Genomic DNA, 144,179 nt, shown 5'->3' with positions numbered 1-144,179 from the left:
ACAAACCTGGATCTATGAACTACATGCATTAGCTGGAATTCAATAGTTATTGCTTGAAGATGGCTGGGCAGGAAGCTAGTTCTTGGCAGACCATCAGCTCAAGGGAACCATTTATCGGGCAGGAGCAAATTTTAAATTCTGTCTGAGAGAGAGTATGTTTTATTCTGATATTTTGTAATAGATGCATGTCACTGATCTGGCTTGCTATGGCACAGCTCTTTGCTCTGTCTTATAGGTGTCTGGTTTGTTTCCTTCCCTATCACTTGCCCTGTCTATTTCCTACATTCTTTACCTATGTAATGTTTCTATCTACCAGGGAAAGATTAAGGTGCCCTAACTGGAATCAAGGATCTAATGCATTTGGTTCAGCAGAAACATAATAACTGACCAAAAGCTTAGAAACTAAGCAGTGGAGACAGATAAGGGATAATAGACAAAAAGCAGCAATGTCTTCATTTTAAACCTCCAAGATGTAGTGTCCACTCACAACTCTGCCACAAACTTTGTGTGAGATGGGGCAAATCACAAATTCTTCTGTTGATCTTTCCCTCAAAAACTGAGAGCAAAAGCATTCTTTTTATTTTTCTTATGAAGAAATAATAAAAGGGTGTAAAATCTTTATTTAGGCATCAGTTTTTTAAGTATGGCTTCCTTTCTGAACTAGGCAAAGCTATGTCCCACCAGTGTGTGTGACATAAATTAAATGATTGGGCTGGTCTTCCTGTACTAAAGTAGATTCTATTGAATGTCTATCCAGCTTAATTATATGTAGATAAATGATGAAATATTAAAGTAAGAAAGGGTCATTTTTACTCTGAATGAGAGAGAATGACTTTACCATGAATGCCTAAACTCTTAGCTAACGGGGGATTTGGGGGTGCTGACTTCCAGAAGACGCTGCAGATCCAAAACACCCTTTCTATGCTCCTTGGGCTGGGCTAAACGAGAAATTAGGGACCCAGCCGTTGGCCAGGAAGAGCTTATGTGGGCGAGCATGACGCTTGAGGGAGGCTGAGTCAGAGCAACTGGAAGTGAAGGGTGCTTGCGGCAAAAGGAGAAGTGGCATTTGCTCTCAGTCAAAGGTCCTGAAAATAGTCTGGATCCCCCAGCCACACAAAGGGGAACAAAACTCTCTGAATTTCAGCACGGCGTGTCTCTTTTAGGCCACATCTGCATCCACTACTTAGTGGGTTAGGGATTAATGTCACCAGTAACTCAGTCCCACGGAAAGGAAGTTGAATCCCCGAAAGGGATGTAGATGAGCTCCAGCTTGCAGATAAACCAAAGTTTGTGGGAAAATTACAATGAATGTTTGCTATTGCTTAAAGTTACTTTAATGTTCAGCAGTTTAGGTTTAGATATTTGGTATCCATGGTTTCCTTTCCTGAGTTCTTCCCTTCCTTTCCTTTAATTAAATACTGTTCTCTGTGGGAAAAAACAATAAATCCTTGATTTCCTGTCATTATGTTGTGGAATAGCTTAGAACTTTTACAGATGTCTTTAGCTGTTTTCTTGGCCACGAAGTGGCAACACTGAGCCCCAAAGCCTGGGGCTATTTGTTTCCAGGGGAGTTCACCAGGCCCTGGAGGGAGAGGAGTGAGGAGCCCTAAATCCTCCCTCATGCCCTCATGTGCCCCAGAGGCAACTGGAGGAGGCTCAATAGCTCCTTTTTCTTTTTGTCGGGAGTCTCAACCCTTAGGCAGAGTGTCAATTTTGATTTCATATTTGTCAACAAATGGAGTCCCTGACAGGTTGCTGCAACCTGAAGTCAGTGTCCACAAAGAATGATTGTGTTAACTTTTCCCAAAGCGGCAGGAAGTAAACATTCAGGTGAGAGAAAAGACCTTATTCAAGCTGTCAAGGAGGAAATCAAATAGGATGCAGCAACTAATAGAGCAGGAGAATGTGTTTTCCAAATTTGCTCTGGAATTTGTTACAGAACAGTGAATGAGTTAATACCAGCAACAAATCTTTCAAGTATATTTCAGAGATGAGAGAGGAGGAGAAAAATAATTTTCATTACATTTAAATCCAGTCCATTTTACGTACAAAACTGTCTTATTGTTCTTAGCTGAGAACACCTGAAGTTACCTTTTTTTGAGATATAATGGTATTTTTATTAAATATATCTTATAAAAATAGTGATGTATTAAAATAATTTTTAAAGTATTTTTAAGTATAATGATCTCAGAATTCATGATTAAAAATATTACAGGAGTATTCTATGTATTATAAAATACACTATCAAACTTCAAATGCACCATATATCTGAATTTTGGAGAATTTTGGCATTCATGTAGACATTCTTTAAATCAGTAAAGTATCTCTTTTTACTTTTTTTCCTCTGAAAAAGTATTTTCAGACTGGAAAAAAAAACTATTCTTAAATATGGCCAATATTATTTTATACACTGCCTCATGACTCTCATGAACTAAGGAAAAATATTGTGTGTTTATTTGTTTGCTCTTTCTTGAAACAAGCTAAGATTTTCTTTCTATTTGAGTTTGTATTTGGAGAAGTTAAGTATGACAAGTCCAATTTATTGAAAACCTTATGTACTGCTGAAAATAGTATGTTTTACTTGCATTTTTCTGATTTCTTTGTTCTTTTAAAATCCTAACAAGAATTACATCCTTAGTTTTATTAATGTCTAACTATTAGGAATCCTGGTGAAAAACAGTAAAAAGTATTGAATTGCACTACTTTTCATGTTTACGTTAAAGAGTCCCTTAAATGTCCTGTAAATATTCACTCACATCCTATTTTATGGAGCTTGCCTGCTGGCAGGCTTGATTTATTTATGACCTGTAAAGAAAAAGACTAATCCATCTAAATAGAAGCACAAAGAGCCACAACTCTACCACAATGTGCAGAACCGTATTCCATATATTCTTGTATCTATCTCAGACACCTTCATTTAAGCAGACTCAGTCGACTTCTTCCAGGTGTGAATTATAAAAAAGGTAATTCTCTTAGAAAATCAAGCCATTCCACAGGGTATCAATGGATTTTCTTCATTAAGATTGTAAATGGCAGATTTGCAGCTTACAAAGCAACTACACTCGCACATAAATTATTTAAACGCTATCATCCTGACTTTCACAGCCAAATAAGCTGTGTTGGCACTCATGTTCTTCTGAACACAGACGAGGAAGTTTTTCCTCTGTCCATCTATAAATAAGTTATTTTTTTTTAATTCAACACATGAACTGCATGTCTGGGTTATTTTTGTTTTTTTTTAAAGCAAGCATCCTGTTCCACAGAAAGTGTTGCACCCTGAAGCCACACTCAAGCAGACTATGGGAGAAGTGTGCAATACGCAAAGTTATTTTCCTCGGAAAGACCATGGAATACCTCTATATAACGGTAGTGCAATGACATTAATACATGTCAAGGAAGGTAAAGGTAAAGAAGGCAGAAAGGGAGTGTGTGAACATTACTGGGACAGGTACAACAGCTTCTGGTGTGTTGTTCCAGATTGGTACAGTAGACAGCCCTGAAGAAACCTAATGTGACATTTTTTCAGTGGAGAGGCAATTCTATTTCTGTGGCCCAGAACGTGAATATACTTCGTATCTCTCACACTGGATTCTGAGATAGAAACTTTGGTCAAAATGAAATATGGCATACATAGGACAGTTCAGTGCAGTGGGCACATGAAAATATTTACCTTTGTGGGGGGGGAAATTACATGCACAACTCATTCATAAAGTGATTTGTACTAGTATGAAAAAGCATTTGTTTTCCATATTATTTTCAATTTTATGGTAATTTTGTTGTGGAAATTCCCGTAGCTCAACTTATAATTATGAAGTGGAAAGTGGAGGGTGAGGGAAAAACCTAAGAAAATGTGGGTTTTAGTCCACGAATTTATGCTAAATAATATAATGTGGGAGCTGAACCTAGATATTTACACAAGTGATACACAAGATAATTCTCAGTAATGAGCTCAGTTGTATGGCTTTCATCAGCTAACATTTTGTGATGCACTTTCTCCAGCTGATGGGCAGACATGGCTGAATCTTGCCAAAGTAGTTACAAGTGACTATAAATACTTCAGGGCTCTGGGTCACAGTTTAATGATTCCATTTCAGGCTGTTAAACCCTCCTTCATGTTGGAGGGAGTCTTTAATCCAACTATCTGTATGGCTTGTATTTATTCATCTGGACTGCATCTGAAAAATGTGATGTCCAAAAAGGTGTTTGTGCCCTTCTGAAACAGTTGAACACAACCATGTAAAATTCAACACAGCAGGTCTGGCAGAAACATGGCCATGAAGTTAAATGCTTTTCTCTTCACTGTGTCTTCTTGCTGTGTTCCACTGCTTTGTAATACTTTTTTTTATTCACATATATGGTAATTCCTTATTGGGTGGTAATGCCTTTTATTTATATGTGCCTCAGCTATGAGCTACATATCATCAGTATTTTCAAAGGCTGGAAAAAGTCATATTGATTTCTCTTGTTTCCACAGTGATAGAAAACTGAATTAATGGAAATAATGTTCCAGGTTCTTTGTCATAGGTTTATGTAAAAGCAGAGAAAAAATGCATTTATACTCAAAATGGGAATGAAGAACTAAAATGTAACAAACCTTGCTAACAGAAGATCAAGTTAGAAAAGTTAGAATCAAGTTACAAATTGGGATCCTGATGACATTAAGTCTGTTGTAGACCTATTATTGTAAGTATGTAAGGAAAGAATTTTTCACGTAATATTTTAGTGTTTGGTAGCCTGCATGTCTTTTTTTTTAAAAAAAAAGTTTGTACAGTAGCAATTAAGGAATATGTATTTTCACAGTCCTTTTGTTTTCAGTAATGTCCAAACCTGAATAACCATCTCATTATATTTAGCTACCGACAGCACGCTCCTAATTAAAAGATAAGATTTTATCTTTCATTTTTAAATAACAGGCTATTGTTTTCAGTTTCCTATTTCCTTTTGATCTAAGTTCACTGTTCATGTTGAGGACTTGCTTCATTTAATGCTTACTCTGATAAGATTGATCTTTGTGAACTGGCAATTTCTTCACCCAAGTCTTTCTTTCAGAGTTGGGGAACAAAAAGTGAGCAGTCTCCTTTGGTGCCATTCCTCAGTCAAGAAGAATACATTCCATTTCTTCCACAAGTGCTGGTTGTTTGTCTGTGAACTTAATCTCCTATTTATTCCTCTTCTCGTGTGAACTCCCTTTAGCTTCAGCTTCAGCAGAACAGTGTAGAGAATTATGGTTAATTTGGCTATACTTCGCTTTAGTTAGTTTTGCATAAACAATTTGCCTCTTTGGGTGTCTATTAATCCGTATCTCCTAGAAAGCTGGAACTCTCCCTCTCAAATTTTGGAGTGTACTGGTGACTCTGCAGCCCAAGACCATGGTAGGAATTCACTGATCACTACAATAATTAACAGATGAAATTATGGCATGGATACAAAACACTGTAGCATTCTTGTATAGTGCATAATAGGAAGCATATGCTATTAATGTAATGCAGGAAATTAGCAATTATTTTTATGTGCTTGATTATGTTTCAAACAAGGATGTAATTTCTAAACATACAGTTATGATACAAAGGGAATAACTACTTGTGTGTTACTGTGTAGGCTTCAAATGACAAATCTTTGGTTTGTTTGCATCTTAAAAAGCTGGATAGAGAAACACAACTAAACCATCAGAGAAAAGGTAAGAAAGAATTGGATCTGATAAAGGGACAACAAGACAACCAAAATAAAATGAAAATAGCAACACCACTAACTTGCACATTGCATTTCCAGTGCAGCATTTTTAGTTTCATTACTGTCTTAAACTCAGAATTTACCAAAGCCTGGATACTTTTTATCGGCACTGACATTCAATGTTAATCCATTTCCAAACTGGGATTTCTGCTTCTCTCTTATCAACTCTTAGCTGGTCTTCAGCTGCTTTTCCTCCCTCATCACTGTTATCAATATATCTGTTGGCCTACAGATTTGTCACTGCCTTCCATGATCCTAAGCTAACACCCTAGTGTGATATACATGAGCAAACGCTAGGAAACTAGCTAGCTTGCAGGCTATAGAACTACCACATCATACTCAGCATCCCCCATGAGAAAGCCACGGTGTGGCAAAACATTAAATCTCTGTAATATTGTTTGAGATGATAGACACCATAGTGTAATGAAAAATATGAACTGAGATGGTGAATATTTGTAAAGAGAAACTTCTTTCTCCCTCGGTCCAGTATGGACTGCACTAGTCACTGTGCCTGTCTGGTTTATGCCTCCTTTAGACTCTCTTGGTTTCCGTAAGAAACCAGGTAAGACTGCTTCCTCGAGAAATGCAAAACACAGTTCCACTGGAATCTAGGTGGAAGATTTAGAAGTTATTCCTATAAACCTAAGAACATTATCACTTTTTGGACAGGTACATGAAACTTGAGTGGAACTGACATTTTAATTTTCCCCTTTTTGGCTACAGAGTAAAATTAGGATGAAATAATGAGGGCAGGAGAAAGAAAGTGTTGGTCTGGGCAGAGAAAAGCTAAGTTCTTGAGTTCTTCAACACTCGTGAAAGTAGAATTCAGAGATAAAGGGAGCTGGAGAAAGGCAAGAAGGCTGGAAGGATCTAATAAAAGAGAGGAACCTTATGGAAGAAAAAATGGAAGTAGAAAAACAGAAAGAGATAGCAAAGAGATGACTATAGCAAAGATCAGCACTCCCGATTGTATTTTGTTACATTAAAGCCAGTCCGTTCGGTGTCCAAGAGAAAAAAAAAAAAGTGGATCAAGATACACACTGTGAATTTTGAGAACAGGCGTAAAGCAGGCATTTGCCATCTCATTAGCTCAAATAGTGGATATAAGCAGACTTGTCCAGTTGCATCATTGTTGATAGCAAGCTCTGCTAACAGACAGGTTTTAGACAGGAGCCAGGTGGTGGATAAGAGTGAAAAGAGTCTTTTTATACCTGGAGAGGAAAATGAGTCTGCTAGAAAGAATCCAAAGATTTTTCATCCTTCCTAAAACACATTTTGAATGAGTTTTCATAAAAAGGAAATTGAAAGTATCAAAGGGATTTATTTTCATATTTGTTTCAATTGTATTTAACATTTTCTGTTCTCTTCCACTGTAATGTCTTTCTTTGAGGACCATTTCTTACCTCACATGTCAGTGTCACATAGATCTTACTCTTCAGGAAGAGATTCTTAAAAGGACTTAAAAGAGGTCTTAAACATGGTGGCTGTCCTGCTCATCTTAGTCCAACATCTAGTTCCACAAAACACTTCCTCAGTTGCTGCCCACACAAAAAATGCAAAATTGGGCACCTCAGTTTTCAATCTGAAGGTCATTTAGCCACATGAAGGCTTGATGGTGCTGTGTGGTTGATCTCAGCACGGATTGGGTTTTGTGCAGAGCGTAGTCTGAGGAGAAGATGGTATCCACCTCTCCCAGCCAACATCTCCCAAGGTGGGCAGCCAAATGGCTCCTGGCCACAGTAACATAATTCACAGAAGAAATAGCCTAAGCATTAGAATAGATTTTGGCTGAGTCCTGTCAGTGCCATGCTCTTTATAAAGAATGTTTTCCCTTTCTTATCTCTTTCTTATCTACTTGGTTTTCCTGATTCTTGTTTTTTCATTGTAGTATAGTATGTATGATATATATATAATATATGAATCTATTGTGATCAGCAATGTATTTTGCCTGTCAGCTCTTCAGTGGCTTGTCTAGCTCTTGTGCTCTGCCTGAGGCAAACACAAGTTCTGTTCTCTAAGTTGGTACAAGGTATAGTGAAAAACAGTATTTTGGTCAGCTGCTTCTCCCAAGAGGAGAGCATCACTTTCGAGTCATATATACCTCTCTGAAACACAAGTTTGTTTCCAAAGCAATGCCTCTCACATCTGAGGCAACTGGCAGCTGTCTAAAGTGAGGGTGTTGCTATCTTTCAGGAAAAAAAAACCATCAAGCTGGTGTTGAGTAGGCCTCATATGCCCTATGTGCAATAAACATATCCTCAAAAGTTAAATATTCACAGTGTGTTACATATCAGCTGCTATGGGATATTGGTTCAATGCATTTTTTATGCAGGTGAACAGGTTTTAGACAAAGCAATTGAATTCTTTGAATCTTCGTTAGAGTATTAAGAATGGATTTGAGTTTGAATTCTGATTGCCTGCTGCGTGACAAGATCACAAGCTGTCTTTATATTCTCAGTACAGATTTACAAATACAGGAACTGGCTCAAGCCTGAATATATCATGTCAATGCCAATGTATCTTCCCCTATTTAATGCCTTTGTGCTATTACCAAGTCAGGGACAAGTGGAATCTTGAAATTATTATGTATAGGCTGACAATTCTCATGCATTTAAACTTGAGACTCAGATTCATTTGGAAGCTCTGCAGTTCAATGTAAAGTCGTAATACTCTGCCAGAACAGAGTTTAAAGAACAGCAGCACTACGCGAGTGAAGGAGACTGAGAAACTATGCCATACATTAGGTAAAGCAAAGGCTGATTAATAGGAGAAAATAAGCAATAAAAGATAAAAAAGACCAGAACCAGTGACAAAATAACTGGGTAAAGATGAATCATGGTACCATGGAGGGAGTTGAAGGTCAAAGTATTCTAGAGTGCTGAATTTGTGTGTAGCAAATAACTGGTGTGCTTGTGCAGAACCACAGTGGGACTTCCCTCTCCTCCTCCCCTTTCCTTTTCTCCCCGTTGCTCTTGTCGGTGCATAATAGCACACACAACACTAAGATGTTCCATGAGCCCCTTACTGTGTAAATAACACTAGAAAACCAGCCAAAGCTAAAAATCCCTCTCCAGTATCTACTGAGAGGAAACGATGTTTTGCTCAGGATCAGCTACACACAGTCACTGAGTTCGGTTCACACACACAATCACAAAAAGAAAACAAAAAAACCCCCCCAAAAACAGGCAGTCTTGTACTCATTAATCTTTTTAAAGTAATACTATTCAGGTGGCAAAAAATTTCCCCCTGTATTTCACTAAATGCAAGCTATCTATTTGTAGTTTTCAAAGCTATCTTTTTATTAATTAAAGCATTGAAGATTAGGGAAAAAAATAAATTGGAAAAAGGAAAGGAGGTTATGCTGAATAACTAGCTATATGTGTGATCCCACTACAATTCTGTGCCAAAAAAGCCATTGTGTTCCATCAATATTTAAAGAGGGAAGTCTCAAGTTAGTGTAGGGAATTTATACTTTTAGAGTTGAAAGTCCATGAACACACTCTATAGTAAAAGAAGATATAATATTTTCAGAGAAGAAAATGAATGAAGGTATTGCATTATGAATTATTCAGAACATTTCATTTTGAAAATTTCTAATCAAATTGGATTCTCAGAAATTATGTTCTGAAGGTCCTAAATCAGCAAGCACTCAAAACAACATTAGAGTAAGTATTCTTTGGAAACACTCCTAGATGCTGGAACTTAACTGAATGTGCACTTACATCCTTAATGGCCCCTAGAACAGTCCTGGTCAACTTATACTCATCAAACAATTTTAAGGAACAATTCAAGAGTCAGTATGGGCCAGAGCAGCATGCCTGCATTTCCAACAGGTATTGTGCATGCCTCAAACATTTGTTTGAGGAAAAAAAGCATTTTTACCCTGATTTGATATAAGATGAATAGGAAATCATTGGCAATACCTGTCCAAACCTTTCAATATGTAGATGACTGTGGAAGGTCCAGCTGACAGAACTCCCCATCCATCCCTACAGACCACAAATGTTAGTTAGAAAGTGCTGCTAGCCAAAAATACGAATTGTTGAAGGTAAAATTTCTGTGGAAAAAAAGGTGATTTCAACTAAAGCATTTTCAAATTTAAAAATGTTGTAAAACTATTTTTTCAAGCAAAAAAGTCAAATAAAACATTTTTCAACTCCTGATTTGAAGCAAAATTTTCAGTTTCAAATAGACATTCGTCCCTTCATTTTATATCTTAGTTTCATTTGAAATTTCATTTGAAATAGGGAGTCAAAATGCAAATATGCAAATGTTGCTTTAAAGTAATGAAATGTTCAATTTCAGCATTTCTTGAAAAGTAACTTCAGAGCAGATTTGCACCTGCAAAATGTTTTTCTATTTCATTTCTGTCCTGAATGAACAAACAGCAGCTCTTGTGCTATTGGAATTTCCCAAAGAGCTAGAACTCCCTTGTCTAACCTGATGAGCCTTTTGTTTGTTCTCCCAAACCCCACAAGCTCATTTCTTTTTCATGAAATACAAGCTTAGAATAGTGTTTTATGAAATTCAATTACTGAAAGCAAATCCGAGGTTTTGCTTGCACAAGCCTCATCCTATAGCTCAAATAAACCCAATTTTAAGACTTCAGGGAAGACATTCTTGGGCTCAGCACGGTTGGAACCAGCCTTTAAGACTATCCTCATTCCCAATAAGGCACTTAAATAGAGGCTGGATTTTCAGAGAAATTGTGATACTGATGGTCAGATTTTTAAGAGCTAAGCAGTGAGAGAGAGATTTAACAAGCATGCCCATCTGAAATAAAAAGACCGTCTGTTAAATGCAATAATACTGCTTTCATTACAAAAAATATCAGCCTTTTAGACCTCTTTGTGGGTAACCTTGAAGTAGTTTAGACAGTTCTCCTAACTGCTAAGTGAACCATTAAGTATGCAATACTGTAAAAGAGATGAATAAACAACCAGAATATGCCCATGGCAAAAAAGATGTTTGGGATTTTATTTATTTAATCCCCCCACACACACTTCTCTTTCTCTCTGCTGCATCTGTCTGTGATGGGAGACAAGATGACCAGACTGTCACAGAAATAGGCAGCGTGAGCAGGGTAACGCCCAGGTGAAATCTCAGCTGCCTCCTCTCTCCACCCCGCGCTGACCACAGCTAGCTCAGCCTTCGGCATCACCTCAGCGACTGGAAGATGGAGGAGGAGCAGAGGCTGGAAACCACCGAGGTATGGAAAATATGAGGGCTGGTATTTTTTCCTTGCAGTGTGAGTGTATTAAACACCTGTCTGCACAGAAGGGACATGATCTTCACAATGGTGATGTTTTCCCTCCCTTTCTTTACTCCTCTAATTAATTTTGGGGGTGGGTCATCACTTTATAACCCTTCATTTGCACTTGCATATTTAGCGATGTTTACTACTGCTTCTTTGCAGCTTCCGCTTAACTCATGTTTTACCATCCATTCCCTCTTGCTCTCCTCCCCTCCCCCAAAGGGCACAACCTTTCTTTGTATTAGCACAAGTCCCCACTCCTCTGGGGCATAACCAAGCACTAAGCTTGAAAACATCTGATTCAGTGACTGTGCCTGTGTATTGCTCACTCAAAAACATATCCAAAGCCTCTGCTGCCACCAGTAGCATCCCATTAGGTCTGGCACCCAAGGAACAAACCTGTTCAGCAATTGCACGGAAAACTCCTTAATGAAATTTTGAGGATGGCTGTGCTGGGGCTGGCTAAAGGCAATGGGCAAAATAGGATGCAACTTAGGGAGCAGGCTGGAAAAAAGTGGTGATTCCTTCCCTTCTGTCCCCAAAGAGGCCAACCACATTAACCACTTCCAGCCTCTGTATCCTCTGATTCCTCCTATTCACCTTCTTCACCCCAGATTCCCCTTGCCGCACTCGTCCTGCTCTTTGACCCTCACTCAAAAGCAAATACTGCTGCCCGGAGGACCTCTACTATCTGAAAATTCATGCTGAGTGACCCTGGTGAGGAGTGAACTGACACTGGCTGAGATTGTGACGCTGGTCTAAGAGCTACTAATTAAACCCTCCAGAAATTGCAGATTAGGTTTGATAGTTCAGTGTGCTAATTCTTGAGACTAGCAGTGTCCTGACACACTTTCCCCTTTCTTTCACCTGCCATTTCGGTGATGGAATCGTTCCACAATAGCAGATGAAGAGTGGTGGAGATTGTAGAAATGTACAACTTGCCAGAGTACTGCCCTCTGACTCTGATGTCCTCTGATAAAACTGTTTCCTCTCTGGGCTGAGCCCAGAATACTCATTAAAAAAAAAAAAAAAAAAAAAAAAAAAAAAAAAAAGACCTATACCTAAAATCCTTAAAGCAAAAGCAACTCTTGGTCCTGATGTAGTGAAGAAGGGAATAGGAAGCTAAGAAATATATATAATTTCATAGTTTAAAAATCATTAGGGTTTTACTGAAGAGGAGTAAACATTCATCAGTTTGAAAGGGTGGTTGATTGCCTAAATTGTAAGTATAAGCCTTCTTCCAGCCTTCAGATGCTTAAAATTTCAATAGCATACATTGCTGGAAACTTTTGTTAAATCAGCTGTTTTGTACTCCAACTTCTGAACCGAGAGAGGAAAATAAATTGAGCTGTAAACTAATTTTGGACTAGGTCAGATACCTTTAGCAGACCTCATTTATAGAAAGGAGGGACAGACCTTCAGTTTGCAAAAAAGCTGTGATAGCAAATATTATCTCTGCTCTCCTTCTGTCATTTCCCTCTGCAAGGATAAGTGATCCAAATTTGCTGCCACAGAGTAGCCTGTCCCTTCTCGTAAAGCAGCTGTGTTTGTTTTATAGGTAATGGGGTAGTTTGAACCACGCTAGACAAAAGTATTGGATGAAGATTTGGAGGTGTCTCCAGGAAGAGACGAGGGGCAGTAACAGCCAGGTGGGCCCCAGCAACCACTGTGCAGCGACGACGTTTCCAGCCAGCCCAGGTAAGCCAAGAGGAAGACGTCAGGCCAGAGCTTAAGATACTTTTGCAGGGGAAAGTAAGTGCACATCCATGTGGCAGTCCTGTTTCACCAGGCCAGTTCCACTTGTCAGTTTTCTGGCAGAGTTTGTGCTTGTGTGGAATGCCATTAAAAAAAAAAAAAAAAGATTCTGAATCTGCAGCACAGCTTGTAGGCTCAGCCCCCAAATCTGTATGATGTGATCAAGTGCTCTGGGATGGAAGTCATGCATGAAATATTCATATTATTCATGACAGGCTTTTACTTCACCATTGTCTCAATTATTGTCAATGCTCTTTACAAATCTGAAACATTTGATCAAAACAAAGAGGTGAGGCAGGAATATTTGCCCTTCGGGCATTTTCTTTTAGCATTTATTTTTCTTTCTGATTCATGAGCTCAGACACGTGTACAACCTCACCTTCCAAAGTCTTGTTATTCTGCAAAATGAACATTGCTGACTGTGTAGGTGAGATGCAGATTGTGAACTCTTGGTGCAGCACATCGCGTTTACACTTTGATCACCAGGTTGCTCCCTTCCACAGGTGGAGTTTTGTTTCTTGTCAAAAGCAATGATGAGGACTCATTGGTGATGCCTGTCAAAGCAGGCAAGTTCACAGCGTAAGAGAAATGGGCAGATTTTGTCAATTGCTGCAAGCAGTCTGAAGAAAGATAAACCAAATATTTTTCCCAAATTGCTTTGTTTATTAATGTAGACCTTTGTTCCACTAAATAATACTCATTTTCCTGAATTTTCCACGATAAACAACATAATAAGTGTCTTTATTTTTTTATTACTTTACAGTTCTTTCTTCTTCATTGTTGATTTTGTAAAGCTGCTGCTCATATTAAAAACTATCCATCCATAGAGCAGCTTTTCACGCTTCCCCAAGGTTTAAGTATTTTTTTATATCTCTTCTTCCTTGTCCTCTGCTTGGCCTGCATTAAACTGGATCCCTGGGGACCAAAGTGCTGTATAAGCAATCCTTGTCAGTATTCCTCGGCTTAGCATAGATCCCCTTTATGACTTTATTTTGTATTTCTCTCCAGCAGGGAACAATGATATATTCTGTAAATCTTCTGTATTATACACATCTAATGGAGCTGTGTGTTATTCTTTGGTTACAGCGGCCACTGCTTCAGTGCACATGTTTAATAACCTATTGTCTATGAGAGAACTAACATCAGTCCAAGAGCCTTTGCTCTCCCCCAATGCGGTCAGTTGCATTAGTGATCTTGAAGATGGTTGTGCACCTGAGCACGTGCTCAAAACTGGACATGTGTTGTAAATAATACTGTATTTACAACAAGCCTCAGTGTCTCAGCCATCTACCGTATCTGCGTTTCTAACAACGGTGAAGCCCTTCTCGTAGAGTGGGGTCTCTCTCACAGGAGGGCAGTTTTGTGAGCAATCTGAGGAAAGCAAGACGGTAGCATTTGTCAAAAGCTCACATTCACAAAAGCTGTAATTTAATGAGAAAAGAAACTTCGTATAAGCAAGCAGAGGAGAGGGCGTGTAGAGATTCAGTCTTCCATATAATTAGCTAATCCAGACATGAGCACCTCCTCTCCTCCCCCTTCCTTCTGAGTTTTATTTCTTACATGAACGCACTCCCCACACATACTACTGCATTAATTCAGTATCTTTGTGTGTCAATATACAACAGGGATTAAGACTTCCATGAACAATATACATATTTCAGTGAGCTGCAATTTCCACTGCATTTGTAGCTTTTACCATATTTCTGTTCAAGCAAATAAACTGACTCTTCATTTCATGTACGGTAGGTCACAAGCTGCTGTCAGATATCCTGCCCAGTATCCTTGTGGCACTGTTTTTGTGGTGTTATTCAGGAGACTTGTGTTTCATTCCGGATTCAGTAAAAGCTTTGCCTATGTGTTCAGCGATTAATAACAATTGAAAAATATCTGTAATCTGCTGCCTTCACACACTACTTTCTGTTCCTGTCAGAGCTCATAATATGAGGAAGATTCATCCTGGACAGTAACTTGAATAAGAAACATTCCAGGAAAGAAAAGGACAGGGCAGTCCATAAATTTTAGCCTTGCAGATAATGGCCATTAATGCCTCCTTTGCAGAATAGTTCTTTTCTTTTCATTATTATATTAAATGTTTTAATCTTCAGCTGATATTTGAAATTGGATTTGGGGTTCTGAGCATAAAATTCTATTGGCTAACATTCAAAATAAGGGATTTTACAAAAAATCTGAGGTACTGATGCCTCTTCATTATGGCGAGTATCTCATCGTTGGCTCTGCATTCCCAGGAGAAGTGCCAACATATTTAGGAAAGAATATAACAGGTAAAAATGGATATTTTTTTCTACCATTATAAATACACATTGCATACATTTTGTGCATTAACATTAAAGATTTTGTTTAATACTTGATACTGCATAGGTATATGGAATTTAATGTTGTTAACTGTGCATAAACTGCGCCTTTTTTAGTCATCTTTCATCTTACTGACAATTACTGTAAAGGTGAATAATATCTTTAGTGCAATTTGTTGACGTAAACAATCATTCCTGGTGGAATGAGACATTATAAAGTGTGCAAAAATGACATTTTTGTTTTTCTCTGACTCCCAGTTTGATTATCCTGTATTGAAAAGAAAATATTATTGCAGGTAAGTTCCCTTTTATAGCCTGTTTTTCTAAGGAAACAAGTCTCATGACCACATTATCTGCATGAGTACACGACTCTTCTGCCAGCCTCTCTTAATAATGAAAGATGCTGGCCCATTCTGTCTAGATACAACAAAGAAGCAGAGCTCTCAAAGACATTGTCTTCCTATACATTTTGTAAAAAGAAAAAAACCAAGGTAGCCATAAGCTTAGCCTTTTAACCTGAGGAGAACACAGGCAGCAGTGAGGTGCTGGAAACTAGGCTTTATTAGGGCCACTGAGCATGGAATTACTTTTTCCCTTTGCTTTGGCCAAACTAGCAGTGAATGTTTCTATAAAACTGCCCAAGCTGGCATTATATATTAAAATTCTCATGAAGAAATTGGGAAAACTGCCTAAGTAAAGCCCCACTGAAGTACGATTTGTATTCACTTCGTACTCACACATGTTGCCTTTGTGGACACAGCAGGCATGCAGACATTTGAAGAAAGGTTTAGTCACAGGAAATCGCTAGACTGTGTTTTAAGTTCTGTGCATGTTAAAAAGCTTGGCATCTTTGCATTGCAAAATTCTATCGAATTGCACCTTTGAATAAATGTGCTGTCTTTCTTTTTCTTTTTAGTTACATAGTTCCAATAGAATTAATATTTAGCAAAGAAGGTTCTCAAGAAACAAATTTTAAGCACTGCAGTACTTCACTGTTCTCTGTCCTGGTTTGAAATTTTGGAAATAGGTAGTCAATGATTTTCCATCTAAAAGGAAAGATTATTGTTTAAAGCAATTTGTTTAAAACAGATTTATAAATGTGATAAAAGACTGTGCTCTCAATAGGCACTCTAGTATGGCAGAAGGGTCATTTCTTTCTGAAGTACTAGCAACAAAAGCTGGCCAAGGAAGTAGCATGTATTGGGGTAATACATACTGTTAGCAGCATTGCACGAAGCTCCGAAGGATTCGTGCACAGCAGACACCCCCCCTCCCCAGCCACTGCATCAGCACTGACAACGCCGCCTCATTAGAGGATGCACAAATGTTGAATTTTGCAGCCTTTGCCTGTTATTTTCTTTCCTTAGGCAGCTTTTGAACTGTGCTAACTAAGCACATGGAGCCTTGATTCAAAACTCATGTCAGAACAAATTGTAGCAGTAGCCAGCGGTGGAGAGAGGGATGTAATGTGCTTCCGAACTACGCCGCTGGCGTACAGATGAGCCCGGCTGGACACGGGAACCCCTGCATGGATTTAGCGTGAAGTAAGTAGCTTTTCCTGCTATGGTGCGAGGTCTTGAGATGACTTGAAAACACCCACAATGAGATTCTGAAAGAAACCTCAGTTCTGTTTTTCTTTTTTTTTTTTTTTGACTTATATATAAACCACACTATATAATCATAGGTATTTACACAGCAGGCAGTATTTTCTATTGCACTCCACATTATGTGCAGTGAATACTTTATTTCCATGCGCTTTTCAAAGAGACCACAGGAACTATAAATCTCAATTTCATGGGTTGATGAGGGACCGAAGTATTACCGTTCACTGTTACATTTACAGAAAGCTTTTACGCTGTTTCTGAAACAGCCCTAGATACTCCCTCTGCCGTGCTGCACAGCCTTCAACAGGACTCCAGCTAGAAAGGACTTTCTTCCCTTTTCCTTTCCTGTCCTGTTCTTCCCCCCCCCCCCCCCCATGGTTCTAATTTTTCTCTAGAAATGTCTCCTTTCTAGGTATTTGCGTGAAGCACTAAGTGAGGGAGATTGTGTCTCACCCCTCCGTGGCAGCTGGTACTGCAAGGAAAAGGCAGCTGATTTCAAGGTTCACCCTGACTAATTTCGTTTTCCAACCGTTGCATCTTACTATGACTTTCTCTGAAAGACTGAAAAGCTCCTCAGAATCCATGGTCTTTTCTATGACTAAGCACTTAGACATACTGAGCAAGTTACTTCTAAACCCCTTTTAGAAAAATTGACTAGAATGAACTTTCATATCTTATTATTATTTTCCCAGTCCTTGCATTATTTTTGTAGTTCGTTTAGACCTCTTTTTGGTATTTCTACTTCATTTGGAAGTGTGGATGCCAGAAGTGGAAACAATGTCCTAGCAGGAGCGTGCTCACACCAGCAAAAGCACTTTTCTCCATTTACTTATTGCACTGAGAATTCCTGTTGAGGCTGTTATCCCTGACGGCCTGCACCTCTGATGGTGCTTTCCGAGTCACTGGTTTCCAAAACAGTCTCTCACCCCACTCACACTGTTTCGCACGGTCTGCTCTGGGTATATTACATTTGGCTGTGTTGCATTTAATCTGTCTGGGACCATTTAAGCAGTGGTTAATGGGTCAACCATGCAGATCATTCTAACAGCATTATTATTAACAGAAGTAATAGTACTGCTACTGCAAATGGTGATGACTTTCTTAAAATGCTGTAGCTATCTCCTACTTTTGCCCTCTGTGTATAAGCTTATGTGAAAAAGATCAGTGTCTAAGGAATTGGTACTAGAACAAATTCCAGTCAGATATCTAAATAATAGATTACTGGAAAATTGTAGTGATTCTCTTCTTCATTCTAATGGGGTCCAGCTTATCCACAATAAGACAGAGCATAAGCTGACTCCATTTGTCGCAACAGCTTCTGAAATAGTTTTGTTTCCTATTACATGGGCTTTCACAGCATCACAGAAGGAACAGATAAGATTAAAAATTATCAGGACAGCAGTTTGCTGAAATCTTCTAACGATCTCTTGACTAGTACTGAGAAATGCTTTAGTCATATCAGTAAAGATGTATCAAAAAAAATGGCTATGTGGCTGCTCCATAGACACTTCCTGAATCTTCCTAGCTTTGATTAATAACTGTATTTGCTCAGTTATGAAGAGCATGCATGGCTTTATGGTGAGCACAAATCCGTGCGGACTTGCCCGAGTGATTTTGTCAGCACGGTGAGGCTTTGAACAGCTGGGGACAACCAAAGGCAGCAGGGCCCTAGGCAGCAGGAGGGACACGCTGAGCTGGGGGCAGCACACTCGATGCAGCTGTCACGCCTGTCAGGGGTGCATGGGGGAGGCATCCTCCAGCTCCTTAGATGTTCCTTCTTCTCCCCAGACCTGGGCAAACAGAAGGGAGGGCTGGGAGCAGCTCTCTGGCTTGGGGTGTTACTACCTGAAACCTCATTTTAAAACCGTGATTAGTCGTGAGAACAAAAGAAAAACAGATTCCCTTTGCATTCAAGTTCTTGGAGATTACTGAACAGGTGCGTAAAAAGATAGTAAGATGGAAACAATCCCTGGTAAAATTATGCTATAAATCTTTGCTCACAGTTTGATTTCTCAAAATCATGGTGGCGAATCAGGAGACTTGGTTCCCTTTACGAAAGCGGCCCGCGAGTGCACCCACGGCTGCTTTCTGGCACTCTAGCACAGCACAGCCCGCATCCATACAGCTAAATGTTTCTCATCGCCAAAGCAGAATCACCTTTAACATCTTTCATCACTTCTAACTTTAAGAGAAAAAGGAAATAATTGTCTAAAGTTTCCAGCTCAGTTTAAATCATCAGACAAAACCCAAATCATGATTGTGCAGCTTTGCATGACAGAAGCCCACCCCAAAAGCTGGTTTGCATGGATTAAAGTGATGTGTCCTGAAGTGGAGTTTAAACAGTAAATTAAATTATGTTACATTAAATTTTTGCGTGGCTAGTGTACAAGTGACTGAAGAAAAGGAAGCTGAAGTAATGTGGCTAAGCAGACAGTTCTTCACCTAAAAATATGGTTGAAGCCTGTTCTTCAACACTGCCAGAAAAAATGTATGGTATGTTATATTTATGCTTTCTTTATGAATTGGGGGGGGGAGGGGGAGGTCGGGGTGTTTTTGCTTTGCCTTTGGTAGAGACAACAAAAAGAATAAAAGTTGTTAAAATCCATCAATTACTGACCATTGCTCAAGCTCCAAAACACTGAGCAGTAAAATCAGCAGTCATAGAAGTGGAATGGGTGGAGCTGCTCCAAATTTTTTGAATGAACACAGAATCTTTAGTAAATACCGGTTTCGAAAGCAAATCATACTGGCTTTGGTAAATGTAAAAAAAACCATGACACAGGTTGGGAGTCCTGCCTGTTTCGCTAATAGGCTGTTTCTAGATGGAAACAAGAAATATCAACTTGATATAAAAGCCAAGAGGAAGCCAGCACAGGGAATTTAAAAAGAGAGCAGCATAATTAGATGGCTTTTACAATTGAGTTTGCACTTAGTGTTTAATTATTTTTGATAGCATGGATATTTTAGTTTATGAATAATTAACATAATATTTTCTTTCTTAGATTATTGAAGATAATGCAGAATAGGCTGTTTAATGGATGTAATAAATTAGAAAGGGACATACACTGTTTGCTCATGCACAGTGTAATTTCACTAAATTATTATTGATATAATCAATATAATTAAGTAATAGGATGACAGAAAGAGATTGTTCCCTAAGAGAATTAGAAGATGAATTGAACTATTCTATTTTCTCCTGCTAAGAGGAAGATTACACAGGGAAATGGAAGTTTCTGAAATAAAATGTTGAGTCTGTTGCCATCCTCTCCTAGTCATTCGATTTGCTTAAAGGCAGCCCTAGAAACTTGTCTAAACCCCCAGCTATTCCTTATTTACAAGACATGGCAGACACAGGATGTCATGTTGTATATATGTACTCTCTTTTCCAGTCATTCTTGATTGATCTTCTATGTTTTGTTTAGTGCTCAGACTACCATATCAAGGAGTTCACAATATTAAGCTAGTCATTCCATCTTAGTTCAATTGTGACTGTTTACTTTACAGATCTCTTGGGATAGCAACGCTTACTCACATAAAAGAAACTTAAAAGACGAGAAACACAGCACAATGTCATGCATCAGCTTGCTATGATGACATCCCAAAATACAGATTCCATGGTGTCTATGAATATCTGTAACAGAATGTGTTTGCTATTGTTCTAAATACTTTACAGAAGATAAGTTCAAGTTGAAACTTGCGGGAGATAAACGGACAGCACGCCAATCAATATGATTAAATGCTGACACTTTATTAAGCCCGAACAGCGTCTTTTATATGCCTTAACAGTGATCCCGTGAATCAAACTATACGGTGACTGGTACATGTTCATTTAGCACACACATCTAAACAGTATATGATTGGATAGCATTTACTGTCTCCGAGGAGGTAAAGAAATTACCTAAGCCCGTAAGTTTCTCACTGAACATCTGGGAGTTGTTTTTCCTGGGAGTTTTTTTTTCTCGTTCCAAGGACAGTTTCTCACCACATTGCATGCCCTCTAGTAACCTTACCGGTAGGCCGCAGAACCTACTTTCACACTCTTGCTATTAGCATTAGGGCTGGATTGCTCACATGTCCGTTTTCCTCTAGAAAATCCTCCACAGAAACTAATTTAATAATCAACTTTGTTGCCTTTCTGCAAGTGAAATGCTTGTTTCTCTTCCATACATGTGGTGCATGTTTCAGCATAGAATCAACACTCTCAGCTTTTCCTATCACTATAAAACTATGGGAGTACTGAGGAAATAAACATCCTTTTAGCTGCCAGTCTTAGAAAAGGATTATATTTGAGGAAATATAGGAAAAATTTAGGATGTTGAATGTATTCTGGAAACAGGTCAACAAGAATGAGAAATAATAAGATGCTGTACTGTGAGGAAACCATAACCAGAGTGTCCAAGTAAAGTTCTTTTATTTTGATTAGGAAATGGTGATTAATGAATGCATTTAACAGATAATGTACAAAGGTAATAGAAATATCTGTTATATTACAGACTGAAGCATTTAATCCGTATGTTGAAAAGCCTGTGTGAAATGAAAGTCTTCAAAGTTAAGCTAACCAAAGGGTATTATAAGAGCTGAATGTCCCAGGCTTGTTGAATGCTTGATTACAAATACTCAGACATGTAGTCTGGAAGTACACAGAAGTGATTCCAGTATATTCATTAAATAGCACCAAGTAAGGATAGCAGCAGTGATAATGATAGTCCTATGATATTCTAAATATTTATATGGCTATCTGTTTCTGCTGCTGTTGATCCAAGCCTGAGACAGTAAGCAAACTGGAGACTTCAAGCCACGTAAGCCTAAACAAGTTTGTTCTGCTCCAAAGCGGATATCTGGAATCTTAAAAGGAACACTTCTTCAGCAAAATAAAGCTACTAACAGAGAAATGTTAGTATTAATAGGAAGGAAGTTCTGCAAAGTTAATCAAGAGGGTTATTCTGGACATCTGTCCCTGAACATTACTTTGATCAGATATATTGCAAAGGGCTCAACATCACTTTTAGGAAGACAAAAAGGAAATCAGAGTAGGTATTCATTACAGTCCTAAATCACTGACTTTCTGAGGCATTTAACTGTGATCATTTCCTAAAAAATGTTTATTCTGATAACAAAATCCCCCTTTACCATAACATAAACACTGTAATGTTATATGGGAGTAAACATGGAACTACCAAACAGAAGCCCTGGGTTCTCACTGAACTGTGAACAGAAGTTTTATATGAAGCAAAACATGTATTCTGTTTGTTTTTTCTTCATTCTTTATGGGTAGGGAAAAATATCCATTAGGGACTGGACCACATCAACTTTTGCACACAGGAACTACAGTAGTTTAAGGACAACCCATCGCAACTGAGTGCAGGAAGTTCATACAGACCTCAGCAAACCCTTCTCACAACATGAGAGACAGAGCCCAAGCACTGGATTTCTCCTCTGCCCGCTGAGAAACACCATGTATTCATTACAGCTGGAATTATCAGAGATGAACACCTTACTAATCTCTCAGAAATTCCTCTAGGTAGACCACAGCAATACTGCAACAAGACTATAGCAGAAATACTGCTTTGAACGAAAACTGCACTGAAGTGTTTACCTATCTCAAGAGACCAGCCTTTGTAAACTGTCAAACACTGAGAAAATTCTAGGTGCAATTCTAGTTTCATTTGCTATGTACAGAGTTTTTAATACATGTTTTTTTTTTCTTTTAAATAGATGACAGTTTCCACATTATAAAAAAAGTAACTCTCAAAGATGTATATCTTTTAAAGGCATGCAAAGGCTTCCAAATGAATAAGAAGCTGAAAGTGCTGAAGCTGTTTGTTTGGGAAATTGAGGGATGAAGGTCATGTCTAGAGCTTTTTTTTTTCTTTTTAGGTTTCTTTATATATTTGTTGGACTCCATCGATTATAGTTCTAAAACTCAGTTAGAACTCAGCTTTGGTTCTATTTTTGGTTACACTATTTACATATAAATGACAGAATCATCTCTTGATTTCATATCTGCGGAGTCAGATTTCATAGTTGCACAGAAGAAATTCATCCACACTATTTACGTATAAATGACAGAATCATCTCTTGATTTCATATCTGCGGAGTCAGATTTCATAGTTGCACAGAAGAAACTCATCCAATTCTTGTAAGATATATATTCAGAAAGAATCACAGCTGCAGCTTTCTGAGGTCATTCAACCTGCCTTCCTCTGGCACATTTTATGCTTTGTGGTCTCAGTCCAGTTTTGTTCACTGGCTTTGATACAATCACTACACATCCTTTGCAAGAACAGATGCTCTTTAACATAGCCTCCCAGTTTTGGAGAACATCACAGCTGAAGATTATGCATTATTTTGTCTCCGTACTGTGTCACTCGCTCACATCCCAGTGACAGAAAGTGGCTTTGACCAGTCTGTTGTCCACGTCACATGCAGGACATCCAGGCGCATATTGGGCACTGATTTGTGTGGCTGTTCCTGTTGGAGCTTAGATTAGCTCATTTTAGAATTTCACAGTTTCCCTGGGATTTCTGAAGGAGCCCAAACTGTCCCCGTATCACCAAGTAGACAGCTTGGGGCCATGGAAAAGAGGCACGTTTGTCTACAATGGGTGGGCAAAACATCCCAACTCTCGGCTATATAGCCAGGAGATTGGAAGATCTGGGGCACTGTGGCAGAGCTCCTTTTCCTTGTTTCCAAACAAAATTAGTTTCGATTTTTCTTCTTGGGAAATTTCAAAAAATAGACAGAATGCAATATTCTTTATTTCTTCTTGTATTCAGAAGGATGTAATCACTGTCGAGACAGTTTAATAAGAACATGCTCTACAATCAATGTCTATGAAATCCTAAATATGATGGAAGTTTATAGAGAACAACTGTTCACTGCTTACCATAACTACCCTAAATTAAGATGTCAGACTTCAAACAAACTTCCTTTCTGCCTCGTATGTAATTGAAATTGGCTGACAAGCTTGTTGCAACAGGATGTTGTGCTTGAAAACATATGGCTTTAGATGAATTCATGTAGCAAAAATCCATCAAGGCCTATGGGAACATAAGAGCCACGGTGGACTTACTGACTGAGAAACTCTCTGCTTTTTGGAGGCTAGGAAAGTTTTTCCTGTACTTGCCTATTCCTACACTCTTTCTTTAGGGATCCAGCAGTGGCCAGTGTCAGAGACAGCATACCCAAGCAGAAGCAGCTTTGCTCTTCATTTCCTAAGCCCAACCCAGGAAGGACAGATTCACTGTGAATGGGAAGGAGAACATTTGCTGGATAGAAAAAAACCCTGGAACTCAGATTTAGTTGCAAGAGCATCTACTTTTCATTGTAAAGGCATTATGAAATCTAAGAATCCAGTGAGCACTGTTATTACAGCTCAACTTTAGAGAGCTGTTTAATAGAGTTAAACATGTGTTTAAAGCTAGGCACATACTTAAATGTCTTGTTGAAGTTCTTAAGTAGATATAGCCAGAAACTCCAGTTTTCATGATCCATTAGGTTTAGTAAGTCCTAAATCTATTTGCCTACTTTCTAATACGAAATAAAAGAATGGAATAATTACTGAAATTTTTTTAAAAATGAAAATGATTGTTGAAAAGAATAAGGTCCTTACTTTTTGGGGGAATAATTTTAATTATGGGCTAAAATTTCAAAGACTTAACCTGTCAGGTGCCACCCCACATTGTGTACTGCTGCACCTGCAAGTATATTTACTTGTAGGTGAGAATGAGAACATCAAACCTGCACACACTGCAGGTGTAAGAAGCCAATGTGAGCCATTTGTCTTTGCAAAAACAATGACAAGGTGACTTTTAAAAATGTATCAATATATATACTTCATTTATGTTAGTTAAGCATGGAAACTATGATAATAAATATAAGCGGCTAGATGATCCTTTATATGTACTGATATTGGATGTGCTAAAATATTGTTTCAATTTATTTTCCTGTGTTTAGTTGTTGGAAATCATACAGCCTCAGTTTTGTATGAGCCAAAACAGTAAAACCAATTTTATGTCTGAAACAGGGGGGTTCCATTTTTTCTATATGATAAATGAAATAAATAATAAGTTACTTTGTTAAGTATAAGAGTTTTTTTTAAAAGGAATATTTAAGTAATTAGCTGTCTTTTATTTATAACCTTTCATGAAGTTTCTGAAGAAACACTCTAATACAGGAGATATTACAGCATTTCTTCCTGTGATAGTGGGGTTTATAATAATATAACTGACTTCAGTAGCCATTACAGTTCTCAGATGAAAAACAATGGCATGAAACATGCTAGGATCAATTGCCTATACATGTCCACAAGAAGAGGTGTCATTATTATTAGAAAAAGACTTTAAAAAGACAAATTATTGAAACAAACAAACAAACAAAAGCCGCAAGCCAAAAAAGTTGGCTTACATGTCTTGAACAGATTTTTCAAAAATTACTCTGGCTGTTGCTTTCAATATTTGAGAGCATTTCTAGCACAGCTAGAAGATACATCCACATAATACAATAGGGCCCTAAATTAGACATAGCACTAAGTAAACAGTAATCAAATGGAGACAAGTACTTCAGCAACCAACCTGCCTTAATCATATAGCACATTCCATAAATGATTCAGTTCATTGCACAAATGGAGTGTATTAAACTTTCTCATTTTATCTTGTATGGGGTTATGATAAAGAATGTACAGTCTGAAAACTAATTAAAGGGAAAGTCTAAACAACAGCAAAGGCTAATGAATTTTAAGCAGCATTCACAGCTAAGTGTGTGTGGGGGTTGGATTTTTTTTCCTTTTTGTTATTTAATAAACATGCACACTAAATACTTGCTCAGATGGTGCTGGCCGAACATTTTTCAACTTTTCACAATGCCCTTGTTTGTTGTGACATCTGGGGTCAGTTCAGCTTGGCTCCAAATCAAAAATGCAATGTATTCCCCAGGATACAGAAGCACCTATAAAATGCAGCAGCTCATTTATGTTGATTTGCTTTTCAGTTTCTCTGCTAACGTTGACAGTGACAACGTGGGCAAGTGCCTGAGGCATGCCACCGGGGCTGCTTGGCTCCGGGGTCAGTAGCCACCTACCAAGTACATCTCCTGCAATCCTGAGTCTTAGATCCAGGGTTTCTGAACCCAGGGTCAGACACATCAGGGGTGCAAGCAGGTTCCCTCAGATGCCCTTCTTGGAAACAGCAAAAGGTTCAAAACTGGAGTGTTTTTGAAAACATTATTATTGGGATAGGACCTGGTGCTTTCCAACTGGGTCTTATTTTGAACCTTGTTCTCCATCAGATTAAATGTTCACCACTCACATAGGGAATGCGATAGCAGCTGCAGCTAGCAACTGCCTGAGAGGGAGAGAAATCAGGAACTGAGCCTTATGACAAGAAGCGAGAGCAAAAGAATATTGCCAGCTGTTTTTGTGCTGTATTTTACATGCTCGGTGCATACATTTGCGATTTGGCATATTTCCTCCTCTAAAGACAAAAAGAAAAAAGAAAAATGTATCCATGCATTTTAATGGCATGAAATACTTACCAGGAAGATATTTGCTGTGCAGACTAGTTTTACCTACCAGCATTATACTGTATGTACATGAATTTTAAAATAACACTTTTTTTTTTCAATTAATAATATTTCTTTGGTGCTCTTAGGGACCAAAATATTTTGTTCTGCTGTGAATACACATTTTTGGTTGTAGTTCTAGCTGCTTTTAATTTATGTTTTAATCTGTGTCACTTTTTAGTGTACTTTTAGAACAAATCCCCCATTTGCCCCCATGCCTTGGTTCACCTCACTGAATGACTGGATTAAAATAAGACAGAAGATGTATTCTGGGAATGTGTCTAACAGTGCAACGGGCTCCAACCAGTGATGGCCACTCAGTCCTTGGAACCGGACTAGAGTTAGTCTGAAGCACCCTCCTGAAATGCAAGTAGAATAAGCAGTGGAGTCTCAGCACCACATTTTTTGCTCTACAAATAGGTTTGTATTCACTAAGGTGAGCATAGCCTTTAGAGGCCCAAATTAAAAATCTTACAACAGTAATGTGCATTTTAAGCTGTGGATATGTATGGTACATTCTTACAGGAATGTTCAAATGGTTGTAGGCATTACGTTATTCTGATATTCAGAGGCATCGCTTCAGCCTAATCTTATGGATTAAGCATATCATCCACCTCCCAGTGGGAAAAATATTACAGCACTAATAATACAATAGCTACACTGCCTCAAATAGATGCTGAATAGTTACTCCGTTCTGGAGCAAAAGACAGTATCCAGGAGGGCTCTTTCCTGCCTTGTAAGGGTAGGAAACACGAACTGGATAGCTCCAGAGAATACAGTGCAGCAGTGATTTGAAAGCTCTGTTAATTAACTAACTTAACAGAAATGTGAACCATGTAAGAAGCTAATTAAGCAGAATTGATGTGCATAATCTTTAGCTATGCCGACCTTTGTTTTTATATAAAGCTGACAAAGCGCATCAAATACATTTCTCTCAGCCTGCATTCTGAAGATCAGCTTTTTCTTTGGCTGCACTTTAAAGATGGTCTCCTGTTCCCTCCAAAACTTCTCACAACAATGCTAATTGTTAGAGAGTGCCTGCTTCTTAAGGAAAATAGGCTTTGAAAATGAAAAGGAAGTATATAAGAAAGAAAGGCAGCTGTCTGCATGTCAGAAGAGCATTAGAGTGCAAGTAACACACTGCAGACGTGGCTGTATAATTCCAGACCCAAATGAAATTATTTAAAGCACTGCTTACCTGCAACTCTTCAAAACTGTCTCCCGCTTGAGGTGACCACCCCCACAGAGCAGGCATCAGAAACTGCGATGCAAGTACGTGGTCTGTCCACACTGCTCTGCCTTGCCTGTCTCGTCAGGTCCCTTCAACCAGCTCACCTGGGGGAGAGGAAAATGCAAGTGGGGGCCCTTAAAATGCAGCTGAAGGAGCAGGAGAGGGGCGATAGGCTGGTCCAGCTCCTTCCAGTGCCCATGCATAACACCTGGAGGAAAGTTTCTTGATACTCAAAGAGAATGTAGAACTATGCACAGATAAGGCCTCTCTGCATCTACTACAGGGTAAGGTGCAATTTCTCCCAAAAGCAGAGCAACCAAAACCGTGAAAGATTGTCTGAAATGGACCACTTCACAAACATAAAAACAGAATCTATGCAATAGAAAATTTTCTCTGACTTCAGTTCAAATCTGGGTTAAGTCACTAACCCAGTAATGTTCCCAGTTATCCAAAGCCCATGTATCTTCATGTTCTGATGCCCGCAAAACTTTCCAGACAAATGTGCTAGTACAGCAAAGCATCCTTTCCCGGGAGTCATACTTGTTTAAGTGCTATTCACCGCTTTATGTGCACCAGCTTGATATGAAGCATTGGGAGTCTAAGAGGACATAAAGGAAAAGCTATAATGAAATGCAAGACATCATTTTAGCACTCTACTGGTCTTTTTTGTTAGATGAATGTCTGGTGAGAATTTAGACAGCCTGACTTTTTAATAACTTAGATGTTATTATGATTGGGATGTATTTCTAATTAATGCAGAAGAACGGAGATTACTTAATAGGTCCATTATTATTTCAACATAGAGGTCAAAGTGACCACTTTCTGCTGCTCCTAGTTACATTTATGACATGTATTGTGTATTATTAATTTATAGGCTGGCTTATTCATTCTAATCCTTTGTGTCAGCTATATTTTAAATGTATGATTGTAATTTTGATAGGTTGTCCTTAATTATTGTGTAACAATAGTCTGATTAATTAAATTGTGTGGCTATTGTCCTAAGTAACATCATCTGGTAGATATACTGCATTTAAAATGGAATTGTATCTTGTCAGTATTTTATGATCTTGAATAAATGTTCTGTCAGAGCTGCTCAACAATGTTTAATTATACTAGCTAAAATAAATAATTTTTAAAAGCATCATCTAACAAAGTGTCATGAATCAGCTTTATGCTATTGAATACAAGAATATAACTCGAAAACCCTGGGGGGTGGCAAAATTCACGTGACCATGTAGTACGATGACACTGGTGGTTTTACAGGAACACACCATACCGCTCTAATACAGATGTATAGTGTATTTCAGCATTAAAGTAACCTATTCACATGGTAAAACAAGCGAATGGCTTTTCAGGTAGAACAGACGAGAGAGTCTAATTTGTTAGATTTTTATGCAGCTGGTAACTCTTGCTGGAGATTTCTAGGGTGCTTTATTGTCTCCCCATTCTGTCCCCCATCACCATCAGAAAACGGAACCTTTCTGGATGCCAGAATGACCATTTCCATCCAAGCAGCCAATCCATCAATACCTCTTTTAGATAACAAGATGCTGCTAATAGTTCCTCAGCTTTCTACTAAAAAGAGTTACAAGAACTTTGGTGAGTGAACTGAAGGGAAATGTGAATTGAAAACGAGAATGTCTGTCAGGTTTCATCATGTGCTTTTCTTTAAAGGTTCATTCGCCCACGGCATGAATCCAAGGACCAACTGTTACCTTTTCTTAGAGAAAGCCTTTTTCTCTTTATATCATGCTGTGGTTATCAACACCAAGACAACTAACCTGACCATCGGAAATTCTTGCAACTTAAAGTGTAAGACTCTTTGCCCTGGGATTCGTGATATCATCTATTAAAGGGTGTTTAGATAACCAAGAGATACACACGGTGCGATGCTTTTGTATTCCAGAAGTGTCACAAACTTTAGTGCAAGCTACAACTGTCCAAAAAGGCATCTGCACTGCCTGGTTTAAATAGAGATGCTAAAACAGTCAAAGCAAAACAAGCCAACAAAAAACAACAAAGAAACAGAACTAGAAATATCTAGGTTACACCAAAGGACTAAAAAAGTTACCTGTGGATATTGGAAAGAACTGACCATCCTCCCACAATTCTCCGCAAATCAGCCCTGCAAAGACGGCATACATCATACCAAGAGCCTGGGACAGATCGAGAGGCCCGAGCACCGATTTTGTTTTGCTCTGCAGTCTGGATGCTCGCAGTCAGGAATAGTAAGCAGAAATTTGCATACATGTATACAGAATTACATTCATACTACAATACTCTGTTATCATAGAGGGGAAAAGTGAATAGTCTGCTCATGGAATTTTTTTTATGAGGGTTCAATGGGCAATAAGCAGAGGTCTGAGACTGAGTGAAAAGATCACTTATTTGCAGAGGATCAGCACAGGACTTATACAGCACTTAACTCTATATCAAGCCTTTAACTGGGATTAATACACCTAGCATTGATTTTGAGAAAATGTGATATTCTGCCATATGTCCTGAAACATTATCTTACTTTTTATGCTGCTGAAAGGCTCTAACACAGTATCTGTTTCAATATGCATGCTATTTCATGTAAAGGCAACAAAACTGTACTAGTTAATTACCAGGGAGGCAGCAACATTTAGATTGTTTTGAATCTTATAGCACATCTTGGATGGCAGCCCATCCTGGTTGTGAAGTCTGTCCACATACCACATTTGTTACTTCTTAATTTCATTTTTAATTTAGGAAGCACTTTTTTGTTTGTTTGTTGTTTGGTTTTGCCCAATATATAACTTAACTGGGGAAATGGCTACTAGAGCTAGGAAAATTAATTTCTGATCATTCATTAAATTGAAGCAATTGCATTTAAACATCACTGTTCAGAAATTAAAAGCAAAATCACTACACAACTGATGTATGCAATTATTACTGAAGTGATAGTACGATGTTTTGTGAAGTTCATCGTAATGATGGAACAGACTCAATAGATTGCTGCTGTCTAAATTATGAAAGGTTGGATCTGCAATCTATTACTACATGGGGTATTTGTCTGATAAGCATTTGTAGACAGCAATGCTAATACTAGAATTTGCCAAGAAAGTGATTAAAAGTAATTTCAAAGGAAGCCCAGTGAAAACAATCCTGCAAAGGCTTTGCTAGTAGGTACATAAGTGAAAACACAGAATTGATTACCTGGCATAATAATTTCTTTAGATTTAAGTTTCATTGGTTTCCTTGGCATGGCTCATGAGGCAACAGCCAAAACTGTTGCAGGATCAGGGCCTACGGATTTGATGCAGCCAAGCTTTGCTTATATTTTCACCAAAATGTCATTCATACTCTCAAGCGCCCCAAAGCTTGATGGTTGAACTCCCCCTGTGGAAGAAACAGAACTCAGCAATGAGTTTCCATGGCTCCGCAGAACAGAGATGAGCTAGATATTTTAAATTTTTTCTATGTACTTCAGAAAAAAATCAAATGCCTATTTGAAACACAGCTTTTTATGGTCACCTTTCTTGTTTGTCTACATGTGGACTGAAGTCAAAAGAACACATTCAGGTGTAGTTTGCACTTTAAAGCTCTTTTTGTGTAAATTGATATAGGCCCCGTAGTTCGTGCAAAATGTCAAGCTCTTAATTTGCTCACTCTGTTTCAAAACATGAGAGCCTATTTTTCTGAGAAGGCCACCCACAACGGACCTTCCTGAAAATAGCTAAAACTGAGTTAAAAGCATCCACTATCAGTTTGAAATTGGGATGAGAAGGGTGGGCTGTTTTGGTATTGTTCTTTTTACAGAGACAGAGACAAAGACCTACAAGTAGCGCTTTGCTTCTCCAATCCTTTTGCATGCAGAATAAAGATAGATGCTAGGATTACAATGTATTATGCAGTGTCCTAGCTAGATTTCTGGGTTTTTTTGTTCACCTGGCTGTGTTGTGTATTCCTGAAGCACCGTGAAATAGCTTTTCTTCTATACCATGCTTACCTTGACACTGGCTTTGATAATAGCTTGATGACTCACTGGCTGGTGGATGGGGGATACAAAACAACAGTCGAGGAGGACATGAAAGAAAAAAGGAAGATGCCTTCATTATAGATATCTAAATCTACAATGAAAATGTAATCTTTGAATATATGATAAAATTAATTATCCTAACTTAAAATTCTATTCATAAGATATTTTAAATATCTCTCCTGCTTACCACTGCATAATCTATAGCTTGAAACAAATATAGAAGCCAAGTGCATTTTCTGCCTGACACACAGAAACATATGTTCTTTGTTTGCAAATGCTGATATGGAGACTAATTTATGTCTTAAACAACAGAGATGTAGGTTGAGAATATGTAGTCATAAAGAACATAAAGAATAAACACACAGGCGATATGCGTTCTTTGCTGAGGACAATCATGTATTTTTTTTCCTCCTGATTTCTTCTTAGCTGTGACTAAAGCTTGGCCAGAACCAACAAAGTCTGAGGTGCATTCACAGAGGGAACACAGGTACCTAAATGCCTCTCCAGGTCCTCTGTGTTCGTCTGTGGGCAGTGTGTTACATTCCCTGCCATGCTTTTCTTCTCCTTCTCGCCAGGCTTCAGCAGCTCCCCAGGCTTCTGGTAGAGCTAAATGTGAACACATGCACACTGACTTAAAAGTGCAATTTGGCGACCCAAACAGTGCTGCACTGGGCTGTGCTGACTTATGGCTAGTTGGGGGCCTCCAGCACAGTGCTGTACAGTGCCACACAGACTTGTCCCTTTGGGTTTATTTTTTACAGAGGTCTCCGATCTCTAACTGGTGGTGGTGAGAGCAGCTGGGCCGCCAAGCGCCAATACTGCAGGAGCCACGACTCCCGCTCTCTGGTTTTAGTCCTGGTTCAGGCATGGAGAGCACTTCCGGCATCTCATCTGCTTCCATCCACGTTTTCAAGATCATACAGGAGCTGCTAACACCTGCCCTAGTGACATGGTGCAGAGCCCAGCATAAATATTCACATGGAAATCAGCAGGTTTGGGTCCGAACTTAAGGACAAGCTTAGACCTTTTTAAGTTTGTTGCTGGTGGTACATCTGTCCAGAACAGGTATCACTGCTATCAGGTCTTGCAATCTTGTCCATTTTCTCATCAAATTGCCACCCTTGAGCTGCAAGAACTGTGCTAGCAGAAACTCCTTTGTGGATATTGCTAGGAAAATTTCAGCTTCTTCCCTTAGCTTTATGTTTCCTCATCTGAATGTTAAGTGCTCTATGTTATAGAAATTCTAGGTCATCATTACACCCACTTGCTAAACTCTTAGGACAACATTTTCATTCGATACTAGATAAAGAGCTAGAAATAGCATTTTCTGCTAGAAATCTACAAAAGGCTTTTCTTTCTTTTTTTCTTTTCTTTTTCTTTCTTTTTTTTTTTGTGCTGGTAAGGAATAGAAAAGAAATCAGAGAAGGAAAGGATCTGTAGCATCAAGCAACCTTCTTCATTATTCAATCTCACAAGCCTCATAAATGCATAGGATAAGGTATTTCTTCCCATTTGCTGTAGCAGTTAACGATACAATATTTTTCAATAATATATATTTTTAAAAATAGGTCTGTGAGTGCTCAGTACTGAAGATACTTCTTTGTTGTGTTGTTTTTCCATTCTCTTCTCTGGAAGGCAGACATGAAGCTCAGATACCAATTCTGGCTAACAATTTTTTATTTTTCAGCAGCAGCATCTGGCATCTTGGCAAACAACTCAAGCGATTTTGTTGGCAGCTCCTGACTTATCCCTCGGTGCAGCTACTGTTAATGGGCTGTTTGAGTTATCTCAGCCTCCTAACCACCATTGTTCAGTGATGTGTACTTGCCATTCAGGGAACTCGCCATGTTTCCATTTGTGCATCAACTTTCACAGAATGGTCTGCAATTCACCGAACGCCAGAAATTATTAGAACTTTGTGACCAGCTGACACCATATAAAGCCATATAATCCCCACTGCTCTATTAGCATGTATTTGTGGACTTCCCTTTGTCTCCGGTTCTTTTCAAATCTCACATGAAAACAAAACCTTTTTTCCCCTCCAAAGAATTCTTAATTTCTTTCTCTCTGATTCTGTCAATTCCCACAGAAAAGCACGTTGCAAAACATTTGGTATGCAACTTCTCTGACAGAATCTCTGAGAAACATTTCCAACACTTCAGGCTCTGTTTGCCCATTCCACCTCAGAAAGTGCTTCCATTTTGAACCAGAGCCCATGTTGTTGCGATCACATTATACCTGCCCATTAGTACCTGAGACACCTACTTGCTGTGCTGTATTAAACAGGGAAGAGTTCATAGGCCTTTATCTTTTGCTCCAAGCAGCTTAATTCCACCATAATCAATGCAAAATTCATTTTGGAAAGTAAGTAATCGTTGGCCTTACTAACACTCAGAAGTGAAACCACTTAGAAATCCCACACAAGCCAAAGAATCATGGCGAACATTTAGCAATCACTAGACCATGGAAACAAATTAATTGAAATAATGTTAGGCTCCATTGTCACTACTTAACTATCTGTCAAGAAGGAAGGGAGAACCATAGGGTACTGCCAAGTTCCCAGTGGTCCTGTAGAGGAAAACACCAATATTTCTAAAACCTTGGGTTCAGTTATAAGCATTTATTTGTAGAGAGATTAAGAAGTGAACAGAGAATCAAATATGCAGTGGTTCTTTCTCCTGCTGAAGAGATGATATAGTTTTGAAATAAGAAATTGCTAGCTTTCTCTTTCAAGTGCCATGGGTGAATTTCTCATAGTCACTTGGGATAGACGTCAGCAATAGTGGTGCTCTGGAGCTACAGGAGGAGATAAAGATGTCTGTGCATGTGTGTGTGAAAGATTACGGAGATGGCAAACCAGTTATATCCAATAAATATAAGAAATATCAGATTTGTCAGCTATCTACATGGTTGCATTCTCAGAATCCAAAAAAAAAAAAAAAAAAAGATATCTCCCACAGGAAAAAAAAATTATCACTGATTTCAGTGGAAGCAGGAATTCAGTCTTTTTTTTTAGGAGAATTTATGCAGCTAGTATGACTAATATAGATCATGCGTTTACCGGCAAGCACTAAGGTATTATGCAAGAACATGGGGTTTCCTCTCACGTCTTTAGTGCCTTTACAAAAGAAGTGAGCCATCGGTCTGTATTTTAAGATATGGCTTAGGTGCTTCACCCTCAAGGGAATTTTAGGCTGTGAATTCCCATACTAAATAAACATCTCTCCCATCATTTTAATTAGGGAGGGGAGAATCTCATAAAACTGTTAAAGTGTTGCGGAAAACACAATAAATAAATATTAGACTGCTCATCTTGTAATTCTATAACCCCCCAATTAAATTAAATGTATATTGTTTCAAATATATTAAGTAAGCTGTCCTACTCTATACGCACCTCTCACTGTTCCAGGTGCCTTTTGAGAAATTATTCCGTCTGAGAAGACATCTATTTCTCCCGTGCTTTCCTGCAAGCTAAAGAAATTTCCAGACCTATTTCTATAAAAAAATGTACATCTCTTCTTCTTTTGTAGCAGCAGCAATATCATCAGAACAATAACTCAGGAGCACGGAGAGACTGAAACACTCCTCGGAGACTGCATTGACACGTCTAACCATACATCACACCATGCCTCAGCAAGACGGGCTCTGCAAGCCTTTGTCCTACCTTGGCCACATGCACAGGACAACGAGGCTGCGATTTGGGCTGGGTGCTGGAGCTCAGCCAGCCGTGCCAGAGCAGGGGGACAGGACACGTTGGCATAAAGTCCTCAGCCCCGCCTGCTCTTTCGTTTCCATTGCTGCAACTACTTGTCACAGGGCACTAAGGGTAAAAGGGGCCCTATTGTCAGCAGGAACAATGCCTTTGACACCAGTTTCACCTCAGCGATATTTCCAGCCTGGTGGCAGAGGGAGCAGACGTCCGTCCTGAGCCACGTATGGCTGTACGAGGTCCACCAGTTGTCGTGCACGCGGATGGGCAGGATCCAGCCACCTGGACGTAGGCATCTCACGCCATTTGAGAGGCCGGGGTATGCAAGGGGTCTGCGTGGGGCTGGCACACGCGGCACAGGACTTAGAGGAGTCAGGTCTGTAACGGCAGCTCAAGGCCAGGCGAGCTATCTCACATGGCCTGGAATGACATCAGACACGTCTGCATAACTGAACCCTGCCGCATGTGCCCCACAGGCACAGTGTGCGTCCTGGTGCGGCAAAAGGTGACCTTGGGTCACCTTAGAGCACCTAAGTACTCTAAGATACTTTAGGAAGTTGTTGCTTAACGATTCCTACGTGGAAGATTAAACAGACAAAATCACACAAGAACACTCAAAACTGATAAAACTACAAGGAAAAAAGAATTACACAGCTTTTCTTCAACACAGACTTCTTTTTCTATGGTGTCATAAGACCACAACTTGAATACTTTTAATTTGTTTGAGCCAGACTCTGAGAGGTGCTGAGTGAAAACAAATTCTCCTGAAGCCACAGTGAATCACAAGTTCAAGAATATGCCACTTGGATTTCTCTTACATCAAATATCGAGGTCATGATAATTTGTTCCTTGGTACTCAAGAACGGCTCTTTCTACCATTCAAGTCCGAATATTCAGTTCAAGTTCCTACACCATCTACTCAAACCACAACAGTTTTAACACCCCTTTTAAAATTCTAGTCCAATTCCTTACTATCTAATTCTGATGCCTTGGAAATCTGTGACTGCAAATCAGGCTCCTTGGAACTGCTGAATGCATTTTATACATGGGCAAATATTCTTATCCAGCTTTAACATAGAGTAAGAGTGATGAATGGGGATGCAGGAATTGAAATAATCAGTCTCAGTAATCAGTCAGGGTTTATAAGCCCTCATGTACTCACACATGGAAAGAGAAGTTGGACATTCATAAACATAAAAGCTTTCATCCATAATAACTACTTCAGCAAATGCAGCTTCATGAGATATAATAGCAACACAAATAACATGCAGTGAACCCCACCACCACCACTGTACACAGAAACAAGAAATAGTTCCTTGGTGCAATAAAATAAACAGCATGGGTGAAAGGTTTAGCCTGGTCATTCTTTGCAGACCAGCAGATAAACACATTTATTTAAAGCAGAGCAATAACACCAGGAATGACAGACAAGACCTGGAGCCCCAGCTCCCAACTGGAGGAGCTCTGCAGTAGGCAGGATGAAAGATCATTCTAGAAATATAAAGGAGTTTGAACTGAATCAGTGCTTTGCCAAGAAAAAGGGGGTCTCCAAACCAGCTGCCCAACCTGGAAACATCTGTGTGTCCTGCTCAGGGTGTGCTGCTCTCCCAGAGGTCGTCATCTAACCACGGGGCTACAGGGTCTCGTGCTCTGCATGCTGCTCTGCAGCAGTTTGCCTGGAAATCAGAATTTCTTTTGGTTTTCTCTTGATTTTTAAATGCCTGCCAGGCAGCATCCCAGCAAACCTACCGTGCTGCTCTCCGAGGACAGAGTTACAGGCTCACAGACTTACAGCCTCTCTTCCCACAGTTTTTTAATCACACATCTCCACATCAAACAAGGAGTTACCCCGCATTTTTCACTGCCCACGTCTCCTGCCTCTCCTCCCCACATAGCTCCAGCCTCTCCTGAGAGCAGACAGACCCCGTTCTGTGGTCCCTGCCTTGTCATAGGGAGACCATGCTACTTAAAAGGTAGACGCTGCAATTCTGTAAAGTTTCCTAACCAAGCAATTCCGACTATTCAGATGGTCTCTGTTGAGCTTAAGATCATTGTATTTACATATTTACACTTTATTTCTTTCCTTCCCTCATCCCAATAGAAGTATTAACCACCCAGTATACTAACTACAAGATTTTATAGCCTTAATATTTTGTTTCAACACCCCTGTTCTATCCGCTGACTCTTTAAATTATATATAACATATATTATATTTAGAATTCATCTATATGTGAGAGAAAGATAAAAAATACTCAAGATAGAGGATCAAAAATCATACAGGATAATTCTCCAGTGTATGACTCATTTTCAAAGCTTACGTTACTGAGAGAGTTCTAGTACTATTTAGCAGAAATATCTGCACTTCTTTTCCTTAGTTATTTTTCAGTGCTCCTAATTATACTTTCTCAAGTACACTTATAATTCCTCTCCTCTCCTGCCTTTATTTATTTTGGTAGGCACAGTGTCCCAGTGGCTCATTTTTAAGTGCAATGTACTCAGGTCTTTGAGGCAGAATTAGACAGTATAATGAAAAGCTGTAAGCGTACATCGAAACAGCCTGTGCATTCCCTGCCATGAAGCAAACCCCAGCTCTGAGATCCTTTGCTGTAGATCTCCTTGTGCCTGCGCCACGCAAAGGTCTTGCTAGAATAGACAGTCTGTGTGCATGGGGCTTAGTATACACAAGACTGTATCTTAATTCCATAGCCATCCTATAAGTCTTTCATACTCAGGCCTCTGTCACACATGCCAAACCCGCTATTTGTCCACCTCACATATATGATAAAGGATTTACCATCTAAAGAGATACCTCAGTCTGTGAAGACCCTGGTGCCTGCCTGTCTCTGGCCACTCCATCTCATCATCTTCCTCATGTTATCAATCAAGAAGCCATGATCCTCGAGGAGGTCTATTCTTGGGCCAAATACATTTTGTAGGAGGGAACCAAGCGAGCAACCTGAATATACTCCTGGAAATGGCTATCCTGGAGAAGCTGGCAAGGCCATTTCTTCAGACTAGGTTTAGCAGCATTACACACAAGTATTGCAATATTACAGTACTGCATGTATAACCACATTACACATATTCCATCTCAGGTCCGGATGACTTGTTGGCCCATGAAAACAAAACCACTCTTCACCAGATGAAGCAAAAGTTGTGGCTGACTGACCGCCTATTGACAAAAGCGGAGGATCAATAAGAGGTCAGAGTGACTCTTGCCATGAAGATCATGGCAACCTGTTACACCTTGCGTAGTCTGGGTAAGGATGCCGCAGAGCCAGAATACAAAAACTCTGTATAATGTGCCATGCCATACTTGCACAGTTTTCACACTCTCCCTAGGCATCCACATTTGACCACTGTCAGCCTGAGGTTATGGCTGGAGGACACTGGACCAGATGAATGCCACACGGCTGCTCTTATATCAATATGGACATACCATAGGCCAAGCAGCAATAAATGGCCAGTTGAGTTGACAAACATGACATTCAGTGCCAACAAGAAATGCACCACCTTTCCTTGTAGAAATAATATTCTTTTCCTTGAAGAAAAAGAATACATACACACACTATATGTCCTCAAAAGAAAAAAACAAAACAAACTAGTTTTCTTTGCCATTCATTTCTTTACCTCATACCCATTGGAAAGAAACACTACTTGATTTCTTCTTTCCCCTGAAAATACAGAAGGTCTCTGCTTTCCTCTTTTCTCACTTCTTTTTACCCAAAACAGGGGAAAAAAATGTTTCTCTTTCTTCCTTCCAATTCAAAAGACAATAAGATTTACTTCATCCAGCACCCTCCCCTCCCCATCATCCTACATTGGTTATTACTCTCCTATCAATGATAACTGGATATTATGCTAGTTACTTATCTAATCTATATGGCATTTTATCCTCTTCCTAGCAATAGCCATCTACATATGGGTCCAAAACTGAATGAATATTACCCACATGCACCTCATCTCCTGGCCTGAATGCTCCAGAGGTGTTCTTTTCTTCCTTATCCACATTGCTCTATTCTAAAGGCAGGTTAACAGAACAAAGAAAGCTGAAAGGGGGAAAGAACAGAATACGGTTATGTGTCTTTATTAGATAAAGAGTGCTAACCCAGAAAACTCTGTCTGATATTGAAGGAAAAACTAGAAATCTTACTGCCCAAAAGCTAAAAGAATAGGTTGGTGAGGTAAGTAACAGACATAAGAGGAAAAATCCTGGGTAAACAAGACCAAGCAACAAGAAAGGGAAACCATTAGTAGAAATGGAACCAACTGTGAAATGACTGGGATCAAAGAAAACCCCTGGGGAACAAGAAATACAAGCCTCTGTGAGGTTCTGTAAAATAAAATAAAAATGAGGACATTTTGGGACATAGCCCATCTACTGTACCCAAACCCTCTGGCTGAAGGTTACCAGGATAGCTCTTGGCTGAGCAAGGAATTGGGAGCATTACAGTGAGGTTTGGCAATGTGGGACTGACCCACTGCAACAAAATGTTGAGGCTTCTGCCCATCCCTGAGCCTCCTGTGCTGGTGGCCTTCAGTCCAGAGACTGTCAGAAGCTGCTGGCCAGTGTGCTCTACAATGCCTGTCAGCAAATATTCCTTAGTTGCCTTTCACCACAGTCACATTTTGGCCAGGGCTGATGCCTCGTAATTTGGAGTATCTGTGGTGGCAAAGGGAGCCAGCACATATTTGCCAATGGCTGGAAACCCACAGTATTCTGCACTGTTGCCCAAATTAATCTTCCCCAGTCACTCACATACCAAGGCTGCTTGAGGGCCTGTGTGAAAGTCTGGGCAATCTGTGGACCTCCAGAGCTGGGCAAGTGTTTTGTAGCTTTTCCTTTTGGACTTGGCTGTGGAGAGGCAGCCATGCACCAGAGGCTTAATTTCCTTTGGGAATCTAGCCAGAAGAAAGGGCGTAGAAGATCTGTGGGAGACAGATAAGTGAGGTAGTTGTAAATGACACTGTAAATGGTTGGTGGGGTGTTTGAAACTCTTATAAATTGGCCAGCAATCAAATATGGTGTAATTTGAAGAAAAAAGGGGGAAAAATAGAATGAAACAAAATGTTAGAACTTAACATCACAACAGGAGACAGAAGAAAGACTAGATACAAAGATCTACCTCTAACTCCACACTCTGCATTTATGTAAAATAGAATTTATGCCCAGAGAACAACAGAAGGGAGAACCTTGCCAAAGTGACGGGATAAACTCGTGCTGTCAGGCTAACTCTGCCTAACCAGTTGGAGCAAGACATTTTGGACTCCTGGTGCTAGACCTTATTAAGCCCAGCAAGGCTCTGGTCTCAGGGCCAACACGTTTTGCTCCTCCACACCAATCCTGGGCAATTTGCCACAAAGATCTGGACTGAGACAGAAGGACCAGGTAAACATCCCCAATGCACTTGACAGATGGCTGCAGCCCTTCCTGCCCCATGACAAGAGTGTGAGAAGGCATCCCTGGGCAGCAATTCACCAGAGCAGCCTGCCTTATACCAGTATTGTGACTTTCAGTAAAACCAGAGAAAATGGAACCAGTAAATACATTTATTTCATTTAGAGAGAGACCATGAACCTTGGCACCGGGGCTGCATCCAAGTCCTTCATGCAGCCAGCAGTGTCCGAGGATGTAGCTTGTGACTGCCTATTGCGCTGGAACGAGATAGGCAGAGCCACTGGAACACGACTATGTTTTTGAAACATGAGATTTTTACTAAAGTATCTCACACAGACACTTAGAGAGTGAGCAAAACAATGAGGAAAATTAGCACATGCCAAAGCTAATGGTATTTCCTTTCCCCTAATGGAAAAATGCAACTTACACTGACGTAGCGCGTCCTGATGCTGTCAAAAAAACCAATCATGCCTGTTCTTTAGTGGAGTTAATAAGTGAAAGAATCATGCTCTTTCTCATTTCTACAAAGGACATTTGTAAGTTAATTGCGGTAGAATGATGCACGTCAACACAGAAGTGGAGAAAGTTAGGAAATACGACAGGCTGACGCTAACAGGAGATGGAACATGCGAGATTGGTATTGTCAGGGTAGAGCTCCCGGAGACAGCACAGGGAAATCTGAAAAGAGAGAAAACTATTTGCAGGGAAACATACAGCATCTTAAAGGAAAAGTCTGCTCATACCTGATGCCTATACCTGTGAATTTCAGTTGTCTTATTTTCTGCTTGCTTTGTAAGACAAAATCTTCTGATTTGAAGAAGTGCAAGTGCGCAAAACTTACAGTATGGTTCCACTGCAGATCGTAAAAATGTCTGTTGCTTTTTAATAAAATACTTGAATAATGAAGACAGGTAAAACAAGAATCTGCATTAATTTTACCATTTATAATTCAGAAGACTGCATACATGCCACCAGGTAAATAGTTCAAGAGATCATGATCTAAATAATACATAGGCAGGCTAAAACATTAATAGAAATGGCATACAGCACACAGATGTCAGATGTGAAGTGCATGCTGTTTAAGAAATTTAAGACTAGCCTGCTGGTCAATAATAATACACAGCAAGAATGCTAGAGAAGCAACATGCCTCTATAGCTACAAGAAGTGCTAGGACATGGTTGAATGTGTGAGGAAATCACTGACAGCTGAGGGAAGTCTGAATTGCATTCTCAGGTGATATAAATGAGGATAGCAGCAAACATTGGGAATCTGACCAATGAATTTAAAGAAGATTCTTTTTCAGTTTAAAATTAGTGTTTATTTTTGCAAAGAAAAATACAGAATGCATAGGGAAAATATGCATGTAGAACTATAACGACATTAATGGAGTTGTATCAAACATCATATTGTAGACAACATTTCTCTAAAAAATAAAACTGGATAAATGCGAAACTGATTCACTGAGCACTTTTTAGAGCAAATGCATTTAAGCCTCATGCAGGAACTAAGATTTCCTTTTGTTGTTCCTAATTATTTTCATTTTTGCAGAATTGACTGTTTACAATATTTTTCCACAGTAACATGTCACTGCTTGTAACAACTATTTTGTTTCACTAATTAATCATATAAAATTTGTATTCATGAAAAATTAAACTGCACTGTAAGATAAAGGAGACAAATAATACTTTCAAGAGCATCTTAATCCAAATTTTCAAAGGGTTGTAAAACCTATTAATTCCAAGGGGATTAGGTGTATAAACTTCTACTTGCACTTACCAGTAGTGATTTTCAGATGTAATTAAGAGTTTAAAAGTAAGTGGAGTAATATGGAGAAGACTTTTAGGGGAAAATGGAACATGTGTTGATGAGAAATTAGGAGCAGACCACACATTCAGAATTATACCTGGAAAGTTGCTCACCACCTGAATTGGAATTAAAAGTTTGAACTTGAGCTTGTAGATCCTAAGTATTAGTCCTGGTTCTGAATGAAATCCAAGTCCAGCAGAAGCTGACCTATTTAGTTCTGAAGTCTGGATGATCCCTCATGTAGGCACAAAGGGTGCTGTCATGAGGGCGCAGGGATGCTGTCATCTCTGGGTCACCTCTAATTTTGGACCCAGAGGAAGGTGGGGTTTGTACCATTTGGCAGACAGGCCCATAGTGATCTACCCAAGACACTGACTCCAGATGGTCTGGGAAGCAGCTGAAGTGCAGACTCTATGACCTGTGAGAGCACGCTGATCTGCAACAACCTATTTTTGAAAGTTTTCATGTGATTTGAGACCAATGAGTTATAATTGATAGAGACAAGCATCTTGTGACTAAATAGATATTTCTATTCCTCTAAGCCAAGTTAGTCATATAAATCAGTCTTTCTGACCCTACAAGTGCAAAGACACTACATAAAAATATTTGATAAATTGCTGCCTTGCTCTCACCTGTTTTGAGGTAAGCATTCTTTATTAACCCTTTGCTATGTTTAGGTTTCCAGATAATGGGAGGAGGCTAGATACTTCCATTTGAATTAGCTCTATTTGATGCTAAAAGTACTGGTCCTGTCAAAGAGTAATGCCAGATCTTGCTCACAAACACCACGTCTTCCCTGTACATACAGCTCTCTTTTATAGCAGCAAGTTACTTAATCTGTGGTCTTAGAATTGACTTAAGTCTGCAGTCTTAGACAACTACACTGTCCCCTTCCAGACTCCTCCCCCCAAAAAATCCACCTTTGCAAAGACCTGTACAAAATTTTTTCACAGGTAGCAGGACATGTATTAGTGCAGTTGTGACCGGCCCTCTATCCATGTTTCCTCAGAGTTTTATACTGTCTCTCACCATACAGAAAGTTAGCAAACTCTTCTGTCATCACAGGTGTGTCAAAGCCTAGCATGCCTCACATGCCAAGCAAATAAAATCTTTTGGTTTCTATGGTGTTATAAACATATAAGCCAATTCTACATTTTAGCCCCATTCCTCAGTGAGAATTAGAGGGCTTCAAACAGCACAGTCCTACGGAGAGGGAAGGAACAGTACCGGCTGAGCAAAAGTGCTTTGCTGGCAAGATTAAAAAGAAACAGCTCACTGCAAGGCTAGCAATGTTATCTGTAACATACCTTATAGATTTTTCACTTTATAGAGTAGGATAGATACTGAAAAATTTTCAAAATAAAAATACTGGGAATACAGTTTGCCCAAGGAGGAGTTCCAGTTTACCAAAGACATGTTCCACAGGTATCATGTGTCAAACTGTTGTCTTTGTAAAGGAAAGAACGGTTGTCTGGTGAAGACTAATTCCAGCATAACTTGGGAATCATTTAAATTATGATTAAGAAATATCTGGAGAAAAAAAAAAAAAAAAAAAAAACACACACACACACAGAAGTCAGCCATCAATTCATAGCATTGAAGGCCTGGAGCAAACATAAGTCCTTTCTATATCACAAGGGATTCAGCTAGACAAAATGAAACCAGTAACTTGCATTTACCTAGAGCATATTTCCCAGAAAAGAAAGATGATGTGCTTTGATCTGAGAACAGCAGAAGAGGGAAAAATCTATCATCTTCATTTGCTGTAGTGGTTTCTTAGTTCTCAAACCTTTATTCCATCTCTCTCCTGTACTGAATCCAGTTTTCATTATCTTTTTAAGAAGTTATCAGAACTGGACAGTCTCATCAATTCATTCTCAAGATTCTTTTCTTTCTTGTTTTTACTTCCAAGTCATATGGGCAGGGGAACACTCTTACAGCTTATTATCTACTCTTGCTATTAAGGTACAACTCAAAAACAATCAATTGGGTAGATTTTCTTGAACGTTTGCTATATTGGTTTTGTTATATTGGTATTGCGGTTTTTGGTCAGTGTGTTACATGGTCAGATAGTCTACAATATATAAATATATCTACTCCTTTACCTTTCTCAAGTAAAGGTGGTATTTCAAGGAACAAAATTGGACTTTGAGAAGATTCATTTTCCATATAATAGTATCAACTGATATGAATTATGTTTTTATCCTTCACACTGTTTACCAACTGAGTCTTGCAACAGCTATGGCATAATTTTTGTGGAACTCTTCCACCATCATTATTTAGATCATCCTCTTAGGTTTTTTTTTTTTCTTTTTTTTTTAATGCAAATATTGTCATTAATCTTCCCATCTCCCTGTCTGAAAAAATGTCTATTTTCTTGAATATTGTAAACGCCCTATCTAGCTATGGAGTTTTATATGAAATCCTTAACTCCCTTACCAGCTTTCTTGATTTCAGAACTTCTCATCTGTATCAGTTTCCATGTGGCAACTAATTTCCTATTCATTACATATTTTCTATTCATTATATACTATCCTATATTATATTGATATTTAATTTCTAACTGCTACATTCAATTCACAGCTCAACCAGAAAAGGCTTATCACTCAAATCCTTGATTCTGTATGAGAGAAGCTGGACTTCAATACACCTTATAGGTGTTTTCAGTAGGCATTTTTCCTTTACTTTGTTCTCTAAAGAATATAGAAAAAGGAAACTAGAAATTTGGAATTGGCTCTATTTCTGAAGAGGACGATATGATCTGATGGAGTGATTAAACAGATAAGATGCAAAAGAGCTGTTGCAACAGCTGCAGAAAGCGTCCTCTGCAAAGCACATGGCTGGGCTGCTCTTTCCTCTTATGCACAGGCTGATCTCAGCAAGCTGCGCTAAGTAATAGCTCTGGCTGAGAGAAAGACTGAAATTTGGCATTACACAGTATTTAAAAGATGATTTGAAGATGAGGGGTAAAACAAAATTACTAACCAAACCGATGATTTCTATACCTCAGTTGATAGAGATAACAAGAAGATTAAGAAAATGATATTACAGGTCAGTGAAGTTGAAGTGAAAGCAAGCAATGTGAAAGATCAGGTGAATAAACTGGAGTCTTAGAATAGCAAATGTCTACATGAATAAAACAAAGATTGAAAGAAGATGATAAAGGCAGGAGAAATAATCTCTGTGTCTCCTTGACTTGCCTGAAGTGGAGGGGAAAATAAGAAGAGAAGAATTAGCTGAATACCTCTTTAAAGAAATGTTTACAGAAAATTTTACGGATGCATTCTTTGTCATGCAAAGGGCACAGAGTGGAGCACCTGGTGGCCTCCACAAAGCAAGGATAATAAAGTTTCTTAATTATAGTAATACAGATAAGCTGTTACAGCTGGCTAGACTGAATAAAAGTCTGATTTATAATTCAGATAAGTATTGCTATTCCTTGATTGCAGTACAAAAATACAAAGGAAGCAAAAATCCATAGAAACTGAAAGGAAGCTTTGGGATTATAAAATTAAGTGCTCCTTTCTATGCTGCTAAACTTGAAATTGTTGTGAGTGAAACCAGACTGTTTCTTATATAGTATAGGAAGATTATCACTCTCAATGTACAGGAGAGATGAAAAAATGAGATCACTAAGAAACAGGAGGAGTGATATCCTGTACATCCTAATGTACACATTTACGAGTCCTCACAAGAGTGAAGAGTCCTCAAAGTCTGTTTTCAGGATTTCTTCTGGATTTTATCCAATGACCCTTTAATATATAATACTCGAAGTATGACAGAACAGTGACTTGCCTTGTCAGACCTGTGTGTCCTGTGCTCCCTTTTGGAGTAGCGAGGAAAGATAAATACCTTACATATATGGTTGCCAAACTTCGGTAGGATGCCTAAACTGAACACATGCAAAGTGCTAGTGCACACGGGCACGTTCAGGAGATTTTCTCCCCAGTCAGTTTTTTTTTGTTGTGTTTTGTTTTTTTGTTTTGTTTAAAAAAGCAGATCCATGAGGTTGCCCATGCCTAAATGCACAGATGGCCACACAAGCCTGGGAGAGGTTTCTGCCACTAAGCCCCAGCAGTACAGAGGAACTTTCCATAATGCTTTTATTAGGCACCTAGGATGGAGAGAGAGAGAGAGAGAGAGAGAGAAAGAATTTCAGCACATCCATCTCTTCAGCATTCCCTATTAGACATTTTAAAGACTTTGGTGCTCAGCACGCTAGTTGCTGTGAATGCCTTTTTGAGTGTCTAAATCTGCTCAAATTGCTATAGGGAATTTAGTCACTTGAACTCAGCATTGTGAGTTTCACTCCTAAGAAAGAAATCTAACATGAAGGCATAGCAGTAGAGAGCATCACAACATCTAATCCCCTCTTGGCATTTGATCCAAGAGCTTCACAAAACCCTATAGTGGGAAGTATCAAGCAGTCTTAATGCTCTCTACCCTGCCTCTTGCATGTGCATGCACTTTCAATTATTCTTCATGGGTAGCGTTGCTTCTTCCAGGCATAGGGACTTCCATTTGCAGCTGTATTTATGATTCTTTCAATCTAAGAATAATGCAAATTGAGTAAAATGCTCTTGCCTTAAAAATAGCTATTTAGTAAATACTTTATAAATATTCTGTATTGCTGTTTCTCTTGAGGAATTTCCTAGTAGGGGGCTAATGGAAAGAACGCCTTTCACTGTGGTAACTGTGGAAATTCCTGTGCAGATATGATGGCTGGAAACGTGATCTGATTTTCCCAGGCTAGTTCTTCAGAGAGACATCTCTGAGCAACTCACTGCCAGCTCTGCCCTGGCAGGAGACCAAGTACCACAACTGCGCTCCCGAACTTTACACCTTATCATTTGCTAAACCAGGTGGCAGGTAGTATGATAGTCATAGTAATCCCTTCCTCTGCTTTCTACATCCTCAGTAACTTGCTGATGAACCTTCCTGATAACCTTATAAAAATAGAAGAGATAAACTATATACAAAGTATTTTAAAATGACAAGCCTATGCTGAGGCACAGGGGGAATAGAGCTGCTGCAGCTCCCAGACTGGGGTAAAATTTGCAACCGTTATTCGTAACTGCCCACAGCGATTAAAAAAATAACAAATAAAGCCACTGGATGGCCAGTCTCACCAGTGGTGAGTGAAAGTGCAAGGGAATGAAAGCACTCACTAATAGCAATCCCACCACATTCCTGCCACCCAGGACTTCCCTAGCACCTCACCTCTCCGCCTAGACCGCAAACTGAAAGAATGAAAGAGGGGACAACCTTTGGAAATGAATATAACAGCTTGTATGTCTTGGTGGGTAGGAGAAGAATATGAAGGAGGGGAGTGGCCTTATTTACAAATATTTGTCACTTACAGATGCATAAACCATATTAAACTCTCTGCATAGACATGATCACTGCAGGACTGATACGAAGACCTGACAGACCCAACACAGCTGGGTTCTCCCATTGTGCCGGAGAGCAGCTCGAAAGCCTAAGGAAAACCTTGGAGACACTCCCCCCGGGGAGAACATACATATTCCAGATTGGCAAGTATAATACACTCCAGATAGAGAGCAAAATGCAGACCTTATTAGCAAGCAGTGCCAAACTTGGGGAAAGGAAAGATACATTTCCAATATTTGGAAAGGAAAGATAGTGAAATCTCTATGTGAAAGTATAGGTTTAAGTCAAAGAGAATATTAGAAGTTGTGAAACAGATTACCACACACATACTGCTACCAATATGAAACTTCATTGTCCAAATGATGTGTTTTTGTTCTTATAATTCCAATAATCTGAAGTCTATGAATTGTATTTTCAGTCAGATACTGTTCTCATAGAAGGCTCAACAAATCCTGGATCTTTAGTAGCATCCCACCATATAATTCACAAAATTTGGGAGCATCCTAAGTATTATATGCAGGATTCACTGTGAAGCACAAGCAGCACAGATCACTAAGTCCTCTCTCCTTTCTCAATAGCTTATTTTTATTATGCTGATCCTAAAACATATATGATATACTTCAAGAAGGTGTTTGTTCTTGTCAGATCATGCTTTATATGCATTTCCTTCTAGTTAGGCAGGACACTAAAACAACGGTTGATGGCTTAGTTATTGTACATTCACACAGTGAATTTTCGGCAGACAGTATATTGCTGCTTTTACGGTCCAAGTGCCACTATCATATAAGGATCTTGACAAACTATTGAGATAGAAATTTTAGCAGTAATAATTTCAATAAACTAGAAGAAAAAGTTAAATATACATTATCATGATCTGCTGCTAAAAGACACTGAAGAAATGCATTAGACACACATCAGCTATTTTAATTACCATTTTTAAAGCTTCACTAGTTCTTTTATCCTTTGTGCTTAATAAGCTTTTATAACAGTTTTGTATCATCTTCAAATTAAATTTTTCTTCTCTATTTTCTGTAGAAACCAAGAGATAACTGAAGTATTTTGCTTCCAAGATGCAGCTATTTTTTTTTTTAATTCCTGCAATGTCTCCTTACTATGATACTGATTACCTTAATAACTAAAAAACAGGAAGAACCCCTAAGCACAAGACCAATATTTCTACCCTATTTATCTTCAGCTCCTGAATATGAATAAATATGGTTTGATATTCTAATTTGCCAAGGACTTCAGAGAGCTTATGAGCTGATACCCTGAGAAGAGGTCAGGAGCCTGCCGTGCAGAGTCCTAATATTCAAATCTGAGGTTACTTGAAACTTTCTGTGATGCAGACAGAAATTTTTGCAGCTGTCAATGAACACATATTGATTCCTCTGCTTGGTAAAATTCTTCATAGTGATTATATGTGTTTTTTTAATACGTGCTAAACAACAAAGGCCATGCCCTGCAACAGAGATTCTTTCTTAGCTAAACTGCCTTTTGAACAGAAAGGCATGCTCCTAAGCATGTAAAGCATTCAAATGGTCAGTAAGAATACTAGTGGAGTCTGCGTGTTTGACACAGACCTCTGCTTCAGGGTTAGAAAACACACACTATTAATTTTTGAGGACATTGCCAATAGTTGCACAGCAGGTCAGAGAGTAAATTAGACACCCCTGGTAAACACAGAGTAACATTTCTGTCAGAGCCATTACTCCAGATCTGTTTTTTAAAACATCCGACACAGTCTTAAAAAAAGTCCACTTAGATACCACAAACACAGCCATAGTGCCTAAGAGAGCGTTAAAATGAAAGAAATGCCTGCCAGGCTCTTAGGCATACAAGAAGACACCCTGAAGCCTCTGGTGCTTACCTAGCCATTTGAATTTACATGCCAAAAGTGACTCACATGCTGATAATTCTGTTTTGAGCACTCCCAAAGACAGTAGGCATCTAGAAAACTGCGTCCCATCTAAAGCTGTTTGAGCTTCCCAGGCAATGCGTTCTTGCCGTCCTGATAAATCATTACGGTCCCAGTCCATTATACAGGCTTGCGGATATTTAATACACACTGCTTTCACCACATGGCCCAGTAGCTAGGGCTACTCGTGTGGGACTACGAAAAAACTTACAAGAGGAAACATTACTGTGAAGCCTGTGGTGACGGTAAGGCTTAGTTCCTGTCCCGTTCCTCCTTCTGTGATTGTGTGTGTACTACATTAGAAAGTTTTTGTATAAAAAACACAACCAGTCAGAACTAAAGCTGGACTGAATAGCTACATTAGACTTTCTTTACAATACCTTCACAATAGCGGTAGAACCTGAGACTTTCTGCCTCAATTTTCTCTGGCATTTTTTTCCGTCAGCTCCAAGGCTTCATTCTTCACTTATCTTTTAGGTCAAGTCTGTGAGCTGGACAAAGAAACTACAGTGGTACATAGCCACATCATTACAGTAATTGCCAAATAGCTAAAATTAATTAAGACCACTTTATGCCATTTTAATTCCCCAAACAATACACTTTATTCTTGTCCAACCATTAGCTTTACAGATAACTTTACAAGCAATGCTGTCCTCCTGAATACAAGATACTCTGAGAGCTGAAAGCAGAAGAGTGCAGGATTGAAGCTGGACTGATTTGTGAATGCAAAGAGCACTGACCAGGCTCTCCACAAAGCCCCCCTGACCTTATTGTTCTTCCTTCTATTTTTACCCTGTGTATGACTTTCATTTCTCTAGTTCAAAGGAAATCTCAATAACAAACTTACCCCCAAGTTCAGCATTCCAAACTGTTTCATGATTTTCCTCAGATATGAAATCATGTTCCAGAGGTCTACAACATAACACTTAAGGTTGACTCCAGCAAATTTGGTTAAGACAGATTGTGTCCACAAATTTTAGGTCTTTGGCTACACTAGCCATAGCAGAAAAACTGTTGAGTTTCGGCAGTCATTTTTCCAAGATGGTTGGATCTTAATGTATGATAATCCACAGAAGGAATCATTGGGTACCACAGCAAAGTATCTAACTTTTATAGTTTTTATATATATATATATATATATATATATATATATATATATATATAAAAATATATATAATTTTATAGTTTACACATATAGCTATATATGCTTTCTTATGTTGCTTTCCTAGATGCAGATAGAAGGAAGGTGGCCTCAGAGTATTTTAGTCTTCCTTTGTTACCACTGGCTGGTATCATTGCAGTCACAAACACATAGCTTCTTAGCAGTAAGCCACAGCAGCAACAGCTTTAAAGGCCTGTAAAATGAACTGTAATTATTTAGAGTCATTAAATCTTTTTTACTATCTTTCTCTGAGATGAAAGCTTTTAAAATCCAGTTCTCTGGAAAATGAATATTCATATAATTGAAATAAGAGCCAAAACTACCAGAAATGAATCCTGTACATTATCTTTTTTTTTTTTTTTTAGTTCCTTAAACTCAGAATGTATCAGATTGCCAAAGTCAAGGAACACGTATGATAAGTTTTTCATTTAACTGGATCTTTCTTGCAATGAATAAAGCTGCTTGCAAGGCCATTTTTTCTTGCTTTGAGAAATGTAAACACAAAACAGCAATAATGATGACTTTTTACTAAAAAAAACAAAACAAAAACAAAACAAAAAAAAGCCACCACCCTCAAATCACAAGATGAAGTACTTCAATAATGTTGAAATTGCTATCATTTCCAAAATGGAGCTTCTTTTTCTGTTTTGAATCTTCTGCTATCACTTCTTTGATAGTATCATCTAAATAATAATATAACGTAGAATGTGGAAATTGGAACAAATTATCAAGCGATCATAACAAGATCTGGAATTGTTTGTGAGAAACTTCTTTAGCTTCTTCCAGAGCTTCACTGTGTAAGAGACATTTTCTGTTTTGAAACAAGAAAAACAAACTGTTCTCATTCCTTAACTGTTCAGCTCAGAGAAAGTCCAAGAAGCCTTCACTTCCCATGAGGTTTGGTCTGAAGATGCATGATCAGTGCATAGACTTGCCAGCTCCTGTCTTTCCTAGCATTTGAGACCCTACTCCTCAGTCATCTAGCAGAGGAAGGAGGGAGGCAGGTTTTGTGGAGACCGCCAATCTGTGCTATGCTAGGTATATATGCTACAGCTGCCAGCAAAGTCCCTTTAAACCTGGAGCACTACAACCCTTGGCTGACATATAATGCCATGAAATCTTCCCAAATTTGTGGTTTTATTCTCTAGATGGAGCTGGTCAGCAACCAGTGCTCTGGGAAGGAGGGAATGGTGAAGCCAAGGGGAACAAAGGTTCTCCCACAAGCTACTGGCAAAGGATCAGAGCTGCTCACCTCTACTGCAGCATGAAGAAATAAGGGATGTACCCCAGAAGATTACATACAACAAGATGAAATTACACATAGTATCTGAGCTCATTTAACAGATTGCTACTGTTAGAGTGGTTTAATCCATGTAGTATAATTTTATTCTTCATGAAATACATGTGCAGCGGCAAAAAAGCTTACTAAATGTTTGCAGTTAAATCATTTCATATGGATAGAAAACAGAAATGCAAGTTAAGGTGAATGGCATCTCTTATAGTTCATAGCTTGGATTTGTTTTCCTTTGTTCCTGTACTTAAAAGAGGCTGGCTCTGTCAGATTCAGCAAAGAGTTTTCAGACATAGGAAAGACTGGTATCTTTTTTTCATTTTAAAATTTTATCCATCTTCCTTTTGAGAGGAAATTATAATTTCCTGACCAGTACTTCTATAGTATGATTTTCCATCACTTTGCTTTATTTTTTTCTTTTTGCTTGTTACTAAATATAAAAGGACACACATAGAAACAATGACAAAATGCTCATAGCATTCAGCACTGCTTCCAAGTACTATTTATACAGTACAAGGCCATTCACGTCAGGTATGCTTCTTGTGGAATATGCAAGCTCAGTAGGTCCTAATGCTGCTCAAGAACCGAGCCTTACGGTAATATAAACGTTAACTAACAAGATAATGGCTATATTCTTGGGGATATTCTACCCCATGCTCTGCTTCCCTAGTTAGCCATATTTCATTAAAATCAACATGATGATACAAAGACAGCTTACTTTTCCACTTACATGCATAGATTTGGTAAACCTTTAACTATGCAATGCTACATCATACTGATTTGGAGGATTCTCCAAATACCAGTAATGCCTGAGACCAATTACTTTTTCCAGTTCTACTTCCTCTCTCCTTTTATAAATTCTTACATTCATAGAAATAATGGCCCAGATTCAAATGGCCTAAATTCTCCATGCTTTATATTGCTTGTTGGTGATCGCCATGTTTTCCTTGCCTGAAGGCTTGTTCCATTTACGTTATGTTAGACTACATCAATCCTATGTAAACTTCCCCTTAAGCTCTGAGACCCTAAAGGTTTCAAGCCAGCTTTGCAATTAGGAATGGAGGCATTTCAGAGAATTGCCTTCATTCAGAGACTGGAGGCACTACAAGTAAGCAACATCTTTTCATTTATTTAAAGTTAGCTTTCAGGATCTTATGCTTGTTTTATTGGCCATAGTATGTACTAAAACCACATTTACTGAAATGTTTGGTTTTTTATGAGATCCACTATCTTTGTGCCTTTTAGAAGCTATAAACCTTCATATCACTAACTGCTATGGATGAGTCTCTTTAAGCTCAGCAGGCAGAATTCTTCAGTTTTGGGGCCACAGACTTGGAGCTTAATTCCACTGTCATATGTCAACTGTCAACAGTACATACGGCACAGGATAGATAACTTTCAAATCTTCATCTTCCAATAAAACTTTTAGGTGACAAGCAAATGAATCTGGATGTTATTTAAACCTCAAAAAAAGACATAAAGCACACTTTATAAATAACTGGTTCAGTCAAGGTGCAAAGTAGCCTAAAGAGGGATTGAAAGAGACCTAAAATATATATAGGGAGAGAGTATTTGGTGAAAGCAAAAGTAAATTGGTAAAGACAATAGTATGAATTTGGAAGTCAAATCAAACATAAGAAGTCACCTAATAGTTTCCTGTGGATATAAATCCTTGTTGCTGTTTAGAAATAAGGACAGTTAAGTACTTTGTTCTACTGAAAATTGACTTTATGTGAATACAACTTGCTATCCTAATGAAAATTGTAACAAGTCTGACCAAAATTGAACACTACTATCTCCAAATTTTGAAATCAAATCAAGCCATTAATGAATTAACAACAACCTGGAATATAATCAACAAATTCAATTACTAAAAAGACCACAAGCAAAATTCAACTCGTGATGTTATCCAGCTTAGTACGAGTCTCCTGAAAGAGTAACCCCAGAGATGTGAAAAGCTGGGCTTGCCTCTGGCATTTTGAGGCTGTAATAGCACCATTTTAGGGTACTATTTTCCAAGCAACAGGTACAGCTAACTCTTACTCTGCCTAAATATCCCCTGGGATACAAAATGGCTTATAACTCTTAATAGCCCTTTTCTTGATGGAGTAGTTTTACAGAGACACTTAAAACTCACAGTTAACAGTGATTTAAGTTAGTCATTTCTAGAAATACACCCATGCACACACTGATTTGAAATAGAATTTCATTCATACTGCAAGATTATGGACAGTAGTCATAAGTAAACAGCAAAAATAAGGAAAAAAAATCTTCAGTTTGTGCAGTATCTCAGCAGACATTAGGCAGCCTTTGTCAGAGCCCACAAGATCTTCAAAGCAGACCAGAAGAGACACCACAACACTGAAAGCCTCCTCCCCAAACCTCTGCCCCAAGCAGAGACCAGAGCTGCCATTCCAGATGCCACATGCTGTCATTTTTAATTAACATCTCCAACCACAGTTGTCCTTTGGACCCTTGGCTCTCAGGTTGGTACAGCTGAGGGAAATTCTCTTTTTTATTTATTTTTTTTAAATCTTTTCACACTTATTACAGGACAGCAAAGGCTCAGACCTTCCAGTACAATGTGGATGCCCCAGGAAAGCACACCTGTTTGTATATTTGTGAAGACCTAACTTCACAGCTGAGATGCCAGCTTTTTTTCTTCTTGGGTGTTTCTACAGAATTGTTCTAAACAAAACAGGGAATTCATTTCTCTTACTAGGACAACATGAGTGGGGTAATAGTTTGATCTTATGCCCTTTAAGCATACCTCAGATATCATCCCCTTCACTGCCTGTTCATATTCTCTCATTTCTATCAGCAAAAACTGTGCTCCAAGAACATCAACCGGAAAGATGATGTACTTTCTGGGAGGTATCGCACAGCACCAATGCGATCATCTTTCTCCACGTGGTAGCAGAGAGGTTCCTGAAGCTTAGCTGGCCCAATTTCCTTTCTTGTATGTATATTTTGTCTTTTTTTGCTCAAGCTTCCCATGTTTTCATTTACATTTCCATTACCTAAACAATTTTTAAAGTAGTCATGAGCCCTTTTGGCTACTTTGAAGAACCAAATGTAATTTTGTTTGCTTGATCAGATAAAGTGAGAAACGTGTTGTCCAGGATGACTGTTATTAATATAACCTTCTCAGGTAGTAGTTAAGCAGTAATTCAAGCAACAGTTTGCAGGTTTTAATTTCAGACACAGAGAGCCCTGCTCAGGTAAGCCAAAATAACTGCAGTAGCACAGCTTGTAAAATTAGATGGAAAGCTTTTTCTGTAGAGGAGACATATTTGATTTTGCAACTCTGAATATATGTGAAAATAATAATATATGCAATTTTTTATTACTGTTAATTGTTATAGTGCTTCTATACCACTCTTTCTGCAAAGACCAGTTTTATTTTATAGTTTTAATCTATATTTCACGATGTAGAACATGCATATTCTATCTCTGCCAGGATTAGGTCATAGAGTGTGGATATTTTTCTTCATTTTTGTCACTTTTCAGTCAGTACAAAGTATAGCTTTTTACTTCATGAGATGAGAGAAAAATTTGCTTTGCTGAACCTACCGCTACTAACCTGGTTAAGCTTTTAACTTGGAAAGATATACCATTTAAAACAGCATTTGATCTCCTTTTCAGAATAGGGCCTACTGATTTCTTTATTTTTACCTTCTAAGTTTATGAAGCAAAATCAAACACCATTGCAAAAACAATGCTCTCCAGAAAAAAAATTTTTTTTGAAATATGCTATAGAATTCTCAGTGAACCAAGGTTTTCTGACCAGTTTTACAGTTAGACCTAAGGTGAGGATCACTCCTAGTGAGAAGCTAAATTTGCAGGGCCTTTGGGTGTCTTTACACAAGCTGATACAAAAGCTGTAGAAGCTCTACTGCTGCCACAGCATGATACGTTTCTACAGTTTTCTCAAGCCCCGCAAGCCTAAACAAGAACAATTTTTGTCAGCACAAGACAAAAAAAAGAAAGTGATCTCACGCCAGGGCGAGATGTGTTTTCATACTGGATGAAATTTCCAGATGCAAACCCTTGCGTCGCACGAAACCACTCTTTCCTCGCACTGGTATTTCCACATCGTTCAGATAAGCGCTGGTCCAGGAAATGAAAGAAGGAACGAGACTTTCACTTCTCCTGTACAGCAGCGGGGAAGGTTATTTGCAGTCCAGCCTGAAACCGCTCGCTTCAGAAGCGACAGCTGCCTTTCCTCGTGTCCTTGCCTGGTGCCGGAGGAGAGTCACACACAGCAGAGATGATAGGAGGTGAAGCACTAACCTCTGCCACGGTAAAATCATCCTTTTTCCAGTGAGGCTCACAGAGCTCTAGGAACACACAGGAACTGCAGGACTGCTCTGTGTTGAGTAAAAAAGCCAGGGAGAAGCAGCCATTTAACTAACGAGGGGCATGCTTGCTGAAATTAGAGTAATTGCCCTAGTAATGTCGAACAGTGGTGTAGACAACTCACAGCTAATGAAGTATCTGCTTCCTAACAGCTAATATTGCAAAAGTCTGCTTCCTTTTTCAGCTCAGTCTACACGTTAGGGGCTTGTACACCCCTGAGGAAGAAAAGGAGAATAAAACTTACACGGCAAAAATGAGATTAATTAACTGAGAACACAGAACACATAAAACACGGTAATAAAATGGCACTGTTTTGTAAGTAACTAAAAGTCCTGAAGAAAACAGCATAGGCAATTTGGTTGGATTTTCCTATATGTATGTTTATTTTAAATATAAACATTTGCGTTTCACTTCACAAGTTTAGTGTGATATATATATGTACATATATATATGCATTCACAGCCTACGAAGTAAAATAGGTGCAAATGCACAGTCGCAATTAGTGAGACAAGGACCTAACTCCATGTCAACTGGGAATTAGTGAAATGAAGAAAAACTGGGCTAAAAATAGCAACTGATTTAAAACAGTTTTCTAGGTTGTAGGGGACCTGATCTGGAGCAGACTAATGTCAGCAGGAAGACTACAGTATAATACTCAGTAGCAATCTCAGTTACCACAGATCAGAGAAAACCAAGTATCTACCTAGTTTTCTGGGGTACTATTGGGGAGTAGCAGTTGGTCGGGAGGTTGCCTCAGGAAAGCAGATCTCAAACTCAGCCAAGGAGTCATGGATTAAAAAAAAAAAAAAAAAAAGGAGAAGAAAGAATAAGCCACCGAAGCGCACAGCAAGTGCAGACTCCACTTGACCCTGTCATCATTTGCTGTGAGAGTAGTAGGAAAGAAATAAAACTCTACTCCTCAGGGAGTGGGCATCTCTCGGCTGCCCAGAGCTCCCTTTTCCCAGGGATAGCAATTTTCTAGAGGCCTGTCACGGAAGACTTTTTCCTGTTCAGCTCGGGGGGGTCTGCACCCTGCACCCCAGAACTGAGCATGGAGGCGAGCATGGCAGGGAGACCACAGGTAACACATTCCCTCTTTGCATGGCCATTTGGCTTTGCCATATTCAATATTTAAAAGTACGCTATTTCTGGGTATTGAGGGGTCTGTAAACCGTTGTTCAGTGGCTGGCTGGCTTGCTCCCTGTCTGAGGACATCTCATTACTCTGTCATGTAACTCATTGTCATTGGAGTTGCCTTAATTTATGTAATCAGGTACAGAAGGGAGAAAGATCCTTGGAGTGAAAAAGTAACTGTCACTAGTTTTCAGTTTTCTGTTTGTGTTGTCTGTGTGTGAATGCGTTTGCTGCCTATTTGTGTCTGCATAAAACACAACAACCTGTTAGCAGAAGAAGGGGTTATAAGCAAGTTCTTAAAGGTTTCCAAAACTTTGTTTCATTCTTTTTCCATATGAGGTGAGGTCAAGCTGATAACGACCTCTTTCTGCTTGCATGCAGATATGCTAAAAGGCTTTGGATTTGTTAGCATTTTCAGGCAGCGTCTGTAGAAAGGTTTTTAGCACTGTGAGGGCGAGCATGTCTCCTTTCTCACCTATTCCAGTTTTTGCAATGCAGCCATTCATCTGAAGAAAGATTTCCCCCTCGTCCATCTGCTGGGGCTTACGCACACGCAAAACACAGCACCTGCACAGTCAGTCAGCGAAGGGGAGGGAAGATCTCCTGCTCTGCACTGCTGCTCTTTCTCCACTCTGCCACTGCTTGATACGGTCCCTACACTGCTTTTTGCCTTGCCTCCACCTCCTGTAAACTCCACTTCTTCTGCCATTAATCAGCCATGCTCAGTCTTAATCAAGCAATACACGTTCTCCTCAGGGGAAGATTTTTTCAAGCATTTGGAGCTGCATATTACCAGTCTCCAGGCAAGCCACAGTAGGAGCCTGGGCTTAGGCAGGGATCAGTTTAGGCATTTCCTCAGGTGTGTAACAGAGCTGCTGTGTTCCCGATTCTGTGTATAAAATATCCAACAGCATCCCAGTTATACTTTGTAATTCTGGATTGTATCAGCACGATATGCATCAATATAGGACAGCGGCAGAGGTGTCCAGACCGTGGGCACATAGGCATGCCAGCTACCTGCTTTATGCGTGACAGTGGAGACTGATGTGGATGAGATTAATGATCGCAGCTGAAAGGACAGTGTTTCTCAGGCCAGCTCCCAAGGGTCCTTTCCCCTTAACTAAGCGGAAGATAGACTAAGCAGCCCCTTTTTCCCTTTGGGCTGACAAACGCCTAGTAATGAGATATGGGACCCCTCTTCTCCCCAAAGAGTTTGTTCTTAGTCATTTTTCAGCTTGTTCCTTGGACCCCAACATTCATTACTGCTCCTCTGCAGAAATCAAATCATCCCAGGTCAAATCTGTAGAAAACTGCTGGAGATCAAATCATCACTAGGAACCAACAATGAGATTAGCTGATATTCCCTGAACACTCAGTTGATAAAGCAATATACTTGGTTGCAAAGCTGAACCAGCCATAGGCAACTAAAGGAGAATAATGACAACATCTTTACATTTTCAACACAACTGGAGGTTTAATGTATTATCATCTGCTAGAAATGACTATTCAAGACTTACATTTTTATGTTAGTATTACTTCTCCATCATTGCAGCTGTTCGGCAAAATTGGGCTGAAGAATGATTTATTCTGCCTTACACATTCTTAGTAAAGAAAGAAAAAGATAGAACCAAAACACTTCTATTTTGCCCTCTAAACTATAACTCCATGCCAGCAAGATTTATCTGATTTGTAAAGATGTAAAAGTTAAAATAAAGTAATAGGGAAAGAAGAAAGAAAAGAATGAAAAGAGAGAGACTGGTAAGGCAAAGGAGCACAAGGATTTTCTATAAACAATTAGGAAGTCAAAAATGAAAGACATAATCATAGACTTTGTCCCTGCTTGACATCACCTACATGTCTAACTAAACAAGAGTCAATTATAGCTCCTTTAAGTCATCAGTTAAACAAAGAGCATGTAGATGGGAAAATAATTTTCTATGTATTCTGGCAGAATATAGTTTTTTAATTCATGGCACCCTCTGGGCAACAATAAAAGCAAGATTGTAAAAGCTGTCATTTTTAAGCAAATTTGGAGCTTTGCTTTGTTTCTTAGAACTCATCCCATTATCTAAATAGTCTTGCTTTTAGCTACCCATAGAAAGAGAAATTCATTAGTTCTAACAAAGAGGCAGGTTATGTCCAAACTGTTTACTTTGTAAATATCATTTATCTTAAATTCAGGGGGAAAAAAAGCAATCTTATTTGATAAATTTTCCTTTTTACTACTTTTCTAAGGCACTTTTAAAATGTCCTCCATTGACAAGGGCTTGCTCTGAAGGCGTAAGAAATTCAAGTGTCTTTTTTTTAAAAATAATACAGACTTTTATAGGTATTACAACTAAATATTAGAATTTTGTACTTAAGTCTCATGTATATATTCAAAAGCTTCTTATCAAATAAGATTTAATCAATGTCACGAGCTCAGGGACACTGCAAGGAGACCCAGGAGAGGGTTTTCTACATTCTTAATTGACTAAACTTCAAGAAGCAAAAATCAAATCATCAGAAGTCAAGGACTGAACATCCAAATTAGCTGCTATTCATATAGCCCAGTCTCAGCTGAGACACTCAGCTGCCAAAACAGTATACTTGGCTGCAAACACGAACTAGTTGTAGGCAAGTAAAAAGGACTAATGAATAGCAGAGCAAAAAATCAAAAACTAGAATGTCATACTACTAAAAATTGCAATGCATTCCTTTTCAATATCCCAGGGTTTTTGTTTTGCTTGCTTTACCATAGCGAAGTCTGTATGTCTGCTATGCTTATGATTTCCAAAACCCATTATTTCAGTTTTTGAGAGGCTGGGAGAGGGGAAAAATTATCAAAAAAAAAAAAAAAAAAAAACTCTTATAATTTGTTGTTTGTTTGTGGGGCAGAGATACTGATTTCTACAATCAAGGATTTGGGATCATGTGACATCTAGGGACTGTCTGTTCCCAGTGGCCTTTCTGGGGTGCATGTGTGTTTGTGTGAGAGAGAGAGCAACTGCATGTGAGAAGGAGAACATCTGGGCACAACTAGAAACAATTTCTGACATCCAGTCAGCACCTTTCCAGTGAAAAATAAACTTAACTTCTGATAAAAAATAAACATAACTTTCCTCCCATAACTTGTCCTGGTTTTGTTCAATCAGGTTTTAGTTTTTAACACCATTTCCATCCCAGAAGGTTTCCCCTTTTTGCCATCACAGCCAGCTAGCTGCCATCACCACCCCGTCACCACTACGAGGGGCTGGTGGGAGAAGCGGGCTGCCCTGCAGTGTCTGGTTACTCCAAAAACAGGCAGGTCGGCGAGGCCAAGGGCAACAGAGCTGGAGCCCCGTCCCTGCATCTCGGAGGGTCTCGGAGGGACATCTCGGACTCGGCAGCCGCCAGCCCGGTGGGCTCTGCCCCTCCAGGCACTGCGACACGCTGAGCACAAACGCTGCTTTTGTGTCTGACTGCCTCCGAGCGCCACCGGGTACTAAGCTGAGAGGAATCAGCAGTTTTGTTGTAATTTGATGTGGAGTACAGAAGCCAGTAACTAGCAAAAAAAAAAAAAAAAAAGTCCTTGCAAGCAACCCCCGCCCTGCCCTGCACCCCCAGTTATTACCTCCCAAAGATTCAGTCTGCAAGAGACGGTGCAATTATGCACTGTGCGGACTAAATAAAATCATCTCTTCCAGCCACTGATTAAAGCGAGGATAACATTTTACTCGGGCGGTATCAGCTGCAGCACTTCAGCTGGGCTATGGCTGCTGCCTTTAAAAGACTTTGATTTGGCTAATCACAGCCGTTTTTCTGGGATGCTAACGACAGACTCCAAGCAGAACAAATTCATTCCTGATGGCGCCTTGCAGCACCCGATGTTGAATAGTACGAATGGAGGCCCGAAAAATGTGATCGATGTGGAATTAAAAGCCTCTGCCAGAACAACTGGATGATCTGCAAGCGAGCACCAGAGACACAAAGGGCTATTGAGAGCTTCCTCGTGAGCTGGTGTTAGCCCTCAGCAAATGACTGTAAATTAAACACCCATTCAATAATTTTCCTTAATGTGATTTGTATATTCTTTTCTAAAGGACTTTCTGATAGACTTCACTTTAAAATATTTATGAGGCAATATGCAAAAAAGATATGCGAAACATCTTGTAAGTGATAAATGGGTTGTATTCTGCCTTGACCCATGCCCATGTCAGAATATGGTTAGTAAAGAATGAAGTGGGACCATTGCATTTCCAATATTCATCATCTTCCCCATCTTTGTAGCCTGGTGCCCAGGCTCTTCTGGAAAGAAGACTTCCCCAATACAACTGGGCCACTGCTCTCCTTGGCTATGCATCATTGTCGCTTTGGAGGGGGCCAGGACACAAGAGACACGTTACGCTGGCAGTAAAGGCCTTTTGCTGGCTATAGTTTATCAGCACATCACTGCTTTAACTTCCTCTTCTCTGTGTTACTGGCAGGGAAAAAGGAAAAGGGTGCAGTGGTACAAGGGCTATTACAGCTTCCTATGTCTCAGAGCTTGCATCATGCCTATCCAAGCAACTTCAAGCCAGAAAAATAAAAAAAAAAATCCCACATGGGATTAACCGTTCATCTATTTTCTTTTCTTCTCTATTCTTTCAGCCAAATCCAATCAGGAGGAATGTAAATTTTAAAAACGATTGCTAACAATTAACTATTTTCGCTCACAGAATGAGAAGCATCAAGTAGTGATGCATTTAAGTGATTCTCACTGGAAAATACATTTATTTTTAAAACTGCATGAGTACCTGCAGTGTATAAACCAATTACACACTGGTCTGCCAAGCACTGTCTTAGCATGAGAATATCTGATGCCACTACGGTTTCATCCTGCAGTCCTCATTCAGGCACCTTTCAGAAGACATTAGCCCTCTCAAACTGGATTACCCATGCCAAGCCCTGTCCCCCTTAGTGCAGCCATGTCCTCTACTAACTGCAAACTGCTAACTGTGTTTGAAACACAAGGGAAAGATTTTGAGTCCGAACCTTGTGCAAAGTGACCTTATTACAACTCATTATAAGGGCCCACAGCCACTCTGCCACAGCCACGTACACACCAGCCACAAACACAGCCAAATACCTTACGACAACCCAAAGACCTGTGACACAAGAAACACGAGGTAATTCACACCGTGGGTAGAGAGGCCAAGGACTTGCCAAACCTGGGTCCCTGCAGCTACCTCTACAAAAGGGTAGTGACAGCTCCCTGGCACGTTCTGCTGGTATTAGCAGAAGTTTTCAGGCGTTGGACCTGCCACGGTGGCTCCCCCGTGGCTTCCTGCAGGCGGAGTGACCGCAGAGCACAAGATTTTTTCTCTTGAGACAGTTCAGGGACAGAGAGGTCTCCTGAGGCCACTGGCTTCAGCAGAGCTCGGCTCACAGACTGCTCTAATACTGAGGGGCTGCTGCATGGATCAGAGGACACAAAGAGGTATAAAGCCACCTTTGCAGTTGGTTTCTTTTATCAAGTGAGCTAGAGATGCCAGGGCTGCAGTCATCCCATTAAATTACATATATTTGAAAGTTATTACCCTCTGAAAATCTGCATAAACATTTCATGCATATTTTATAACAAAACTGACAAAGCACATTTGCAGAAAAGTGGTATGAAACAGCTGAATAGTTTTGGGAAAAAATATATGCAGTCCAATTATGATCACATTCACTTAGTGATATGAGAAAATGAGTTAGAAAAATGATGGTATGAATGCTATCTGCTCTTCAAGGACAAAGCTTGTGGAACTACAAAGACAAAACATCATTTTAAATGAGAGAACCATTAACTGGCTTTCTCTTCTTTTAAGATCTTCAAAATAAAAAGAGAAGTTACATTTTAGTCAGTGATAAATGTTAAAAAAAATGTAATAGATAAGGACTATATTGCTGCATTTTGCATGTGGGCTTTATTGTGCCTTGAAAAAAATCCAACATTAACAGCTTTCCTCCCCTGCTTCCCCATTACTCACAAAGACACAAAGTGAGGTTTTACAGTCATATTTTTAAAGAGACACACACACACGTATGCACACCCCTACCTCTTTTTTGGTATTTAGTTAAGTACTGAATTCCGGTTTGTTACTTTGTTCTTTAAATACTTACCATGAAAGAGATGTGTTCAGGAGAAACGGGTATATTTGCGGTCCTTCAAAACCAAGCTTTATTTTAAATAACACCTCAGTAAGGAGCTTCCTTTCCATGGAGTTTGAAAGATGTAAATATATCAGCCAACTGCCTTTTACAAAGCCTGTATGTTAAAAATCAGTTCTGGTTTAAAATACTAAATACAAAACATACAAAGTATGGAGGTTTTACCTAAAATGTGCATGAACGGCTAGAATGTATGTTCACAGTCCTGCATGCAGGCAGCTACACTGCCCCTGAAATGAACTGCTATCACAGGAGGGAGAGGATTACATGCAATTGCATGAAGATATTTTACTCTAACCATTAGTACCACGAGCACTTCTCAGTGAGCAAGTGTGTCCCCCCATGGCCAAGGTCTCTGCTATAGCCCCCCATCTCCCCCCGCAAGGACAAGAGCACAGGACTTGCCTTTAATTGTCTAAAGCCAAAAATCTAGACACTCTCCCACCAAAAAGCAACTCATTGCAACCTGCCTTCCTACCGGCTACCTGTCGATATTGCTGGAAAAACAGAATAAATACTGTACCTACCTACGGCTTCGGTGACTCTGGAGATGCTCAGTTCTGCAAGCAGGCACACGCTAGGAAAACGCATTAACGATGGCTCACATGAAGCTGCTTGGCCATTTTTGCCTGCAGGGAGGAGGGTCTGGGACAATGAAAAGTACCAAAGCCCAGAAGAGCAAAGGGGCGAAGGACTGAGGCAAAACTCGCCTTAAAGAGAGCCTCGCTCAGTGTATAAACTCCGGATTGCCCCTCAAATCCATCTCACTCTCGCTTGCTGGCAGAATACAGAGGTGGGCATTCAATTTTCCTGCTTTAGATATCCTGCTCAGCATCAAGCACATCATTTTTAGGCATATCAGTATGTAAATTGCAGCGTATATACGTGGTAGGTGCTCTAGATTTTGTCATATCACTTTCTCACTATATAAAACCTCCTTTCAGCTAAGTGAAGTCTGAGTTTTGAAGGACCGAAAGATTAGGTACTGCATTCTGGATTTTACACTGCAACAATATTTTAGACTTTCATTGCCACAAATGTCAAAAACTTAAATGGAGAATTCCACAGCACTTTTTAAATTACAAGGATTCTGGTACAGATCATTCTATTACACTCCATCATAAAGCTTTGAAGCTGGCTGTATGAATCGGGTCTGCATTTACTCTTTAAGTGAATGTTTTTTATCCAAACAAAGATAATATCTTTCCAGCCTTACAGCAGAAATAGTGAATACAAAAATAAACTAAAAATCACAGGGCATGACACTTTTGGAACAAATAGATTTTCATATATATTATGAAAGAAGACAAAGAATAAAATTTTGGGTTACATACAGCAAAATTTCACAGAGGTTTGCATAATATAATGAAGAGATCTTCTGTACCTCCCTTTCTCATCCACAGCAATTTTTCTTAGCACCTTCAATAGACTGGAGCAAGCTTAGAATTATCTTGAATGTAATAACATAATGATAACATGATGATGAATAAACCTCAAACTTTAACAATTATGCATGAAAGTGAATTTCCTTCGGGTTCTCTATCTTCTGATCAGTAAAGCATCTTTTTCAGAATAATAAAAAGTGAAAATATGATTTAGTCTTCAACTGCAGAGTAAGATGCCATCACATTTCTCTGATCTTCTGGAACACTGCAACAAGCTCTTTGGATTTTTTGGACTCTCTCTTCCTGACTTCTTATTTCATTTTTTTATTCTGGTAGGTTTTTCTCTCCTACATATCTCTTACAATGCCCTTCATTTCCTAATTTCTCACCTTATCTCTATCCTTCCTCTCTCTTCTTTTTCAGTACTCCTCCAAATGTTTTCAGTCGTCCTCTCAGTTCAGTCTTTGATCTATCCCAGTCTGATTTTTCAGCTTCTCTGCTTTAACACTGCTATACTCACCAGGATTCTTTACTGGTTACAGATGTGTTTAAAAGTTATACCTGAAGAAACTACTCTTTGTCTTCCATTACTTCTTGGTTGTCTTTAATCCATTGATCATACTCTTGAGATTTTGCTCATTAGACACATTCTGCTTTCTTCAGCATATCTTTTAGTGGCCCCTTCTCCAAAGACAGACAGTCCTGGGAAATGCCCAGGTGGGACAGCTGCTTCTTATTTCTGTAGACCATTGGTAGACCATCACAGTATCTGTTAAATTTCTCCACTTGCCCCTGCTGAACACTGGCCTTATTTCTGCATTTTTATTCCTATCCCGTCTGCCCACATTACTTTAAGCTTTATTGGGTCCTTCTAGGCTGTAGCATTATTTTTACTCCTGGCATGTATTTTCATCTTCTGCTTTTTCACAAGCACCATGGGGTCTCAGGATGGGTATTCACTCCTCCATTCCAGTGCACCAGGAACCTGCTGACCATCAGCAGGAGGCACACTGCTATGTGTTAGACATAATGTACATACACACCCACAAATCTGCTGAAGTGTCACTGTCCTTGATTAAAAAGGCAAATCACTAAATGTACTGACTGTCCAGGCAACAACAACCAACTTCCGTATGCATAGGTTCCCCTTCCAGCTCCTCCAGCCTGGGGCGTGCCCAGAAACCCCTCTGCATCCAGAAGGGTTAACTCCCACCAGAGCAGATGTAACAGGTCCTTGGGGAGAATGAGTCTACATTTTTATAGTCATTCAGTTCTCCTTATCATGACACCTTATACTTGCTAATAAATAAATTTGCCCTGGTAAAAGGTAAAATCCAAGGGTTCAAGGGTTTTTCCATTTACTGTTGCTGACTGTGTCACTAATGTTTTGGATTTTAAGTCAGTATGTGGGTGGAAATACAACAGAAAAGACAAATGAGATGGATGATGAAAACTGAGTTTGTAGTTGCTGAAGCTACATAAAGATAATTCATAATCCTATATCAGATGAGTGAAGTGTAGACACATTCATAGCACTAGCAACTTCAGTTTAAGGAAAAAAAATGAACTTATTGCTTCTTTCACCTTCACTATCATTGTTTAAAATAATGTCACAATTCCTTCAGTACACGGTTTTCAAATATCAACTACCTTTATTTAGGTGTTTACTTATTTTTTTGTACATGAACAGTACAAAATACATGCATATATCTCTACATATATCTCTGCATTTTTTTATGCTAAAGTGAGTACTGCTCAGTAATGGGATCCTGCTCAGCAGTTTTTAATTTCCTCTTAATATGGAGATAGAAAGAAATGAACATCCGAACTTTTCTGAGATCCTTTTAGTCATCTACAGGCCCTTTGAACTAAAAATTTCTTCAGCTTGCTTCTGTGAAACATCCTCGGAAGATATGGCCACATAGAAGATTGTTTCACCCATAGTTTGAGCTACCCAGAAGAAAGTTTTATCCTGCACAGGATAAAATACTGTTAGCATGCCTTGAAACTAAGCTAATGAATTCTGCTGAGAGGCAGGAGATATTTAGTGTAGCAATGAACTCAAACTAATGTGATTAAATAGATTTAGGTTCAAAGTTGACTTTTACTCAGTGAGCTCAGAAAGCAGGCTGCAATGTGTTATGTAGTTACTCCTTGAGTCTCACTTCAGTATGAGGCATTTTGAAAGGTCCATATTTTTTAAATCCAAAAATGTCTCACACACCAAATTCTGAAAATCACAGCTTCTGAAACCATTTTGGTTTGAACACCCTCCTTGCGTGGCTGGTCAGTTTGAGAAACTTTTACATTGAATATTTGGGCTATAAAACTTCTACATATCTGCCTGAACATCAAAACTTTTCCTAATATTAATCTAGTACAAATTTTCAGTTTGTACTATACGAGTGAAGCAGAATAGACTTTGCTAAGGGCTTATGCAATTTTTCTAAACCTCTTGGAAGTCTTGCTATAATGGACGTATCTTTCTGGGGAAAATAAATGTGACCATTCACAGTTCTAGACAAGTATACATGTGAACTGATAACACCGGAAAGAAAAGAAAATATAGGACCCTAGGGATTAATGTGAAAATGATTGTAACTTTACACCTGGATGAATATAAATAGGTCTAACATTAGATACACTTATCTCATTTTCAGTAAGTGATGAACAGCTTTGCTATTTTTCTCTGCTAACTGGCCAGCAATGAGAATTTGTTTTAAAAACATGAGGTATCCAAAAGCACATGACTGAATCATACATCTGGAGAATGCTAGAAAGGTTACACTAATTCCTTAACTTCATAAAATTAAGAAATAGATGAGGCCTGCCATCATTTCATATTTCACATATATTTGCCAGCCAAATGGATAGCTTAATATATTGCTCTTTCACTGAGCAAATCTTTTGTGTAGGCTTACATTATTTTGAGTGTAAGGAGCCTGAAAATCGAAAATCATCTTTGACCAGCTAATGCTTGCCTAATATCTGGGAGTGTCAAAACGACTGATGAAAGTTTTAGTGGATTTCAATCGTCGGATATTACCTTTGAAGAAATGTGCTGTCATTTCTCAGGCAATACAATTAATTTCATGCCGATACTTCGCTAAACAGAACTAACAACTGAGACAACTGGTACGGCTTCTGCTGTCCCACATGGTCAGGGCTTTTCTTTCAAGGATTACCGTCACCTAAGTCTCTGACCAGACTGTAATCAGATAGGACCGTGGGGAAGTGCATTGCCAGCCAGGGCAGGGGCAAGGTCCCGCTGGGCAAGGCCAGTTGCTCTGAAGCTGTGGCCAGATGTTCGACACCGTTAGTCCCCAACTTTCACTAACCCTTGCGCGGTAGTGGTGCTCAAGTAATATAGCCGTGCTCTTTAGTCAACCTGGCTTACAGCTGTGTAAGCTCACAGGGGTAGAGCCGCGTTTGAAGACTTGGGGGAAACTGCTTTAAAAGAAAGCGTAAGAACCTGGCCACTGAAAAATCATGGAATTGCCTGCCTGTTTCTTCTCTATATCTCAGAAGTGGTTGAGGTCCTAGAAGAGAGGAAAACAAACCACTAAAACTGTACTCTGATTTATACATATGCAAATTAAGAACAAATTGAGTAAGCATGCTTCCTGAGCACACTATGATGATGCCTAGGCCTTTTTCAAATGTGGTAACAGTTTGAAAAAAACATCAGTATGTGGGCCTAATAGTTGCCATATTCCTAATTATGAAATGCTACAGCTGTTCATTTGCGGTTGCATTATCTCTCTCCCCCCCTCCCCCCCGCACCATCTTCAGCCTGCCTTTTAGCTTCAATAGTCATCTTAAAGTGGTTATTCAATCAAAAATGGCCCACTTTATGATTTCAAGTGTCTCATGAAGTCAAGAGCATTTACTTTGTGCTCTCTTCACCAAAGATTGAGGCAACATGAGAAATGTTGTATTACATCTAAAGAATAATCATCAACATCATAACATCTTTGGTTGGGATTTTTTTGCTAATGCACATTTATGAGAAATCTGCCGCTAAATTAAAATTCCATACTCACTCACTGCCCCCCTACCCCCACGGCGATTTCAACAAATACAGCCTGGAAAGGCATTTGGGGGTTTTTTTTCCAGTTTTAAGATGAAATTTCTGGTTAAGGGGAAGAAGAGAAACCACCCCACTGATGACAGGTTGGCGATACTTAAGGGATGGGAACCTGCAGGCCACTGATAAACTCATGCACCTGCCAGCTACCAAGCTTAGGAGTAAATCTAGTCCTTAAATACCCTGTTGCCATTGCTAGTAACAGACCATAAACTTGGCACAAAGTTTGCAAGACCTCAGGACTGAGGCTTTTCACGCTGCCCCGTCTGAACTTTCCTTGCTCTGCCTGCAGCTTTGTTTAACTTGGTTTAGCAATTTAATGGCAGTAATTCCTTTAATTGGCCAGGTGTCCATGGCTAATTTAGTTTACTTTTGTTTATCTTTTTATGGTACACCACATTTTTATACAGATAGCAGCAGCAAGTACTTCTGCGCAGAGCGAGACATTTAGGACTAACACAGCGATGAAGTATAGAGACACACAGGCCTGACAGGGCAGCGGTGGCTTGCGAAGGGACGACACAGGCTGCGGCACAGGGAACGGGTGTGGGACGGTGAGAGGTGGGGCACAGGCTGGCACTGGAGACCCCGTGGCTGCAAACAGCTCACCCGTGGTCAGGTAAACAAACGCACACCTGGAGCTGGACAAAACTGGCTTTTGGGGTAACAAAGAGAATAAATAGTACCTAACAAATGTAAAAGCATCTAAAATATGCGTATAATAAATTTGGATGTAATGTGGAGCTGCAGAGCAATGAAGAGAGAAAAGTGCAAACGCATGTTAGCAAACATAGAAAAATGACCCCCAAAGGATCCTAGACTGCAGAAGAAGAAACCACCACCATGAATATGATATTCCTGCTGGGGAGTGACTCCTGATGCCAACAACTCCCTGTGACACCCCCACCACCACCAGAGTGAAACCACCAACCTCAGGACCTAGAGGAGCTGGGAAGGGGGGAACACAACATCAGGGAAAAAGGATAAAACTAACAGGTGTGCGTGTTACAAATGTAACTGTATTATTACTGTTACCGAAACTACGGGGGGGGGGGGGGGGGCGGTTTCCCCATATAGAAGTATTCTAACTGTATTATTATTCTTTAGTTTTTGGTAATAATTGGATCTAGACTAATAGTGATTCTTGAATTAGACTGTTAAGATTTCAATGGCACTAACAATCAATTCTTGGCTTTATATGTAAGTTGTTTTTCTTCTTTGCACATAAAGAAGATCCTGAGTATAATGTATGTGCTGACCTGACCCTGCACCATCACATTTCTCTGTTACATACGAGTTCAGACAATCCAGCCAGCAGTAAAAGTGTCCCCAGGAGACCAGAAATTTAAGAACAATGAAATGGGAACTACAAAGGCAAACTAGGGGCTTCCTGTGAAAGTTCATTGCCTAACTATTGCCAAGACCTAAATCCTTTTCATATAGTATTTCCTGTTTCCATATATACTGTGTTATGCTTTTATATACTATCTATTGAGAAACATTTGAGCTAATGCTAAAAGGGATCTTCTCAGAGCTGGTGAGTCAAAACGGTATCTGTCCTACAATCTATTTATGAGCACTGACAGCGCTTTCTCCTCACACTCATGATCTGATCATAAGATTACTTTGAGCACTCAAATAGGCCACTGTTTTTCTTCAGGAGTAAAAGAGACAGACAGGTAGGATGGAGAGCTGTTAGGACAGTCATCACTGAATGTGATTCAGTGCTCTTTGTACAGTGCTGGCAAGCAGCCTGACTGATAAATTGGAGATTTAATAAGTTTGCATCCTCTGCTGAAATCTGCTTTAATGATTGTCTTTCGGCATTGCTCTTTCTTTTTGAAGTACCCTCAAATCTCTGGCCCACTGGCTCAGCTCTTTTATAAAAACTTATAGCTGAAGATGCCACTGCCATCAGACAACAGATTTTTGTCACTGAATCTAGCAGAAAAGTCATTTTTAGTTCAGTATTTCATAATCTGTAGGATCTGTTAAAAAGTACCTAGGGAAGGAAGACTGATTTTCATTCACATTTATATCTTTCACACTGCTTTAGGCATCCAGACTGTCCTTAAGAAAGATACATTTTGCTCTTTTCCCACCTCAAGCCTTTTGGCACTGCCAGAGTAATACAGAACAGCTTCGGTGTCATCTCCTGTACCTCAAGTGTGGGTGTGCAACTTTGTGCCAAAGGCAGCGAACTGTCTTCTGTAGAGCTTCCAAGGCTAGAAGGGCTTTTGTATACCACAGGGTTCTGAATTATTTCTATATTGAGGTCAGTAACTCTTCATTATTTAAAATTCATATTCCCAAAGAGACCACATGAAATGGAGAAGCCACCACTTTCTCACCTGAGCGGTCTGCCAGAACTTGACTGAGCCAAAGATGATGGAGCTGAAATTTAAAAGAATCTTTCTCCTTTAAATTTAACATTCATTTACAACCTTGTCCCAAATCTTGGGAAAATTACACTAAAATTCCTCATGCTGAAAGAGCTTGTTTTCCCCTTCCAAAAAACACAAATCAGTTGGTTTAACACAAGAGAAAAACACCAGTGGGGCTGACATTTCCAAGCTAACACACCGTTCCAGGAGCCTAAAGCACACCTATGCCCATCCAAGTGTCCTCCCTGCAGCGAGGCAGCCAGATGCACACCTTTACCCTCCTGCGGGAACACCTTTCTCGTGACCGAGGAATTGCCAGGCAATGAGGTCAACATGCCACGATCCTGCGTGCAGTCACCAAGCGTACCCAGTCGCTCCCTCACGGCTCTCGCAGCCGCACGGAGAGCACTGCAGATCTGCACGGCTCTTCCCCGCACGGGAAACGCTTCAAGTTTATTCCACCTTCAGAGCTGCTTCCTCCCCCGGCTTTAATTGCTGAGCCCTAAGGCATCCTTAGGTACAGTTAGCCAGCACACATGTTCATTCAAATCAGAAACTTTTCCCCCCCACTTTAAGATAAGGATGTATTTATTATGTTTGTTTTTGATTAAAAAAAAAAAAAAAAAGGCCTTGTTTCAGGCCTATTAGACCCTGTGTTGTTTCTTTTTTTCTCTCTGCCACATACAGTGGAGCACTCGCTCCAGAGAGGTCTGCCTCGTCCTGGCCTGGCCACCACACCTGTCCCCGGTTGCATGCTCCAACACTTAACCACCCGCGCTGCCAACAGGAGGTCACTTATTTCCCACTGGAACTTGGCTGTCTTCAGTTCTAGACACGGATTGCTTTTTTAAACTTTTTTCCACCTTTTAGCTCCTGTCGTTTTTCCTGTGTAACTGTACACAGGAGATGCTATCTCATCTTGATTATTACCGCATCCTGCTGGGTTTCCATCCTGGTAGGAGGAAACATAAACACTCCTTTGCTTTTTCGGTCTAGCTCACACAGCATCAGAAAACCTTCCAGCTATCAGCTTCCTCCAATTCCTAATCCTGGCTTGCTGAAGGAAAGCTCTTAAGTCAAATGGAAAACCTGACAGCAATTAGCAGTGACATGGTGGTGCTTGCTCTGGAACTGACTTGTTAATTTTGATCCTAGCTGTTGCTTGAACCTAAAATATAGGTTATAAAAAGGAAAAAAAGACTAGATTGACAACATGCGGTAATGTATGAATAGAACTGTTGTGATTTGTTCAAAGTAGCTACTTCATAGGAAAGAGTGGTTTTTTTGCTCTCTCATTTTAATCAATCTATGTAACATTAACAGTTCTAACTAGTACCAGTGTTGAAGGACCAGCAAACAAACGAGCAGAAGCCTTCTACATTAATGAACTTCCTTTTAGCAGCTTAAGATTCAAACAGTCTGAGTACCTCAAGCTCAAATTCAAATCAATGAACCTCAAGGAAGCTGAAGCAGTGCTAAGAAAATAAGACTAAATTTAACTGAACATCAGCCTGTGGGTGCCTCAGGTAGGCACCCAAAGTAGAAAGCATTTGTCCATAGTCCTCTAAGCTTTCATCCCTAACTGGCAGCTCAAATGAGGCTGGGTCCATTCTTCTTCCTCAATATCTGCTGCTGACAAATAGCTGCAGCCAGGAGGTAGGAGCACAAGGACCCATTCTCATAAATAACATGAATGGCTCTATCGTGCCGCTGCTCCAAAACCTACCCACACCGGATGACGTTTGCTGGAAGCACTTAAAAGAACCAGCTCCTCTATCACCACCCCCAACCCTCCCCATCCCTTAGGACCAGCCAGGCACCACCAGCCCCAGCCCTGTCCCAGCCCCACGGCCGCCCTTCAGGCCCCAGGAGGGCCTCTTTGCGCAGCCAACTGTGCCCCTGCTAAACCTCCTCACTTACGGGGGAACTAACGTCTGCTTTCTAACCACACGCTGCCTCTCCCTCTTGTCATGTTAATACTCCTCCTTATGTGGCCATTACCTCATTGCTGCTGATTGCTCTCCTGGACTGCATTTTCTTCTCATTTACTCATTTCTGCCTGTGGTTTCAGTCTTTATTCCAGAATGCTTTTTCCTCAGGCAGCAAAATCTCTGCTCCTTAATAAAACTAATCCGTGCAGAAATTACCTCCTCACGACACATGCCCAGCGCCAGTGCTCAGACCCCTGGCTCTCGCTGCATCCTTTTCCCGTCCGCCCTGCAACGGAGAGGTCAGAGCAGCGCCTGTGCTCCGATTCATTGTTCCTCGACTGTAAACTCCTCATGGCAGGAAGTATTTCAGTTCGTCCTACATACCGCCAATGAGAAGCTCTTGAAAAACATACTTTGATAAGGACCAATCGTATGTTAAATGTCCACACTCGTGTTTCATTTTCTGGGAGTTGTGTGTGCAAGCGTGTGAAACAAGATGCACTGAAACTACCTTAAGTATTGAGGAAACGCTGGTCTCATGAAACGCAATGCCTATTCAAATAGCTAAAGTCTAAGCCATCTCCCTGTGCATATGGTATATGCTGTACTCTAGTATTAACCACCACTACGACTCCGGGGAGCCCGAGTGCTCACCTGAGCCAAGCCACAGAAGGCAGACAGACTTCCTCATTACTTGAGCATAAAAACCGCAGGACGGAAATCCTGGTCATTCCTACAGCATTAGCATGAAGTGTGCTGGCCTCATGCATAGGCTGTTAATCTAAGTTAATGGAGTTATGCACCTAGGCTTACCAGCGAGTTTTTTACTCTGCAATTGGTATAATACACGGCTACTTTTCATCTGGTCTCCTTTTCACTTCAGATTGTGTCTCCATCATGTAAGGGGGAACAGAAAAGCATTCAAGCGTGTTCTTTGCCAGAGGCATCATCAGAGTCACTTCCAGCCACTTCAACAGCGAGATCAGCTGTAAGCAAGACAGCAAAATCCACAGTCTGAAATACACCTCTACTAATGAGCTCAGTCTGAAGTCACATTTATCGTGTCTCATTCTTGATTTGTAGCGCGTTCTGCAGGCAAAAGCCACGGCTTAATAATACCTTTTGCAAATTAGAAGCTTGCTTTAAAATCTTGTTTATCAGCTGTATTGCTTCAAAGGCATAGTAACTGATTCAGAAGGTCAGCAATATTTCTATGCTTTGTAAATTAGGTAAATATATGTCTGCATGCCGTACCCGTTCTACTCTTTGAAACGTTTATTAGTTAGACAAAGCAAGTCAGGAAGAACTAGTTTAAACCAGAATTCATATGCTTCTCTTCAACAGCTAAGAACACTGTTTTTGACCAGAGATTTTTATCAGAGCCACAGTCCTGCCAGACAGTGTCCTGTCACCTCCTGGGAAGCCCAAAGGCTGCAATAACAACAGGCTGCTTTCCCATAGGCCTTTCACTTCTTCTTTCCCACCAGCTGTATGTCCAGGCTTTTGTTTTCCACGGTTTTGAGCTGCAAGTAGGAAACTACCTCTGTAGAATAACTAACAGCACACTGGTCACTGCTATTTAAGTGTTGCCTTCAGGTTGCCTAATCGTCTTGCTGCTGTATTCTTGGCTCTAGCAAGGGGGAGCTGAGGCCCTGCACGGGTGGCAGTGTGAGGATGCAGCGGCTGCCTGGCTGCACACAGGCAGTTGGCCAGTCTGCAAGGTCTCCTGCTAACTCTCCTCTCACTGATAGTGGGTATATACAGGATATAGACCTTACATGTTCTGTAAAAAATGTCAGGACAGCAAGCAAACCAGAACGCTCTGAGGAAGAAAGTTCCTTTATTAAAAAAGTACTCTTTGGAAAAAAACCCAAACACAATGAAGTCAAAGCACCATCTTAAAATTTTCAATAATAAATTTTAATTAGCTATGCATATTGCTATAGCATATTAGATCCTCTGCTTACTGAGCAAGACCCCATGAAAATGTGTACTATATAAACAGAAAACACAAAGAGGATGTCTGTCTCAACTCAACTACTTCTTGTCTGTCTTTCTGTTGGCTTTCATTAAGATAGCATTTGAACTGAAACTGGAATTTAGCAATTTCTTGGCTGTATACTAGATTTAAAAAAGTCAAGTAATTGCTAAGAAATATACTTTATCTGAACTATTTCTTTACCAGACAGTTACTAACATACATTCTACTGCTATGTGCTATTCAGATAATCTCACAAAGAAACAGGATACAGAGAGATGAACAATCTCTCCTATTTTTAGAGAGCTGCTGGTTTTCAAACCACGAAGTTCTTTTTTTCATATGACTTGTTTCAACAGCAAGTTGGAGCAAAGCCAAAATCATCATCTTCTTTTAGCATAAGTCTACACGCAAGCCAGCTTTCAAGCTTATTTCTCTATTTAGCTCTAAAAACAAAGATCAAAAAGAAGCCATAAGTTTTTACTAGATTTTCCATTAGTTGATACCCTTTTTAAAAATATGAAAGTAACCAACACACAAGCCTCTCTAGAGTCACTTGCTTCAACATAGTCAGCCAAAGGCTTGCCACAAGCCATTGCAAGGTTACACAACTACAACCTGGGCTGCTGCGTCCTGAGATCCTGGGAATAAAATTCACCTGGGTTGAACAGTAATTCTCATATACTCCTTAAAAACCAAGTTACATCTCTTATCAGGAATTCTGCATTGTCTTTCTAAACTTCTTTGGATATTCTAGGTGGGAAGCTACTGAAGGCGGAAGGAGGAAAATGGGGACTTAACTGCTACTCACCTGCCTTGGTTTCATACCTGGTATCACAAGTGAGGGGGTTTCAAACACTGGGAGTAGTAGCAGAGGCTGGGAACCAGGATTTACACTTACTGAGAGACAAATGAATACCTGGATGCTCTTCAGGCAGCTGCTTTTCAGTCTTTGCTGCAGTCCTGTAGCTCTGCCTTTGCTACCTGCAGGTCACTTCAGCCTGGTTTGGGGAGGTAGTGAGGCTCATGCAATTGCATCTCTTGTCTGTCAGTTCCTCCTAATAACTTACTCCAGTAACCCTTGACCAAAGTTGGCCACATTTGACAGAAAAGCAGCTATTATAGGCATATTAAATTCCTGAAACTTCATGAAAATTTGTAACTTTCTGGGAAGAGGGAGAGTAAGCACCTCTTGCTGTTGCAGGGAAGCCAAGCAGCAGCCTGCATTCCCACAGCAGCAGGAGCTCACTAATTAGGGACTCGCTCATTAGCAAAGGCTTATCAGCCCTTGTATGGCTGCAGACCAACACTATAGATCAGCATCTTTGCTCACCTGGCAGGCTAGCTTCTCCTGCTTTCATAAGAGAGGGGTCTCTGTCCCACTGCCAAAGCAGATGGGCCAGTGGGGTTACTGGAGGGGCCAGCGGGCTGGGTGGGAGCACTGAGGAAGACACTTCGGGAAGGGGGAAAGGGAGCTGGGCTCTGGTGCAGCTGCCCTGGGAGGAGCTGAGGTTACTTCAGGACACAACCGTGTGTGATATGAGGCTTTACACGTTCTGCTTCTCATACAACAACCTGTTTCGTGCCCAGTGTTAGGCCATCAATAGCACTGAGTGCTGCTGGTGTTTCTGCGCCATGTTCCTCTACGCCATGCCCTGCGGAGGCAGAGCACAGAGCATTGCCGTGATGCACTGCCTAGGCTACTCTATTCATTTCCTAAGAGAAGCAGTTCATCCACGTGGAGTACCATGCTGCAATAGCTGTTCTTCTTCCAGGCTGGTGTATCTCCACATAACACTGCCTCAGGCTTCAAATAGTCTCTCTTTGCACACAGCTTTCAGAGACAGCTTGCACTTGCCAGTGATTCAGCAGTAAGAGAGAGCTTGGAGCAAGGACAGGGTGATGCTGTGCATTTTGGGGTTGAGAAGGACACCTGCAGACATCTGCTCTCACATAGTAACTGTTTCTTCGTTGCTGTCTTCATATTACGTTATTAACCTTGGCTTTGACTGTTGCTTTCCTTCAGTCAGAGGATTATATAGGAAAGCAATGTGGGACTGACTAACTGCTCCAAGAACACTGCTGCAATTACCGGATTTAAGGCTGATTTCTGTTCGTCCGTCGGTTAGAGGCTTTAGTCCGACGGTTAGAGATAAAGTTTGGCTTGGCTCCAGAACAGCTGCCAAGTCACGAAGGTGATCTGGAGAGATCTGATAGGAAAGGCAGGCAGATGAGCTGGATTTAATAGCAGCTGTGCATCTCTGAAAGCAATGGAAGTCCCTAAGAATAATATTCATGAGGTTATAAGGAAGCAAAGGAAGTCAGAGAAACACCACCTGGACAGCACGGCTAGCTCACAGAGAAGGTTTTTTTGGCTAAGGTGCGATTTGAAAAGAGGTGTGCACCAGTAAGCACAGCATGTGCACCTGCCTTCTCTGCTACCATTTGGGGAAACAGGCCATCCCAGTCCTTCTGTGTAAGTGAAACACTTGGTGAGATCGATTTCCTGTCCTCGAGATTTCAGGGACTGATTGCTTAATAACTTGAGTCAAAAGGCTAACTACAAAAAAAGCCATCTCCTTAAAGCATTTGTTAGAGGCATGCATTAATATTAAGCACGATGGTGATTATTTGGAAGGATTAACAGATACACAGAGCACGTTTCCAGACAGTCACTGCCCAGGCGTTGTGTCCTGGCTGACCCTCCGTGCCCGCTCTGACACTGGGACGAACCGCTTTCCCAGCTTTACATTGGCGGGGGGCTTAACTCCCGGACAGCAGCCCAGCGTCTCAATGGGCCTTTTTTGGCAGGGGGGTTTCCTGGAACGCCTTTGCGTGGCCTTTAGCAGGGGAGCGGGCGCACAGGCAAGAAGGCACCTTCACGTCAGCAGGCTCCTAATTGTTCCCTGCATGTTGCTTGCACAGTGACATAATAGTAACACGCAAAGCTGTTCAACCACAGTAAGTCAAAGGAAAAAAAAGCCGTTAATAATGATAACCTGCAAAATGGTCTAGTTCTGCGAAGAAATACAGGTCTTCTTTATGTTATTCTCAAGAACTGAAAGGATTGTTATACGAAAAGGGAAAACCTGAATTCATCGCAAAATACACAATCAAAAATTATCTTCGGCAAAATACAGTATTTTGATATCTGTGGGGTTTTTTTCCCCCTGAAGCAGATAATGAGTTGAGAGACTGAAAATTTTAAAAATCATGTTTGGAAATGTCTATATGGGTAGTTTAGGCATTTGGAGTCCAAACAAAGCACTTGGCCGTTCCTGAACAGAAATGTTTTGCTCTGTAACATTTACCTGGGCTTTATGGGAGTTGTATTTTGGGCAGGTGTCTGCATTTTCCACTCCGGGATAGAAATTCAGCCTGCACATTGCCTCTCAGATGAGTCATAAGATGCTGCCCCTCAGCTTTTCAACAGAGGATGCTCCTCAGAGCACCACAAGAGACCCTGGTCTGCAGAAAAGAAAGGGGTCAAAACTTCCCATTTGACTTTAGACAGGAGCATTAATAGCAACAGAATGAAGACTGTATTTTTTCCCCTGAGTCTCTGATGTACAGGTACCTACACCTTTGATGTACAGGTACCATGTGCCTATAGACCTATTTTTCCTCATTTTTTAAAAAGACTAAAATGCGATTTTATTTTAAATACACTCTGCACTAAACAAGAATCAAATCCTCTAGTTTTCACTCTATGGCAATTTAAAATGAGTGAAAAAGGTGAGAAGACCTGAAGTACATACACCAAATTGTAGAAAACACAGGATATATGGAATGATTGTGGAAAGACTGCCTTGTAATCAATAGGCACGTCTTCCTATCATTAAACTTACAGGCTGCTGTAACAACAAAGCCAACGGATATGATTCAGTGGGTATCATGTGAACAGCATTTCTCCAGCTATCACCTGGTGTAATTGTAAGCAAAAATCCAGCCAATAAGACCATATACCAGGTTTGATCATCATAGAAATAACTACTGTATTCCAAAAGAGACGAGTCCTGTTTGCTCTAAAACAATCAAAGAGCACCGGGACTCTCCCAGCAAGGTCTCTCTGAGAGAGGACCCTTCTTGTTGCATCTTTACTGTTTTATGTTTCTCATTGCACTTTCCTTTAAATACGTTTTAGTTTCCAGAAAACACTTTTTTTTTTTTTTTTTTTTTTTCTCCTTTGGGAGCACAGCATGTCTGCTGTGTTATCTAGCTATCCAAGTACTTGGCCAGCATCTGAGTGGTACAAACGGACAATTAAACCAGAAGTGGAAATTATGCTTCCTTTGGCCAGATTCTTTTGAAGAGTAGTCTTTCGTATTGCTAATCAGGCTTCTTAAGGCTCAGAAGAAGCACTTAAATCATGTCAAATGTCTTTAAAGTTTTGCAATAAGAGAATGGTGGAAGCCTCTCCTTGATTTACATATGTATTTGTTTGGGAACATGAAAGACAGAGGATAAGACAGCAAAGCTGAGTATAAGAAGGAGGGGCTAGCAAGGCCACTGTTAAAGGCTGCAGAAGAAAGCACAGCTCAAGATTTCCAGTGTAAGTAGGTCTTCGCTACAGTGCAAGAATTTTTCATGAACACAGTTACTGATCATGAATTATATGCATATATTTTCACAGTAATAAGTAATTAAAAGGCAGCACTTTCCCAATAAAAACTGATAGCCATTTAAAATAACCTAATTAATATCAGAGAACTATAAGCAGGATTCAGTAAAATACAGTGTCTTGCTTCTGTGCCATGGAAAAGAACAGAGCTCAGCAAAATATTGACTTTCATGGCATTCTCAAATTATACGCTAGTTCCAACAGTGTGTGAAGGCTCAGTCTGCAATTATAGAATAAAAATATCAAATTCATTATGGAATACCAATTTCCCCCCTAGTTTTTATAGACAGGGCAGAGTTGTGTATTTGTTTTTGCAGCATGGCTGGTATATAGATTTAGGAGTTTGCTATTGACTGCATAGGCTTTAAAGTATAGTATGGAATGCTGCATATGATTTCTACGGCCTATTTTTTCATTTTCTTTTAAATTCAGAAGTGTAGACAGAGGTTAATTCTAGCCCTCATTGGCTAAGTTTTGCTCTCCTATGAACTACTTTAAACATTTTCTAATAAATATTAGTACATAATGTAAAAATCTTACCACATGAAAACAAAATCAGTGCCAGACAAGTTATAAAGGAATATGAACAGAATATAGCAGAAAAAATGAAAAAACTTGTTTATTTTATAGTTGTACAAATAATAAAACAATACCCCAAAGCTGTACATGAAATAATATTAAACAGTGTCAGACATGACAATCCTGACAGAATACATATCAATACTTTAAATCACAGAAATGGTATTACATATGCTCAGTAGCAATAGTACTGTGCAGGAATGATGCTCTCTGTAAACTCTCTTTCTTTATTTTATCTACATTTAGAACAATTGTGCTTTTCCCTACACAAAGTAACAGTGCTCTTAAAAATAAATAATAATGTGCAATTTAAGAGTCAGATCCTGAAAGATGCCAATCTAGATGCCCACCTAAGTACTGGACAGTCACTCCCAGTAAAGTCACTGTGAGTAAGGCGTGCTCAGCACTGCCAGATCAAACACGAAAAAACGCACTGAACCCACATCGGCTTTTCTTCAAATTGCAGTCAGTTTTAAAAAAAAGGTGCTGACCTTAAGTATGTGATGATTTTATTCTTTAACAAAAGAATGGTAGAGTATTTATTAAATGAGGCCTGGTTTCTTATTACATATCAGATCATGTAAACCAGCCAAAGTTTGAAAGGTTCAGTAGATCTCAAGTCGGGAGAGTGGCTCAGAGCTGAGGGAGAAAGAATTGTCCCAAAGCTGAAAACGTAACCATCAGATAAATTTATCGATAATTTTCATGAAATACGAGAAAGAGTCTCTGCCACAGAAACATTAACATATATGTTAATAAACAATTCATAATAAATTTACCTGAATGCAATCCAATTCTTCAATGTAGAGCTACCAAGAGATTTGGAAAAATACACAGTCTGCTGTCCTGATGTAGTTCCCTGTTCTTATTTTTAGCATACTTCTAGGAACCATGGCTGGCAATTGATATGACCTTCTTAAAGATAAATTAGAGGAATTCTCAGGTGAAGGGTATTCCTCAGTTGATCCTCACCAAGGCAGATATCATTATAATATTTGGGATCCTTCTTTTTATTCTAGCTATTTTGTATTAGTCACTGATAGTGTTGGATGATAAGAGAGGATAATCATAATAAAGCACACCTGTGCTGTGCCATGGGTCAGGGAGCAGTCATCTGCTCTCAGCGGGGAGATCGGACCAGGTCCCAGCCAGAGGGGAGGCTGAGCGTGGCCAAGGGTTGGGAATGAGGAGCAGGGCTGGCAGTGCCAGCCATGTGCAATACGAAGGTGGAAAGCATGCAGTAACTGAGGGCAAGGGCCAGTTGTGAGAAGATCTGGGTGAGCTACTGTTGCCTTGGAAGGAGGTGCTGCTGTCATGGCCTGCGCAAAATCAAGTCTGAGAAAACTTGCCCTGAACTGCCCCGTTGGACCAGACTTAGTAATAGGGTGGGAATTTGGACTCCATGGCTTGTGCATTACAGCTAACCTCACCCACAGAGAATCAGATGTGACTCTCACCAACAGGGTCTTTGCTCCATCCTTCATTTGCTGACTTCTAAAGGCAACTTCCCTCATCTATCCCTCATCATTAATGTCTCCTTGTTTTCATTTATTCGACTACAAAAGTATTATTATTATTATTATTATTATTTTACTACCAGAGGAATTATAGTGTCTCCATCTACTTTTCTCTCAGAGAAATAATCATATTGGTGTATTAAAACCTTTCCTGAAGTGAAAAAAACACCTGTCAGTTCATATTGTAGTCAACGTGAATTCCCTTTTTGTTGATGGCCTGACAGCGGAGCAAAGAAGAGAGCACATTCCCAGAGGAACAGATAAAGCTAAACAGGCACTTCTCTGAGCTTCTGTGGGACTGACATCTGTGAACCCTTTATCTCAATAGAAAGTCAATCAGTGTATACAAAATGTGTCAAAAAGAAAAAAAAAGCAGCAAAACCCAGCAGAAAGAAGAGGAATACACACATCTTTCACCAAGCAAATTTGTCTTAAACTTCAAGCTTACAGTGTACATATAACACTGTGTGGTTGACCAACAACAAATTAAATACATTCCAGTCTGTATTGCTATTAAGTTCCTAGTGATGCCTTGGTTTCAATGCTGATCTGATTAGGACCATATCTCACACTTTGGCATACAGCCAAAGTAAACTGTCCTGGGTTGGAGACACTGGTGAACAGGAGACTGCTACTGTTTCCTAGCTATGGCAGGACGACTTTCTATTTCACACCAGCCTCTAGCAAAACCGGCTGCAAGTTGGGGATTTAGGCTACTAAATTTGCATAATCACAGACCTCTAGTCATGCATATGTGAACTTAACAGGAAACATGGGTAAAAAGTGGCATTTTTTTAACTGCTAATTGTTCTTGGGTTTTGTGCTACACATGAAGTTCTCCAAGCTAGCTCAAGGTCTGATATGTACAGTGGATATAATATTTGGAGATAAGGACCTATCCTAGAGCTGAAAACATAACAGCAAAATACACATATGTTGTATCCGCATGCCTCCTCCTTAGCCTAGCCTGTCGTGAAAACGATGGAAGCAAGTGGCCTGCTTTACCTGCTCCTGTAGAGCTAAAACCAACCGTACGCACACAGGTTTTGTAACTCTGTGTACGTCGTACTGACAGTCTGCCTCCCCTCGCTCCTCCAATTTCTTGTTCTCTTTTCTGAAAGGAGGGAGCAAAAGAATGGTTGGTTTTGTGGATAAACAGAAGGAATGCTGTTCAGAAAAATCAACGTGAGATAATACAGCTCTGCGTTACTTCAGTCAATTACACACCCCTACATCAAGCTGATACAAAAGAGGTATATTAGAGAGATGTATTATTCAATACCATGAGAAATTTAAGTTTTGAAAGAACTGTTTCCTCTACAGTACCTTTATTTTCCATTTAATTGGCTAAGTCTTTTTTCTTTTAGTATGTTCCAATATGTCAGCTGAGTTCCTCTAGACTTCTTGTTTTCCTTTCAGTTAGGAATAAAAATCATATATATTTGAATGTATGAGATAATCTCTTTGCTCCTGCAGATTTTTCTGAAGAATAAAACTCTACAGGCAAAGTCAGTAAAGAGGCTTTGTTTGAGATGCTTCAAGCAAACAATTTAAACAATATAAATTACTGTAAATAAAAGATCCAGAAAATGTTTCCTTCAGCAGCAAAGAAATATCATATGAATTTTCTTCAAGAAAAGGAAAAATCGTGTATACAAAATAAGAGTAATCTTTGGTACCAAAAATAAGGGCACCTTTTTCTAAGTGAGTCTTCAGATCTGAATAAAACCGAAAAACCTCTCTTTAAAAAGGCTCAAAATGACCAATCTCTGAGCGGTTCCATGTAGTGGGTACTGACAGCTGTAGCTAGAAAAACATCTGGGAGGTTGAGAGTTGTGCGACAGCAGGTTACAACACAATAACAATTGATAAAATATTTGATGTTTCCCTCCACCCTCCCTCCCTTACGAATTTTTTTCTCCTAAGACAGTTCCTTAAGATACATACTTTTAATTATTCATAACATCCTCAAAATCCTTGAAGGGTTTCAGTACCCAGAAGCAACAAAACCCAGCCAACAACAATAAGAAAAACAGCAACAAAAGCTGAGGTTATAATACAAGATCAGAAACAGTCCCCTGACTGAAGGCATTTGCTTGATCTGCTTGATCTTACGGACTTTGCTTTCTCTGCGCAATCCCATCGTGAGCTTCTCTGCCAAAGCCTGGCGTATTTCCTCGAGAAACTGCCCCATCCACCGGGGATTTCTTCGATAAGCTCTCTGGCCACAGTGGCAAGTCAGCAATAGGCAGTCCATTTGTTTCTTCTTTAATTCATGACAAATATATCACTGGATCCTGTAAACACTACTGAGTATACATTCAAGCTTTGTTCTTAGTGAAAGTGGCACTTACTTGAACCCTTGCAGTCAAGATAGCTTTGTTTTATAGCACTTTACAGGTATAGTAGCTGGTTATGTACTTCTGATAAAATTCCTTTTCCAATGGCTTAGCGGGTATTGAAATATATCCTCGCTGGGACCCCATTGCCATTCCACAACATCTTTATGATGAAGTGCATATTCTGGACTTCTTATTGTACTTTACATGTGCTTTATTGCTGTACACATTTCCCCGTTGTTAGTTTAAGTGCTCCTCTGTTATGCAGTACATATAAAGTTTTAAACTCTAGTGGCATCCTATGAGGGCTGGCATTAGAAAAGTACCGATACTTTAGATCGTCATAATAATGATATTTGACTGGTTTTCCATGTAAATCTTTTGGGAATGGCCAAAATCCATACAGGTGAATTTCATCACAAAATCTGGTGGCAAGCGTATACATGAGGAGACCGGTGCTGGGCCGTTTGATGTGGACCTTGTTTGTCAGCCAATAGCTGCAAAGAAACCAAGAAAAGTACGTCAAGAAACTTGATGTGAATAAACCCTGTGAAGTAAACTTGTTTTAGCTATTCATTTACTTATGCAGACATTTTATATATTAAAAAAAAAAAAAGTTTCCTTTTACTTCTGTTGCTATGTCCCTAAATGGTGACACTGGTATTGGCACACATTTATTCCACCTAGAAGAAATACAGAAGTGAGACCTATTTAACACAAGGCTGAAGAAAAGTTAGCCGAATGAGCATCTGAGTTCAGGCTCTCACCCTACCAAGAACTTGCAAGTGCAGGAAAAGGGCAGTTCCTCTTCTCAGTGCAGCAGTCAGGGAACACAGACTCTTGCAAAAAACCTTGACCTCTCACAGTATCCGATTCACTTCATCGAATCAGCCCTACGCTGATATTTGATTGACATAGTGATTATTTCAGAGATCACTCATCTAAATAGAAAGTGAATGGAAATAAGGATGTAATACATGAGAATAGAACTTTCGGAAGTAAAAAACCCTGAAGCCTTATTTATTTTGCTTGTAAATATGTGCTTAAAACTTCCTATTTGCTAGTGGCAGTCTCTGCAAAAGCAAAACTATATCTAGTAACTAGAGTAGTTTGGTTTTGTAGTGACTGCTACACAAATCCCACCGAAACTATGGGACCACTGTTTTCCTGAGCCAGTGACAACATGGCTAATCACGGGTTTAGAAGCCTCAGGGAGTTTCCAAAGACGCAAGTCGTGGTTAGGTGCATATGACACATGGGAAGTGCACAGGATGCTGGCCCGTAACTCACATTAGCACCTTCGAAATTTGCCACCAACACTCTTTCATGTCCCCAATTCTTAGAAATAAGACTAAATTAAAATAGTGTCAGCACTGGTGAAGCACTTTTCCCAAGTCCAATTCAATAGTTTCTTAATACTCTATAGAAATAAAGAATGGTATTTAGAAACTTCAACCTGGATCATCCCGCTGATCCAGTTAAAAGAGCAGTCACATACACAGTTGCAGTGGTCCAACGGGGGGAAGAAGAAGCTGCAGGTATGGGAGACAAACAAATCCTTATGTAGCATTACCACCTAAACCTAAACTATTGTATTGTCTCACTAAATGCTTAATTAGTTGTACACTCCACTACCACTGCTTAGAGAGGGGATCGAGTGAAATTAGCCTCACTAGGCCAGGGTCTTTGTGATAAATAGGATTACCATAGGGTTGGAGCTGTGAGTATACAACTGTGTTATTTTAAAGACATTTAGGGATACAGCAAGATGATTCCTGGGAACATCTATTCATCAGTATGAGAAAGGATGGTAAAAATAAATCTCTAATCAAACTAGCATTAAAGTGTCTTAAAAGCATCAGATGCTGTACAACACTAAAAATAACTATCTTGTTGAAATCAGCCTTTTCAGTTTCAGGCCTTGCCAAAACCACACTGTCTAAAGGCTGATGTCTTTGAACCATAGAAACATATACGTCTGAAAGAGAAAATTTTTCCATTGTACTCAGTTTCTTTTTTGAAAGCTGAGGGATCGTGCAGGCGGGAAGCAGTTCTAGGCCGCGAGATTGCTTCTCCAAAGCCAACAGACGGAATGACTCAGAATTTTGTTTGGCCATAAAAAGCAGGATGTTAAAAGCACATTAAAAAAGCAAATGCAACAGTGAAGGATTAAGTGTGCAAAGGACAAATGTATTGCACACCATTTTCTTCAGTGTTTACATAAACCTAAGTTTTCAGATGGGAGAAACTCCTGAGATACAATGCTAAGCAGTTTGCTTTCAGCTCAGAAAACTGACCTGGCATTTTGAGACAAGGCAAGCCAAAGGAGAAACTTTATTTTTAGGTCTTTTTTTTTTCCATTTTTGCTTGTAGAAAAGTTATTGAAAAACTCAGTCTGACCACTTTTGGTATTTCATATGACAGATAAAGCAGAACAGACTGAACCTGAAACCCAGTAATGTAATTTTAGCAGAAACAGATATTTGCCTCTACAAAAGTAAATTGGTTCCCACTGTAACTACACACCGTCAGCCACCTACATGACTGTCTCTAGCCAAACAGTAATCAGACCTGACACATCTGTTACGGTAGTGACCTCGCACAACCAGTATCATCCACGGCAAATTCAATCTTACAGGAATAGGCTGATCACTGTTGAGAACTAAATTAACAGCAAACAGGCAGATCAAAACATTTGAAAAGGAAATTAAAACAACTTTTTACTGAGCATTTGTGTGCAGGAATAAGTATTAAAGATGTCATGAAAAAACACTAACACATTAGAGCTTATCATGGTTTTATATTTTAAAAGCAAATCTACCGCCTGTCATACTCAGAAATTATAGAGAAGAGAAATGCGACTGCTGGGTTTCTCTTACAAATGAAAAAGATATCCAAACACTATACCCAAAGTATGGTATTGGCTGTATTTACTATTGAGATTTGGCAACTTGAGATCAATTATGCTAGAGGAGAAAAGAAGCCAAGTAATGCAATGAATGAAATGGTTAGAGGCATTTAAGGCTTCAGGCTGAAGCTTAAAGCCTCCTGCAGGACATCTCATTGGTGCAAATCCCTGGCTCCCAACCTCTGCTTGAACTGATAAAACGACCGTGTGGTGTAGTAAGCCTCTGTGATTTTGGTCCTGAAATATATGTATAATCGATTTAACTCAAGTAGCTACTCTAATATGAAACTAGTTTAGGCAGATTTTTAGCAATTCCCTGATGTTGTACATGCTTTGACCAATGAACATTTCTGCATCTTTTTTCAGTCTGCTCTTTTTCAGGTTGTGGAGTTTTGTTATAATGCTAGTTTTAAGCCTGGAGATACCCTGCTTTCCTACCTGTCTGAAATGCATTAATTTTCTGTAAAATTAAGATGACAAAGTAAGAGAAGCAACTTACCACAGACCCATAAATCTGAGATCTTTTGTTTCTCACAGCTATTCGCTAAATTTTCACCCATGACCTGTCGATTCCCAATTTTTAGACTGGATATATAAATAAAGCTAAATCTACAAAGGGATAGGTGCATCTCGCCATTTTTGGACAACGGAGCCCAGTGTTTAAGCATCACTAGTGCCGTTAAGCCCATATGTGGCAGGGTGTAATCACATCACGCACCGATGCGGGACTGAGACAGCCCCTGTCCCACCCTGCTGCCCCAGCCCCTTGGTCTCACGCTACAACAACTGTTTTGTGGGGCCATGCTGTAAAGCAGATTATTGAACTTTTTATTTTATTAACTATCCAAGTTAAAAATAAACCTTCCACAGTAAGTGAAATACATGACACCACTAAAAAAAGCCATCAAAAACCCAAGCAAGAACAGTGAGTTTGCTGAACTATTTAAAATGAAAGAAAGGTCAGCTTATCACCTAATGGATTTAGGCTGGTTCATGTCCTCAATTATTATAAAATTACATGGAGTTATTGCCAGGATTGCAACCAGGTAACTAAAAATAGCGCTATGCATTGTAAAATTAGAGGTAGAGAAAGGACACTGCTGGCAGTAGAGGAGGGCTAAGGCTCTCTCTGTCCCTGGCGAGGAGGCAGGCTTGTGCGGCGCCAGCTCCTCTACCCACGGCCCTCTGCTCCCACTCCTCTCTTCGGTCTCTTGCCAGTCCTGTCTGATGGCACCTCACCTCCTCATCCCAGTCCAAGCCTCTTTGCCTCTGCAAAGCTTTTATCTGGCATCAGACGTGTTACACGTCTGATGCAAGTCACGGGCACACCCCTCTAGACTGCCTCTTCCATCCAAATGTGGATCTCTTCTCTACAATCCTCTATTTGGCATGTGCATTTCAAAGAGATTTCACATGATTTTAAAACTCCAAGAATGCTCTCCTTCATGTTTCACTATACGCTGCAGGTAAAAATAATGTACTCTGAAAGACATCTTTCAGTGTTTCCATTAAGGCTGGAGACAGGTGTTGTCAATAGCAGATTTGTGCCAGCATTATCTTAATACTTGCAAATACCTTAGGTATAAAGAAAATGTTTGTGCCTTCCTTTTTAGTGCTATTATCTTACTGACACCTAGGTTTTTTACATGTAGCTCTGCGCCATAAATAAGAGATTCGTATGTTTTGCTACCCAGCTCACCTCACTCCACTCGGTCAGTGCCTTTCCCGTATTAGAGGGTCCATCGCGGGACACAGTCGGCCCGCTACAGTCTCTCCCGGGCAGAGGGGAGGGGGTGATGCTCCCCTCGGCGGGCCGACCACGCTTCTGCCCATGAGACCCCCCGGGGCTCACCGCTGCCTCGTGCCCCCATGGCATGCGGGTCCCCCCGCCGCCTCCAGCGCTCCTCCTGCCCTGACGCAGCATGCCGCCTCTCTCCCTGCTGGATCTCCTACGGCCCGCGCCGGACCACCCGGATACAACGGTGCGGGAGACGGTGCTGAAAGCCTGGCTTTCAGGTACATGGCATCTGCTGTGTGCCTCTCATCCACACATCACGGGGGGGCGGGGGGGTGCAAAATGCTCGGCTGTTTTGTCAGCGCAACTTAGTCAAAATGCACAATTTTTCTCTTCATAACACAAGTTCCTTTGAAATTTGGAGCGAGTAAAAGATAAGATCGTGTTCTGTTCTTATTCACGCTGACAACAAACAATAAATTCTAATTGCTATTGTTAGAAATGGAAAGATTTTGACATTTTCTTGTGGAAGCTTGCTTTCATACTTCAATAAGCAAGCCAAAAAACACTTAGGAAAATACTACAGTTTCCTGCTATCTAGGAGAAAAACTGGTTTGAAAACTATAATCAGTAGCAGTTATCAGTAGTTCTCAGTGAATAGAAAGTTGCATATTGAGAGGCTCTGCAAAGCTGTGCCCTGGGTCTGGTTGTAGGCAATGGCAATGCAATGGTCAAACAGCGTGTAATGCAGTAATAAAACAGTTTCAGTACTGAAATGAATGCATATACCATGGGGTGGGGTGGGGGGATAAGACTCAAAACATAAAAGAAGCTTGACAGAATAGACCAAAAAATAGGATACAATTCAATAAACAGGAAATGTAAGTTACTGCAGGGCTTACACAGAGATAATTACCTGCACAGGCTGGCAAAAACTGGTAAGGTGCCACTTCTGCGGAGTGGCACGTGGAGTTGGAAATGGTCCTAAGCTGCATATGAGTCAACAGGGTAAACAGCTGATACATTTATTGTAACATGTCTGTAATTTGAGAGATTTGCATGCCAATTCCTGCCACCCCAGCAGCTGTAAGAGGGCTTTCCACTCCAAGTAAAGAAGCAAAAATTGGAAATAACTTCTCTCTGACAGGGAATTCCAGTCCCACACCTGCTGCACCCCTATCGGAATCAGTGGAATTACATTAGAAATTAAGAGTTTCTACTGGTGTCGAAGTCTCTCAGTCTATCTGGTCTCAGGACTTTCTAAATCTACATTTGAGTATGTTTCTTCTTTTTTTTGAATATTTTACCACTGTCTTCCACTCCTCACAAACATTCATGTTCCTTAACCTCAGCTGAGCTCTAACTATTTAACTCAACCCTGCATGTAAGAAATTTGAAATAAAATAAAGCTAAATGAAAAATAGCGTGTGAGCCGAATATAACAGAAAACATTCCTTCTTTGATGAGGCAATAAACCTTCTGGCAAAATGATTACCCCCAATTGCATATACAACACTTCAATAGCTGTACCCAATTCTCTGCTACCGGGCCCTGGCACAGCTACAGCAGATGCAGTACGAGCTACAAAGTAGGAGCACTGTACGTAGGTGTTAAGGCTTGTGTAAGCTGTAAATTAGTGTAATTTGTAATGATCTGGAAAAATGAATGGAACCATGAAGGAAAGGAGTCAGAGCAGCAAGGAAGAACACTGTAAGGAAAGCAATTAAATTGAAGATATAAAAAAGTCTGGCCTAATGAATGTGAGATATATCAATTTTACACACCTGTTAATCAGTATTAGTAGATGACACTGCTTTGATACTTAGTGTTTACAGCACCTCAACATTTCAGGCTGCCAGATCAAAATATTACCTATGGTTTAATCTGCAGTCGAAAACCAGCAAACTTCCACCTATAATTAGCAAGATACTTTTATATTTATAAAATGGAATGTATTATTATCAGCATGACTTCAGAGGAAATGTTAATTAAATAGCTTGTTGCTATAGGATAATGACCTCTTGCAGCTATCAACAAAAATTAAATTCAAATAAACACAGAAATACAGACATTTGTTTTAAAAAAAGATGACATGATCTTCTGACAATATGGGGAATGATTGGTGTCAATCATCATTCCATTAAATGGATACAAGGGAATTTGAATGACAATTGTTTACTCTGCTACGGTGGAACACATTACTTGTGACTAAATTAAAACATGATACGGGCTTTCCCAAGGCTGTACTCAAAATGATATGTGTTGTCTGAGATACAGAAGAAGCTGCCATGATGGGCTACATTCAAAAATCAGGTAATTTAGCATATATAACACCTTTATTTACCATATCTGCATATCAGCTTCCCTAGAATTACTCAGTACAAATGAGATCTGAATCTGGTCGAGCTTATTTCAATAGACTTTTAACTACTTCACCTAGGCAGGACTGAATCTGAGAAAGCACATACATGTTTATAACTCTGGATCGCTCTGAAAGATCACATACCAAACTGTACTCAGAGCGGCAGGCTGGTCTCCCTGTGAACCCACTCATACAAACTTGCCTGTCACTGAAATTCTGCTCCTTCTGCAGCCACCAAATGGAGAGAGTATTTTTTAAATGAGCTTTCTGAGATCTCATATGATAAACAAAAAGGTAAAATATTAGCATAAACAAGTAGTAAAATATGTGGAAAAGATTGTGAGAAAAAAGACAAAAGACCTCATAGTTACTCAAGAAACCTCCATTGGTAGGAGAAGCTAGAAACTGTATATTGTCCCCATCACCTTCTTACAAAGTACTGCTGAGCTGGACGAGATACAGAGGAAGGCAACATCATCTTCTGACAGTCTTATCAGAAGAATAAAGTAACTCCTGTAGCAGGAGAGAGAAAACAGAATAGCCTGAAAAAGCGACAACTAAGTGGGGATACGACAGGAAGCTCTAAAATTATGTAGTATACAGAGAAGGTGAACAGGGATTTAATTACTACTGCAACACAAGAACTACGGACTCAGTGGAATTATTCAGTAGCAGGTCCAAAATAAACAGATGGAAGTACCTTCTCACACGCCACACCACCGAAGCCTGGAACTCGTTGCGTTGCTGAGGTTTTGGACGACAACGGTTGAAACGGTTACAAAGAGACAAATGGGTGGAGTTCACAAACACAGCGGTCCGGATGAAGCTCCTTCTCAGGGGCCAGCTAAACTGCTGACCACTGGCATGCGTACCGCAGGGTGACCACGACACCTCCTTCGTCTCTGACTTCTGTGCTAAGCATCCATGCTGGTGCCTGTCAGCACTATGACCATCATACGCTAGATAGAGGGGTCTAATGTAAAAGGCCACTTTCATGATCTTGGAGCCAGTGTCTGCTTTAGAGAGTATGTACAAAAATGGCACAGGACATTGAAGAAGGAATCACAGAAGTCTTGGCATAGAAACACTGTACACCTTGCTATAAAACTATGCTGTGGCTGTCAATTTTATCATACGTTTACTCCTGAGTCAGAAATGTTGGACCACACAAGGTCTGACTTACACCTCTCTGGGATCAAAGGCTGAACTTCCACTGTCTTCAGTAAGGCAGGATCCCTATTCAATTTATTTATCTAGCTCTCTATAAGGTGTCAGCTAAAACAACCTCTTCAAACTCAGAAAGGATAAAGCATCCTCTGGTGCCCTGTTCCATCTTCCTACACTTTCATGTCTTTAGTGCGATTAATCATGTGAACATTAGCAACAACCCTTCATCTGACCCTCTTATGTGAATGCAGTAGCTAAAAATTTCTATTTCTCCATCCCCTACTGAGATATGCATTAGGCAGGGGGCTGTACAGGAAATCTAGAGTATGAAAAAATTAAATTGTGAACAGTTCGTTGAGAGAGTGACAGCCAGCCAAGAAATACTGCTAAGTATTTACATAATATCTGCTTTGCAGTTTTCAATATACAATATTTTGAAACAGCATACACAACAACTATTTCATCAAAAGGAATAATGCACTTTATGAAGAGTAGAAACACTTACTTACTAAAATTGTCACTCTCCTTTTAGCAAGCTTAATTCACTGCATGGATGTAAGCTTTTTTCTCCTATTATCCCTTCATTTTGCTCTGCTAAGTAAATTCACATTCTCATTTATAAAGCCAAATTTGAAGACCACTCAAGAGATGGGACTCTATGTGGCAACGTTTCTGATCCTCAGAACAATAAAAGAAGAACCAGTGACATCAAGGGCAAACACAATCATGGTACAGGATACATCCGCACCCTGCGCTACTACACCTAAGCACGAGCGTGGTCCAGCTTCCCTGCTATAGGCGACTATTCTGCTCTGCACTGTTGCTCTAGCATAATCTTCTCTTAAAGCAGATTTAATCAATGTATGGAAGATCACCTCAATGTAAGCAGGCTCCAAGATAGAGCATAACATTACCCTTCTGCTGCCAGTGAATTAAGAAAGGTTGCCACAGTTAAGATCGGTTAAGCCATAAGAACTCTTTGCTCAGACAAACAAAAGATTTTGGTGTCACAGCTGGAATCCTCCACAGCCATAAGCCAAACACATCAACTTTTTCTGTTAAACCATCATATAATCAGTCCATCCTGCAGAGCCCTTGACTCTCCTTTCCTAGACAAGCACTTCCAGAATTGCCCACAGATTTTGTTGATTTTAAGGCAGAAGCACTCCAGCAGGACGGAGAGACAACGGCCCTTTCCCAGAAAAGCCCTCTGATACGTGGCAGAGCATGACTGTGGAAAATGTGGGCACTAACTTTCTCAGAAGGGGGAGGAGGTAAGTTTAGGCTCTCCTATCCTTTGCAAGGGCCCTGTACCCTGTGCTGTGGTACAGAAGGAGACCAAGGGCAACCATCTGCCTTCTAGTTCAGGAAGACCGTAAAGACAGCAGCAGTGGCTGGAGCAGCTGTTTTTAACAGGCCCAGGGCCTTCTCAGAGGACATCCACTAGACCAAGCTCTCTGACAAGTCAGAGAGAAGGACACATCACCCACATCCCCCCCAAAAAGTCTGCGGAGAGCTACACGGCACCCTGCTCGCCGCTGTCATGAGTAAGGCATTCTGGAGTGGCACTAAAAGTTAAAATTTATGGCAAAAATTCTAGATTTTAGAAATATCCATGGTGTTCCCCTAAACACTTCCACCTCTGCACCAAACTGCTCGTATGAGGGATCTTTCAGCTGCAGACAGATCACTGCTCTTACTCAGCTAGGAAACTTGTAAATGCTCTTTTGTTTTCACACTATTATGGGGTACAGATCTGTGAAACTGGTTAATGCAAATGGTCTTTCAGGCCTCAGGAATAACAAGTGGAAACAAAATTGTATGCTATTTACAAATCAAAGTATTTTCTGTTTGTTTAAAGCTTAAAGTATTTTTGTCTAAAGTATTTTTGTCTGTTATCTTGTTCCTACAGAAGATTTTAGATGCCTAAATATTCACAGAGTTACAAATCCATTCAAAACCTACTAGAGCAGCTAGACCAAGGACTCTTAGTCAAGAAGGAAAAGCTTTCTAAAAAATACTCTGAAATTTCCAAGAAATGTTGAGGTTGCTGTTAGAAACACCCTCCTTTCTGAAGAAGCTGAGTCTCGCTCAGGTAGTAAATCCCTGCAGAAGGGACTTAAGCAACAGGAGTTGCAAATCTCAAACAACAAAAAAGAAAATAAAATGAACCCACATTTAAGCAACAAACAATGCATATTTATTGCTATTCAATGCAACACAATCCAAGTTCTGCAATTAACCCACAGAAACAGCTGGAATAGCTGTGTATATTTTAAAAAGTAGTTGTAATTCTCTTGGAAAAGACTATACATGAGAAAGGAAACTATGATTTAATAGCTAGTTCACTTTAGATTTCGATGATAAGACTAGCTAGCATCAATGTAAATAATAGTGTATTAATTTCTCCTAGAAGGCCCCTACAGAACCAGACTGTGAAATAACATCTTACATTAAATTTCAATCAGTAGGCTAAGAGAAAACAACAGGACTGTAGCAATACTAGTCCCCACCTGTGTATCTTTTGTTTTGCCCTGTATATCTTTTCTTTTGCAATAGCAAGTTATGCATAGCACTAACAAGAAACATCTCCAAGTGCTTCTGTGAAAAGAGAACGATGTGACTTGCAAAATGATAAACATGTCAAAGTAAAAACGTGATGTCTTTTTTTCAAAAGACAGTTAATGTGTGACTGGAAGTGTATTGCTTTCATTCCATAAGCAATATCCTAATGATCAAACTGGCAACGTAACTTTTTTGGTTACTCATACAAATATTAGTTAACATTATCTAGACAATATCCAAGCACAGGTACTCTGAGAGCAAAAAATAAGCACGTTTACTACATTTCTAAATCTTTTTTACATCAGTAGCTCTTTTGAAAACCTAAATACACTAGGAAATCCTGATAAAAAAAACATGGTTTGAAATTCAGGTACACACTGATTTCCCTTGAAGGAGAGTATCAGTGAAGGGCCTCCTCTGTAACCCTTCCTACAACAAGTAAATCTTATGTGGATAGTGCTGTAGACTTGCACACAGCTACTAAACTATATTCAAAGATAACCGTGTTTAAAGATGAGGGATATGGGATTGCAAAGGAGATTACACATGAGGAAACACACTGAATTTCAGCGGTATTTACATACTAACAGCCTGCCAGACATTTTGAACTCAGACTTCAGTCTGAAAAAGCCCTGGCAATTACCTTGCTAGAAATTGAGGGAGATTTTTTGACAAGATAGTTTAAACTCTTACGGGAGTGTTCCTTGATATGCAGAGAATGTCTCTGAAGCCAGGCCCTAACAGAGGCCTACATACTTTAGCTTCAAACATTAAAAAAATTAACTGAATTTAAATCCTTGGAAAAGTAAAAACTATAGAATACTATCCTCTAACAAATGCATTAGTAATATCTTTCAGTCAACAGCTTCAGCCAAATACTGTTGTCTCAAGATACCTCATAGCAGAAATCAATCCTTAAAATAACTATGGACTCTTAGAGCTAGGCTTGCTTTCTTTCCTTTTCTTACTTTTTTTTCCCCCTGGAGTGGAGGGGGGAGTATTCTGCCTTAACCACGGATTACATTTACTTCTACAACATAATTGATATTACAACGAAAGGAAACAATTTTTTAGAACTGCAAGTGTCTCACAGCGCTCCACAACAGGACCACCACTCAAATACAGAATGGGAAAGGCAAAAGAGTATTTAAAATGATGCCAAAGTTATCCACGTTTCTGCTCCACGCGCAGTCAGTGACTGGAGCTACGTTAGCCAGTAGTGGGGGAGCCGCTCTGCAGGGTGAGATGGATGGTGCCGAGTAGGGGATGGCCACACCTCACACGTCCCAGGTGTTTTCCGGCAGGCACTGCGAGGCAAGTGCCCCTCTGCAGTCGGAGCGTACTTGGTGTGCTACGGGACTGCCCCAGCTTATGTTCACTGGAAAATCATGTGCTCTAAGACCTTTCCGTGACACAAAGTACTGAAAATGAGAATGATCAGGGCATTTACTGAGAAAGTGCACTCCGCATCCAAACTAAACCCACGAATATATAGACACCCAGTGGCAGTTAACTATTGACCTAAATGGTAGCAGGAACAGTCCCCAGGATTTCTGCTGAAGACCACAATTAACATGTGTGTGCTATTCTTTGAGGAGTCTCACCAGAACTGGTCTGCTGTGTTTGAGATGCCAAGGTGAATTTTCTATTTTTAAATTCTATTTAATGAAATTTCTATTTTAAATGATGTCCTTTGATTCTACTCAGAGACTACAAAACTGCCAAGAATGGTGATCATGAGCAAACGGGACAACCCTTGCTCGGTAACACAGGCGAGTTTTGGAGCTTGTCAGGAAAGACTGACTGTAAATGTGATGTTAGCACAATAGCAAAGCCTGACTTCCCACTGTCATGCTTTGGTTGCCATTATAAAGATCAAAGTAAGTAAATAAAAGAAAAAAAGAAGAAACAGGAGTGGGAGCTTGTGTGTGCTTGTACACGACACAGTGAATGAAACGTGAGCTTCGAAGAGGAACATCCTTTAGGAACTAGCTGATTCTTCTTCAGGACAGTGAAGAACCCAAATCAAAGTAATGGTATAATGACATTTAAAATATATTGTGATAAAGATGATCCCAAGTGGAGAAGTAGGTTGGAAGTACAGAAGATCACTGGAGAGGCTTCAAGATTAACCCCGTTTGTAACACAGTGCTGTTACTAACAGACTGAGCTTTAGCTGCTCTCACTAATTACTGTCAGGAGGACCATCATGCCCACACGCTCTCTATATGACCTATTGTTTGAGGCCAGACCACCAGAGCTCCTCTTGCAGGTGTCATTACCTCTGCACCAGCCCATCAGCAGTCACTGATCCCTACCATTCCAAGCACTTGGACTTTGCTCAGACTGGTGTCTCCCTCCTGCTCTCCAAACATCTGTGAAACGTTGATCTATTGCTTGGGTACTTAGAAATAGTCTTGGTGACACCACATGACAGGAGGGCAAGGGAGAATAGAGGCTGTTTACTTACACAACTAGTGAAAATAGCAAAGAACACACATGAATAAGCTTTTTAAAAAATCATTTAAGCTGCTGGAAATTCATTTATGCCAACAAGTACTGAGCCTTTGCAAGTAAATGCCTTTTGTCTTTTGTTGCATGGCCACCTAAACACTAATCTTTGCTTCAGTGCCATGGAGGTCATCAGCTGGCACTCGCTCTAGCACACTGCATGCCTTCACTTAAAACTGCCATCCCCTCAACTCATCCACAAAATTCTTAAGAGCCAAACATGTTTTCGTGTCAAAAGAAGTCGCTTTCAATTCATTTAGAGAGCACAGAAGAGAAACAGTGCACTGGCCTTTCCAGAATAGACCTAGAGTACATTTTACAAAATAAGAAAGCTAATGCAGATTCTTCTGGAGAAAGGGTTTTCTTTTTTGGCAATTTAGCTCCTTCCACAAGTCTAGTGGAAGCAGGTATTTTTCACAGCGGGTGCTCCATTTCTACCTTACTTCTGTGCCATATTTAGATAACAACATATTCCTGGAATACAGATAATGGGGCAAAATACATAATTCTATGAACATACATAAATGCTTCCTTCAGGTTAATTGATTCTGACCTGCTCAAAAAACCCTACATTTCTTCCATTTCTTGGGCCTAAAATAGAATCCGCCAGTGATAAATAATAAAATTACAGCAATTTCTTCTTGTTTTACTCCCCCCTCACACATTATAAATGAGGGAGTTATCTTTACACTCAGATGATCAAAGTCGATGTGTCAGTTTGAAAGTTCAAACCAATCTATTTTTGATTAATATAGACTGAATCTGCATCTAGTAAATTAACTTTTTATTAACACTGGTTAAAAGTTGCTGGCGTTAGTGGGGTCTTTCTTCCTTACACTTCCAATACTTAAAAACGACTCTGAACCCACAAACTCTTGTTTATATATTTCACACTTGCCTCATGGGACTGCTTAAACATACAGAAATATTAAGGGCTAAAATAAAACCATTAAAAATGACAGACAACACTTGAACAGAATGAAGCAGACTTACTCAATAAATACCTTGAGGGTAAAAATGATGATCAAAAAGCATGCATGTGAATTTACAAAGATTCAATACGGAAGATCTGAGATCTCTTTAGATGGCTCAAAAAACAGTCAATTCTTAGCTAATACTAAATAAAATCCACAATGTCTGTAGCAAAGTACAGTAGCAATGATGAGAAAACAGCACAAAAATAAAGCATTCGATTAACTAGGAAAAATGTAGAACCAACAGGTTGGATACTGAACCCTACTATTTGTCATCATTTTACAGTCCTCCTCCTTCCATTGTCTTATTCCTTCTACATGAATTCATGGAAGAGAAACAATTTTCCTGGAAGAGAATTTTTTTGTTAAGTGCAGCTACAAAATGGCCCCATTCATTACTTTTCTGTGACTTGTAAATGCACTGATTTAGCAAGTTTTTACTTTCTTCTCCTTCCCCCTGTCCTCAACTTTCTCCCTGCACCAATTGCTAACCCTAGCAAGCTTATCGCAAAGGGTGCAGCTTCGCCTGTATGGAAGATCATGGGAGTTTTCTCATGTGTTTCAGTAAGGCTGGGGTTTCATCCAGAGACTCTAACAGCAATCTTTTCTCCTGACACACTTTCATTAATGAAGTAAGAAATTTGAGCGCAGGTGTGCCCTCTGTTACACAAGTATCTCCCAATTTCCTGCAACGCAACCGGAAAGAAAAGCTTCATGGACAATCAGTCCATGTATAAGCTAGAAGGGAATTCACCTCAGCCGTTCATGGGCTCCGCAGGTCTCAGTGAAAAGCCATGCTTTCTCTTCCTCGCTCCTTTTAACATCCAGGGCAGAGCGGGCAAAACGCCCAGCAAAGCTTTGCTGAGTGCGGCAGTTGGTTTCCTGGCTGGAAGGGCACTTGCAGCATGCAGGCTTAAAGACCTACAGAAATCGCTACTGATAATAGCAATAGCCTTCTGTCACTCATGATTGGAGACAGTAACACAGAGAATCTGAGCTAATACTAATGCTCATGACCGGTGAACATGCTAAGCGTAACGGGGGAAAGGAGCCCTGCTGCTCTGCCCACGCGGTTCTGCTAATGCACTTCGACGCGAGCAGGTCCCTGTGACTGCAGGCCAGCACGCTGCTCCAGAGCGGGGACAGCAAACAGTGCCGAGCCGTGCCCTTCTCCTATGTGGTGCGGCACACGCAGGGGACTACATCGAAACCCCTAAACCCATTTTAACTGGTGAACCAAACCACAGTTTAAAATAGATCTTTAGACATTAAAGATTGGAGCACCACTACGTCCCCGTTCTGCTAAATCACCCATTCAACACAGGCAAATGATGCTTAGAAAAGTAAGTATGCTGACCGTGCAAGCAAAAAACCTAAGTCTCTTTGTTACAAGACAACCCTGAGAAGCTCAGAAAGAATGTTTGAAGTAGGTAGATTTGGATAACTTCTATCTTAGATAGAATTTATTTAGCATGAGTAGCCGCACACTTGCTTAGCATAAGTAGCTAAATTTGCTGAAGCCTTAGGCCGTGCTCCTAGTTCGTTAAGAAAAGGCCTCAGAGCTGGTGCAGGCTGGAAAGATAAGGGAGTTACAAGCAGTCTGCATTCCTCTGCCCCACTCTCCAGAAGGGAGGATGCCAAGGCTGAGAAATAAGGCCTGTTTGGGCGCCAAGACCTTGGGAAGTAAAAAGCTTCCTCTCACTGTTAAAACAGTGATGATTAAGGGGTCTGGATTATGTCTTCTTCCTCAGGGCCTTGGAAGATAACACCTACTGACCCAGCTGGGGCAGTGTTAATTAATTGATCAGAACCTTGAGAAGCAGGGGTGGGACCCAGGGAAATGTGAAGAAATCATTAACCAATCAGTGTAGAAGAGGAAGGAAGTCACAAATATGGCAATAAGAGGAAGGAAGTCACAAATATGGCAAATTTGATTGTATAAATGCTACCTGAAAAGTTGGGGGGGTGTGCTCGATTTGTGGGAGACCACTGAGCACCCAGGCTTGCGCAACTCTGAAATAAATAAATAAATGTCTCTCCTGAGTGTGTAATTATTGGCTCATTGCACACCGGGCAACGAATCCGCTTTTCGGACAACATCTTTGTCAGGAAAAGCAGTGTTAGGTTTACATTTGGGAAATACACTGGGCCCAATGCTAACAAATTGTTATAAAAGTCAGTGGTTATTTGTTAGTGCATTTTAAATAAGTGGGACTAGAAATATAAGTATGTTTTAGAGAGAATCCCTTGCTTTTTTCTCTCATATATATTCTAAATATTACTTATTTCCTTTTCTAAAAAGATTATTAGAATTAGCATGGATTAAATGGAAGGGATGAAGCAAAAGGATGAAAGGCAAGAAGAGAAAGAGATTACAAAAAATGTATTTTTTTGTACTTTGCCTAATAATTGATCTAAACTGGTAAAATGATCCAAAATTTACAAATAAACCCCCCAAGTTAACAAAACACAAAACTAAGATATTCGAGCCCATAGACTGTAGCACACTTCAACTGCAATAGATGCAGAACTCAGCAGATACAGACAAACCTATAGACGTATTTTCTCTGGAAGTCAGTTTAATGATTTGGATAATTCCCGACATTATGCGAGACAACTCTGTCCACAGAAAGAAAACTCTTTTCTCAAGAAACATGTGTAGAGGTGTGGGGGGCGGGGGGGAGGCAAAACAGTGAAAATATGAAAGAGTGACAGACCAAAGAAAATGCGCTGTTTTCTGTAAAACCCGTACTGGGGTCCTGCCAGGGTACTGCCTGCTGCGGGGTGGCAAGTACAGCCCCAGGCAAGCGCCTCGCCAGTCCCTTGGGCTACAACTGAGAAATCAGATCTCCTGAATTTCACCTGCCCCACCGAGACAGAGCAGGCAGAGACCGGGCAGAGCATTAAATAAGCAGCCTGCTTTTTCCCACCCACATTTTCCCCCTGAAAGGGCGTTTATTTTAGTCAGTCTACCTCAGAAAGGCCATTCAAGCAGCCTGCACAACGGCTGCCGTCAGCAAGGGCACTGCAGCCAAGAAATGAATTTGACCCATATCCTGCACCATAATGATAGTTCCTCTAATAAAGCCAGGCTGATCTATTTGAGGATTGACTTGAACTCATAAAACAAGAATTTTCCTGTTGCATGACTATTATGTGATGCTGATTTTGCAGATGATGTTTTAGCTGCCAGAGAGGTTAAGTAGCAAAACGTTCCATCCTAACTTTGAATTTTAGTCTCATTTGAACTAATGCAGGTTCACGTTAATCATGAACTTAGGTGCTTGGCTGAACTGTGCCCTGGGGCCCTGGCTTCTTCTGGGGAGTGGTATTTGTGAGGGCATGAAAAAACCTTCATCAACCTTGGGCGAAGCTATTTCCCACATCAAACATGGGCAAATGGAGTGGGAAAGGAATCTGGTTTGGAACAATACAGGAGCGGGGCTGAATGGGTGGGACTCTAACCACACAAGCCATTGCTTCTCTGGAAAAGCCACGTCAAAGGAAGAGCAGAGAAACAGCTTTTGTTTGAACAAAGGCGGCAATTCAGCTATAAAGCTAGTAAGAGAAACAGAAGGATGTAGTCTTACTGCAAACAGCAGACTGACTGGTGGACAGAGCTAAGTGCTTTGTAACCCAGTATACCAATCAAAATCTATAAAATATGCATTAAAAAAAAAAGCATGGGATTTTTGATATTTTCTGAAAGCATTACTGCAAATTACAATTGACTAGTATTTTTTCCTCCGAAAACTGCATCAGCACGTTACTGGAGTGGTGTAATTAAAGTTAACAGCTTGTACTAATCTACATTTCAGCATTAGCTCTAGTCTTTCCTACTGGTATGAATAATTGTTCTTACACTAATGCCAAGTAAATGTATTCCTGCAACAGACACCCCCCATACAAATTTTCGAAACACTGTCAATGCTATAATGTCCATAAAAAAGGAAATAAATATATGAGAAATTAGAATGAAATGCACTGTGTTCAGTATGTTAAGGAAGGAAGAACACAACAGAAGCAACTACCAGAGTTATTAAATTCAGTCCATGTCATCTCAGAAAACCATGAAATAAATGATCAGATCCCCAGAATGCCTACTTCCCAGGTCCCCTATTCCCAAGAGACTGTTTCCTAACACCTTATATCAAATGTTAAATTTGCCCTAAAAAGACAAAAAGACACAACTATGGGACATGCTGCTCTCTGCTGTGGAATATGAATGTCTGGTGTTCCTGCAATAGGAGGCAATTTACCTAGAGCACCCCAGGATGAGGGCTATGCCCTGCATCACAGAGCAATCTATTAACTGCACTTGAACCGATACTGAAAACTGCAGACCGTGAACTTGAACATATCTTCAAGATGCTCATTGGGCTGATAAACAGTTTAAAATGGTTTTCAGCTTGTGCCAATCTCCCCATGAAGGCTGAAGTCAATAATGTCTAAATCGCAGCTCCTGGTAGATGCACTAAAACAACATGTTCAGTGATATGTTATTTGTTAGACTAATGTCAGTTTTATAGAGGAAAATCTGACCTATTTTGATTTAATCAATACAATTTCTAGTCTCCCTTTTAGAGATTATTACATGAAATATCCATTACAGGCACTTAGATTTGATCAATGCAATGAATCAGAGCAGATTAATCAGCTATAAAAGGTATTGATTTTACAGTAATAAATCCCACAGCTGTCACTGCATTAACCTGAAGAGCCAGGCTGCGTACAAATAAAAATAAACTACTTCAGTAAATTAAGGAGGTAGAAATTGCTCCCTAGGATCAAGATTCCATAAAACCTTTAAACGGTTAAAAAAAACGGGCACTAAAGCATGTGCTTAGAGTTAGGCATGTGTTGAAGAACATGACTGAATAGGAACAATTTGCTGCATCACAACCTAATTGAATGCAGAGCTCCGCAGAAGCGAGAGGCGACAGAGCCTCTTACGAAGTCCATTGACTATGCAAAGCACACCTCAGCAACACACAGGAGGCCACATGCTGCCATGCCAAAGGACCCGCGCCTTTAAAGAGCCACTGTTGCTCACTTTTCACATCCTATTAGGCTTTAGCTTTGCTGCAAACAATGCCAACAAAAATGCCAATTAGCAGCAATGTGATGTGAGAGGAGCTGTGCCAAGCCCACCAACTGGTTTCACAAGGACATGTGCTAGATGGAGAAAAAATAATTTTAGGTCACTGCTACACGAGGTCAGAGGCAAACAGATGATACCTGTGCGAAAGGCTCCGGATCCCTCTATGAATTCCCCAAGCAATGACTTCCCAACAGAAATTCCTACGGTTTTTAAGTTAAGGAGATTAAAGGGCGCTCTTTCTCCAGAGAGATTTCCCATCTTTAGCTTGCTTTCTTCCAAGATCTGCCAATCTGACAACTTTCTACATCAACTTCTCTTTTCTACTATTTCAGAATAGAATATAGAGAAATATGTCAAAAGCTTTTGTCATGATTAGCCAGTATCTGTCAAAGAAATTTTGAGATGTGTGCTGTTCATTGTGTAACTTTCCTTATTTTCTTACTGGGGGGTTTATCCACTCTTTAACATACAATAAAGGTGTCCAGGTGAGTAGCTCTCTACTATTATTATTGCTGTTGTAAATCAAATAAAGAAAAAAAGAATTATGACAAATTCAAAACAAGGCAGCTAGCCAGTTCAGTGGACTGTAAGGAGATTACTCTTTTTTTTTCCTTCTTTTTTTAAATAAGTTGTGTAGAAGTATTTTTAAAAAAAAATCTTTCAAAAGGAAAGGGAATATTTGTCCCTTTCTTGGTTAAAGCCTTTAAGCAAAAACTGAACTGTCTTACTCAATGAATGAATATTAAACTGAAAGTCATGGTATATTGCCAATGGCTTTACTAAGCTACCATGCTGTACCAGCCATGTAATTAATACTAATTTGAAGTGAGATCTTCAGTTTGAATTCAAGCTATTCAGCTTCAAGTCATCAATGTCATAGAAATCAAATGTGTTTACATATTGGCACATTTCCCAGATATTTCATGCCCGGAACTTGTTTTACATATTACAAACAAGTTTATAGAAATTAAAAATAAAAACAGGAAAAAAAGCGCTGTCTACACAGACACATTTCCTCTTCTCTTTCTCCTCTAAGCCAAAGGATGAGCATCATACCAAAATAGCAACAACGCCTCAGTAATCTCATGATTTAAAACCAAAACGTCTTAGGCAAATTTGGCACTCCACCACAGCCCTCCTGCATCACCCTGGGCGGTGGGGAGTCTGCTCATCTCTGCAGCAACTCCCAGTGGCTTCAGCAGGAGGAAGGACACTACAGACAACCTCGCAGAGCTTCCTCTCGCTGAGAGTTGTGTGCTGCAGTCTACCTTCTGTTTCTTGCACCCTCCTCTGCTCTGCACCTTGCAGAGCAAAGGCGTGAGAGACCTCATTTGGAAAATTCATGCTGAACACGCACTTCTGCAAAGCCCACGGATGAATATTACATTATAGAAGCAATATAAAACGAACGTTACCCTGCTGGAAATGGTGCCAGTTTCAAGGCTGCAGCACTGTTAGTCCTTCTGCACATTACACGTTTCATCTGAACCTAAGGATTTTGACACAAGCATAAGCTGTGCCACCTGTCTGTTTCTGCATGACTGATATACCCACTACTTCCTCCCTGCCAACACCTCCGGTGAGCGTGCACACATTCAGATTGAAATAGGAAAAGAAAAAAGATAAAAACCAACCCATGAGCCTCCAAAACATTCTGACACCAGTAGTTGCACTTGCTCTCAGTAGGGTCTTATCTCAGATCCTTTTGCAGGTCTTCTTCGCTTGCAAGTTGTGAGAGAAAATGATTACTCGTTCTGGTTGGCAATTCCCCTGCATCCCACTGCTAGCCAGCAAAGCGCAACCAAGTTTAAAGGGAAAAGTAAGTGCTAGCAATAACTTGGTCTAACTCAATGTTCTTTGACTACTTCACTAAATGAATACTTCAAGGATGCAAATAGTATGACTCTTGCGCCCACTAAAAAGAGAATGACAAATGCAAATAAGCTGTCTCCGCTGTGCCCATGAGCTACATTAAGTATGAATTCAGTACAGAAATATGGTAAAAAAGTTGAAAAAATAACAGTAACAGTTTTTACATTTTACAAAGAGAGGTGATAGTCTTAATTTTTCCTGTGGCCTCAGGCTCACAGTGTGAATCCACACGCAGTGTTAATCTCCTGGACTGCCTATCCATGGGCAGGGGAACAGCAGGGCACCTGAGAATGGGCTTCGCAGAAACCAGACGCTCCTGGAAGAGGTGTGCGAGGCAGGATGTGCAGCAAGACAGAGACGTCGATCTAGCCCGTGGAAGGAAATGAGGACAGGCGAGAGATTTAAATCTCACCTCCTCTCACCCCTCAGGCACCCGCCAGCTACGGGGCCTCTCCAATGCTGAGGAAGCACGATGCAGACCCCTTTCCTGATGGGTTAAAGTCAATAGTTTTCTTTCAAAACATGTTCTTTGCTTAAAACTAATGGTGGGCATTACAGCACTGATCAAACCACCCGGCCTTTTTAGCCCCCAGTGCCTGAAACAGCCAGGCTCACCATTTTTCTCACTTTCTAACTCACTGAGCCTCTGATTCTCTGATGCAAAGTGGAAAAGCTTAGCAAGCTTCCCCTGGTCTCTGAAAGGCCTACACTTGGCTGATCTAGCAAGTTTCCAAAAAAATGCATTCCCTGAGAAAGAGGAAGGAACAGACCCTCTCTCGCTTACCCAGCCGAGGAGCGCGTCAAGCCCTTGACTCCTGGCACAGGAGACGGACCGCTTCCCCCGCTCGCTATGGGCTGCGGCAAATTAACCACTGGCCATGGCACTTGGTAACTTGAGACATAAAATACCTAAATCCTGCCTAAGTCTTAATTTGAAGCCCAAAGTCTTTCTCCATATTTGAACAAGAACCCAGCCATTTTAAACAAACCCTTCAAAGCATCCTGGAAGAAACGCATGTGAACTAAAAAGGGAGGCTACAGATGATGTTAAGCCAAACGGCTCCTTCATACACTGACACCTACTACTGTTTATTCAGTTCCATAAACAATCCTGTGACTTGAAAGGAAGTAAAAAGTAACTGTCAGGGCCCGCTGGCATCATCTTTTATATATCATGGTCACCCATGCAGAAAAACAATTCACACTTTGTTCTTGATCTAGCTCTGTTTAAAGCCAATGTGACAGCCAGAAGCGTAGTATTAAAGAACTACAAAAGGAACAATAACAGGTATGTACATCCATTTCTGTCTTCTCTCTTTTGTTTTGTTTTCTTCCTAAAAATACGCAACAAAGATTTGAAGAGAAAAAAAAAATCTTAGCGTTTTTACATTTTCTTGTTGTGATTAGGTATTTCTTTCAGCAGATGAAGGGATTGATTTGGAAAAAAAAATCATAAATATATACCTGGTATTTAGAACTAGTACAATTTGTCGTATCATAACATGGCATCATAACAGCTCTCCAGTTTTACTTAAAAGTTCAGATGGAAAGGCATCTTTAGTCAGAGCATTCAAAACTGTAGGTATTTCCTGATTTCCACTGAACCTCAGTAATTAACTAACCATTTGAAGAAATCTATTACTGGCTGGATATCCAACACAACTGCTCCTCATCATAAAAGTTCAGTAAGACCAAACGTTAACTACATACGTCCTTGAGAACCCTCAGTAACTCTCAGACAAAAAAATATCAGAATTGTTTTTATTAAAAGTTTTAACTTAGAAACATGATAATGAAAAAGAAGCAAACTTCCCAGGACTTCCTCACACACATGTATATTGTGCAAGGTCAATAGATGGCTCAACTCACTCATCTCAAAATCGGAGAACCTACTTCCCATCCCATTAACACCATCGGCCCAATACTATTCTCAAAATACTCCAGTTCTCTCTACTTTGCTCCTCCAAGGCTGACTATGAAAACCACATCTGGTTTACTCCTCAGCTTCACGGCTACAATTTTTGTTACAGGAGCAGAATAAGGCCAATGAGAGATAACTAATTTTGCACATTTTTATAGTTATTCAGAAACATAGGAAATAACAGCTTTTATTCAAGAGAAGGAAAAAACCCCTACAACTGAAAAATATTAAGATAGTGGCCAAATAGATGTCAAAGTTAATATAAAACTGAAAATATACTGTATGAATAAACTATGTGTTATTCCCTGCTTAGTTTGTTAAGTCATTAACATTAGGCACAGCACTGTTGCTCGTGGTAGATAAACTAAGCTGCAAAAATCTGAAAATAAGCAATTTCCTTACTATTTCTCTCATGACTGATTCTGTTGCTCTCCTCTAGTTGAAGCCTGAAATTTAACATTAAGATAGTAAGTTTTACAAGTTTGAATTGTATCTTTTTCTGATAATGAGAAACAAAGCAGTTGCCACAGCAAGAGGGAAGGGAAAAAAAAGAAAGAGACTTCTATTATCACCAGATAAATAAAAATAAAAATAAAGGCTGTCCTGCAAAGATCATGACCAGGCTTTTCATGGCCCAGTTTGCCAAATGTATCAGGAATGAGGCTATGTAAAATAAACTGCATAAAAAGCAGACAGTTTAGTGCACATTTAATTTCCCCTCTCCCTCCACTGTTTTAGCCAGGTTTGTTCCCATTGAAAAAGTGCTTCTTTCCCTCAAAAAGTGACCTATCTTGCTAAATCTCTCAGAAACCACAAAAAAAAGGAGATTTTATGTAAAGCAAATGAAAGGCTAGAGTGCGAGGCTTTGAGCCCAAGGAAAGGCTCCCATGCGACACTGGTCCTGCCGCCATGCCCGAGCTACACTCCATTGCTTCAACCCCAGAAGATAACCTCAAACCTCCAGAGGGGAATTGACTTCCTTCTTTCCCCTCCCTTAACACCCGTAGGATATTCACCTCTACCTCCCCTGCACTGACGGCATGGCCAAAACCCGCTTCTTACTCTACTACTCTCCTACCAGTCATCCTCTTCTCCATGCTTCTGATGATGCCCTCACTTAAGGAGCATCACCACCTCCCTCCTCTCATATTCACAAGGGACCCTGAGCTCCAAAGAAAGACTAAAGACTTGACACAATATGTAAGTTCTCGAAAGCCAAACTAACTGGCATCCCGTTTGGTTGCCTAACTTCGCAAACACAGCCAGCTCTACTGACATGCTAAATTAGGACAGGAGGGTAGTATAATACAAAACTTCTATTTTAACATCCACATATATGAAAAACAAGATTGTACTCCACTGGAAAGCAAAGCGTGGAGTTTTTTCCTCATAATTTGAAGACTTTTATGACATGATTGGAAAGATATGGCCATTTTATATTTAACATAACATTTGATTCTTAGCTAAATGCCATCTTTTTTTTTTTTATTTTAGCAGTAAAAAACAAGTAAAGTGTCAGGAAAAAAAGACGTGTTTGCAGGATTAATTGCTCCCAGCAATTGTTTTTTTATTAGCACAGAGCTGCTGGAAAACCATTTGACTTCTGCATGTTTGAGTTTCTCAAAGTATTTTCTCTGTGCTTCCCACAGTGAAGGACACTGGAGCTGTGCTGAAGTTGTAGAAGAGGTCACGCCATTCAAAACAACAGCTGTTTGCTTTCACTAATAAAGCAAAAAAAGAGTCTGCCCTGAGAAGTGACCATAAATAGGCACAGCACACTCTTTACTCAGGCAAAACGTGGATTTCGGTGGGAATTCTGCCACAGTTAAAGTAGGATCAAGTCTAATACTGTTCTTTCACAGGCTGTAGCAAGGAGGAAATAAGCTTAGCACAGGGAAATCCCATGGGACGTCCGTGTGATTGTTCTTTACCCAAAAGACTGGAAGGAATCCCACACGAAGCAACTCCAATGATATAGCTGCTGAGTGACTAACAGTTCATGGGACGGCTCCAAGAGGAAAAAAGGCCAAGAAAACACTGCTGCACATTAAGATGAGTGTGAGAACTTTGTTTTGTGGAGTTGGGGGAGGAAACATGAGAAAAGACTTGCCAGAGTACAACAGCACACCGCAGGAGTACAGCATGGGGGGGTTATTCCTCCTCAGCAAACGTCTTGGGAAATCCATCCCTGGGAAGCTGGGGAAGAGCTGCGTGAGGCCCCGGGGCTGGGCACTGGCCTCTGCCTAACGCACCACCACCGCAACCCTCGAGGCCTCTCCCTCCTCCGTCCCAGACAGGCTATCCAGAGCCAAAAACATATGTCGGTCCTACTTTCAGTGCTTTGGTTGCCTGCCATCACTGGAAGTAAAAACAAGACCGGGACTCTAATCCCAGTCAGCTCTGCTTTTGTTCGCCTTTCGTTTTATGCGTCTTCTGTGGGAGCTCTGACTCTGTTACTGAGCCTGGACTCTCTATACTGGCACTGTCCATATCTCAAAGGCTATCATTCACTTGGAGATTATTACTAAAAATAATCCTAATGAAAGAGTTCAGCACGAAATATCAGGTCTATTAATAAATCAAGGTTTCTGAAATATGTTGTTAAATTCAGTTTATTTTTAAATGCTGTGTGGTTTGCTCATTAGAGTAACTTTATAATTAGCCTTCCTGCCAGTGGCATTAGAGAGCAAAGGAAGCCTTTTAATCAATTAAGCTCTTCATTTACATGTTCTACTTCTATCTTGAACACTGTTAGGTATTGATTACCTCAATTATTTTGTCAATAATGTGTGCACAATTACATTAAAAGTTCCATAAAAAAGCTTTTAGAAATGTTGCATGAGAAAGTCACGCACCTGCCCCAAAATCATGTTCAGAATCCCAGATTCTAAGAGGAAATAACAAACTCTTTGACCAAAAAGTACAAAAAAAAAATTGAGAAAACAGATTATCAGATGAAATCACCTGATGTCTTAGACAAAAACCTACTTAAGTCAAAATCTGAATGGTCTAACTTAAGATAGGCTATTGGTTAAAAAGGTAGTTATCATCTCAGACTTAGTATTTACAAAATCTGTGTTCAAAAAACTTTGAGTCCCCTGAGATTTTAGAGACGTAACCATCACTCACGGAAGTTTAATAGGGCATGAAATCTGCAGAAAAGCAATCTCTTTTTTGAACACCACATTACCTTTTTTATGACCCAAAAAGTGCACAAATGGACAGGGGAAAAAAAAAGAAGAAGTTTTTCAAAATGTCCTCAGAATACAGTCATTATGCTGCTACCTGAATAAGAGCAACTCCCAAACCCCATTGACTTTTCATCGCTTTCATTACATGAGAAAGAAAAATCAGGAGAGAGAATTTCAGAGCCATATGCAATTGCTGTAGACCTCCCCTGTTTGTATGTAAAACAGTACATAATTTGGCCACACTCGATCAGAATAGCAGTCTAATAAGACTAATGTCCTGTCTTTAGAAATTGCCTATGCCTTACGCTTTAAAGAATGATGAAGGAAAAAACTAATTTGCCTGGACAATTTGGCAGTATGGTGCACAGAAAAAGACAATCCTTTCCATACCTTATGGCCATCAGCCTGCATCCTTCAGCATTAAATCTCTTTATTACTATTTAGCATGTCAGTTTGGAAACATAAACATTAATTAAAAAATCCTTTAGCTCACAATATGCTACATTTCTTTATTTTTCATATAATTTTAGGTGCATTAAATCAGAGCACTCTGGACAGCAATTTAAATTTGCACTGGCAAAGGACAAAGTTTTATTTGTTTTTTTTCAAAAAAAATTTATAATTGTAAGCTTTTCAGGATAGGTATCACCTCTTTTAGGTGGTTTTCAGCCCTATAACACAGAGAATTTTATTTTTAGGTTATGAAGACGGGTAGTTGCAATGTAATAAGGTGCTCAAATTTCAAATAAGATCCTCATTTTACGTAGCAGAATGCTATGGACATGATGTAGTCCTCAAAAGGAAAGAGCATCATAGTTGCATAGGTGGCAATGAGCCTGTTATCTCCACAGTATAAAAATCTCTGTCTTCCAAAACAGCTTAATGGCCTCTTTTAGCTTATTAAACATAAAATTGCACCTTTTATTCGTCTCCATAAGAATATGTTTTCAAGTTCAGGACACTACTTCAGTAGATCCTCCTGCTATTATGTCTTTGGCATGGTCTAACAAAATCTCAATGTTTCAGTTATTATGACTTTGGAAGGATTTCAAGACATAAAAAGCATCATAAGAGCCATACTGACTTTCCTGACTGATTCTTTTATCGTTAAAGTCTAATTTAAAACAGCTCTAACTACCTTCATATAAATTACTATTTAATGTAAAACATGCATACTCAAATAAAGAGTAAAGCCGTATGGCCTTTGAAAATATCAAGGCAAAAAAAAGGGAACAAAAGAAGTGAATATTTATCTGTACGGAGGTTAAAAGGAGTTTGGGGACACTGCAAATACAGGACAGTGCTTGCAAATGCTACAGTCCCAAGTGCATGCTCTACAGTTTTGCAGATTTTAATGAAAATCACCGAGCTATGTTCAAGGGCAAAGACAGGAAAATTGTAACAGTGCTGGTACTCCACAAAACAAAGGTTGCACACGTAGTGCATATGCAAGTAGTTTCCTCCTGTAAAATAAAACAGGCCACAAAAAGCACTTTTTGCAATTCAGCTTTCCTTATCATTCTTTCATCAATATCTCAAACTCTATTTCCTCTTATGGTTTAGGCACTGAAAGATGTAGCATAAACACTGCACTCTCTCAGCAAAACCCCACCACCCCACAAAGGGGACTAGATGCTCTGCACATGTCTTACTGCAGGTTTTAACATGCAGCTTTGTGGGTAGGTTTCCTGTTTTGTCTTCTCACCCAGCAAGCAATCTTCAGATTCACTTTATTGTATCCTTTCTGTTTGGTAGCACCACAGGTCTCTAATAGGTTACCACTGTTTACTTAACATAGTGACAAAGGCTTACCCTAGCAAGTACATAGTACTCAAAAGCATCCAAAATTAATGTTATACAAAAAAAGTTCAGATTCACAAAAAAGGGGAATTTTATAGGAGTTCCTTTTAGAAAATGTCTCTTAAGACGTTTATAAATCATCAGACAGTTTACAGTGGGATGCAAAATAAAAAAAGAGCAGAACAGTTAACTGCACATAGAATATAGTATTATGAAGTTTTTCCTTAAAACTAAGGTATATGGGTAGGTAAACTTGCATACACCATTTTAAATGGCAGCAGAACCAGCTGTCCATTTGTTTCAAAATAGTACTGAAGTTAGCAGCTGTAACGAGCTTAAACTTTCCCAGGCCTTACTCTTCCAAAAGGGCTCATCTGATAATCAGATTATGCAGCTTTAAATTTTACTTTATTTTTCAAGTTACTGTATTTATTTGTAGGTAATATTAACTTTTAGCACAAGCACATTGTAATTTAAGAAGAGCTTTTGCCTACCAATTTCTCATACTACCACAGCATTCCATTTGAAATATGAACCAAATAATTCTTAAAGATACTCACATCTGTAAAGAGATAATATTCTTTCCCTAAATTTAATTTTGCTTTAATATAAACCTCATTATTATGTGCTGGTATTTTAAGCCTGCCTTCTAAGAAATTTAAAGAAGAATTGTTCCAAATGTTTTACTTCTAACCGTATCATTTCCAAATTTGAGGCAGGAAGCCATATGCATTTTGTGCACCACCCTTTGTTACTCAGGAACTGGACCAAAGATAAATTTGACTTGTAATTCTTGACTTCTTGGTGCGTTCTTATTCAGATTACAAAAACAAACAGTGCAGAATATGTGCTGACATTGTGCTACCTCCTGCAAGAGCAGAAAAAGGGAAGATGAGATGATTCAACACTTAAGTCTAAGGAAAGCCTCAGGCTTAGAGGAGAGATTCAACAGCCCAGCAAATCTATGTTGACACATCATATGATACTGCTAGGTATAATCTCAAATGGTTAATCTAAATTTCAAAAGCAAATAGCAATTTTGATGGCAGAGCTTTGGCTGCTTTTCTTTCAGAGAGACAACGTAGGTGGTAAATCTTTCTTTAAGACAAGATGCCCTGAAGGAACCTCCAGTTGGCCAGCTGAAAGACTGCGCATCCTGAATTACTGTTCACGTTGGACAATGTTGGCTAAATTTAGCAGATGGAAATGAAAACTGCTGTTTGTAAACTGAAAGTGAACTTACTTCTTTTGATTTATATACACATGTGAAAATAACTGCACCTGTCCATGTGCTTTAGGCACTTTGAATACTTGAAAACACTGAAAGCCCAAAACGTAACTGAAGTGTAACTGAATAACAAAACAACCTTCTACCAGCAAACTGAACACCTCAGCACAAAGTTAAAAAAAAATTAAAAATTCTGAAAGGGACAGATTTCTTTTTTTCTCTAGTGCCGAAAGTATATTATATGAAGATCGCAACAGTTAATCTATTTCGGTCATGGCAGGAAGAGGACAGTATATTCAAAAGCCCTAATATCTTCATAAATAATGTATTTTTAGACTTTATTTTCATCTATTATATTGGGGCATCAGTTCTAACAATCCCTCTCTCTCTGCTGATGTAACAAGCAATTTTTCAGACAGGTATTATAATCATTAATGGTTGTACAAGCCAATGCCAATACTTTAAAGCATCCTCCCAAACCCCACAAACAGAGAGCACAGTTCAAGGAACACAAGTTGAATGCGTTCACATTGCAATAATTCACCTAATAAATATGTACTGCACTACCATCATCCGCTGAGGGTTTTTTAGCCCTATATACCTTGGAGTGACAACAGCATGGAAAGCCTTCATCTAACAGTCATGTTTGATTATGGGGTTGAAAAAAGGGCTCCTCACTAAGCACAGATGGATATTTTTAAAAAACAACTGGCTACATGAATGCTTTCAGTGATTCTGATCACTTTTTTGAATCGTCCAAGCATCTGGCCAAATTCAAAAGCAGAAAGAATGCTATAAAGCCCTGGACATTTTGGGAAGGAGCTCAGTATTTTCAGATCTGCCAGATCTCCTCATTATTTACACAGTTGCTACCTAACCCCTCCTGCTTTCTAAATCTATTTTTTATCTCCATGGTCTTGCTGAAAAGAAGCCACGTAACACTTTCATTGTCCTCTCATGTGCTAAGACTCCCACATATCCTCTGAATTCAGCCTGTTTTCTCACCAATTTCTCATTATAATGGTAATAAAAACATTTTGTACATAAAAGTGGAAGTGAAAAGTTATAGCGCTAATGCATTCCAGTTGTTTGCTTTAGAGCAGGCTAAAAGAGTGGACGACATTTATTACCAAACAAATTTACTTCATCATAAATGCAATCCATTACGACAAGAATGGAAATACCATACCCCTTTTAACATTATACTAGAGCTTCTTTCTGTCTGCTAGGAAGCCTAGTTATACAAGTCCCATTGTGCCAAGGACAGACCAGTCTTTTCCAGACACTTACCCTCTGACAGCATGAATAAGTCTCAGTGATGGATAGGCGGTTCGCACTTTCAATTTATTCTTAAGGATTAATGCATTAACCCACTCCACATGCTTCTCTCCGCCTTTGACCATGAAAGCAGGGATCCAAAGGACACTGTCATTCAGCATGGATAGTCTATGCACAAATTTTTCTCTGTCACTCTCATTCCGAAAGCCTCCAAACGCTCTTTGTACAACTGATGGATTCATGGTAATAAAATCAGATTTAGCTCCCACATCTGCAGCAAACTCCACCACAGGAGCTAGATTGCACCTGAAGAGGAAGAAATTAATGGAAAAATGAAAATAAATATGAAACATTAACTCAGAAAAATGTATGCATGAAAGAAAAGCTGAAAAATGAACACGCAAGCCCATTTCAAACTATGTGAGAAAAAAATACCAGTGGTAATAGGTGTGATATTACACTGCATTTTACCTAGCTTGGACACTCTTCAGACATTTTTAAAAAAATATTACATGTAAATAACTTTGAGAAAGACACTTTTCTGTACATTTGAAAATCACGTCATCATGCTTTAACAAATGCGATGCATCAGTAGCTAGATAAGCACTTATGAGTGAAAGTATGCCTTCTAACATCTATTACCTTTCATTAGTGCTCATTTGTCATCAACTTGTTACCATTTCCTGGGAACAGCTCACATTCTTAAAGCCATGCCAGTCAAACAAGGTATAATTTATACAGCTTACTCATTGTTTATTTTTAAAAAATTTACAATACAGTATTTAAATATGCTTTACAAATCAACTTTAGCCAATGTTAAATGGATTTTGGCTTTTTAGATTATCAGTGCATCTCACCAGATGTTTTGACATTTAGTATTTTCATTCCATTTTGAAATTAAACTTCTGGAAAAAAGTATTCAATTTCTTTTTTTTTCCATCATTTCTCACTTTTAAACCTTGTTTAATTGGCAGAAACATTGTGCTGCTTTCTAAGCTTGAGTAAAAAACCATTTCAGGCCTTTTTCACCAGAGTTTTTGTCTCAGTTATATAAATACACACACACATATATATATAAAATCAGACATCAAGATAAAAGAATGCAGTTCTTTAAAATTCTAGTATGCACTACATTTTTGCCATTAAGGGAATGTTTCCTAACACAACCATATGTCCTAAAATTGGTAATACTGAAAATCTGCTCTGGAATGTAAATGATTTAAAACTTTTACAACAAATGAAATTTCCCAAGTTGACTCAACACAAACATGCACGCACCCCAAAATCAAGCTATCAGATAATTCAGGAAATTTCTTGTTTGCTTCTTTGTTTCAGCAGTCATTTCCTAATTTCCATTATATATTTTTTTTCAGCAAAAAAAATAAGTTTTACAAAAATGTTATAACAGGCATCTAGATTAACAGGGTTCTGAACATCTTTATGGGTTGCTATCCTGAGAACAGTAAGGAATGCATCTTCACAACACTGCCATGAAATGAGGCGCAGAGACATTAAGTGTTTTGCTCAAGGTCACCCAAGAAATCTGTGATAACGACCAGAACTTGTTTCCTCAATCCCAGCTATTCTTTGGAGTGAAGGGAGATATGAAGTTATGTCAGATCTAGGCCCTGCAGAACATTTCCATATTATTATAATCCTAATCTAATATTATTCTATTTGTTCTCCAAATCTTTTCTAATATAATAATCGCTACTTTTACTTAAACTTATTCACTAGAATCTCTTGATAGCCAGATCTTCCTCTGCTATACAGGGCAGTATGGGCTAACATCAACTGATGATCTCGTGTTGGATGATAATGTTACTTCCTCAGACCATTATTTTCATTCTGTAATTATCAAGTAAAGAAGTGGTCCAGATCTTCTCCAAAAAGAAATGTTCAGAAGACTATAAAGCCTATATACTCCTAAGAGATAAAGTTGCCTGAGTTTCTGATGACACGCGGGCAGATATAAGCTTTCTTCGGAGATGGATTCACATTCTTCAGTATCTTTACATTTCTGCTCCACAAACCACCTGCATACATCATAGGCAGCTGAGAGTACTATATTCTATAAAGTGGTAGCTAGGGCACAAGCAAAACTCCCATTAATTTCAATACCAGTTTAAAAAATTGTTTCTTAAAAACTTCATGCATTAACCTAGAAACTGGAATTGTCAAAAGGCTTGTGCTGCATAAAATCTAAAAAATAGATTTAAAATCCACCAATCAAATTCAGTGTGTTACTGTCACTTCGGAAAATATCTCTTTTAAAGACTGACTTCTCAATGAAGGATTTCTGCACAGCAGGAATTTTCTACAGAATCACACGTATATGCAGATGGTGGCATCTATTGCTTACATACATGAGACACGGCTTGGCATTGCAAATCCTGCTCTCCCTATGTACAACTTGTAGAAGCACCTACTTATACAAATTATTGTGTTTAAAAAGCTGTATGCCATATGCAAAGTGTGCACATATAACATGGGCCATATGGTTCTAACATGATTCTGTATGTCTTTTGACAGCCCATTCCTGATCTGTATCAATGCCTGCATCTTTTTTCAGTTTAAAAGTTTATGTAGTTAGAAAGCAGCACCTAGATGTAGTTTTCTCTAGAACCTGAAAAAGAATCATCACAGGCATACTAAATACAAGGACTGTCTATCTTACATGTCATTACTGCTTCATCAGTAATATACTTAATAACAAAGGCTGTATTTATAAAGGTTTACCACATAAGGTATCTAGCGGTATACATTTTTAACGTGTGGCATTTTCAGATTGCTCAAGTATAATTTAGGAGTAATGAGCAATCCAAATGCATTCGGTGACAATGGAGTTGTCCATGAAGAGTTATTAAAAATCTTAGTCATATTTTCCATGCTTTAGTGTCACAAATTAGACACCTGATTATAATATTATAGGCAGGTAAGACATTTTGCGTTCCAAATGCTGAGCACCTCTTAGCATTTGATCCTTTAAAAATTCAAGCATATAAATATGTATTACTAGCACTACTCAGGTTTGAAATAATGTGATAATAAAGTACATCTGCATGTTGAAAGGCTCCGTTTTCAAAGTAGCTGCTCACTAATGCACTGCCAATGTTTTACTGTAGCAGAACACTGCCATAAGACACACCGCTACAATAATGCCCAGCTCTGTTAAGGGAATAAACAATATTGTATTAGTTGCAGTTGGCCAAGTTATAAGAATAATTACCCTGGTTACAGCCACTTCCCATTTTCCTAGAGGTTCCTTCCTTCGAAGGATGATTCCAATGCTCATTAAACCAAAAATGTCAAATTGCCTATTTACTTTATACTTATCCCTAAAGTTGGCAAATATAAAACATCTGCTAAAATCTGCCAATTAAAGTTAGCACATTCTTCAGCAGGGAATAAATGGCTCAGTTATTTCTGAAGCATTTGCCCATCAGTTCAAGACTCTGCATGATAGTGATCCACCCTAACACTTACCCTGCACTGCCAGTACTGGATGATGTTTTATTTCTAGAGGAGTTCTAGAAAGTTTTAGAGAAAAATATCTTTCAGGATGTTTTTTTTTTTTTTTTTTGTAGCTATACCAATAATGCAATGACAAGGGGTCAAACAGAATAACTGAGTGATTACTCAGTTATCTGTATTGTCCAAAGCTTCAGAAAAAAAATAATAATAAACACTTTGGGTAAAATCACAGATATGCAATCGCATTCAACATCTACATATATTTATATAAGCTTGAATATGTTTGTTGACATCTAGCAACTTTGTATCATCAGCTGCATGTTCTTACTTCAGGGAGGAAGGTTTCTTCCCAGAATTGAGCACTAAGCCTATTAGCAAAGGCATGCTAAAACTGAATACACTCTTGTTATTATTTCACATTTGTCTCTACATATCACGGATCTCATGACATTCTTCCCTAATCACAAACTAGCTCAGGGATTCATGATTCTGGCATTTCTCAGAAAGACACAGATTCCAAACCTTGTAGTGGTAATTTCTATTGCGGCCCTACTTCTGTTCCCAGCTATTCACAACTGAAATACATAAAACTAGCTATAGTATATTTGCGTACAGTATACACCTGAGTACGTGTAAATGGTTTTTGGTACTTTTGGTACTAAAATAAAAGCTTTCTGAGCTTTTACCATAGTCTCTAATGTTTCTTTACGCTATGCCATAGCTGCATACTGCTGTTGGAATTTAAAAAAAAAAAAATTATTTTGTTAGCGGACAGCAATGACCTTCCTCTATCAGTTCTATGGCCTCCTTCAAGACAACATCCTATTCTGAGACACCTGTAAGCATATATCTAACTTTAGTCATATTCTTATTTGTCATTAAATCAAATTAAGGAACCCATTAACTGAACAACTTTGAAATAGGCACTGCAATATCCTTCCCTGGTTATACTCTTTAATTGCAGCTCCTTTGGGATAAGGCACAGAATGCCAAACACACCCATAACAGGGATTAGGAGGCAGCAGTTCGGCACTGTGGCATTGCCAGTATGGGCCTAGGAACTTGCACACGACATGTGAAACCGTTCATTTCTTTTATTAAGTTAACATTGCTAAATCAAATCCACTAGGAAGAATATTTAAATATATTATATATATATATAATATATAAAAATATATAGAATATATTAAAAAATGTCATTTCTAAGCTTCCTCTTTCCAACATGCCGCATTATTGATACCTTGCAAGTATAAGGCTATTTAAAATTTGACTCCAAAACACAATTTTCTGCAACAGACTACCACTACAGATATATGCTTTCTTTCTAAAAAACTTCAGTGTTGCCTTTACCTTAGTCAACCTGTAAGCAAGTGGGCTGCAGGTCCAATCCGAGCAGGACAGACTTGACTGAGAACATGCAAACAGGTTGGAAGTAACAGTTTTATATAGCACTGAAGATTGACTTGGGCGTGTAAGTAAATAGCTGTAAATATGAGCATTGAGAATGATCCATCACATTGTATGAAGGTTTGTAAAACACTCTCTACTGAGCCCATGCTATTGACTGTTTACAAAGGAACTAATGAAATATGGATTTCCCCAGCAAAATAAATTTTGCAAAGATTGATGGTTTTTGTTAGTTCCTTTGTTTTCTTCCTCAAAAAAATCTCTGTAAGTGTATTCTTTAAAACTAACAGGCTATTTTTTTGTATGTAAATTTTTTTTTTCATCAGCAGCTTTAGCTCCTCTTTTTTTCCCTTGCATTACAATAGCAAATAAACAGAGTCAGTATTTACCCCCTTACTCCTTCCAAGCACTCTTTCTACAGCAGAAGTGCTCAGAAACTGGTCTCATGGTACAAAAGATTTGGTAAAGTAGGGGGAGGCTGTTAGGACAAAACCTAAATAAGTGGGAAGGTTCATAATCTATGTGATCGGTAGTTGTCACAGGCAATACTGTCCTAATGACCCTAACTGCAGAAGGAGAGTTAATACTAACAACTCTCACGTGAATGCATCCGTAGCCACCCCAAGCAGCAGGCGTTAGACCCCGGCTTCTCCATACGGAATCGGGCAGAAGGCACAGAGAACAGGCTGGTCACCTTCTCCTGCTCCAGCGGAAGCAGGAGCCGGCTCCACAGGCAGTAAGACGAAGGCAGTGCAACGAGCACGCGTGCCCCTGTGCCGTCACCAAAACAAGCTCCAGGGCAACTAACTAACTATAACACACACAGCCAAAGTGGAAAATTAGCCCATGTCTGAAATACTGCCTGGTGTCTGTAGCGTGCCTGAGATACACAGATCACAAAAACCACAGTGACTGAAGAGCCATCTGCTCCTCCCAAAACTGTCCATGGTGCCTACTGACTACAATGGGATATAATGGCTGAAAGTCTAAAAAAGGTCAGTCAGGCAAGGGCTGGAGTTGCACATCAAGAGAAAAGACCAAAGTCATCACCCTGGGTTGGCTATGAAGCTTTTATGGCCCAAACACACATACAGCACACTTCATTTTTTAGAGAGCAGAGCTTAACAAAGTCATGAAATCATGTTCTCGAAAGTATACTCAAATGGGAATCCAGTTATTCCACAGAGATGCAGTTGGACTTGCTAGGTCACTCACAGATACACAACTCATGTATATGCACACACATGTCCAAGATGCAATATTTATGAGCCATACTTGGTCATCTTCTTCAAGTTAATTTTCAATAAAAGCAATAGAAACTTGCCTGAGTGAAAGTGATTACTCTGTTCCATTTTATTTGACATTGAGAACTAGAAGAATATTCTTCATACAGTAATAATGGAAGAATTGCCCTACAAAGCTGTACACTTGTTAATCCTTTAACAATTCGTGTACTTGAGGGTTACAGGTTGAAATAAATGTTTGGAAACCAATGTAAAGTCCAGGCCACACAGAAATGCAGTAAAAGTGTGTTCTCTTTCATTAATATCTCCTTGTAGAGCAAAGCCAAAAATATCCATCACACAATATTAACCACATATGCTCTGAGAAACCAATAAATGAAGATTAGTTTGTTGCTGGAAGACTTATGCTATTAAACTAAACTGAAACATGAGGAACAAACACAACTACTATCGAGAACATAAATTCTTGTCCTGAATAGCCTGCAAATTTTAAAGTTTAGATTCACATCCAGACTCCTGTAAGAGTCAAAATTGGAATAGTGAATTCCAATTTCCAAAAGATTCTTCCAAAAGATTTGTGATGTTTTAAAAAGCATCTGGGTGGGGAACTGGAATTCCAGGCTCACGCACCGGGGAGATCTCCAGCTGGAGCAATCTCTACCCAGACTACTGACAGCACATCACCCTGGCACCTGCCCATGCGTAGCACATCATTCCACCCTGTCCTTCAAACAAAGGTGTGCAGCAGCAGTATGACTACTTTCACATGCACATACCCCCCAAAAACAGAGATTTTCTATTAAAAAGAAACAAACAATCAAGTGCCACTAGTGATTAGAAAAACATATGTATTCTAGGACGTTCTGTGAACTTGTTTGGCTCCTGATAAAACTAGAACTGCTTCAATTTAACTATGTGAGTGTGGATCAGCAGGAAGGCCCCTGACATACCCCACTTCATGAGCACTGTTACCCTCAGCACGGCACAGCAGAGAGCTTCTCACGACAGCCGTAAGCAGCGTCTACACTAGAGGCTTGGGCACAGCACAACTGCGCACACAAGTCACACGCGGGAATCGTGTCATTTCATACACACCACCATTGACTCCGTACCCCCTTTTCTAACACCTGTCCACAAGAACCCTCAATTTGTGACTGATTTCACTTTAATAAGAAGATGCATTTTTGTAACCTTACCTGCTAATAAGCTTCCTTACTTGTTCTTCCCCAATCTAGAACTTCTACCCATAATCATTAAATTCCTTATTCCTGACATCTTAACACCGATGACTGACACACAAGCTGTCCTCACTCGAGGTAGCACAGCGAAGTGACAGAGAAGGTCTAAGTGGCGTTAAATACTCAGAGACAGTAGCAACACACATGATTTACCTCTTTATTGGGAGCTCTTGCTGCACCATTACCCATGAATTACTGAGTTGTTACTCTCGTTTCCAATACCGCTACTTTGACACCCTAATAAAGAAAGGAATTTATATCTCTGAAAGTTTGCTGCATATTAGGTGGAAAAAAACCTGCAGCCGTGAAATATTGAGAATGAGATTTTAATCACAGAAAAACGGATAAGTGGAAAGAAGTCATTTCTGAAATACCAGTATTTTTGCCTTTTCATGTGCATGTGCCTTTACATGTTACTCCCTATGAGGGGCTTATTCTACAGGGCTGTAAAACTGTTGCTGTTACGGTGTGGAGAACAGTTCTGCAACTCCCTGATGGCAGAAGGTGTTAAATATTTCAATTGTACTTTCATTAAATTTAGGCAAAATGACTGTTTTCATTGTTTTGGAGAAGCACTTTGGGGTCGTGAGCCTGGAATGCAGAAAAAACAGGGGTAGTTTGAACACGCAAAAATGAAGAAGGGCAAAAAGGGCGACCTTTTGACTGTGACTGTCCTAACGAGTAAGTCACACCTCTTAACCATACAGCGCAGTCAATGAAGAGGATTAGTGAAGCAGGCTTGCTACAGAAGCAGTAACTTCCAGGAGAAGAGGTTGCAGCTTACTGTCTCTTATGTCTGCAAGGGTTTTGCCATGCCGGCGAATCCAGAGTCCTGGCAAGTTTACAACTTTCTAACCAGCAAAAAAGGCTACTCTTTCCTGCATTAGAAACTGCTTGGGAAATCACTAAATTAAAATATCTGTATTATGAGAAATAGGAAATTAGCAACTTAAAAAATGAAATTTTACCTACACTTCCATTTTTTTTCTTGCAGGGTAATTACAGAAAGAGTCAGGCTAATCCTCCGTGCTCTGGATTTGCATGCTCACAGGATATCTATTTATACTGAGAAACCACTTTGGAATCTTTGATCATTTTTATATGGTTTTTAGACAGCGCCCTGTATGGCCATTTCCTTAGTCTTCTCAACTGAGTTTGGGCCAGTTCTGAGAGGTTCACTGTCCAACTTCATTGGAAACACCCAACAGCCACACTGATGCTCCCCCCTTTCTCAGGTACAACAAATCACACAGCAAGATCGTCTGGAGATAGGAGCCTTTTGGCTTTGTTTATCATTCTCATGTAGTGTAACAATTTGTAGGAAGAAAAGAGGAAGAGGACAAAGAAAACCCTGCCATATGTGAGAGCTGAAAAAGGTCTAATGAGCTACCAATGAAGCATTCAAATGGTATTTTTCAGGTAAGAATCACACCTTGATGCAAGGCTGTAATACTGGCAGCGTCTCTTTCGGCAGATCCGCTGGCTCTGTGCATCCAATTCTACGGTCACAGCGGTATGCTCCAAGCAAGGCATATTAAATAAATATTTGGAACATAAGAGCCAATACTTACAAGTCACTACTAAACAACAAGAACAACAAAATCCCAGATTACAAGTGCAGTAACATCCTAAATCTCATGCTTCTGAAAAAAACTATGATCATTTTCCCCATCAATTGAAGGAACAAAGCAGAGGAAAGAAGATGCAGCAGCTTCTCTCCTTATATGTAAAAATTAGTTTATGCCCCGACTTTTCTTCTTTTTGGGGAAAAGTAACAACTAGAAGGGACTGAAGCACCTGCAGAATCTGGAGACAGAGAAATCTAAACAGTTCTGCTGAGAGCAGCCGCCCCGCCGCACCTCCGCGGCGTCCTTCCAAGGTCTGGCCTTCTCTCGCCCGGAACGGAGCTGCCGGCTGCCGCTCAGATCGCCACTGCTTGCACACAAAGCCGCAACGCCAGCAAGGAAGCGAGACAGAGTCTGTTCCTCCTTGTATACGACCGAGCAACAAACTTCCTACATGAGTGCAAGCTCTTTCCACGTCAACCTCACTGAGCACAACAAGAATGACCAAGTCAAAAAATTAAAGTCAAAGGACACTGGGAAAATAAGAGCTGCATCTGACCAGTAATTTTTGTTAACTAGTGATGACTTGTAAGGCAAGGCTATTCAGCCTGATTCCCAGACACCGGCTGAGTTAGCAGGAAAACAGACTGCTGGGAGAAGAAAAAGGGCCTGTAATGTATAAACTAGGTACTTCAATCTAAAAAAAGAGGCAATTAAGTAATAACCTCTCACAGTTGTTCCTTGTCAGAGCAGTTCTCTGCTAATCAAACAGCTTCACTTAACACATCAGCTATTTCAGGTCTGTTCTCCATAACGGTCAACTGAAATGAATGGGACTTTTCCAGAAGTAATGCTACTGTGAGCAGAACCACAAGAATCTGCTACTTATTTACCTTTTTTAAAGCAAAAAACCTCCAAAACTCTATTTGACTCCCTGCTTTTGAAAAGTTCCCTACATGTATACTGAATTCTATTAAAAATAATCAGGCTGATTTCCATGAATCTTCAGGACCTTTCAAATTCTGAACCTAAAGTTGAACTAAATTTTCTCTGGTACTTACTGACAATCCAAGAATCCCAAACTCGTTTCTTAGCAATGTTTACTATTACTATTTTACAGCACATGTCTCCAGTGCACGTTATAGATATTTCAGGAAGCCCTATGTAACTATCAGTGTATTGCAAAAATTACCACTTCCTCTAACTAGTTCATCTGTTCTCTGATACACCCAACATTGCTAACACAGCTCTGGCATGACAAAGTGTAGGCAACAGGAGAATAAAACGTACCACAGCTAAATCTCAGCTGAAAGCAGCACCGTGTAGCTGACCCACCAGCTGCAGAGACGGCAGGAGAGCAGCACCGTGTAGAAAGCAGCTCCTGCACTAGAGCCGGGCCATTTACAGATCTTGTGTGTAATCAACTTATTTATCTCATATTTTACACTTCTCATTTATTTTATGGAAGGGCAGATTTTGGAATGGTGCAGGAACCTTTTCTGGATATTGTGTCAAAATGTAGCATGCTCTGGCTCACCACCACGGAAGTACTAGAGGTGCCAGAATCAGTAGTCACTTAACAGGCTGTAAAAACTTCAAACGGTGAAAAGGAAAGCGATACGAGAAGAAGAAAGAATTTACAGCCAGCACAGGATTTTTAATAGAAAAAGAGATTCTCCTTGCTTCCCAGTTTAACTAGACTGGGTCGGATTTTCCACTGGCAAAAAGAGGCATGATTTCATTAAACTTGTGGAACTAATCCATTATATCCTAGCAGAAGATATGTCCCTAGACTCTTGATTTCTGATCCATGAGAACAAAATAAGGCCCTGTGTGATTAAGTAATTAAAAAAAGCTATTTTAATGTTCAGTAAATACAGTAAATCTGGTTAAGCTGACAAAACATTACCTCATTTGCAAAAATGACTCGTAAAAGCACTTTCAGTGTTGTCTAAAGAGAGGAATTGCTTTCTTTTCCCTGCTAAATTTGCTGACACAGTTATATGTTGACTTGTTTATTATGTGCCTCTAGTTTAGGTGCCTATTTTAAAATATTTTTCTTAATAGAAGTATTCTAATTATTTTCTGTCATAGGTGGATCAATGGTCCAGGAGAGGCACTGAATACGCTGGAATATCTCAAGGAAAGGCCAGGTATTAGTTACTTTGGATGACTTTCAAAGAGACTGCCAGATATTACGAGGTTTAAATCAATTAAAGTGCCAGGTATTGACCATCTCCTTGTATCCTTGGTAAAGCATATATTCTGGGTCTTTATCAGTTATTCCTAACATGCTCAGATCACCTTTAAAGGAGTTTCAAAATTCAGGATATTCAATTTATTGTAGTATAATGGAAATACTGGCGGATGTCTATCATTGTAAGAGATCTTCACTATCAAATTTAGCATTAAATTAACGATATGTTTGGTGTTATATCTAGCATGCACAGGATGCTCCTGTTGCATGAAATCTCTCTCAAACACGGACACTTTTGTTTCAGTTTTCATAAGAGGAAAAGAACATATAGTACTATCAAAATCAACTGAAATTATGTATCTAACCAAAATAGTATGACGAATTCATCACAGCACTTAAGTAATACGCATTCAGCGTCATGAAAGTTTTTTTCATCAGTCTACACAGCCAGCGGCATCTGTGATTTAGTTTATGCGTATGGTAACGGCTTTCCAGAAGCACGTCAGGTGTTAAGTGGAACGAGCGCATTTTACTTTTAGAAAAATCAGCTGGAAGCAAAGAGAGCAACAGAGTGAAGTGCCACTGTTTATACCAGGATCCTGACAGCAATAGAGTGGTTACCACGTGTGCCAGTACCATTAGATCGGGTGACTACCTACTATGCTGCATACTTTTTTTTTTTTTTTTTTAAGAAACATAAGAGATGTAGGAAACAGTAACTCTCAAGAATGTCTGGTCTTCTCCTTTAACTTGAAATACAAAGGAGTTCCTTGCTATTTACTTTAAGCAAAAATGTTACAAACATAGGCACCCCACACACACGCACACACAAGTAAATATCACATCGTCTAACCATGCAGAATCTGTGAACTTCCTGACATTCCTATTAAGCTACTTCATTCATCTCTTATTGGTATGCAAGTCTTTAAGAAATGTATCTTTACTCCTCATGGCTCAAATTAGTTAAAAACTCTTATCAGGTGTCACTGTCTAGTTTCACTACTAGTTAAAACAGGGGAGATGGTTTGGAGATGACTTCAAAAGGAATTCAGCACACGGTTTAAGTAAAAGTGTGTGCTTTGCTGCATTGGGCCTTTTTGAATGGCACTCATTACTTTACCTTCCAAAGGAAAATTTTCATCTATAAAATCTGCTATCTAGATTTTTCTGTACTCTGTTAAGTGGAACACATTTAACCTTTGAGAAAGTATGAAAGCCTGCCCATATCCTAAACGTGGTTGGAAAACGTAGTATTTATATTGGATTCCTTCTGCAATAAGGATGCTAATTGGAAAGACTGGCCGTGGCACAAGCAGCACAAGTAAGAAAAATGAAAGAGGAGTGTGTTACTGATGTGGTGGCCAATTTCTGGTATGCCTTTCAAATAAAATACAACTTTCATGCGTATGTCCTCTTTTGATTTATGAATCGAAGGACTATAATTTTCCTTTTACATATCCTTTCAATATTTTTTTCACTACCATCTCTCCTCGAGAAAAGGAAAAGCCAGGAACCTGCAATGACAACTAATTCTATATTGTTTCCTATCACCACCGTTTCACCCTTCTCAAACCAAACCAATTGCAACTTCTGCTTCAAAAGCAAAAGGACCTATCTTTTGTCTGACGTTCGCTCTATCCATATAATGTCAGCCTGTCAAATGAGCCAACTATTTCTTTTTATTTCCTATTTATCTGTGAAGCCCAAACATCTTATATTGTGCATGTTTGCGTGAAGAATGAATAAAAGGCAAAGCATAGGAACACTTTTGCCCAAACTGCAGGGATACACTTTTAGAGCAATGTGAAGGGATTTAGATGCGTGACTGCCAATTACCTTAATGGCAGCCATCTGGTTCAATCCCAATGCATCACACTGAAATTTTACCCCATACTGCACATAAGTAGTGTAGTAATTTACAACAGGCCATCTCTATTGGCCAAGAGCTAAGAAGGGATATTTTGGAAAAAGAAAAGACTTTGCATTTATCCTACCAACTCTTCCATCAGAATAATCATTGCGTCTGGAACAAAAACAAACAGAAAAAAAGAAGTAGCACAAATCTCTCTGCTCTCTCCAGGTGTGCCCTTTCTTTTAGTCTCACTGCAAAAAAGACTCTTCTTGTCAGCCACACGGGAACATATTTAATTTGGGGAATTCCACAGGGAAAGGTACTGTTTCAGATAAATTACTCAATAATTTCAAATAATCCCTGAAATTTGTGCCTCAGATTAAAGCATTTCTCACAGCTTTTGTCCAAGAAACAGACAGAAGACTATAATCGTCAACAGCAGATGCGCGCTCACCTTATTACAAAGTCATGGCTATCAATCTCCTTTCCACATCCGCTGTCCAGAAGGATGCCCGAATTTCCAACAACTGCACAGGTTTTAAATCGCCGGTTCTTCATCGGGGAAACCTCAGGGAGGAGGCTGTGCAAATCCTGCGAGATGTTCAGGGTGCGACGCCTGTCCAGCACATAATGGATTACGTCTCCTGGCTTGAAGCTGCTTTTGACCACCGAGACATCTCTTTCAGCATCCAAGAACCGGAGAATGTTCTTCCTGTCAATCCGCAAAAAGGCACAGATAAGACCCAGCACCAACCGCTCACACGCAGTTTATTTGGCAGCAGTGCCGGCTGTAGGGAGCACGCTGCATGAAGCTGAGGGCAGACAGCTTCAGACGGACTAAGGTCATTTCCCACGCTCTGGAGCGGAGCTAGAGCAAAGTCCTTAGGGCAGAATTCAAAGGCTTGATTACAATATTACAGTGATAGAGCTCGCTTACTTTATACAGATAAAGGCACTGAGAGACCAAGGGAAGATGACTCTAAAACTTAGAAGGAGCACTATTTTTGATTAATACTTTACAAAGCCTTGCACAGATGCAAATCTGTATGCACAGATGTCAAAAAAAAAAAGACCAGAGCAGCTGGTTTTCCTGAAAACATGTTGGTTAAAAGATGGGCTATTTGTGAGTTAGGAAATAAATGTTTCACTATACTCTCATGTCTCAAAAGTCAGCTTGGTTCAGGAATGACCATGTTTTCTTTTAGATTCTTATTTCACTGTAACAACAAGGTATTTGGTTTAGCTCAAACCTTCTCCTAATTAACTGAAGGCTCAGTCAAAGTTATCCTAATTAACTTGAAATAGGAACACGCTCAGTCTTTTGTACTAATTTAACAAAATCAGCTTAAAACCACACTGCAAATTGAAGAACTGCAGCTTAGCGTGCAGCCTGGCTGTTAGCTGAACTCAGAGAAGCACTTCTTGGGAACTCTTATCATCACTTTAAATCAGTTCAGTCCAATCCTTCAGCTTGCGTCTCCGCAATTAAGCGTTTAAACTGTTAACAGGGGTTTAGCCTCTCATGATCAAGCTATCAGATAGCACAAGTCCAGGGAATGGGGGTAATTAAGCATTTGTATACTCCCAGTCCACGGCAAGTAAGAGGTGAAGTATGTCTGCTTAAATGTCAACTGAGGAAGTTAAGCCACAGTAATTTGTACCTGCTTGTGAGATCTAAGAGGGAGGAAAAAAAAAAAATACCAAAACCAAGGCTCTTTAAATTCACCAGCTCAGAGCAGACAAGCCAGCCGCTTGCAGCCCCTCGCGCAGAACGGTTGCCCTGGAATCAAACTCACACGCCGAAGGGGAAGTGAAACGTGATAAAAATACTGTTTTCAAGTGATTCCTCTCACTTCTTAAACTGCGAGGAAAAAAAAAAAGAGAAGGGCGGCCAAGGTTCCCTTTTGCAGCCACCGCACACAGATGAAGCAGCACCAGGGCAAAGACGCCCTGTGCCGAGGTGGGTGAGGGTCTCCAAACAATGAAGCAGAGTAGAGGATATCAAAACCTTGAGTGCCTAAAGCTTTTGGAAGTGGTATAAAAAGCCAGGCAAGGCATCTCCATAAAGCACGATAAAGCCTATTCCTCAGGCTGTAAGTTCAAATGGATTTAAATGCCCCATGGGCTTGATGAGCATCATTTTGTGGGCACCCAGCAACAGATGTGTAAACGGCTACAAAATGAAAGAGAGAGGGAAAGAAGGAATCATCTGATCCAGCAGCATTAAAAACAGCTGAAATTATTAAATACTAGGACCAGAGCCATCAGGCCTGGGGCTCTGCATGGGACCAGGCAGATGCACCAAGTCCTCGACAGCAGCAGGCGAGCCCTTCGGAGGCTCCCCCCTCACGGGCGCCCTGGTGTGAGGAGGGGTGGCCACTGCCAAGGTGCAAAAAGCCAGAAAAATTATCTGCAACGTGGAGAGACTGAGAGCTGCGGCTGGAAACAGAATCGCCCGTGAGCACAAGGAGTTTCACTTGACTTTTCTGAAGCCCCCACCCAGATAGCAAGAATAAACAAGCCCGTTATTACTTGTATCTGCAAAAAAAAGGGGCAATGCTTGTGCATGAACAGAGCAGCTTGCGTATTATTTTAAAACACGAGAAAATGCAGTGCAGTTATGGAAACAGTGACAAAAAATAAGATAGGGCCTTGGCTTCCTGTATTAATTTGGGGTGGGTAACTTTACAGAGTTTGCCTATGTATCTACATAGGCTCAGAAAAGTCTTTCAATGGGTTTCAAATGGAGCTGAATTAGATTCAGATAATCAATCAATCATTAACAGAACTGAAATTTCAAAAATGCCTATGGAATTTATTTTTCATTAAAATTTTGAGCTGGGCAAAAGTCACTGAATCTTAGTATGTTCTCGCATATTTAAAAGTATACTTTTATCTGAAGTTGAGTAGCACATTCAATGGTAAATGGATGAGCAGGTGTTAGAGTATGTGTAAGAATCTCTGTGCCAATATGAGATGTGTAATAATGCTATCTTTAAAATATCTTTAATTTAAACTGTATCCAAATATTTTTAATACTGGAAGAAATGTGATTAAGCATGCAGATGTTCATGCCATTGTTTTAAGTTCCTCTGCGCTGACTCATCTGTACTGTGGGGATAGTGGTACTTCCCATTTTCACATGGGTGTTAAGAGGAAAAATTATACTAAGGGATAGGACCAAAAACTACACACAAAACACACATGGGTTTCTCAGTCAATCGTGATGTTGGTTAAAAATAATTTAAAAGACATGCTAATTCGCATTCAGACACTTCACAGCTCAGTTAGAGAAGGTGGGGGGGGGAACCGTAATTTTTCAGTGAACCTCAAAGCAAAGGCGTTGAATGGAAGGAACTTCTGCAAGTATAAGCTAGAACGTGTAAAGAAACTGTTTTTCTGAGGTGGGCTTCAAGTTTTGTTCTGATGAATAAAGCTGTCCCAGGGGTACAGCCAGAGCCCTTCAGAGGCAGGTGAGGCACAGGGGGCTAGCGGGGTCTGCTGGAGCCCAGCAGCTGCTTGCAATGTGCTTACACGACTCTCAGAAATGCAGTGCCACAATCTGTGGTTGACCTGGGTTTGTTTTGATAACCAGAAACAGATGTTCAAAGTACTTAAACATGAAGCACAACTCCTGGTTATCTGATGAAGTACACATAACAGATACCACTGCTTTGCATAGCTTTCCAAAAGATATAAAGATGTATTATTCTGGGGCAATGTGGCGACATGTTTTCTATTTATGTGCACTTTTTATTTGGTACAATAGTCTTTGTACTATGCAAATAGTATCAACCTGTGGCAACCTCTCCCATATCTGCCACAGAACTGTTTGGATTAAGAAAAAAAAAATCACTTAAGTATTTGACTTTTAGGATTGCAAATATTTTTAAAGACTTTCTTTCCAAGCAGGGCAGTGCTGGAAAGCCTCACTGTGGGGCGAACCCACTGACGGGCTTCCTCAGCGCTGGGCAACCCAGCTCGGGCACCGAGCCTTAATGCCGCTACAAATACAGGAATAAAGCCGGCTACTTGGTTATCTAGTCCACACCCTGCCCCACTGAAGGTTTATGTACCTATACCTACCTCACTCCTGGCACGTGTTTATCTAATATATTCCTTATTATTCCATTTTTACTTAGGCACACTAAAAATACTACTGTCTCAAAGGAGCTGCGCTTTCCAGCTCTGCTCGCCTGTGGCACCGCAAGAGAAACAGGTAGTTAAATCAAACTGCGTTTGCATGCTTGAGTGAGGGAACAGCGTGCAGTTTTAGTTTGATTAATTATCTTTCCTTTCTAGTATTTCCTTTTTATGCTCTCTCTATGCATATTGATCACAAGGAGGCTTTTAATAAATTAAGACCAGTTAGGAATTTTAACTGCAGTTTTAATAGTTCCAGCTCTGCGTTTCTGAATGTGTGTTATGTGACTACAGGGAGGATTTTTCACATGCTACCAAAAGGGGAGACTGATGTTTTGTTTTTCTAAAGAACCACTGATTACTGAAAGGCCAATGGTTACTCACATCCAAATATTTTTATTTGCTCTGTAAGGCAACTCACCACACATATTTCAATTTCAAAATACCGTGCTGATCGTTTCGATAGTAGCTAAACGGTTCAAGTACTGACTTTAGATCACCCCTAAACTGAGCCCAGGCTTTTCAGTTCTCCATTTTTTGGACTCACTTGGTGCTTTTTTTGTGTGCAAGACAAACAAACCAACAAAGTCCTTCCAATACAGAACCAGCAAACATCCAGTGTTACTGAGCGCTCCTCCAGACAAATATTAAGGAGTTATGCAGCAACTCTGGTGAACGTTGCATGCAGGTTCACACTTCCCACTATAGCAAGATCACCGAGCATGTATCTTTTTCCTTTGAAAAGCACATACCATCTCACCCGCAGGAGACTCCCATTCCCACCCAAGCCAGTGCAGATTCCCACTGACTTTTTCTTGTTTAATTTTGAAAATCTGCTAAGATTTGGAGTTGATCTGTTAAAACCATGCGTAACTGTGACTAACCAGGGAAAGCTTCCCAGAACTCCCCAGCCCGGGGCGGACCGCACCAGCACCCATCCGGGTACCCAGGTGGGGGTCCGGCCTGCCCCGGCTCCCCCCGAGCCCTTCAGGCTCCCCCCCCGCCAGAAGCGCCACCTCCCAGCTGAAGCACACGTTAATCACGCCACAGGCCTTCAGCGGGCACGCAAAGGGGAAAAGAGGGCTTCGAAACAGCGTGCCTGGCCACCGCTTAGCACATGAAGGTCAGCCATGTATCGGCTTTTCATGAATTTAAGCAAGTTATAGTCCAAAGAACGGAGTCAGTGGCGTTAACCACCCCAACCAAGAACGAACGCCACCTTTTCAGTTGAGATAAGGCTCCGAGGGAAGCAAAACGCTTTTCAAATTTCTGGGAAGGCTTTAAGGTTTATTATGACTGCATCAGCCCGGAGAGTCCCGATCTGCGTGTCTCTGAGACGCAGGTTCGGAAGGGAAGAGCCTGGCTGGCCTCAACATGTGGCTCCAAAAGCTTCAGAGCTGCTCCAGGGCCAGCTCTACGTTTACTGCACACACTTCAGGGACATATCATAGCAGTTTCGTTTCATCTTGCAAGACAAATAATGATAACAGTTGGAGCCCTTCTATGGGGGAAGTCTCCCTCTCTCTCTCTTTTTTTCCTCCTCCTCTAAATGAAGCTGTTAGCATATTACAAGTTCTCAGACTTCTCTGACAGGAAATTTCCACTCATCAAGTTCTCACCCACATCACAAACAGATAAGTATATCCTAGACACGCATCGTTTTTTTTTCTTCATTTTGCCTTCCTGCAATTCAAAACCTCTAACCGTTCCTTCCAACGAAAATACATGCCCCCACTTAATTAAAAGAAGTGGAAAAAGAAAATCACGCGCTCAAGCCTCAACTGTATTTCATTTCACACAGACCACAGAGGTGCTGGCACGGCCCCAGTCCTGCTTAAGCCGGCTTCCCCAGATGGGCTTGTATCACCTCAGCCACATCTCTCCGTTCTGAAAGCACGGCCTTTAATGGAACTGAAATTTCCCAATTTCCATAATTGGAAAACCTTCAAATTGTCACAGACAATAGGAAGGATTTAGACATAAAACCCCACAGAAGGTGGATCCTCTCTCTCCCGTTCCCACGTGACTGAACCATTCAGTCAGGGATCAAGCAAGCAGTCTTCTTTCCTTGGGCAGCAGAATTACTAATTATTCTTAAAAGAAGTTGCCAGCAATCAGAAGGTACCATCCATTTAAAAAAATCACTCTCCTACTGGTGCAGTCATGATTGGCAAGGCAGCAAATTTGCTGCAGTTTCCAGTAATTAGCTAGCGATACTCACCATCCCCACCTCAGTCATGCAAAGTCTAGCTCTTTCTTCCAAGCAAGCACCTCCAAAGGGGCTGCTACACCCCCTCGACAGCCTCTTCTGGTCACAAAGTCCAGGAGAGCATCTTGGGACCCCAGATACCCCATGGAAGCTCTTCCTCCTCCCATGGGGTCCTGCTAATAGAGTTGTCTCATTCATTGATTCCTATGACCCAGTCAAGAACTCATTTCCAATAGCAAATAGAAAAGACCTCAGCAGCTGACAGAAAGTGGTCATTAGCCCAAGCCAATATAAAATGGCAGGAAAGGACACCCATGGTCAACAGAGCAGACAGCAAAGCACAATGTCCCAGCTGCCAACCTGCTAGGTCCAGACACAGCACAAAACACGCTGTCCTTGCAGAAAGCAAAACTCACTATCACAATTTTTCCATATTTTTCAATTTTTATTGTGGGTGCCAAGCTAATGTAAGACAACAGTAGCTGCCATTTTGGGATGATTATAAGTTTTATGAAATGTTTGTATGCTGCACATTAACGGTTTCACAAATTGTTTCTCCACTGCTAAGAAGTGACAACTTTTTATACATTATTCAACAGGCGCTAGCCTTTTTTATTATGTTTCTCTCTTGCCATTATTTGCTATGGCAAACCTCACACCACAAGTCAAACACTATTCACATTAACAGTTGCAATAATAGAGCATGAATCATCTTCATGGTCTACACAGTGCATGTAATGTACTTTGGAGGACCCAACAGTTAGTCTAACCATGAGAACACTCTAGGAGATTGCTACATACATTTAAAGTTAGTCCTGATAGTTCTATAAGCATAAAAATATTTACAGCTAAGATGCTGTGACGGGGAAGAAAGGTGTATAGCAAACCTCCTACAAAAGCGAAAGGAGAACGCATGTTGTTTAGTCAGCATCAGCACAGGGGCACACGCTACAAGGGGTTGTTTGTGGTTTCCACAAGGAAAAACGCACCAAACTTCCCTCCCTCACTGCCAAAGAGTGTACCTGAGTATGCTACACACGTTAGCACAGAGCATTTCTGCAAAGGATGTGCACTGGCTAGTAGCCCTGGTTCCCCTCACAGTGGACATCAAATTTTGGCCCTAAGTCACATTAATCTAAAATCGTGTATCGGTTCAGTGAAAACACCTGCTCCTCTGATCTGCTGTTCGTGACGATAGCTATTTCATCTCAAAATGAGACCAAAGCGGACATCTAAATAACCTCAACTTTATGCATTCTGCCATATGGAAAATCTTCACGCTGACCAAATGGGAGCTTTACTGTTTAAACTAGTGTACAGGTTACATGTTTTTCTTCACTGTATCACTGAGACAAAATATACTCTTCACTGTTAAGTCTTTAAAAACCACAAAGTAACTGCATCATGATGTTTCTTAAGAGCACATTTATAAGTGAGAGAACTTTCTCATCCCCCAACAGTAAGAAAAAAAGGTGTTGTTTTTGAAACTCAGGCTATTGGTAGACTGAGATATGTATGTAGTAAGAAACTTTAAAAAAAAAAAAAAAAAAAAAAAAGCACTCTGACTTCTTTGTCCGAACGATACAGTTTGCTTTTGAAATAGGTGAAAAGTGAGCACCTCAAAAGTATCCCAAACTCTGATTTCTCTCTTAACTTTACCTAAAGAGTCACTATAATACTACCGTTTGTTTATTGTTTGGCTTGAGCAGCAAAATATATTGGTTTTAAATGGTTCTGAAACATGATACTTAATTCTTCACCGAAATGGGAGGACTGAAAAGAGTTATTACAGGTTTCTGTTTATAGTCTCTCAATGACTTCCAAAACAAATCAATTTACCTCACAAGCAAAATGGCATGCTGCTTGTTTTCTCTTGTCAGAACCATAGCCTATGATTTGAAATTTGGACACTATTCAAGTTACTATCAGTCCAGCTTAAATTGTCAGTTACATCCTCATAAATCTTAAATATTGTTATTGATATAGGAATTCTGCTTATTTTCCCTAAATTACCTTGGAGCGGAATTTATCTTTTACACAACAACCACACACTGGTTAAAGAGGCGACATCTACACCGAGGGTCTTGGGAGAAACACCAGCCCCGGGGCATGGGAGTGCTCCTTGGCTGCATTTTAGGGTGAGATCCAGGTGTTCACTGGTGCGAAAACCAGGTGCCAGGGGCACAGCTGGACCCTCGGGTCCCCCAGTCAGGGCACCCAGGGGTTCAGGACAACGCAGTGCACCACGCAGTGCAACGCAGCGCGCTGTGCTTGCCCGGCTGCTGAGATACAGCCACAGGCTTGAGTATCAGCAGGAGCAATTATTGCTGCTACCCAAAATCTGCTGCTCTTCTCATCCCAGTCGCTGTTCCCCCGCTGTTGCAGTGGGGCTGTGCTAAGTCCATCATAGCCGCAGAATTTCAAGAATTATAACTGCTCCACAGATTACTTTTACTACAACTTTGTGCATGTGAATCATTTCTGAGCTATTAATATCTTCGGCTTGTTTCAGAATGAAGAACATAAAACAGTAGCCATAAAGCTGGAAGTCCCTTTTTCAGAGAAGCCATGCCTTTCATACACAGAAGCATTGCCTTTAAGGGTTTCATAAGCCGCCCTTTAATTTATACAAAATCAAAGAAAGACAAGTGACATAGAAACCACATTTTAATTAGATCGAATTCCTACTCAGCTGTAAAACAGTGCTCGGATTCAGAAAATCAAAAATCCACTCCGCTATGCCTTTGCTGCTGAAAAGTACCTCTTTTCTATCACCTTGCACAGAGTGTGACAGGCTCAGCCCTCCGTACCGCTAACCCGAGCTCCACACCCTTCCCACCCTGGCCACCTTCCTGAGACGGAGAAGACATGACAACAAGAGCCCAGTAATGGTGGCCCTGATGCAAAAAAAATGTTGATGTCCCTCCTCTTAACTCTGCCCTGGTGCCCACCTCCACGTGGACCCGAGACTCCTCCTGGCCTGCACCTGCAAGGGATGGAGAACCGCACCAGGCGGCAGTGGCGCCGACGCCACTTGGGCCAGTCGCGGACGTTCAGGGTAGGAGTCCTATCACCCAACAGCCTCTCTCTTGACCCCTAGATCTAAGTCATTTCTCTAAACTCTCTTTGCAGAGAAAAGAGAAATACAGGTACTTTCAGGGTATTTTCATCTGTGCTATTTTAGGCAGCTACAGTAGGATGGGACGAGATCATGTCCTAAAAGCGCCAGTTTCTCACCACTGACTGTAAGGGAACGCGAGACCACCAGTTCAGTGCAGACACGCTTAATGTAGACGTTGTCCTCGAGGGTCTGACTGACATAACTAGATGAAAACATCTTACGTATTCCTGTGAAGGGCAACTTTACTTCGGAGTCTGAGGTCATTCAGTTGCATTTAACATTGCACCTAGGTAAGCACAAAGTTATAAAACATCCTCCAGCAACAGCAAATCACATGACTATGATAAGTTTTCTACACCAGAAGAATTATAGGCAATAGTAATATGAAATGGACTTTAAGACACTTACCTTATCTCCAGTACCAATGAGGAATTGATTTTCCAACCTTCTACAGAGTGCTGGAAGATTGAGGAGCCACCCTTTCGAATTATTTTATCAGAGCTATTGATCATTGATCTACTCAAACTCAGCTCACCATCTCTGCAATGCAACACAGAAAAGACACAATTATGTTACTAGTTTGAAGTAATTTAGATCACAAGCACGAGCGATATTTTCTTTTCATCCACAACAAAACGTAGCATTACCTCCCCTTCTCACCCAATCTACTCACCAAATAAAATAAGAGAAATCTCTGGGCGATCTATATCTAATAATTTAATGCTTAATTTAAAATCTTAAATATATTTTTAGTTTTATTTCAATAAACAAAACAAAAATTATAATAAACTCCAAATTGTGAAGCCAGACCTGGTTTGCCTCTATGTGTGTGAGGCAGATTCTGCACTCCGATGTCCCTAACTTCCAGTATTAAGCTAAGAATTAAGACTTAACTCTCATCCTTCCTCCAGCAATTTCTCATGTTACACAGTAATGCGCTAATTATCTCTCTTTGCCTCCTACCAGTAATAGGAGACTTTCATGCCAGGAATTCTGGAGTTTCGGGGAATACAAAACACAAAAATTCCCTGAGACTTCCTGAAACATTTGTACGTACAGGGCCAGACAGCTCAGTTGCCTAATCCTATTCACCAATCTCATTAAATCCATGCATTTTGGTAGGGTAACCTTAAAAAACAAAAACTGCAGTTAGCAGTGACTGATGATCACTGAACATCTGATGAAGCATCATAAAGTTACCAGCCACAACTGTATCAGCCAATAGGGCCACGCAAGTGTAATAGGAAAGCTAAAACTCTGCAAGCAGGACTTATGTCTTAGGTCTAAAATCTGTTTTTATCTCCATATGTGCAACCATACTGTTTCCATTTATACACCAGAGCAACACTCAGCTCTCCGAGTTCAAACATAGCTGTTTAATCCATAATTGTTTAATATATCAAACTCTTTGTGTATAACATTCGACCAAGCAGAATGTCTCATGTCTGAGAAGGAATATATAGCATGGTAATATACAGAAATCTCTCTATCTGTTAAGAAAGGAACTTTTTCTCTGAAATACTGTTACTAATAATAATTCCACTTGGCTTGCAAACAGGAATTTTGACCAGCAGACATTTGCCCAACACAAGGGAGCATGAAAGATGTTTCACTACAGTCTCTGAAAGAGACCACCAGCTTTCTAGGGAAATGCTGATTTTTCTTTCCCTGCCTCTGTAAGTGCTTAAAACAACGGGATCCTGCTCCATGATAAGAGCTACTGCAACATTATTACAGTACATATACGCATTAGCGTTTGGTAAATTATACAGCAGATTAAACTGGAACTAACCTGCAACGGGACATTAATTAGGCTAAATTAACAAAACCGGTACCGGGTGTTCATTTGCAAAAAGTGCCATGATTGCAAAAGCTCCTGTAAGTAGTAAACAGTATTTTACACTTCATTCAAAAAAAAAAGAAAACCCCCCAAAGCCCCGACCCCCTGTGCCAGTGGCACCGCGCCCCTCCCTCGCCGCCCCGCGCCAGCCGGCTGCAGCGGGGACGCGGCGCGGCCGCAGAGCTGAGAGCGCCCCCTACTGCAACGCCCGCGAGCCCAGGCAGCCCCGTGCAGGGACGCGCCACCGCAGGCGCAGCCGCCCAGCCACGCCAACGCGACCGGACGTCGCCAAAGTCACTACGCACAGCAACCGCAATTTACTCAATATTCGCTTTTCGATGTTTTTAATTTTATATTCGGTGAGCAAGCTCACTGCTGTTTTCTTTTCCACAACCGTTATGAATGTATTTATTGCATGTATTGTCCTGCAACAAGATGTGTATGCATCTAAAGGAAAATTACCCAATGCATCAGGTAAAGTACACAGCATAAGAGTACTTCAGGGGTGTCTCTAGTCTAGCTGAGTAAAGAGTGACCCATTAGACACTTTAACAGTGAAACAGGTGACAAAATTTAGCAACAAATTACGTTCCAAACAGCTAAAGTACTCAAGCATTTGAAATGTGATTGTCTCGAGTATTCACAATTTACATCTTCAATGAACTATGGTACAGAAAAACAATCTGAAGTTGTGTTCTCATCAGCTGAGAGAAGGTCCTAAGCACTTTCTGTTAAAGCTCTGCTACAAACATAAAGGTGTTTGCTTATATGCTCCTCTCCTTTTTATTAGCAGTTTAATTTTCGTCCAAAATTAATATTAAATAATGTGATGTGTAGAAAGCTCAATTTACCCTGAAAAATTCTGCAAGTGCGAAATAAATTGGAGCCACTTAGCATCTTCTAGAGTTGCAGCAAATCCCCCCTGATGTTAATAAAACAACTGCTGTTAAAAGTGATGGCAACTTGTGGCTTATGGTGTCAACCTCAACTCTGAATTACCTTGCTAATAAGACCACCTCTTACCCTGAATACAGTTCATTAGACGTGAAAAAAAAGAGTCTTAGAACTTTAAAACGCATATTTTCTATCAGCGGAAGATAATGCAGCTTAAGCCTGCATTCCATATAATGCATGTGTTTCATTACTTGAATAACTTTTAAAGGGGCATTACAGTCTAGTTAAAGAATGGCATGCTTTTACAATAGTTGTCCTAGAGATTTTGCTGTAAAACATGAGCTATTTAAGGTGCAACTCAGGCTTTGGAATCGCACAGATTCTTATACAGTAACCTATTTTAGAAAACCTGGCATTTACTGGCACTGTCATTAATAAATACAAAACCGGTCACCTCATGCATTCAGAATTCGAGATTACTGGTACTTCGGGAAGTAAAACATTCCACAAAAACATGACTCTGTCTTCCCATATGGCCCATCAAAAATAACCAAACATCTGAGTGAGCCCTTCCGTCGGAAGACGGACTGGAGTCATAAGCAGTGGCAGAAGGTGATAGTGGTCTTCCTGTTTTCTGATCCTTGCTGCTGAGGGATGGGACAGACGGGCTGGGAAAAGAAACAGTATTCCCGCAGCCTCAGCCAAAGAGCATAGCACCAGACTGCGCAAGAAGTTTCACTGACACCAGAGGTGTCCAGATACCGCTAAATGACCTTGCTGAAGTACATTATGGTTGTATTTTTAAGTCTTGTTAGAGACACGCATAGCTACGACTAGATACGCTTATTTTGCTTCATGTAATATTAAAGTATCAATTCATTTCAGTACCTTTTAAATAACGTCAAATACAAGATACCACAAGCTGGAGGAGTGAGGGGTTTTTTGTTTTGGGTTTTTTTTTTGTTGTTGGTTTTTTTTTTTTTTTTTTTTTGCAAATATGTACCAGTTATACCTAGTGACTAATTTCTGAATCATTTTAGCAACTACCTCTAGCCTGAAATGAAGGATTTTGCATTGTGAAACACGGGTGTCTTTAGTTAATGCTGATTCTCCCTGACACATTAGTTCTCACGTGCGTTTTCCTGCACCTGCCAACATACAGTTTGAACTTCAGCTGTCTTGCAAGCACAGGGATACCACAGCATTGCTGCGAAACCTGGGCTCACGCTGAGTTTCAACAAGAAGCAAAGTTACAGCCAAGTTGTAAAAACCTTTAATACGTGGGGAAGCAAACACCACACCACTCACCACGCGGAGGGAAAACCCTCTCAGACCTTGGAGACGGGGCCGCGGCGGGCGAGCAGCAGCCCCTGCTCTGTCCCCCCGACGTGCGGGGCGGCAGAAGGAGCCCGGCCACCACAACCGCTGCTTCTGGGGGACCCGGCGCCACCCACCAGCCCCGCGGTGCCCAGCGGTGCCCAGCTGCGCCCGGGGAAGGGGCGCCTCTCCCGCCTCTCCCTTCGCGGGGCGCGGGGGCACCTGCGGCCTCCTCCTTCCCCCCGCCCCACCAAGGCGAGGGCTCACAGCAGAGGGCGAGACCCGCTGTGCCTGCGCCCCCCGAGCCCCGGCACAGCCCCCCGAGCGCCCTGTGCCCCTGCACGAATTCGCGCTCCCCCCAGGCACGCTGCCCCGAAAACAAGCCCGTCCCCTCCGGACGGAGCCCAGCCTCGGCTAACACCCAACTTCTGCGCAGGATGGCTACAAGTTGGGGGGAAGGAAGCGCAGCGGCAGGCGCGGAGAGGCGCACGCACGCGACGTGCTGCGCGGCCGAGACGCAGAGCGAACGCGGCAGCCGACCCGCCGCCTCGCGTTGCGGGCAGGCGCCGCGGGGCAGGGCGAGCCCACGCCGAGGGGCTCCGCGCCGCGGGGGCGCCGGGGCAGCCGCGCGCACCCTCCGCCCCGAGGGGCGCTGAAGTTAGCGGCGGCTCCCGGGCAAACTTCGGGCGGCCGCGCAGCGCCGCGCCCCCGCGGCCACCGGCGGGCGTCGCGCCCGCGCCCGCGCCCCCGCCCCGCGGTTTGGGCCGGCAGCAACGCGCGGCCGCTGCCCGCGGCGCCCCCCCCGCCGGGGCCGCGCAGCCGGGCCGGGCGCTGCCGCCTGGCCGCGGCCCCGGCGCCCCTCCGCGCGCGCGCAGCCCCCCCGGCGGCGCGGCCGCTCACCCGGGCAGCGGGGCCTCCCGGCGCTCCTCGGGGCGCGCGATCTCCTTTGTCTTGTAGACGATGAGGAGGATGCTGATGGTGCACGCCGTCCAGCGCTTCCGCACCGAGCGCATGTCTCCTGCGGGCGCGGCCCCCGCCCCTTCCCTTTGTCTCCGGGCGCGCTGCGCCCCCGCGCCGCGCGGCTCCCGCGGCTCCGCGCCCGCGCGCACCGGCCGCGAGGACCGAGGGAGCGAAACGGGCAGGGCGGCGCGGGCGGCGTCGGGGCGAGTTTGCCTCCCTTCGCCCCCTTCCCCGCGCTCCCCGCTCGCGGCTGCCTCCGCGCCGCGCGGGCACCCGCCCGCTGCGCGCCCCGCGCTCCCTGCGCCGCGCTGCCCCGCTCCGGCTGCGGCTGCGGCTGCGGCCCCGGCCCGGCCCCGGTGCGATCGCGGCGGCGGCGGCGGCCCGGGGGCGGGGCTAGCACCTCCCTCCCCGCGGCGGGGCGGGGCAGGGGGCGGGGCGGGAGGGGCTCGGCCAATGGGCGCCTCGTGGGCGGGGCCATGCGCCACCGCCCCGCCCCCATTCGCCGCGCCCCTTCGCCGCGCCCCGCCGCGCCCGGGCGGGGTGGCAGCGCCGCGGCGGCCCCGTCGTGCGACCCCCCCGGCTGTCGCACCCCAGCACGGTGGCCGCTTCCCGGCCTCCGCTGAGGCCGCATCGTCGCAGCGCGGCCGCAGCCCTTAAAATGCATAATGCAACTTTAAAAAATACGTAATGCAACTTCACAAAGAGACCGTGGACTCGGTCCCGCTGTGCTCGGCAGCGCTTGCCCGCCCCGGAATCCCGGGCGGTGTTTACCCTGCACGACGGAGCAAGCTTCAGCACCGCCACCCCCACCGCTGCCCTCCCGTGGGGAGCCGGGAGGCGTTAGTGACAAATGCAGCGTGACTCCTGTCCTCTTCGCTTAGGGGACACAGCCACAGAGCCCTCCCTGGGCCCACCTGGTCTGATGTGCTGTCTCCAGAGCTGGCTAGCGTCAGGCATTTCACAGCAAGTTGCAAGAAAATTTGGAGATAAGCAGGGGTTTTTCTTGCCTGAGAGAGTGTTCCCTCACAGGCATTAAAAGAAAATAAAGGTTAGAGAAATCCTTGAGCATGTCAGGGCTGCTAATAGTCACTATGTTCTAAAAATCAATTTTTTTAATAGGGAAGGTTTAATGCAGCCGCGGTGGACAGAGAGGAATGGAAACTTTGTGATTCCTTCCACACAAGCCCGATCGAGTTTTCCTCTGCCTTCTTCTGTGCTGTGGCTCTGATAACCTGGTCCCAGAAAGTGACCTCCAAAGAGCAACAGCAGCAAGACGTGGGAACCCACTCTGTCTGCAAGTGGGAACCTCAAATTTCACTTGGTACAAAACATATCACACAGTCACTTCTGCCAAAAAAAAAAAAAAAAAACAATACAAAGCTCTGTTTTAATGCCATTGTGAAAGCTGCACAGCTAGCACAGTATGAAAGTTATGGCTCCGTCAGTGCTGTTAACACCTGTGAAAGTTTGTGTGTTACTTGTCCTTGTTAGGTATCCTTACCAACAACAGATGATGAC

At 40.5% G+C, this 144,179-nt stretch overlaps 1 protein-coding gene across 2 annotated transcripts; it reads right to left on the bottom strand.

Annotated features, from left to right (window-relative positions):
- Window positions 1-80,746: 80,746 nt before the first annotated feature.
- Window positions 80,747-143,070, bottom strand: LOC112988500 (CMP-N-acetylneuraminate-poly-alpha-2,8-sialyltransferase). 2 transcript variants are annotated; one of them, XM_064499791.1, is made up of 6 exons: window positions 142,602-142,661; window positions 139,443-139,526; window positions 138,059-138,190; window positions 128,632-128,889; window positions 115,213-115,506; window positions 80,747-85,084 (listed from the first exon to the last, which is right to left on the bottom strand). In XM_064499791.1, the coding sequence occupies exons 2-6, from the start codon at window positions 139,454-139,456 to the stop codon at window positions 84,802-84,804; spliced, it is 981 nt and encodes a 326-aa protein (XP_064355861.1). In that variant the 5' UTR covers window positions 139,457-139,526; window positions 142,602-142,661; the 3' UTR covers window positions 80,747-84,801. The 2 variants fall into 2 exon arrangements, with proteins under 2 accessions (XP_064355861.1, XP_064355860.1); XM_064499790.1 differs by lacking the exon at window positions 139,443-139,526 and having other exon boundaries at window positions 142,602-143,070.
- Window positions 143,071-144,179: the final 1,109 nt, after the last annotated feature.

Source organism: Dromaius novaehollandiae, chromosome W (assembly GCF_036370855.1).
Source record: "Dromaius novaehollandiae isolate bDroNov1 chromosome W, bDroNov1.hap1, whole genome shotgun sequence".
NCBI classification, from domain to species: Eukaryota; Metazoa; Chordata; class Aves; order Casuariiformes; family Dromaiidae; genus Dromaius; species Dromaius novaehollandiae.
Note: the sequence above shows the minus strand (reverse complement) of the source record. Positions and strands in the feature narration are given on the sequence as shown.

Excerpts from the sequence above, each read along its gene's own strand:
- LOC112988500 (XM_064499790.1), bottom strand. The coding sequence starts at position 142,714 with ATGCGCTCGGTGCGGAAGCGCTGGACGGCGTGCACCATCAGCATCCTC. Across the intron at positions 138,191-142,601 it reads CGGGAGGCCCCGCTGCCCGG|AGATGGTGAGCTGAGTTTGA; the intron begins GTGAGCGGCCGC and ends GTTGCATTGCAG. Across the intron at positions 85,085-115,212 it reads CTTATTCATGCTGTCAGAGG|CTATTGGCTGACAAACAAGG; the intron begins GTAAGTGTCTGG and ends GTTTCTTTGCAG.